This window comes from Carassius auratus, unplaced genomic scaffold (genome assembly GCF_003368295.1).
Source record: "Carassius auratus strain Wakin unplaced genomic scaffold, ASM336829v1 scaf_tig00216914, whole genome shotgun sequence".
NCBI lineage: Eukaryota > Metazoa > Chordata > Actinopteri > Cypriniformes > Cyprinidae > Carassius > Carassius auratus.
Window position 1 is genome coordinate 1 of NW_020528797.1, and position 144,179 is coordinate 144,179.

Genomic DNA, 144,179 nt, shown 5'->3' on the forward strand with positions numbered 1-144,179 from the left:
TATTAATAAAATGTATTTAAATTATATGAATGAATCTAAATAAATAATTATTAGTTTATTTAAAACAAATTATAAAAAATTGTAATTAAATTTTGAATATAATAAATAAATAATAATAATATAATAATAATAGCAATCAAATTTGTCAAACATTTGTCAATAAAATAAAAATTGAAAATGCTATTTTTGAAGTAATAATAATAGAAAATCAAAGTTTTGAATTCAAAATAAAAATTTTTTGAAGAAATAATAAATATAATATAAATCATAATTATAATAATAATAACAATAGGAAGCAATTTTTTGTAAATTAAAATTTAAAAATAAAATACTATAATTGAAGAAATAATAGTAATAGAATTGTAAATTTGTAAAATACAGTAATGCAAAATAAAAATACAACTTTTGAAGAAATAATAATAATTATTTTATTTTAATACAACTTTTGAAGAAATAATTATTATTATTATTTTATTTTAATATTAATAGTTTTATTTATTATTATTATTATTATTATTATTATTATTATGACATATTATATTAATAATCTACATTTTATTACACAAACATGTTTCATATTGGAGTTAACATTGTCCCAGTGTTTAGTGAATCGGAGGTTTTGTTCACAGTAAACTGATTCAGTGTTATTGATTCATATAGAACTAAAGAGCCCAGATCTGAGTCAGTGTATTTTCTTGGTGTCTTTACCACCAGAGAGTCAATGAACGTCAGCCTTTCTTTATCCACTTTTTCACGTTATCTACTAAAATACGGAAGTTATCTGACATGGCCTGTGTAAGATCTGTTCATCTTAACCTTGGCTTCCCTTTGAGGGTGTTAACTCGCAAGCTTTTCATTTGTTGTAGCCATGGTTTGTTTGCTCTCTACACAGGATTTTCTCTTAGGAAGGGCATTAGGATCCATATCTCAAAGGCTCTCAGGTCTTTATCATAAAGCTATCGGTTTATTTCAGCTCTGATCCTAGAGGTAACCCCACAGGAAGCCTTCTCAAATGGTTTGTTGTCATATTTATCCACAGGTAGTCTCAAAGGAGCCACCATTGTGGATGCGCTGGACACGCTCTACTATTATGGAGATGTATGATGAGTTTGAGGCTGCTACCGAGTGGGTGGAAAGGAACCTAGACTTTTAACATGGTAAAGACTCAAGCCTTTTTATACTCCTTTATGTTGAGCCGGTTGATTTTTATTTCTTACAAATATTTCTTTGCTATAAATTTGACACTCAGTGATAGAACAGAATGACTTCTTTGATTCTATGTTTTCTTCAGTATTGACGTAATAAATAAACAATCGCACATTTTTGGGAGCTTTTTAGCATCGTCGCTTGTAAATCAGCCATAAGATTCTGACTCAGGAGTCGGGTGCTGAATATTTGAGGAGATTTTCCACATCTGAGCCACACAAAATCCTCAAAGCTTCATAAACTTTCTTGTCTCATGCTTTTTGCCATTTCTTTCAGCATGACAATTTTGATTCCAGACAGATAAATTACTATTTCAGTCCTAGTTAAAAAAAAAAAAAAAAAAAAAAAAAAAAAAAAAAAAAAAAACAATCAGTAATGACCCTGTTAATTTTACTTAAATGAGTCATATTATGAGGAATAATTGTCTGTGTAGCAAATTCAGACGTTTGAAGGATCTTGTGCAAAAATTTACTTTTTTTTTTTTTGTAAATTAAATTAATAATACATAATAAAATATTATATTGAAAGAAAGATAATAGAAATAGCAATCAAAAAATAAATTATAAAAAAATATATTTTAAATTCCAACAAATTTTTGCAAATTTGTAAAATATAAAATAATAATAATAAAAATACTATCACTGAAGAAATTGTAGTAGTAGTAGTTATAAATAATATTAATGATAGAATAGCAAACAAATGGTTTTAAATACTAAAAACTACTTTTTGTAAATTTGCCATACTATTATTGAAGTAATGCTGTTATGAATTAGTGATACTGTTGCAATACAGTTACTGATGAAATAATAATAATAAATGTTTGTTAACTCCCATGAATGACAGTTCAGTCCAGATGTTTGTTTTAGTTTTTTTTTTCAGTAATGACTTAAATGAGTTATATTATGAGGAATCACATAGTATAAAACATAGCAGGACACAAAAAATGCAGTCAACGCATTTATAATATGAAAAAAAGTATTTATTTAAAATAAATTCTGTTATTTGAACTTTATCCAAAAATACTTTGTGTATAACATCCTCCAGCAAAAAAAAAAAAAAAAAAATTAAGCAGAGCAACAGTTTTCAACATTGATAAATAGAAATGTTATTTGAGCAGGAAAAAAAAATAACAATTCTATTAAAATAGAAAAAGTAATTTTTAGCTTGTAATGATATTTCACAATATTTTGATTTAATGAAATGCAGCCTTGGTGAGTAGAGACCTACAAAAGCATAAAATTAACACATACAATACAAATATTCACATAAAATTCTAAGTTTTTTTCTGCTTTTTATGTTACTCCTCCAACTAGCTTTTCGAGGTGAAATGATCTGGCTTTTATAACGTCAATACCTCTTCAGTAATTTGAGAAATGCTGAACTGTTTTATCTTCAGAACTTCACCCAGCAGGGAAATAGAAAGAGACTGAGAGCAGCAAACGAAGGCAGAAAGCTGATTAATCATGAAAAAGGGAATCAATACTGCATGCAGATCACTCCAGAAATGACTAAATAAAGTTGATGAACGAATTAAGACGCAACATATGCAGAATAAACCAGACAAAAACAACGCTTTGTTTGATGTTCGATCGGTTCTCTGCGTCTGTATGGTTAGGTAATTTCATTAGATATTCCGCAGGGGTTTTCCGTTAGTTAGCATCGGAAGTCCTTCAGTGCATCCTAGTGCCTCAATTCAAGGCAAGACAGAAGACTGTATCTGGGTCCAATCCTTTAATGAAGAGTGTTAAACAACTTTTAATTGAAAGGCTTTTCTTTCTACCCTCAAGCTATTCCAACAATGAAAGAGTCCACAAAAATCCCCTGTGAAACCGTTATTAATATTCAGCTTGTCTCTGGAATACTAAGCAACCCATTTCTGATGCACAAAAGCCTCTTGTTTTAGGAGAATAATTGTAGCCGTTGGAAGTTTAGGCATGCGGCTTCATTTGACCTCCGCTATCATCTGGTTATCTTTGAGAAGCTAAAAGGTGTTTAGCGGTGCAAGTAAAGGCTATCTGTGAATCACGCATACATTATCATCTGCTTCAAAGGTTTTCCCAAAGCGGGTCAACCTCTGTGGCAGCTCTTTGATTATTTTGGGAGATATGATGAATCTTTGTTTATCCTCAGGATTTTAGTAGTCCGGCGTTTTTTTGGTTTATCGGGTCATTCCTGAATCCTCATTACCGCATTGCGTTGTCTTACAAGTTCTGATCAGATTGCTTGACGGAGAAATGCGAGCCTGGAGCAGAACGGAGGAGGAGAGTCACTTCACTGTATCAACAGTCCTGATCTCTCATCTTTCATGCTGTGGGATTCTTTTATTCCTGTAAAAGCCAGCGTCATCGAAGGTCAGATTCGCACACTGCTGTGAAAGACAGCTATGTTGCAGCGTCCACAAATCCCAACTGGACTCGAACCCGAGTGAGATAACCTTTCAGACTGAGACACTATACCAGGGCTGGATCGAAAAACCTCATCAAAAGCATAAAAATAGAAACCCCTTCCCTTTTTATGAGTCCGAACAATCAGAGACACGCCATTAGATACAGAACACGAGCACAGTGTGCTTCATTGTGTCCATCTGTTTCCATTCTGTCTAGTGCAGACTCATCTGAAGTTTGCATTAGAGATATACTGATAAATGAAAAAGTTATTTATTTATGACATATAGGCCTATTTTATTGCTTGACTGCTATTTATAGTCTTAAGGCCACTGAACAGGCTTAGGTAAACTATATGTATGTATGTAAAAGGTGTTTATTTTATTTTATTTATTTGGGATTTTGATTCATTTTAATTGCAAAATTACTTTGCATAAATATAATGTAATCATATTTTAAAAAAGTACTATTTTAATTGTACTTATAAATTGTATTATTATTATTTCAGTAATAGTAATTAGATTTTGTATCAGTTTATTTTACAAATATACAGAAATTAGATTAATCTAAAAATATGTATATTATAATTTTGTTGTATTGTATTATTATGTATTGCATCATTATGCATATTATCATAGTTTATATGCTTATTTATGTATTTATTTTCCATTAACCTGTAATAAATAATAGTTCTTCCTTAACATTTAACTGAACACAAAAATCTGAATCTGAATTAGTATTCGTCATAAACAAAACAATTTTGGTTGACTTAATGTATGAGTATGTAGATCGACAGTTTTAGTTCTCTGTATCTAAACTGCCCTCCAGTCTGTTGCAAATAAGTTTTATTTAATTTTATTTTTGTCGTTCTCTCATGTTTTTTTTTCCCTTTCCTTGTCAATATCTCTTTTTTTTTATCTCAGCAGTTCTTTAATGATTGCAGAGTTTGTGGAGTCAGTGGAGGTTTTGCCTCTTCTATCTTCAACTGATTCCCCATTGACTTTATACATATTCATATGTGCAGGGAGACTAATTCACAAGACTCAGAAGTGAACTTTTGAAGAGCCTTGTGAAGGTTTTTGTGGGTATTTTTGCCCCACTTTTTGTCTTACACTCGTCAGTCCAATTCAGGGCCAGGCAAAATGATATTTTCAGGCTTTACTGTTTCCACCAATGGTTCTGACCGGTTTTATCAAGGAGCTTTCAATGTTTACCTGAAGTTTTTTTTTTTTTCTGCTTTTTCTTCACATTTTATTTTTAACTTAACATGCACAAGAAAGCATTTGTCATGGTCTTTTTTTGCCAGTTTCTGACAGATCCCTCAATAAACCACAAAATGCTTGAGTCATCATCTGGAAACATCTGGTGCACCGTTGTCGCTGGAACCGTTTAAGCATTTGAGAGGAGGCTATCCATAACACCTCCAATCACCCCAAGACATCAGCTATTCATCTTGCCTGAACCGGATATTTACCAATGTGATGCAAGATATTTCTCTGCTGTGCCGCCTGCGCACCGTTATGAAATTGTTTTGATGGTGCATGAAGCCTATGCGCTAAGCATTAAGTGGGTCATTATTGTTTGGTTGCCCAGAGACGGTGCAGAGAAGCAAATATTTCACCTCATAAACCATCAGGCGAGTCTACAGACGTCTTGCTGTGGTTAGACTGTATAATGCTAAATGAGACTTGTGGTTTCATGCCACAGGTTGCATAGTGCCAGATTGCAGTATCTGAAACATTAATGCAATATAATGCAAACTCTTCCATGTACAATTGCTGCTGTAAGGTACTTAGTTGAGTTTAGGTTGTCCAAGCACCCAAAATCTCCTTTTTTTTTATTTTAAATGGTTTAAAACTGTTGTTCTGATACATTTTAGACCTTATACCATTTTCTAATTAAATTAGCACTCTTAGCACTTCACCAACAAGAAAACAAAAAAATAACATTTTATAATTTTGTTGGAATGTACTGCTTTAAATGCCACTAGGCAATGTTTTTACTCAAATGGATGTTTAAAAAAAAACATTGCTGTGATTTATGTATTTATTTCTTTTTCTGTTTTTCGTCACTACATTTTACGACTATTTTTTTTTTCATTTAAAATGCATTGATCTTGCCACTGATGCTACTTTGGCTATTAAAAAATAAATAAAGTAGAATAAAATATATAAAATTTACACTGTAAATATGGGCTGTGGATGATGAGTCTTAAATAGATGACTGTATATTAAAATAGCAAACAGAAAACAGTAAACCGAAATAGGTGAGTATACAATTAAAATTTGTTAAAATAACTAAATGTATAATTTGTATGTTTATCATAATAATAATGTAATTAAAAATTTTATATTTAAAGATTGTTTTGTATATTAAGAATAGGCATTTTTAAAAAAATATACTGTACAGGTAAAGTAAAAATATTTTATAACCGTTATTATTATTACGTTTTTTGTTGTGTACCACCTGTCTGAGAAGCACAGACAGGTTGAAATACATAAAACAATGTATTTAAAATCATATTGTCAGATGTAATAGTGCTGTTAGTATTCTCAAGTGCAGATAAATATAAGTATAAATATGAAAGTATAACATCAGAGAGGTTTTCTGTTGAAATATTAGATTTTGTTATTGTTACTATTTGAAGATCCTCTCAGAAGCTTCCTCTCTTTATAGCTCTGTATCCTGTGAGTGATGTTTTCGTTCATGTAACATGCGCCATAGGATCCCCCTTTCCCCAGCAGCTATGGTTTCCCAGATCCGCAGATTTCACGCTCCTGTGGGATCTTGTTTGTATCCGTGCTCGATGCCAGCCGAGCTTTATCAGCTCTGTTGTATTGTTTTCTTTCTTTGTGTTTGGTGTGTGAGGGCGAGGTGTGTTTGAAGTACTCACACATTTTTCCCTGCGATTGTTACACTCTGCAGTTCAAGGTGAGCCAGTCGCAGTGTTTTTATGAACTTAAATATTCACCTCTTTTTGTTTTCCTTTGTTTTATTCCCTCAGAATGCCGAAATCTCCGTCTTTGAAGTGAACATCCGTTTTGTTGGAGGCTTGCTGTCCGCCTATTATCTCTCAGGCAAAGAGGTATGTAAACCTGGAGTGTACAGATGTTTTTTCATGTTTTACCAGACTGAATATGTGCTTATGGCCAAAGGATTTGATATGCAAGCTGGCTATAATTGACATGCTGCCTGAAGGAAGCTGGAAGCTTGTAGTTGGCATTTATTCTCTTCACGTTTAAAGACCGTTTCCTTCAATCTCTGTGTGAAACTGTTGGAAATCAGTGACATTTATAGTTGGCAGGACACAATAGGCCTCTCAGGAGAGCCATAGGGGCCTCAAGTCTGTCTTGTCCCGGTGGTCCGGCTGTTTGCTCAGACGTTGAGCCAAGTCAAACACACACACACACACACACACACATGCCATCCCATTTGAGATCCCGGTACATTCAGGAAGCTCTGTGCCCACTCTGCTAAATTGAAAGCCTTTTTGAAACCAAAAAAAGATGTTGGACTCTGAAGCGTGACCTGAAGCACACACACAAAGCCCATTTCCAAGGCTTCATTGAATCAGGCTAATGCAGAACTTTGCTCATATTTCCGCTCTCCCCTCCTGTAAATTAGATTTTCCCTGCAGCATCTGGCAGAACGTGAAGGATCTGATTCAAATCAGAAGAGTGGTGTTTTCCGCTGGTTCTTCGGGGCTTTCTCATTGTGTACCGGGGCAAATGTGCTCTCGGTGATAGTGTAAGCTTTCAAAAAAGAGCATTGTCCAGAGAGGGAACAGCTCACTGTGTAAGCTTCATCGAGCCTGTGCTTGTGCGGTTGTGTTGATGTAAGGCAGACCCTTCAGCAGAACAGACATCTCTCATCTCCACTGTGACTCTTCCTCCTCTTAGCACAGAATAGCTAAAGTAGTGCATGCTGAAGAATGATGAGTCCCTATGGGTAACGTCTTATTGTTCCTGGAGGAGTGACTCAACAAGCTTGAGCTTGTACGATGTTAAACAGTTGTTCTTGCATTGCATGTTTTATTAATGATCTTGAATAAAGGAGAAATATATGAGGTATATATATATATAAGATTTTCCTCTTTTTTTTTTTTCTTTCTTGGTCTATAATTCATTTTACATAACCCCTCGCAAGTCCCATATGTTGTGTAGATTTTTCTTTTCCTTTTTAGATTTGCAAAGTACAGTTCTGCACATGTCCAGAAAGTAGACAAAGAAAACCCAATCTATATATATATATATATATATATATATATATATATATATATATATATATATATATATATATATAAAATATATATTGTGTGTTAAAAATCTTTTATTCAGCAAAGATGTATTAAATTGATCAAAAGTGACAGTGAAGACATTTATAATGTTACATAAAATATTTTTTTTTTACTGGATGCTTCTTTTGAACTTTCAATTTATCAAATAAGTCTGGAAAAAAGATAAATAAAATTATGGTTTCTGCCAAAATATTAAGCAGCACAACAGTTTTCGATATTTATAATAAGTAATGTAATATAATAAGCATATTAGAATGATTTCTGAAGGATCATGTGACACTGAAGACTATGTATGTTATATATTAAATAAGCATGAAGTAGTTCTTATTGCTGAATAATTAAATGAATGGTTTTGGGAAATGATTGGAAATTTTATTAGGTTACATTTTAGAATTCCGTAAAATTTGTATTCAAATAAATTTCATAATTTTTACATTTGTTTAATTAGTCACTGTTCAAACTGTATTTGAAACGTCAAGATCAAATTATTGGTCACACTTTATTTCAAGGTTTCCTTTTGTTCATGTACTTACTGTTATAATAACAATGAATAATGCATAATTATATGCTAAGCCAAACCCCAATCCTAACCATAGTAGGTACATGTAATTTATACATTTTACTTAGTACTTATGTGTATAATTACACTGTAGCAAGGCTAAAGGCACTTAAAATAAAGTGTAGCCAAATAATTTATAACAAATGAGGAGGTCTACAATGATGTATTTCACTAATGCTCTCACATAAAGCATTCTTGCCTATTAAACTGCATACAAACCCTATAGCACAATCTCTACAGTTGACACGTAATAGCATCATACCGCCCAGCCTAACCCAAATCCTTTAATGAAACATGATGACTTCTATATGTAATCCCACGCTGAGATTCTGTATGACGGGTTACACAAGATGGGTGTGTACCGAAACGCTGTCTGTTGAAGTGAATGGTTTGATGTCAAACACCGTTTCAGATAACAGTGGCGGTCTCCGCTATCTCCCTTGTTGAGAACAGTCTATAGTGATATAAATCTTTGAACACTACATTATTGTTCTCTCAGCAAGACGCAAGCTGGTTTCATCACCGTGTATTGACGGGGGAGGCACAACATGGTTGAATAGAAAGTGAGCAGTGAGTCCAGGACTCGAGCACAGCACTGATGAAAGTCCTTCAGTGTAGTAATCTCACACACTCAGGATAATGAGATGCCCTCCTGCCTACCTTCATAATAATGTGTGCCCTGAGCTGAGAAATGTTGATTACAGGAGATCGCCTTAAGGTAGCCAGCCGCTCACATTGTTAAACCACAGCGAGAGATCTTGGTAAATGTGTCTGGCTTTAAATTCTTACTGGGCTTTGGAAAATGTAATCTTTTGGAGACCAAACCTATTATAGCAATCCTCGAACACCGCATGACTAAATCATCACTGGAGGACGATGGCCACGTCATCTGCATAGATAAGACATGTGTAGGTTTTCCCGAGAGACTTCCGATCGATATAGTTTCCACTTCTGCCAGGCAACATGGCCGTTTCTCATTACCCTTTCACATATACGCATGCATATAACGTAAAGCGTCTGGATGTGTTGAGGTGGTGCTAAAATTGAAAAGCAGTGTGATTTCTTCTCTAGCTGCTGACAGCTTCGGCGCCTTGGCTAGCACTCAAAGCCAGACCGGGCTCTTTGATGAATCTTTCATCGTCTTGAGAGACAGCCTTCATGCAAAATGCTGCACATGCTACTCAGCATTGGCTAAGCAGACGGTCACATTCATAGATTGCTTTAAAAGCTGATGGTTGTTTGCTGTGATTTAGACCAACGCTGGGTTTCCTCTCCTGAACGATGAGAGGATTAATCTCTGGCTGATTTATTCCTACATTATTTACGCCCGGATGGTTTTCCATCATTGACATGAGCAGCCTGGGACAGAGCCACCTGTCAGAACACAGCACTTAACTCCTTAATGGATCACATATCGATTTTCCTCTTTTTTTTTTTCTTTCTTGCTCTATAATTCATTTTACATAACCCCTGGCAAGTCCCATATGTTGTGTAGATTTTTCTATACCTTGACAGAGATCAATGGCTGCACAAATACTTAATTTAAGTCCAGAAATATGATAGCTCATGTGTTTTGTCATGGATGACGTGAACATTTGTCTAGACTGCTCTTTTCCTTATTATTTGCAAAGTACAGTTCTGGTTGAAAGTTTGTGAACCCTTTGCAATTTTCTTTATTTCTGCATAAATATCACACAATCCATCATCAGATTTTTACACATGTCCAGAAAATAGACAAAGAAAACCCAATCTATCGCTATAATCCTATATATATATATATATATATATATATATATATATATATATATATATATATATATATATATATATATATATATATATATATATATAAAAAATCAGGGCTTAAAGTTCTCCGGCATGGTGCCCTATCTCCGGCGTGCAGCGTTTGGCTGTGGAAAAAAAAATGTTCACCTACCAATGGTTTGAGAGGAGCATAACCTTCACTCTCAACCAAACTAACATTACCCAATCAGAATAGTTTGCTCTTATAAACATGAGGCAGTTGCAGTCGCATCCCTGATGAATGAAGAAGCATGACACTTAAAAAAGATCAAAGATGTCTTTGCATTTAGTGCATATTTACATATGAGAACTAATTAAAAAGAAGTGGAGCTTTGTAAACAGCTCAGAGTAATCATGTCATCTCCATAAGAACGATCTCATTGCCAGAATAAATTTACCGGGAATTTTGAAAAGTTCCTGTTCACACATGATCTCCTAATGGTAACTTACCGGTAATTTAAAGACTGTATGTGTGAAAGGGGCTAAACTCTTCCTCTGTATACTCTGAATTTGAACTGCTTAACGTTCATCTGGGAAAATAATGCGCATATCTTTGCAAACACAGGAGAATAAATACATCAACCTATTTCTAAATATACCATTTTATTATTCATTGTGATTTCAAAATAAAAGTTTCTGAGTTTGCATGTGGCCAAATATTAAAATTTAATGGATTTAAACATTTTTTAATCAAGGTGTAAAGTGTAACGTCACCAAGCTATTAGTGTCCTCTACAGGTATTTGTTAATACACAATGTACTTAAGTTGGTTATGTTCATATTATATATATAGGCATATTACATCATGTATTTTAACAGTGTTGTTCAATAAAATAATGTAATTAGTTTTTTTTCTTTTCTTTTTTTTTTTTTTGAGCCAATTATTATTGCATTAGTTTATATCCTTAGTTTATATATAAAAAGTCAAACTAAAGCCTTGTTTTCACTTAGGTCTATTTGTTAAAAAAAAAAAAAAAAAAAAATCAGATTACTCAATAGTAAAAATAATCAGTTACTTGATTACCTAATTAGTTGCAGCCTTATATTAGATAAAATATTTCAAAATACATCTGCATTGTTTTATTTTTTGTAATTAAAAGACAAATATTTTTGTCATTTATAAATTTCTTAAAAATAGTATTAGTATATTGCCTTGTTCTAGTGAACCAGGTATCTGTATTTTGTCTCATCTTGTGAGCTAAGTGTATTGTTACACCCCTAATGTGTAGACACACATAATTTTCCAAGTGTATGATATATCTTTCATTCAAGTCATTCATATATTCATGAAAAAAAAATCTGTTTGAATAAGGAAAGCAATAACTTTGCCATAGTATCCTTCAAATGTTAAAGTTGCCACAGTCATTGCATTGCAATCCCCCGATCCACCCCATCCCAGAAAAAAAAAGTTAATGCTCAGGATTTTTTTTTTTTTTTTGCTTTAATGTGTGCATTATTTATTATTATGTATTCTTTTTGCATACAACTGTATTTATCCAACTTAAGTGGTTTTGGTGCACCAGTAAAACATCTAACACACTCTAGTAGCACTAAGGTGGCATGAATAGCGCAGTCTGGACCCCTAGCAAACACAACACACAGTTCTGTGGGATAAAAGTGACACAAGCGTAGGTGCTCTATTGGGTACGTTTACACTAAAGCCATGTGACTAAACCCTTCTTCCTCATTTTAGTTGCCTAGCAAATCCCAAACAATGGCAATCTGATAAAAGCCGCTTAAGCAACATAATTACATGAACTGTGAAGCATTCGCTCGAGCTCCGCAGGCAGGGCAGAGCAGGATAAATGATGCCGTCAGTGCTAATGATCATAACATCTGTTTCATCATAACTGCTGCCCAGACCTTACTTCAGTCTCAGTTTTTCTGCAGTCTTCTCCATATATTCTTTCGGGAGGATTTGGGGGTGGGAAACACTGGTATTCCTCAGTGTTGCGTCTGGAAGACTCAAACATATCGCAGCTCATTAGCAGTCCGTGGGCCGATGGCTCGTTATTACCGTTATTTTTCTGGAATGATTAAAAATGCATTTGACTTGTTTACAGTAGGCAGAGGAAATTAATCATCCTCACTCGGTCCACAATCATTTGTTTCTGTCAGGAGACATCTTTACTGTAAATACACACAGCATTCTTTTGTTGTTCGCTAAACAATACTGAAACCGTCGCATGCATCTTTAATCCCGGAATGCTGCGCTGAGTGACATGGCTATTGTGTACCGTTCACATAATGCAAACGCCATTCCTCCTGACAACAAAGAGCTCTCTGAGTTTTTAATGCGCCTTTTTCAATTACACTAATTTGCCTATTTCTTGCTTTCAGATTGTTCTCACCACCGTTTTTTCCGTAATGGAAGTCATATGGCGATTAACATCACACCTGTTGCCAGCTGTGCTGAGCCGCAACAACAATTTGAACGCAACAAGCAGAGAAATGAAGCTTTAGAGAGCATCCCATAAAGCAGCATTACTTAGCTGCAAATGCATAATATTTCTCTTGCTCTAAGGTAAATGAGTTGTTTTCCGCTCGTTCCCGCAAATACCCCAGACGCTCGGCGCACCTGCTATTAGCAAGAGATCTTCCCTCCTCTGATAGAGCATGACAAGCAATTTCCTCTACAATATGGGGCCCTACTACACGGGGCCTCATGTTGGCTTACCAAACATCAAGTTTACTTTGTTTCCAGCTTCCAGCCGGGATCAGTCGGCATAAACTGCAACACAGTTAGTCTGCATATTTTAGGCCAGGAATAAACACGGCGAGAAATCTGTGAAGCTGTTCGTTTCAAACTTCCAAGCTTGTGAAGTCCTCAGATGGCAGCACGTGGCCCCGAAATGCCTCTCACATTAACCTTAGAAACCTTTTAACAAGGTGCATTAGATGTAGAAGTGCAAAAAGCTCCAGCTGTCACTTATTTACCTCTCGGTTTCAGCACTTCCGTCTCAGCTGTAGCTCCACTAGATCTCTTACCGCCCCGTCATGCACCGTTTTTCTTTTTAGTACATCCTGATGGAATAAGACATAGTTTAAAGTAAAATACTAGTCTCAAATGTTCTTTGTACTTTCTGGAAGCCATACATGCACCCAACTTGCACCTTGATTTGATTGATGTGGAGGATAAAAAGTGTATTGAGTGCTGTGTTCACAGTCATGTGTATTCAGGAACGGCTCTCATACCGTTTTTGACCTGCATCCTGCAGCATGGGAAGAATTCGCTCAGGTGGAGGTGATTTTACAAATGTCAACTTTATTTTAAAGTATTGACGTAATAATTTTTGTTTTGTTTTGGCATGTTTTGGCTTGTTTTGTTTTGGCATCTTTGACCAGTGAGAACTTCAGACAGGCAGGTCCAATAGGAAATTTAGTTCACGATGTTCCCTCATGACTTAAACTTATCCGAGTCTTTCCACACCTTCATAATAGACCTTACACATTCCTGTCCGTTTGTCACAGCATCCTCTGGTGAATCAGCTGCACTGCCTATCTTCAGTGCCGCATTCCCTGAATCTTCATATCCCGTCACACGGCATCAGCGTGGGTATGTTGATTTGTAATTGTGGCAGAAGAGTGTGAATTAAGGAGAGCAGGGCACCACTTGAGACTTGAGGTTTAATCAGGTAATGACCAGGTACGTCGGAGCGTTTCACCCACATAATGGCCTGTTTGTGTTGTTAATGTTGTGAGCTTGGTTGAGCAGTTAATCGGTGTGTTATAGCAGATGCTGATGTTCTTTAGCATACCCAGGCAATTAAATTAATTTTTTTGTACGTTTGCACGGATGACTCACAGCTCCCTCTTCTCTCTTGGCCGCCTTGTTCCCAATGGACGAGCTTTTCCTACTATTAAACGCAAGGCCAATTTATCCCCCATCCCTTGAGTTACTTCCTTCAAAATTCAACTCTGTTTCCACATTCCAGAAATGTAAAACTGCAACCATACGTGAAGAATATGATGGTTCTTTCAACATACAGAGTGCTGTGACAACATATTAGACTCCAAGAGTGGTCTATTTTTTATCAATTATGCAGTTCAGAAGAGGCCTGGAAGAAAGAGAGAAGAAAGCAAGAGAAGAAAGAGCAGGCAGAGGTCTCAGGAGGAAGCTGCTCTCAGGCTTTGTGTTTCTATCCGTCTTTGGTACGTTTGCAGGGCTATCAGCACTGAGAGACGAGCTGCAGAACACAGGATGAAGAAAAGCCTTCACAGGCCTCCCCGGACTTCATCAGATTGCAGTCTCTTTGTATATCCATGGGCTACAGTATGTCAGCAATGGGAATTCCTAATTAGGTTTCCTGTCATTGTTAATTAGCATTGGTTTAGAATATATATATATATATATTCTATATATTATATATATTCTAAACCAATTCCTAAATATGATTTTTTTGTTGTTGTTGAATTTTTACTAGCTAGTCTAATATTGAAGCCATGCAAAATGATTTGTTATTCCAATGGCATAATTTTTCATCCACTGATTCTACTGAAAACACTATTATTCAAAAATTTGAGGTCAGTATTTTTTTTTTTTATGAAAGGAACTAATACTTTTTGTTTTAAGTACAAATATAACAAAATATTGTTCTTGAGCACTGAATCAGCATATTAGAATCAATATTGATTCTTAAATCTCAAAATAGAACTTTAAGTCTACACAGTGTCAGTTGATGTGTGAATAAAATATTACTATAACATGTAATATAACATCCAACTCCCGGCTAAATTTTAGTTTTCTTGCTTTTTAATAAGAAACTATTTCTTATTTTTCAAATTTCTGTTTTATTGGGCAATTCAATCAATAAATTCATATTTACCTTTAGGAATTGCTGTAAAAGCTGTTTTATATACACAGGGCTCCATACTGCGACCAAATAGTCACATTTTGCGACCATTTTTCCTGTATGTTTTTTTGCAAGCAATGTCAACGACAGCAAATTTAGTTTTATGTTTTGTTTTCATTTTCATTTGTTAACCTCATGTTATTCTATGGAGGCTCTCTTTTATTTTATTTTATTCCTCAGTGTTTGCTAAACGTTCTGTAATTTTTTTAGTCGGTATATAATACAGCATGTGGTGTATGCCATGTCTTATTCGCTTTTGTTAATAAATGTTTTGTAATGCTAGTTTCTCATCGCATCTTACTGTTTTGTTGTTGTTGTGCTTTTTAATTAAGAATAATAATGAACCCATCTTTTGTTTTTAGCCTTAAAAAAGTGAAAGGTGTATAGATGTATGTAAACAAAATAGACAATTATCTTTTCTTGTAAAACATAATGACAAAATCACGAATTTGAAAGTGAAAGCACCTGAAGCCCAGCTTATAGCATAGCAAAAGAGAGAAATCACAAATAATACTACTGATGAAAAAGAACGGGTCGGCCAATCAGAGCAGACTGCGCTTGTCAGAAGGAGGGTCTAGAAATCTACCATTTGAGAGAGGCAGGGCATAGAGGACCTACAATAATTTACAGTAATTGAAAAATAATGTGTTTTTTTTTTTAACATTAAAGCATGTCAGCATATTCTGTTACACCAAATACACAAAATAATGATCTTTAAAGAAGCAGCTTATGACCCCTTTAATGTAATATTTCACAGTATTACTGTTTTACTGTATTTTTTTATGAATAAATGCAGCTTAGGAGAGCATAAAAGATTGCTTTCAAAACCATGAAAAGACAGACATAGGCTGAAAGTCGAAGTGCTGTTAGGGAGCTTTCTGTAGCTGAGATCTCAATTAAGACAAGACCTGTTGTTCTGATGTTCAAATCACACCAAGACAATTCAGGGCTAATTAGGCTATTAATATAAAATCTGCAAATGTAAATTTGCCCCAGGGAAAAGCACTTCATATTACTCCATAATCACAGGAAAACTTTATTGACTGATACTACAGAAAGAAAAACGCTGCGTTTTTCTCTGCCTGAAAATGAAAAAAGAAAATCCATTATCGTGACAAATGGAGCTAGTTTCAGTGAGGGCAAATGAAGGCCCACTTCATCTGGATGCTCTAATTGTTCCGAGCAGTTTATATGAAATAACAGTCCTTCGTTTACCCTTTCCACAAATGGCTTGTCCATCAAGCCGTTTGACCTAAGTCTTCACGTTGATAAGGGCAAAATTTGCATTGGCAAATCTGCTCTCACATCTTGCCCCTTCAGTTTTCGTATGAGAAACCGGTTGATTTAGTTATATCTTTTAGTGGTGATATTTTTCATTTTCTCTACCCTTCCATTTTCTCCAGTGCTCCATGTGACGTATTGCTGCATATCGTATTTCAACTCTACCGGCGGCAGCTTTGGGGTTTAAGGTCAGGCCCAGCTGCTGAGAAGGACAGTTGGAGGAATCAGACTCATTTCAGCCCTCACAGTTGAGCTGGACGGAGCTCAAACAAGCTTTACTAAGCTGCAATTTCACACTATATCACCAGCAACACAAACGCAATCAGAAATAAGTGGCCACTTGCCACTATTATTGAATTCTTTTCCATCATGTTGTTGGTTTTTTCAGGATGTTTTGTTCTCCGACTCTTCCAACCTGTTGCCGTCCGAGTTGCTTGCGAATGCGTTGCTCTGCTGGTGGCCGTCTAAGAGGTTGCAAGGTGAAGAGGTTTGCATTCAGAGCATTTGGCCTGATTTTCCTCACTCAGCAGGTGTCTGATTGGACATGAGCTGGTGCTCACTGAGGCGGAGAAGTGGACCGTTCGCAGTCGGCCAAATCTCTAATTCGAACATGCTGAATCCGGGCCTGCCGCTTTATTGCTTTTGTCTGCCTCTTATCGAATTTTAGTCATGATTCACTGCTTAGATTTGCCCCCTCAGGCTTAGGACTGATGCCAGGGTGTTTGTTTTGGCGAGGGCGACTGAAATGTATTCCCGAGTTTCATCAGAGCACCTCCTAGACATGTTCAACAAGGCAAGTTTTAAATGCCATCTGTGTCCGACCATTACTGTTGTGTCTCACCATGTCAACTCTTCATCTCTCAATAACAAAACCTCTTATTTACATCAAAAATTCACCACTTCCTGTCTCCATTCAGGCGTTTTCTGCTGCTTTAGCTCTGGCCATTTAGTCCTGAACTCACATAATTGGATTACCGAGCCCAGGCCGTCTAGAAGCCACTAGCATAATCTCCAGCGTTAATAGGCCGGGGTGTTTTCCGATGCACCATGCTTGATTACTGTTGCGATCTGTTAGTTACAAGCACTTGAAGCCCAAACCTCGGTCTGTCTGAGGAGTTTTCCACGTTACTTTGCATTCCTTCCATTTGCCGGAAGGCAACTCCCGGTGTTTGCGTTTCACTCAACTTTTCGCACCACGGGATACCCTGACGGGGCGAAAATTGGTTTATGCGAAAGGGGTCACACGTCGGTGGAAGTTTTGGAAGGATTATCGCAGCTTGAACAGGTTTAAGAACAGATCTTCATAGGTTTGTTGGCAGGTCCTGTAGCTCGGGTACCACTAGGGCATCTTGACACTTTCGCAGACTGCAGACTTCATACTGTGTATTTTGATCCCTTATGTAATTCTTTATTTTAATGTGCACTTTTGTTTATTCCAGCCCCTTCTTCCCATCAGCATTTGCATTATTTTACTTGGCAAATGTATTGTTTGAAGAACTGTGTGAGGCTGTTTTGTTTGTTGTAGTTTTAGGCGCATGTCACCTGAGCAGATAGATGACACTCCAGATGACACTCGAATCACAGCTCAGATTTCTTGTTTCGGGCTTTGTTTACACAGTTCAGCAGCAGCGTAAAAGCATGGTACTTTATTTTTTATAAAGCACTCTATAGTAAGTTTTAATTTAGAAAGGAATTGATATTTTTATTCAGGATAAAGGATGCAATAAATTGATTTAAAAGTTACTCTAAAGACACAATAATAATGGTACAACAGATTTCTGATTTAAATAAATGCTATTCTTTGGATTTTTCTATTTTTATTTCTACACAATATTAAGCATCAGCTGTTTTTGACAACAATAATGATGAGAAATTTCAGCACCAAATTAACATATTGGAATGATTTCTGAAGTTTCAATAGCTTGAGTTTAAGATTTAAATATTGTATTACACTTAATTTAATTGACCCATTTTAGAATATTTTAAAATATTATTTATTCCTGTGATGACAGAAGAATTTTCAGCAGCCTTTACTTCAGTCTTCAGTGTTTGTTTATTTATTTATTGTTTTTGTGTAGAACATTTAAAAGAACATTTATTTTCAATAAATAAATATTTTTTTTTAAACATTAGAAATGTATTTACCGTCAATACTAATCAATTTAATGCATCCTTGCTGAATACAAGTATTAATATCTTTCAAAATAATTTTTAGTCACATCAAACTTTTGTTGAACATTTCCCTTTTAATACCTCGTGTCATGTTTACCTTTTATTAAACAGCTCATAAAAACAAAAAAACCTCTGGTTGGTTTTTATTAGGGCTGCACGATAAATCGCTTGCGATATTTAATGCGCATCTCGTCAGTAAAGCCGGTTCTGTAATCTGCGGTAAATCTCCATCACCGGCTCGCTTTCACATGGAGCAACATTAACTACACAGAGCTGTTGTTCAATGACAAATCCTGGAAATCCTGTGGAAAAGTTTCACGCTGTTATTTTGCAGTGAAATGACTTGCTGTATTGTTTGTCAAGTTCATATATTTATGTATTTGAGAGTGACTAAAAGGCATGTATGTTTCAGTGCACTAAACTTTGCTAAATACCTCAAAAATTACTTGCAGCTTTAAACCTTACAATAAAATCTTGATGTATTATTATTATTATTATTTGTATTTTTTTTTCAGGAAGTGGCTGAACTTGTCCTGAAGTGTATCCACTAGGGCATGCCAACACAAAGGCAGTCAGCATGATATTTCATCGGCTGATATGTTTGATAGAATCACTCTGCTCCAGTTCTCTCTTTTCCTTTGGCTGATGTGGGTGCTTTAAAGGTTAAAGTCTCCGCTGAAACACGCTTGCGAGACTTGCTGCTTGACAGCGGGTTTTATTTCGCCGCTCTCATTTAGAGACCAATGCAATGGCAGTCTCTTCTGTCCGTTGTCTGCCTCTCCAAAAAGGTCACCAACTTGCATCATCAGATTTAGCATGGCTCCCGACTTCATTTTGAATACAATGTAGTCATGTCAAGAAATCTGAGAGCGTTTCAATTTGGGAGTTTTTTTTCTTGTTTGTGTGGTTGTTTTCTTTATCTGTGTAGGTTCATAATATTATTGATAGTCCAGAGTTGTTTTGCTCAGGCACATATATATGGTTTGCGTAAATTACAGTGGTATATATGTGAAATGCGAGTATGATAACTTACAGAATAGAAATCCTGATGTAAATACGAGCTTGTGAAGTCACAACAGATGCTTGTGAAACACGGCCCAACCAGTCCATTTTTTTGCTTTAACTAGAGTTTAATGGTATCTGTAGTGTGAAACCAAACAAAGCCCACTCATCTTTCGGTAGTTTTGTGTTCAATAGCTGCATACAAGATACACACAAACAGCATGACCGTTGTTGTATGATTCAAAAACAAATGACTCTTGAGCCAGTCCAACAGACTCTAGAACTTCAGTTATCTGTCTCAGTCATACCTTCTTACACACTTATCTTGTCCAGACAGAAGAAATAGAGGGAGGAAAAGGAAAATGTTATCGTTGATGTCTTTTCACAGAGTGTTTTGACAGTTGTGTGTAAAGAAGTCCTTCCTTTCTTCTCGTCACCGAGTGTCTCCTCCTATCTGATCTTGGTTCTTTCGGGCCACTTTATCGTCTTGTGAGAGTGATCCAAGTGTGCCTTTTGTGAAAGCCTTTGGGTGAAGGTCAGCAAATGAAGTACTTGATGGTATCTTTTGCTCTTGTTGTGATTGTGTGCTTTGTCTTAAACAGGCAATACTTGATACAGGTGTGTTTATGGTAAGCTACCATTCAAAAGATATCTTATTCATACAAAGGATACATTTATTTGATTAAAAATACAGTTAAAACTGTAAAATACAAATGCAATGTGAAATAAAATGTATATCTTTTTTTTTATTATTCTATTTTAATATATTTTAAACTGTAACTTATTCCTGGGATATTGTTTTTGTATGGACTCTGCGTTAAAGTACGGCACTTGACAACCCCGTTCTGTAGTTCGGCAGTGGTCTGTAAGATCACACCTGCGCTTCCTGTTCTTCCTTTGATATGGTGAGAAATGACGTTCAGGGTCAGTGTGGCTCCACGTTCTCACTAGTTCTGCTTTATCAGTGAGCACAGGTGCGTCCCTGTGGCCTATTTCATCACAATGCTGAAAGCCTGTTCTCCATCTATCTCTCGTCCCTGTCATCTCATGCCATCCATCTCGTCTTTTCAACCAGCCCCTCATTTTCATCTGAATGGCTGCGGTATGACTACACTGTTTATCATTTCCAGACATGCCCTTGACAACTAAATGTCGGTGCCAGCCAACACAGAAGTGTGTTTTCTGGAACATTTTAACTTACTGGTATGGTTAAGCTTGTATTTTTTATTAATTTTTTTTTTACAAGCTGAATTTCCCCCCTCTTCTTTTGATATGATGTGTCACAATGTCAAGGCCGATTCAGTGTGTCTGAACACAGAGGCCTCAGTGTCTTATTGAAAAGAGCTGCAACAGGATCTGCTGCTGATAAATTCTGCTTCAGTCTGCCTGGCCGCCTATTCATCCCTGTTGTATTAGAAGCACAATGGCCCCATGTTACCGTATATCTGTCCTATTAAAAAGATGCCTGCTCAGCCTTAGAGGAATCAATTATTCCTCAGCTGTCTGTCACACCGTTGTACACGCATGGCAGACAGACTCTGGCATTTACACAAATTGTATTTATAAATTAAGAAACGCAGCAGCCAGCAGAAGCACAATTATGTCGGCGGATGTCTGTTGTGTTCTTTATCGGAGTGAATAAGTTGGAAAAGGTGAGTATTGGGCCTGTTTTACATCATGCTAAATTAAAGAAACTGCTTTTACACTGACTGTGTTAATACTGTGTAACACAACTGCAGTCATGTTGGAAAAAAAAAAGAATTACATTTCTTTCCACACAGATAATCAGATCACATTTTTAAGTTCGATAAATCAAACTTTCTAAAAATGTCGAACTTTTACATAAATGTTTCAACTACTTAAGCTGGTAAGTTGACAATTTTGCATGAAAATGGTGTAGAAATGGTTTTCACCAACAATTACAAAGAGATGTCAAGAAACACATTAAATTAAATTTTGAAGTAGAAAAAGTACAATAGTATTTTCGAGTTAAATGCAGGGCTCCAAACAAAAAAATCGACTTAGGAGCCATTGGCTCCTATAAGAAAAAAACTTTATTTTACTTTGTTTTATTTAAATTATTTATTTTACATTTTAACTTTTTAATCATACTGATGTGTTTATGTCTCATCTTTTGTTGACTTTATCAGCATTTAATCCATCTTGTAGATGACCTGGGAATGAAGGTTCACTTAAAGTGGGAGCTAAATGTCTTTTCCAACTTGAAATATACAGTCATGCGTTGTTTATTACACAGAATCTGTACCAATATCATGGACTATAAGCATCACTTGGCCCCTGAGTATAGTTTGGGGTCCTCCTCAGTGCGTCCTGTAAATGTTGTCATACTCTCTTAAAAATAAAGGTGCTTCATGATACCATAGAAGAACCTTTTTTTCCTGTCTAAATGGTTCCATAAAGGACCTTTAACATTTGAAGACAATAACAGATTATGAAAAGGTCAGAAAGAGATTGTTCTTCAAAGAGCCTTTGACTGAATGGTTCTTTGAGGAACCATTTTTGTTCTGTGAAGAACCTGTTAAGCTCCTTTAGGAGTGCATGTCTTTCACACTTTCAGTCTGTTTTTCTTAATTAGTAAAGTTAAATTTTATAGGAGGAGTTGAATCATATAGACAACAGGTTAAGTAAAAATATAAAAATTCAATAGCTCATAAATATAGCAAAATGCTCCTCTTTATAGTTATTTTTCTAGCTGACTGATGATGGACACCAAAAGGTTACTGAGGTTAATATTACGTAGCAATGTTAACAAGCTTTACGCGTTTTCCACAGTTTGAAAGTGTTGTACTGTATAATCTCTTATAAAATAGCCTACCTTTTGATGTTAATTCATGTTCATTATGTACTCTAGTAGTAAAGAGCAAGGTATGATAGGTTCACGTGCTGCTTGAACTGAGGCACTACTCGCGATCGCATCTAGTTAAAAACATCTCAACTTTTCAGAATCCCGCAAGCGCGCACCACAGGTCATGTGACAAGAACCAACCAATCAGCTTCATCCTTTCCAGTACCAAAGTTGAAAGCTGATCATAGCTGTATATGGATAGCCATTTTAAAATAAATGTAGTAACAGAGCTGCTGCAAGTGATTTTTAGTGATGCAAATCCATTTATCATTTGCTGAAATTTTACGCGTCTTCATGGAGAGAGCAGGTCATGGTTGCTTAACAAAGGCAGACGCCTCAGGAGCGCTTCTGCACTGGGTGCTTTGAAAAGAAGAAAGCGGCACGCCTGGCGTTTTCCACGCGTTTTTAGTCGCGATATCTGAACGGCCCTTTAAAGAGCACCAAAACTGTATTTATGTTTGAATTTTGTTGTGAATTTGGAATTATTTTAAAGCTGATACTTAACAGAATACAGCATGGACTAAGATCTTGTTAAGAAGAAGCCTTATGATTAGAAACTAGAACTGCTAACGATATTGCCAATATCCACACAGATGAAAGCTTTACTTGTTGTAGTTTGTTCAAATTATGAACGAAATAGATGCTGTTTTTCTGCACTTTCTCTCCAAGTCTCCATCATTTCTCTCGCGCATTTATCAGGTGTGTGTCAGCGCTGCTGCACGGCAGATGAGGACTGTTTAAAACTTTTCCCACTAAAACTTAAATGCGCATTCACTCAATGTGCGAACATAACAAACGATGTGAATGCAAAACAATCAGAAAAAAGGCATTACATGCAATTTTTTAAGAGATAACATATAAATACATAGGCCTAGTCGCCAGTGGCGACCTCAGCAAAAACTTCAGTCGCATTTTAATATTTATGGTCGCAAATGCAACCGTTTTAGTTGCAGTTTGGAGCCCTGTAAATGTATTCCAACAATCTTTGTTTACAACTTTAAAAACCAAAAAGTACACAGCAATAAACTTTAACTTAACTTACCTTACCTTTCCTTAACATTAGTTCATTGGAATAGTTCATTGAAACGAAAAAATTGGTTTAATTCAAAGACAGATTGGTTTAATCAACAGAAACTCAAATTATGTCAAATGTATGTTATTACAGCAGGTCTTGTATTGCGGCCAAAGGGAAGCCGGCACAGAGCAGCCGTTGACTGGAGCTCTGGGTGTAATTTACTGACGTTCATACGAGAGATCGCTCTCTCGCACTCAGGTTTCCCAATCCAACCTTGGGGAAATATCACAGGTTTCATTATTCATTTAGCACAGTTCTCTTCTCTCTGTATATATCTTGAATACATCATTTTTACAGTATTTTCCCTAAAGATACAAAAGATCTTGTGTGAAGAGAGATGAGTTCCTTTCCATCATCCTCATAAAGGCCGCTCTCAGGGTACACTGTTTGATTAAATAGTTCTCCACAAGGTTCTCTTTACATTTTTTGAAATTACCAAGCATTTCTAATTTGGAACAATTACAAATGCTGTTGAATTGACTTGTGGTTGACAGTAAGGTTGTCATAAAAGTTGTTCATAAAAGCCGAAATGTGCCCAAATGTTGGCTTTTAAAGTAGTTGGAGCATTTTTAATTACTCACCCTGACGTCCTTCCTCCCTCCGCCATTAGGTGCGTTCAACTTGAAGCGCCACTGTGCAGAATGATCAGTCTATGTCATCATCCACAAGAGCGATTCAAAAGCATATGGATCCGTCTGCTATATATATATATATATATATATATATATATATATATATATATATATGGACATACCTGCCTCATCTGTCTCTCATTAGCTGTATGACTCGAGTAAACTTGAACTTGTAAGATCATAAGTAGAAGCCTTGATTTCTCTCTTAAATGACACCACATCTTTTGCTTGCTCTGGGTTCAAGCTGTTCAAGCTGATGGTCACTAATGTTCTGATAATGACAGTGCCACAAGTTCCTGTGTGGATAATAGTGTCCTTCATTTTGTCTCTAAACGCTCTTTTTCTCTGGTCATAGTTCATCTGTCTAGCTCTTACATCTACGCAGTTGGAGCTAAAGGCTGAGCCTCGCGGGCTAGAGCTGTCCTGCTCTGCTGACTTAAGATAAATATGCTGAAATGTTCAGAGAAATTGCTTTTCAGGTGCTGCGTTCAGAAGTTTCTCCTGCATGATCTATTGTACCAGACCCTAAATGATGTCAAATGATGCTTTCTGCTGCATCAGAGGTGACAGCTATTTAGCACAGTGCAGTGTTCAACACCTCTTTTGCATCTGCTTGGATTCTTATTCTTGTTTCAATTAAGAGGTTTTATTTATTAACAGGTGACCATTGTGTCTCTCTACATGCTCTAAGACCAGAAATATATCCAGTGTAGTTTTTCACTTCAGGCCTTGGTGAAAATCAATATTTCATGCCATGCAGTACATGTTTGCAGAAGAGAGGAAGTCTTTAGTCTTTGTTCACCTATTGAATTTTTTGCCTTAGTTTTATTCTTCTAATGTAAGTGTGTGCTTATGTGCGTGTGTGCACATGTGTGTGTGTGTGTGTGTGTGTGTGTGTGTGTGTGTGTCTGTCTGTCTGTCTGTTTGTGTGTTTGTGTGTGTCTGTGTATACACAGGTGCAGGTATCATTCCCATATAAAACCCCCAAAAAAGTCAAAATGTAACATTTTAATGTTGGCCATTCGATGGAAGAGAAGCGAGGTCACAGATTTAAATAATATTTGGGGTGACAGCTCTATTCAGGCCAAACTCGAGGGCTCTTATCGGAACCGGGCGGTTTACGAAAACATTTCAAGCGAACAACGAGTGACGTCGTTGACCGTTGAGTACTCTTCTGCGCATGCAGGTCACTTCTGGGTCATTTCACGTTCACACAGGAGATCCCAAAAGGTCACATTTAATTGGAAATGTGAACGGCCTTGCAAAAAAAATCTAATTTTTTCAAAAAAATCGGAATTGAGCATTTAGCCCTACAGTGTAAACGTAGCCTAATATGAGTAATAATAACAGTAATAGTTGCTTTGGTAAAGACCACTGTTACCTGTTTGGATGGTTAATAACAATTCACAGAGTGTTTAAAAATGCATTAAAAGCACCTTTAATTTGGTAAAAGGAGTTCATCTGGGCTAACGGCTTCTGGGATTTTCATTTGGTAATGTTGACCTTGTTTTGTCTGCCTGGTTTTCTTTGGACTGATCTGATAATAGATTCTCCCACACAGCAATTAATCTTTTAGACCTAAATCGGTGTTCCAGAAGTATCTGTGAAAATTCACTCGGTTTAATGAAATATCGAAGCATCAATTTCATTTTGTAATAATAAAGGTCACTGGAACGGTACATTTGTCTCAAAGCAACACTGCTGTCCACTTTGTTTGTGCAGAGCTAAAAGTTAATGATAGAATGAATTTGCATTCTTCAACAAACCTTCATTTGTATACAGCACCTTTGCTTATAGTTTAGGTGAATTTTCATGTCTCTGTGCGCTTTCTGTGCTCCCTCTGCATGAGCTTTGGTCCTCATGGTGGAGTAAATGTCAACCTTTGTCAAAGCTGTCTCGAGCTTTAGGGCTTTGCTTTCATAGCTTTTTCTTGAACCATTCTGTCCGCTCGTCTCCATGCCTGGATCTCACTTATCTCTGGCTGAGCGTAGCAGGTTTTGGAGGGCTTTGAAAGGGTCAGGTGGCTCTCTGCAGCTATGGCTCCATGACCTGTAGTCCTAACAGTAATCTAGGTAAAAGCCCCCATGAGTTTCTCAAGTCACCATCCACTGACAAGACAATTTATCTCATTTAGTGGATGTCTAGCACTCGACCAGCAGTCACTTGTAGTCTTGCACATGCTCATACACACTTGCACTTACACCTTGAAGTGAAACAGGACACTTGAGCAACCTTCAAGTTATAGAGTCTGCTTGACCAGCTTTTACTTTTCACACTTAATAAAAAATGTATTACAATATATATATATATTGTAATTAACTTAATTATGCTTAATTTTGTAATTTGTGAAAAATATGCCTTGTTGCATCCATTATTATTATTATTGTCAAATGCATTTAAAAAGAGAAGCCAAGGCTACTATTATTCCGCTTATCATTAATTTTTATTTTGTTATTCAGCTAAACAGATAAATATTTAACAGATTTTTTTTTTTATTTCTTGTTAGATGCAAAGTATGATAATAAATGTGTCCATGGACCACAAAACCACCCATAAGTGTAAATTTCTCAGAATTGAGAATTGATCATACGTAATCTAAAAGCTGAGTAAATAAGCTTTCCATTGATGTATGGTTTATTAGGATATGACAATATCTGGTGGTGATACAACTATTTGAAAATCTGGAATCTGAGGGTGCAAAAAAAAAAAAAAAAAAAAAAAAAATCACCTTTAAAGTTGTCCAAATTAAGTTCTAAGCAATGCATGTTACTAATCAAAAATTACGTTTTGATATTTATGGTAGGAAATTTACTAAATATCTTCATGGAACATGATATTTACTCAATATCCTAATGGTTTTTGGCATAAAAGAAAAATCAATAATTTTGACCCATACATTGTATTTTTGGCTATTGCTACAAATATACCCATGCTCCAGGGTCCCACATAACTGCACAAATGTATGCTATGTATGTTATTTATTTTTTATTTTTTATTATTACTCGTTATTGCTAAAGCATCACAGTATAGTTTTGCATGGGCAAGCACTTAATTTAATGCTTAATTTTGTATGTAGTCTAATTAACCTAATCAGACGCCACTGAAAAATGTAAGTCAACCACATAAACATCTGCAACATGCTGTGGTCATCAGTCCTCATTTATATTAAAGCCTGACTGTTTTTGATCTATTGAACATTGTCATGACTTTATTTGAAAATGTCTAGCAGGGCTGCTCTGTTTCGTTTTGTTTACTCTGAGGCGCAGGGGTTTTATTACAGGCATTGATCAAAGTGATGGCACGCTTTGAGTGATCGGCTCTCCCATAATCCCCGATTGTGCTCATGCTGATGGCATCGTAATCTGGAATGACAGTCCACAGGCTCAGATGTTCTTTTTAGCCTGCCTACATGCAGCGCTGAACGTGGTGAATGCTGGCGGCATCCAACCAGACAACCTGCTAAGTGAATTCACATGGATGAGATAACGGCTCACCTTGTGTTTGAAGAGCAAGGGCGAGCACACAAACTTCATCTAGGCCGTCGAGGCGCTGGGGAAAACTCTACAGAGCGATGAGTTTCAATGTGTTGACCTCATCCTTGATATGCATACAGAATGACGGACTTGGAGGAAAAGACACCCTCATTTAGAGTCGTACAGCGGGAATTATGATCGGTAGTGTGTTAAGATGATACTTACTCTTCGCTGGATGCATCATGTCTCTGATTTCCCATGATTTAATTCCAGTTGCATGATTGTTGTGTTACTGGTTTTATTCCTCAGTAAATTTTGACAAGTCATTGCATTGCGGTTTGATTTCTGCCAGTGCCGTCTGCTTCTCTGGTGTTTAAAAAGGCTCTCACGCAGCGATCTGGCCCGTGCTCTGGGGACCTTTGCTTTGTGGGCTTTCTGACTCACAGGATGAATTACAAGAGGGATGAGTAAATCTGGCCCTCTGACACAGATCTGCACACCTCCTCCGCCAAAGTAACCCTTCAAAGAAGAAGAAAAGCTGAAACCTTGCACAACAAATACTGTATATCTTCAATATTTGTTTAATCGGGACATGATGTAGAAAGCTGTCCATTTGAATATTAAAGACTTGAAGGTGTAGTCACAGAAAGAGAGTCGAAAAAGATGCAGGACTAACCTTTTTGAGGCAGGAATCCCGGGCCAACGTCACAAGTGGATCTTGAAATTCTAAATTGTTGTTGTTGTTTTTTTTTTGTTTTTTTTTGACATAAGAATGTGTTTTGATGACAAATTTTATTTAATATGAGAGATTTGTGGTCATTTAAATGTTTTCTTTTTTGTTTTATCAAAGGTTTTATTGTAATGTGAATTATTTGTGTGACTCTTGGACAAATTAAGAATTTTTTATATTGAATTTAAACTATTTTTTTGTTTGTTTTAATAGAGATTTATTTGAAGCATTTTATTTCAGTATTGTTTAATTTTGATTATATATGATGTTACACAATATTTCCTGATTTAAATACATTATAACAGTTTAAAAATGCAGCATGTGTGAAACAGAATTTCTTTGTAACATTGTGAATGTCATGTTACTTTTGATCAGTTTAATGCATCCATTCTAAATAAAAGTATTAACTTCTTTCATAAACAATCGTATTGCCCCAAACTTTTGAGTGGTAGTTATAACAATATATTTACTTTTATTTTAATAGTTAAACACAAGTGTTGAACATAGCCCTTTTATGTAACACTTAAACTAAAATTCTGTTTCTGTATAAAAGAGCTAAAGCCAGATTAGTCCGCTTGGGCTCAGTGTGATATCATCTCAGCAGCCAGCAGATATGCAGCTTATTTGCTGGTTGAGGGATTCATAGCGGCTCCCTGATGGTTTGAAATGTCAGAGGAGTGGAATGAAGGGCCAGGTAGCAGACAGAAGATGACAGGCAGGCAGCAGGTTTACAGCAGGCTGCGTGCCCTCGTCTTATCTGCTGTTATCAGCCGTCCCCGGATCCTGCCCTCAGCAGAACATCAGTGCCTCTCTTTCCCAGTCGACTCTGTGTATCATGCAAATATGACTTATAAAATAAATATGGTGAGTTTATGGGAATGCAGGGGCGGCCAGAGGTCACACGGCTCTGCCTCTGCTGTGTACGGATGAGGTTAGACTAACCTCTGTATGTTTGTCTGTCTTTCTTTTACTTCAGGTGTTCAGGAGAAAAGCTGTTGAACTAGGAGAGAAGCTGTTGCCGGCTTTTAAGACCCCGACTGGCATCCCTTGGGCTCTTCTCAACCTAAAGAGGTCAGTGACGCACAAACAAACACATTTCCGCATGAACTCCTGAGGCTTTCTTGAGCCAAGCAGGTCAGATCTTTCCACTGCATGTCTTATTGACTCGCAAGCGGTGTATCTGAATCCTCAAACCCAGCAGCGGCTCTCTGTCACCTTTGCACCTGGCTTTCCGAGATATGATAAAGAACAAACAGTTGGGTTCGGATTATTTTGTTGCAGAAGCCATTTTCTGCAGCTCGATTCTTTGACTGCTTTGCCATATTTCATCTACCTTGGTCTCAGAAATATCAGTTAAAGGGACAGTTCACCCAAAAATGTTAACTTACTCACCCCCAGGCCATCCAAGATGTAGGTGAATTTCTTTCAGTATAACAGTTTAGCTGAAACCGTAGTCCTTGGTGATCCATAAAATGCAAGTCAGCCGCTATTTGTCACCTAAGAGCATATAATAAAAGCATATATAGGCTGGACAAAATTAATAGCTTTTGCTAGGGATGCTTGATTATGGCAAAAATCATAATCATGATTATTTAGGTCAACATTATCATGATTATTCTTCTTGGTTTCATGGAAAAAAGCATACCTGGGGCACTTCTTCGTGAGATATGAAATACGTACCAATAAGTACATATCACTCCAGTTTCCAAAAGAAATGAACACTAGAGGCAGTAAAACTTTATACGTTTTATTTCTTTTCACACAGATTTGCATATTTCCGATTAATAAAAAGTAATTTTCAATTAAATTACTTGAAGAATATTATGACTTCAAAACAATTTTAACATGCTGAGAGATTTGAATACTTGAGGTTTTATAATGTTAGCATTGCACATATCCAGCTTCATATCTATGGGTTTTCATAGACAGTAGGTTTGTTCGGTAGCTCATGGAGTACGGAGATGTACTGTACTTGAGAGGCGGTTTGACAAAGCAGTTCAAATCTATATATATATATATCAGCAAATTGATTTTTATATCAGTTTTGCATTTGTTAGCACTATTGGGTAGGTTTAGGGTTGGGTTTGGTGTAGGGCATATCATGAAAGAAGTCCTCAAAAAATATTGAAAATTATTAAACTGTCAGTAATACAATAAAAAACAAAAAACAAAGGTAGAAAAAGGTACAAATGGAATCAAAAAGTGCTTTTTTGTGTGTAAAGAAGTCTAAAGTATTCAGCTAACAGCATACTACAGAAATTGAATAATCAAATGTAAAATAAAACAACATAGTCTTCACTGTAAGAATTAAACTTTACATTTAAAAAGATTTTCTTTGTCTGTTTTGTTTGTTACGGCATAACGAATATTACCCACTGTCACTTTAAGAGCCGCATGGATCCAATATACTGTTACAAACGTATTTTCAATCATTCAACTGTTTACGATTATTTAATCTATAACTGACAATTGTTTACATGAGTAATCGCCAAGCACAGCATTTTGACACACTTTTGCATGTATTTCACAAGGCAGGCAGTTTAAGCTAAAAGTTCACTTTACATGTAGCTGTGGCTCCTGAAGATATTATTGTATTATCATTGAAGATCAAGAGGTCTTATGAAGCTAAACAATCAGTCTGTGCAAGAAACTGAACAATATTTACAACATTATTAATTGTAAAGCAGATTCACATATTCATATCATCTAAAAAATGTATATACAGTATGGTTATGTATTCATGTTTGTTTCTTCATAATCAAACACAGATTTTTTGCAGTGCACATGAGGTTTTAATCATAAGTACATTTCAAGGCAGATGTTTATGTAGTTAGATAAACACTAGTTTTGAGTGATTTGACTGTGTATATACCATGTGGCCGTCAGTGTCAATGAGTAAAGATTTTTCTATGTTTATACTGCATCACAGTAGAGCTGTCACATTAATATATGTGTGTCTCATATTCAATAGAGGTTTATCATGGTTGTATGTATTTTTGGTTTTTCTAGTGGCTTCAAACATAACTCATCCAGTAAGAATTGAGTTTGAGCTGTCTGTTTTATAACGTTAGTTGCAGGACACTGATCCTGTAAAGCCTGACATGAAATAATAGTCAGAAAAATCTTTTTTTTTTTAAACGGAACAGTTTATTGAACCTTAAGACAATCTTTAAAAAAATCTAATATTTAATGCATCAAATATCATGTTTGGTATGTCAGTTAAGTTTCATATAGAATGATTAATGAGGGGGAAAAAACACCTTTTAATGGGGCCCAAAGTAAGTAAAATATGCAGTTTGTTGCAGTTTTTGGTATTTATTTCAAAAAGTAAAATGAAATTTTGATACATTGTACTGTACGTCAATGAAATGTTTATATTAATATATCAGATTACTGACATAAAATTCAGAAATATATGTCCCTCAACGGACTAATATATTATATTGGATAAATTTAACAGGATTTAAAAAAAAAGTCCAATAAATGTTCATTTAGACATATTACTATACATTTACTTTATAATTATTATTTTTTTTTTTTAAACACCGGACACCTTTTTCCAGAAATTCTACACATGTACTATGACCTTGAGGTATTATAAAATTGAGAAAAAAAATTTGCTTGCTCAAAAAATTTGGTTTTGATCATGCTGATATTTTTGAAGTCTTAGAAATATACGTATCCGATATCATACAGTATGGTTTGTACTATAATAATCTAAAATTACATAGATTATGTGGACACACAGCTCACTCCTGTTTCACACACTTCTAACAGAGTCAGAGATCCCAGATATCCTCGTCTGTGATGTCTGGTCACCACAATTTGTTCAATCGTAGGTAAGCCAGAAATCAGTGCAGAGATCTCGAGTTATCCCTTGACTGACAGAATACACAACACTTGTCTTTTTGCAGTCGAGGACAATGCAAAATGAGTGGGTGGAACATGTCAGAGAGCAGAAACGCACTTCAGTGTTTATCAAAGCTTTTCATATTAGCTTGAGAGTCTGGGGTATGTTTCCTTGTTTAAACTGCAGTAGAACTGGAGTGAAGTGCTCTGACAAATGTTTTAAATGGAGAGGCCGAGCGGTTTTTAACAAGGAGCGGCTAATAACACAGCTACAAGACAAATGGTCTTCACTTCCTGTCAGTAAATATAGCTTTCCGCCATATCTGCACTTAGCACAAGTGCTCCTATCACCTCTAGCGAAGGCGCTTTCCTCCCTCCATGTGGGTCACCTACATCGTTAATTCTGTCCACATCTCTAATGCTGTTTGCTTCCACGCTATTGTTCGCTTTGGCTCGAGGCACCTGTGGTGCCGCCACCGTACGCCTGTAATTCGTGTCGCAGACCCTTCTCAGGCTGAATGTGGTTATGTAAGTGTATTCATCTAGTGGGCAGGCATATCCTAATGCATCTTCATGAAAGGTGCACTGTTGAAGGCATTTCAAAGGACAATGTTTTATTTTGTAAAAGGATTCTCTGGTTCTTATGGTCTTTTAATGGCTGTATATGTCAAGGCGGTGAAGATACACAGGAATTCATCAGGGAGAGTGAAAGGGGATGTGAAAAACTAATCTCAATTTCACATGCATTTCCCTATGTATTTATTCCCTTCATTTAGTAATTAATTGCTGAGGTACGCATGGTAAATATGAAGTATATTTAATATAAATATATTGTTAAATATAATAAATATAAAGTTTAAATGTGTGTGTGTGTGTGTGTATATATATATGTATGTATGCATGTATGTATGTATATAGAGAAAGGTTTATGGTGTGTGTGTGTGTGTGTGTGTGTGTGTGTGTATATATATATATATACATAATGCACACACAAATAAATATACAAATAATTATATCTATAATTTTATTTTTTATTATTTATATTCATTTTAACACTAATTTATAACTTTTACGTATATTTTAGATAATTTAGATATATTAGCCTATTTTATGTTTATTTAGTTTCCATACTGCATTTATTTTTGTATTTATATTATATTTTTAATTGTATTTATTCATTATTAATTTTAAGTTTATTGTTACCATTTAATTATATATTTTTTTAAACAATTTTGATTTTTTAATGCAATATCCCTTTAAAAATTATATTAATAATAATATAAAAAAAGATGTCAAAAGGCAAAAATTAATTTTCTTTATAAAATTATGAATCCCTAACATGTACATGTATTTTATAACTTTTACATATATAATAATATTATTATTATTACTATTATTATTATTATTAATATTATTTTTAATAGCCAGTATGGAAATGGTTAAAACTGTCATTCTAGCATAGTCACTTATGATAACCAATCCAAGATAATTGTAAAACCTCAGCCATGAGGTGCAACATCGGGAAGCTGGGGCTTTTAAACACTCAGTGACGAGCAGTTGTTTGTTCTGAGGGGTCCTCAGCGGTGCCATCATCCTTGATTTCGCCTTGTGTTCTGGTGCGTTGAAAGCTCTGGAGAGGAGATCATAATCATATTCAGTGTCTGATGAGAGCATGAATCACAGCCATCTTCAGTTTCTGTGCAATGAATTCATATTCTCTTCTGAATCTGTTTAATTGAACAGATCTAGAGACCTCATCGAAGACAGTAAAATGATGCAGCAGTTATGAAACCCACTTATTAGAAAACAACTCGTAAAACTAAATGAAAAACACTGTATGTTTGGACAGACGTCAGTGTATTGACCCACTTGGAATAGAAACCAGCCTTAAGCCAAAAGAAATTTGAATTTGTATGTGGGCTTTTTTTATTATGCCTTCTGTCTGCTGTGAGTCCCCATTGTTCAGGGAGAAAATTTAAGGCAAAGACAGAAGAGCCCTAATTTTACAGACAACCTTGACCCAGATTTGGCTGGAGCAAGACTGAGGGTCTCTGTGGATGACTCTCCTTTCACATGTCTCGCTGCATGAGCACAACATTCACACAGTGTGAACAGTCATAATGTGTGGTCTCTAACTGTGCCATAAAATCCCAATTTTAACATTAAGTGCTGCTTAGAAATGCGCAAAGCATTTGTTCAATTAACTGCGAGACGATACGACTCCCGGCGTGTTTGAAATTAAAGCAGCAGTAAATGTGTCATCATTTGCTTCTGGTTCTTGATGCAGCCGTTTCCTTTTGTTCCATTTTCCACTTTGAAGGATTGTTACGATTGTTTCAATTGTTTAATGCTTAATTATTGTTTTTTAAACACTTGCAGTTAACTCGTGAAAGATGCATTTATGAATCAATTCATTCCATGGTATTTGAAAGTGGAATTTAAAACATTGTTTTGTTAAAAGAGTAAGAAGACATAAAGAAGTGAAAGACTTCCATTTGCAATAACACAAAAGAAGATAATTTGAATAACTGTTTTATCCATACAATGAAAATATTTAAATAATTTGTATAGTCCAATATTATTTGTGTTGGATTCCATTGATTTACAAAAAAAAAAATGCAGAGACATCCATGTTTCCATCCTTTTTTTTTTTTTTTTTTTTTTTTTTTATACTGGTCATATTAAATTTAGTTACTTTTTGTTCTTCTGAAGGTTTCCATGAATCCCCCACCAAGACTCCAAGAATTGGTAAATTTGATGGCATATGTTGCATTCGATCTTCCCTCAGACTTCCTGCCAAGGACCTGGAGCTCTTTAAACTCCTGGAGTGTGTCAAACACTTCATTACATTTTTCCCATGTTCCCCTTGGTTAAAGTCAAGCAGCCTAAAGACTTTTTCTCTATTTTTACTGTTTCCCTCCATCTCTAAGTGACTTCATACAGACACACTCGGTGGTATGAAGAGAAGTTTGTCACCCTGTCTGTCATCACCCCATCTAGTCTTGTGTATGTGTGACTGTTGACCCCTGTTCCTGAAGAGTTTTTCCAATGTCTTCTGCTCAGTGAAATATGTTTCTTGGTCATCTCTTTACTGCACTCCATCCTGTTTTGGTTTTTTAATGAAAGTTTGAAAAGATAAATGATTCCCAAATCAAATTTACCATGCTACCTGTCTGACATCACTTTAATTCTGTTTAACCTCCTTCGCTTTAAATAAGTCCTGCTTGCTACATGTTTAAGAGAAGAGCAAAGTCTTTCAATAAGTCAGTGAAGTCCATGCTTTAACTTCTAAGCATCTTATTCTAGATAAATTCTATGCCAACATTTTCACTGCCCCCAACCCCCCCATTAAAATATTTTTTCTTTTTTTATTATTATTATTTAAATATGTATTCTCTCTACTGTGTGGTAAGTTACAAGTAAGGGTGTATGCTAACATAGGAATAAAAGAGTTTGAGGAGGATCTTGATCAAATGAGGAGTTTACTGAACGAAGGAGATAACAGACAATATACAACACATTAACATCTTAACTTCACAATACTACATCAGGTTAGGTTACAATAACAGCATTATACAATCACGGAACAGGAAGAACTGAACAGACTGGGTATTTAAACACACAGGAGGTAATGAGGGAACTGGATACAGGTGGGGAATAATCAATTAACAAAACAAAAAGAGGAAGACCAAATAAGGAAACGGAAAGTTCATAAATGTAACAGTGTATTCACCCTCATGTTTTTCAAAACAGTGTGACTTCAGTTTGCAGTAACACACAAGAAGATATTATGAGTAGCGGTTTAAACATAAAATAAAAATAAGCTTGAATGAATGATCTCGACTATTGGCATCTTGACATTGATAATGACTTAATTAAAGTTGGACAAAACATTTTCATTTTTTATTGAATAAATTATATAAAAATCGTAATAAATTTAACAATAAAGGTAAAAAGTTTAATAATTTTTATACAATTAATTTAGAATTAATTGTCCTCATGAATTTAATTAGTTTTTTCTGAAATGGTTAGTTCACCCAAAAATTAAAATTCTGTCATTAATTACTCACCCTAATGTCGTTCAAAACCTGTAAACACCTTCATTCATATTTTAGTTTTTTTGCACACAAAAATTAGATTTGTAGCTTCATAAAACTACTATTGAACCACTGATGTTGCATTGGCTATTTTTCAATGTTTTTGGTACCTCTCTGGATCTTGATCATGGTAGTACCCTTGCTGTCTATGGAGGGTCAGAAAGCTCTCGATTTTTATCAAAAATATCTTAATTTGTGTTCTGAAGACTAACAAAAGTCTCACAGGTTTGGAATGGCATGAGGGTGAATAATTCAATACCATTTTTCAATTTTCATTTTGTGTGTACTATCCCTTTAAGATCTTCATGAATTCTGCCCCTAGACTCCAAGAATTGGAAATGATGTTAAGCTTTTAAAATGTTATTTTTTTAAGTTATTTATAAATGCTATGAATATCTTTGTGTTTTCTTTACAAAGACAATTTGCAATATAAAGCTGGTCTAGCTTTGTTGATTATTAAGGCCAATGGTGAGTTTACTTTATTTGTTTTTAATGCTTATTTTTAATCAGCACAATAAAACGCTCTGAGAAGCTTCATCTCTTAATTCATCCCGTTTAAAGACTCACCACCACAGCCATCAATGAGGCACTTGAATTCACAAATTTCAAGGCAATAGCTGTTGGACTTCAAATCACCTGTTGAGAGCAATTTTTCCGTTATTATTCAGAATCCACAGGTTTATTTGAGAGATATGGTGAAGAGATTAAAGGAAAGCGTCTATTACAGGTTCTTAATAGGGTGGTACTCACTTGCAATGTACACCCAGCGCATGATGATACGCATACGGGTGGGTTTTTCTGATATAGACTTGTAATCAATCACCAAGAACACCTAGCAACCACATAGCAACAAAATACAAATCTAGTTCCCTCAGTGACATCACATGTGTATTTATACATGGCGCAGTGAGTCACGCCAATGGCATAAGCATGCATGCTTGAATAAGAAACACTCGAGAAAGTTATGGAGTGTGAATCAACACTAATTTTCTATGGAGGAGGGTAAAAGCGCCTTTCATATAATGTATTAGTTTCATAAAAAGGCAAGACAGTAACTGCATGACGGCTGCACCTCGCTGAGATGTTCAGTGTTGGTTGGGAACGTATGCTTCATAACTGCGCTTTGAATAGGACACATGCTGTGTGCTCTTCTGCCATAATTTTCCTCTCTAGATAATTGATGTCCTCTAAATGCTATTTTACAATTGTTCACATTCATTTCAGTTACTCATCTATTATGGACATATGTAGGGGGTTACATAACAGACTTATTTATGCCTGATGGATGCTTTTGATGGTGATTGATGAGGACGTTTGTGGTTGTGCAAAAAAATAAAAATAAACAGAAGGTGAAGGTGAGAGGTCAGATAATAATGAGACATTACTCTTCCTTCTCCCTCCTCTGAGAGCCACGGCTCCATCTGCTCCATTTTTAGGACTTTCCTCTCGCCCCAGATTAAATAAAATCGAACAAAATGACGGAAAATTGTTCTACGGTTTAATTGAGCTTTACATTAAGCAGATGTCATGAAGTAAAGAATGGTATAAATGTTTTTTTTGCTAATCTCCATTTCATTATGACTAACGGCCGAGTCACCACCATGCCCCGGGTGCTTAAACTCTAGCTTGGGTAATCAATTCAGAAGACTTGGGCTTTTAGGAAAATGTGTGTGATGCGATTAGACTAATTTCAGAGGCATTTGACCGTTGCTTATTTCTGGAGCAGTAATAACTTTTACTGATATGACTCTGCTGCTTTTATTGTCTGCAGACGTAAATGAAAGTTAAACACACAAGCGCATATCATTTCATTCTGTAGGATCAATATCAGTTTTGTGGTGTACAACAACTTTATAGATCTCTGTAATATATTGCATGTATACAGTACATGGCCTCTGGTCTACATACAGTGAATGAAATGTTAGGTTGTGGACGAGAGATGGAGAGAATGTCATTGTGAGACTCTGGTCTGATGTCAAACATAAAGGCTAAGTTCTGTAGCAGCCTGAGGATACATGAGCTTTGGTTCATTTGGTGGAGTTCGTATTTCACTCCAGCGCTAGTTAATTATTCAGGCTAATGGTATTTTCTCCGAGCTCTGGCAGATAATTTGTTATGTATCCCTTACTGCTCATTATTAAGTGTCCTACTGCGAGGGACATAGGTCTACATAGAAAGACAGTGGAGTAAGAAATAGCTTTTAGGACTGTGCCATCCTAACACTACAAAATAATTATTATTATTTTTAGAGTACAGTATCCTAAAAAAAAAAGGATGTTTATGATTCAGCTCTTTATTTAAACTAGTTTGCTAAAAAAAAATTTTTTATTAATTTAAGAATTTAACAAATGAGTGTCCATAAATGTTATTTTAGAAAATGTATATATTTTTAGATATTACTTAATATTACATTTTTACATACTTATTCACCTATAGCTAAATTATTATTCCACCAACCATCACCTAATTTTCTGTCAACCTCTGTTGAAAGTTTGAATATCTAAACCAATGAAATGCAGGGACATTTTCTTGCTTTAAAGGGGACTTCAGGTGCCCATTTTCCACTAGTTGGTATGATTTTTTTAGTGTCACTATTAAATGTCTGTAGCACACTTTGGTTAAAATTTCTTAGTGGTAGTGTAAAACAACACCATTTTTACCTTGTCAAAAACAGCTCTGTTCACAGAAAGCCGTTTCGGTGCATGTCTCTTTAAATGCTAATAAGCTCTGATTACCCCGCCCCTCTCTTCCATGGAAGAGGAAAGGCGATTTGCAAATATCTTAAAAAACATATTAAAATCACATTTCTTCTTCTTCTTCTGGAGGACAAAGTCTGGGTACTGATCCATCCTTGAGTTTTAACTTTTTAGCAAAACCTGCCCTGAATTGTCCCTTGTTCAGAAAGCACTCTGGAGTGAAATGATTTGCATAGACTCAAACGAATTTAACTGTATTCGTTGGCTCATTACCATCAAAAACAAAACCAATGCACTGCATCCTCAGTGGCTCTGATGTTGGAAGAAAATGGAGACTCGTACGTTCACTTTTACATCCAGCTACAAAACATCTGCATTGCTTATGAGACATTGGGCCTTAAGCAGTATGAAATCATATTACTCTAAAAATCTAAGTACGTTTTTGCGAGATAAAAAAAAAAAAGGAATTGACGGATTTTTATCAGAGGGTGGTTGTGTACACAATGCTAAGACACATTTATATGCAAACACCATGTAAAAGTGAGTTTTGCACCTGATGTACCTTTTAATGCAAAATGTACTTTTACATTTGTGTTTAGCAGGCGCTTTTATCCAAAGTGATTTACTTAAGAGGAGCAAAAACAGTTTGTCAGAGGTCCAGCAATATATGGCGTATCTGACAGAACACACAAACCATTACTCAGTGACTCATTACTTAAACCTTAATTCTCTTTAAAAAAGTGACACATTGAATAGTAGACAAGAATGACTTAAGTATTTACATGAAATTAAATTAAAAGTGCACTTAACGCTACTATATTCAGTAATACGTCACAGCTTTTTTGTAATTTTACTGTAGCATAGAACTGTAAAGGAAGCATTGTGTTAAATATATTCTTGCACGTTGAATATTATAAACAGGAATTGTCTATCACCATACATATAAAATATCACGAGAGCAACAAATTCTGTATGTGTGAATCTCAGGAAAGAGCCATTATGTTCTTTTTGTTGTTTGCCTGGCACCTCTTTTTCCTTCGTTTTCCTAAATTTGTGGTTCATGCTTTAATCATCTGTGTAATGAAAAACAAATTGGCTTGGCACAACTCCGGGCTCTACACTAACATTTGTTTGGGAGTTCTCGTGCCCTTAGGGGCTCAGTCGGATTTTTGAGACTGTAATAATAATGTGTGGCAATGCAACACATGCACATGTAAATGCTGAAAACCAAAGTAAGTAGTACAGCAACAATTCCAAAACAAAAGATTAATGTGGGATAGAAAACATACAGAGACTTTCGAGAATGAATTTCCTCAGATTTGAGTGAGGAACATTTGATGAAGACAAATATATTGATAACTTTAGAATAACCTGTTGGACTATCGGAGTACATTGTACAATGAAAAAAAAAATCTGTCTTTCTACTTCAAGATGCTATTTATTTAACAATTTATTTAATTATTTAAAATGTATTTAATTTTATCTGTTAGCACTTGTAAACTTGTAAAATGTTTTTCTATACCATTTTTACATCTATAACAAAACATTGTATATTGCATAACAGGTCGCTGGTTTGTAAATAGCTATTAATCATGTTTTATTGATTGGTCTGTGACATGTTATACATGTAATACTTTTTAGAATTATATTATTGAATGGTCACATTATTATATGGTGTAATTTACGTACAGCTAATGAGTAGACAGAAAATAGTGGCTATCCCTAAACCATTGCATTTGGGCGCTTTGTTGACTTTGAAAAGCAGCCATCCGCAGTGTAATTAGAATGTAAGGTGTTTATATTCTGATAGTATTGTACATTAGCAAGTTTTGGTCAGGTCTCAGATGTCACTGAATCGCACACAGCAATTTCCACACTCAAATACTTGCACTGTAGAGCCCTGCAGGTCTGTAGTGCTAGAGGCAGATCAGCGCCGTGTAAAAAATGATGACATTGGTAGCAACACTCCAGAGGTGTTTGCACGCATTTCCTGCTGTGGCCTGAAATATGAGGCCTTTTTGTTATTAAGAATTCACAACCAGAGGCTAGAAAATATCCTATTGGAGTCAAAACGATTATTCATTAATTATACAGACGTGCATGGACTTCTTTGCCATCCAGTTGCATCACACATAGAAAAACATTCACATAAATTCAGCCTCCAAATTATACCGTTAAGAGTACTTCAGCAGTACTCTGTTCCTTCTGGCCAGAGCTATTGTGTGTAATTTACTATCTTAATGACATAACTATCTTACACGCTCTTTTATAGAATTAGGCTTTAAAAATAAAGTGGAGAGTGTCGTTCTGTTAAAGCTGTGATTACGTGTCACTACTCAGCAGTAATTTATCTTTGTTTACTGGTGCAGACACAGAGGTGTTATGACACTGAGCGGATCTGCTGTCGAGGTAGTAACAGCTGGTCAGGAGATGTGGCTTCCATTACCAGGTCGGGGTTAAGTTGTCAACTTTTAGTTGGAACCGTGCCAGTGAAAGTCAATAAAGGCGGCTCTAATTACAGGAGGAAAACACGGCCACTCAGTAAAATAAGACCATGAAATCAACTTGGCACCATGTAATATGTGTTATTAATGATGTTTGAGTACTGAATTTGAGTAATTCATTCTTGAACCTGTGTGTGTGTAAATATGTACTGTATATATATTATGTATGTTGTTAATATTAATATCAATAATATTTTTTCATTCTGAAATACATCAAATTACATGAGATGCTGGTTTAAAATTTTGAGTTGGTTGAATTTTCACTGATTGAAGGTTCTCAGAGCAACACAAAATGTATATACACACATCTCATGATCGCTGAGTTACTGAATTGAACTCCATCTCTCTCTTCTTTCCTCTTCCTCATGCAGTGGGATCGGCAGAAACTGGCCATGGGCGTCAGGAGGAAGCAGTATTCTCGCCGAATACGGGACGCTGCATTTGGAGTTCATGCATCTCAGCGAGCTTTCCGGGCGACCAGATTTTGCAGAGAAGGTGAGCAGCAGTTCAGGCGTTACACCTCTGCGGCGCATTAAACACCACACTGAACTAAAAGTGAACTTGGAGGACTGTTGGCCATGAACTGTTTGAGGAGCTGACCAATAGTGACCCAGGATGACCTCTGCTCGTAACTGTTATATTGATGCTTGTTTCACTGCAATTATCAGATCTGATTCTCTGCGAATGAATCCGCTGACCTGACCTGCAATATAGACACAGACAAATGACACTATTACAAGCTCTGAATGAGGCTGTACAAACTGTGAAAGTGACCTAGTCTGTAGATTTATGAGTCCCGTCCCCTGCAGGAAGACATTGGTCGCATTAAGAAGGCTGTTTACTGCATTTTCCGGATGAGCTTAGATATGGCTTAATCATTTGACGTGATGATATAAGAGATACATGCTCTGCCGTTGCAGGTAATGAACATCAGAAAGGTGCTGAATCGACTGGACAAACCTCAAGGGTTGTACCCAAATTACCTGAACCCTAACAGTGGACAGTGGGGCCAGCGTAAGTCCAGAAACACACGCACACATACTCAAGAACTTCAAGAGAATTCATAGAAATATAATATTCTTAAGAAGTTTTCCCAGAAATGTCATGATTAAAATGAGCGTCTTTATCCACAAGTTGTCCAGCGAAATGCTATCTCAGAGTGGAATTGAAGTGTTTCTCTTAGTTTTGTACACAAAACACTCTAGTGGTGACACTTAAATGCAGATTCAAGGTCATTTTTGTAGGGGATTGACAGAGCTAATCTTTAGGGCATGATGCATGTTTTTGATGCTGATTTATTGTGTATTTCTGAATTTATGGTGTTGAATTCAGCAGGGAGAAACACTGAGACGCACACACACACACACACACACACACACACATTGGCTGTTTGTCAAGTTTGTAACACTCTAGCAGAGACCATCAGGACACATATTCTTTTTAGGGCCTCTTAATTAAAGGAATACTTCATTTAAAGTATTATTAGTAGATTTTTTTATAATTTTTTTAGTTGGTAGCTGGAGTTTTGAATATCGACAATCAAAACCTTTTATATGATACCTATAATACCTATGATTATTACTTTTTATATTGTTAATTTTTTTATTGATATATATATATATATATATATATATATATATATATATATATATATATATATATATATATATATATATATATAATATACAGTACAGACCAAAAGTTTGGACCCACCTTCTCATTCAAAGAGTTTTCTTTATTTTCATGAAAATTGTAGATTCACACTGAAGGCATCAAAACTATGAATTAACACATGTGGAATTATATATGGAATAATATACATAACAAAAAAGTGTGAAACAACTGAAAATATTGTCATTATTATTATTAGATGTTCTGTGTCATTTATACCAGACACAAATGTTGCTGGTTGCTAGTGTGTTTGCAGCACTATTATTTATTTATTATATATTTATTTTTTATATTTTTCAGTTTAATTGATTTTTATTTCTAAAATTGTATTTATTTAAATGTATATTTGTGTTTACATTTATGTTCCAACAAACTTTCTACTTGATAAATGCTCTAAAACTTTTATGTAAATGATTGACATATATATAATTTAATACTTGGTCAGTTTATTAATTTGTTTGGTTAACTTTGGATAAATATTTTATTTTAATACCGATTCGAGAGATGGTTCAAGTCAGTGCTCAATAAATGATGATAAGTTTAGAAATGTTGTGCATCCACTTATTATTAGTGTGACATTTTAGCATGCAAATGAAGGGGAAAACTTCAAGATATCGGCCCTAAAAATCGGCAGCACATATCGGCCATCGGCTGACCCTGACCTCTAAACATCGGCATCGGCTATAGAAAAACCCATATCGGTCGATCTCTACTTCCAACAGTCTTAAAGGAATTCCCCGAGAGATGATTAGCACTTGTTGGCCCTTTTGCCTTCTGTCTGCGGTCCAGCTCACCCCTAAACCATCTCGATTGGGTTCAGGTCTGGTGACTGTGGAGGCCAGGTCATCTGGCGCAGCACCCCATCACTCTCCTTCTTGGTCAAATAGCCCTTGATGCCTTCAGTGTGACTCTATAATTTTCATACTCAACTCTTTGAATGAGAAGGTGTGTCCAAACTTTTGGTCTGTACTGTGTATGTGTATTTATGTATGTATGTGTGTGTGTATATATATATATATGTGTGTGTGTGTGTGTGTATATGTGTATGTATATATGTATGTCAAAGGCTGGCTTATATATATATAGCCTGCCTTTGACATTTTTTGGTGTGATCTGGAGCAGACAGTCTGTGGGCAAACCATATGAGACTGAGGCTAAACCGCTGGCTACCCTGACACTGTCAATAAATGTTGACTTTCTTCATTGTGCTTTCAGGGTTAATTATGTAACACAGGCAGAAATAAACACACTCTTTTACTTTACGTTCTTCCTCTAGAAGACACACACATCAGTAGTTTGGGATGTTTAATGCTGGTCCTACAGCAGTGAGGCCTGCTCTGCCGCGTTAGCCAGCTTTCGTGCCGTCCTCGCTCCGAGGGATTTATATTGGCAGCTTAGCGTGGAGAGCAGCGCTGTTTTAACTTCATGGTCAGCGATGACGCAGACGCTTGATGATGAAGAGCCCGAGGAGAACAAAGATTCTGCAGTGTGTGTAGTCAGGATAACACAAACACATGAATTCTGATGGAATGGAGGGAAATCAGAAAGAGGCTTTTGAGCTGTCAGAAAACCAGTTTTCTTTTTTGTGCAACGGACCAAGTCCTTCTTTTTTTTACGCTTTGACAAAAGTAATTTGTTTAGACGATCGTAAACAAAAATGATATGAGATGGCAGCAGGCCGCAGGGAAGATGGGATGATAACGTACGGCTGCACTTAAAAATAGCTATCAGTCTTTTTGCTTCACACAAGTAGCTCAGAACAGTCCTGAAGGGCTTTCCATATGGGTCAGTTGTTATGTCTGGATTTGAGCAGCTAGTAGCTCAAGGGTTGACCTTAATGAAACAACAAAATGAATCAACCATCTTACATATTCCACAATCTACCATCGTCTTTTCTTTTCTCATTGTCTTACATCAAACTTAGTTTTACATTGTCAGAAATTCTCGTTTCATAGCAGAATAGCTCTTTTCAGTTTATCCTCATAAGTGCGACTTGACAGAAATTCCAAAAGCTAGTAAGTCTTATAAGGTTACATGCTAACAAAATAAGCTCATAAGGGAATAGGAACACTTGCAGGAACACTTAATCTTGTTTGTTCTAAAGAATTAATTTAATTCATCATCATTGATGTATTCATTTATTAAATGTAGTAATTTTATTTAAATGTAATTAATGAATTTGCTCAAATTTAATTTCAGTTACATATTCATTTAAATACATTATTTGTATAATTATTAACATGTTTGTTTTTGTTTTTTACTTTTGTTATACACAAAAGAAAGTGTAATGGTGTCTGCACATCAAAAGTGAATTCAGTTATTTACAGATTACATACAAAGTCAAATACAATGACATGAATAGACCCACATTTGCATTGGGCGATGCAAATTGAGTGATGTGATTGCAGTGAATGCACAATAATCGCGTCTTTCGCAAAAGTAAAAAATTGTCACACCAGCCAATCGGTGAAGAGCTTATTGGCACATCCGGTTTTATCAGAAAACGGAGGATAGCAAGTGCAAAGTTTTTATACGTGCGAGTGACACGGAAAACATCCCACGACTAGTTGCTAGTATCGCGATGCGAATATTCCCTTCGCTTTTGGTGTGCATACACCATTAGGCCGAATATTTGAGCTGATCTTTTCCCTATGAAAAAAGTACTTAGTGATTTGTATTGTCAAGTTCCAGAATGGACAAAAATGTCTCAAAGAAATAGGCTGCGTCTCAGTCAGCTCCCTTGTTCAGTAGTAAGGGCACAGATCAGGGAGTCGACCATTTTAAGGGCTGTCTCAATCACAAAATCCTTCCAGTGCACTGGAACGTTCACTCCCTTAAAAATCCCACAATGCACCGCAAAAATGAGAGAGCATCGATGCTCACTATGCTCCCTTACTGGAAACAACATCACATTTATGAAGCCTGAAACCTAAACCACATGAGCCAACTCAATAAATATAATGACTTACGAAAGAAGATTTGAAAAGACAAACCATTTTGTAGTATATTTCAACAAACAGACATCGCTGGACAGGTAATGAGCACATCTAATTAACATTTAAATACATTATTTGTATAATTATTAACATGTTTGTTTTTGTTTTTTACTTTTGTTATACACAAAAGAAAGTGTAATGGTGTCTGCACATCAAAAGTGAATTCAGTTATTTACAGATTACATACAAAGTCAAATACAATGACATGAATAGACCCACATTTGCATTGGGCGATGCAAATTGAGTGATGTGATTGCAGTGAATGCACAATAATCGCGTCTTTCGCAAAAGTAAAAAATTGTCACACCAGCCAATCGGTGAAGAGCTTATTGGCACATCCGGTTTTATCAGAAAACGGAGGATAGCAAGTGCAAAGTTTTTATACGTGCGAGTGACACGGAAAACATCCCACGACTAGTTGCTAGTATCGCGATGCGAATATTCCCTTCGCTTTTGGTGTGCATACACCATTAGGCCGAATATTTGAGCTGATCTTTTCCCTATGAAAAAAGTACTTAGTGATTTGTATTGTCAAGTTCCAGAATGGACAAAAATGTCTCAAAGAAATAGGCTGCGTCTCAGTCAGCTCCCTTGTTCAGTAGTAAGGGCACAGATCAGGGAGTCGACCATTTTAAGGGCTGTCTCAATCACAAAATCCTTCCAGTGCACTGGAACGTTCACTCCCTTAAAAATCCCACAATGCACCGCAAAAATGAGAGAGCATCGATGCTCACTATGCTCCCTTACTGGAAACAACATCACATTTATGAAGCCTGAAACCTAAACCACATGAGCCAACTCAATAAATATAATGACTTACGAAAGAAGATTTGAAAAGACAAACCATTTTGTAGTATATTTCAACAAACAGACATCGCTGGACAGGTAATGAGCACATCTAATTAACATTTATAATTAATATTTGGCCAAAATATTGTGAGGACATGTAAAAGAACGATGTGTTAAGAGTATAAAGAATAAAATTAAAAAGAGATCGGTCCTGCCTGTTGTTTATGAATTCCAGTGATGACGTTCTACCATGTTGTCCGTTGACGCTCAATGTGCAGTGAGTCAGGGAACTTACCAATGACGTACTCGTGTACACGATCTACTGATTCACGAGTTCAGGAGCTGATTGAGACGCACCCATAGTCTATATGTACGTTTTCTGAAGCCACGCTGCTATGTTGTCACATTGCATTTGTACCCTCTCCCACAGTGAAATAATTTCACATAATTTTGTATAAAGATTGAATATATTCTGATTGGCTGTAATTTAGTCACTTTGTATTTTGCTTTGTGTTGTGACTGTGGATGAAATGTGTATGGCTGCTCTGTGTGCTTCAGTGCTGCACAGAGAGGCTTCACATTTTCCCAGCGTCTGTTGGGTAAAAAGCTCAGCTGGTTTTCAGGTTTTTCTCAGGAAGCACTGCCAGAGCTGACAGCAAAACTTCTGTTTCCTGCTGTCAAGCTTTTACCAACAGAAAACCTCACAGGTCCTTTGCACAAAGAAGCCCTCTTACCACCAACACTGGCGAAATTTGGAGATTCTGTGTGATGTGTGTGAACTATGTTGTTATGACAGTGGGGAAAAGTCATCTTATGTGAATAAGAAGTTAAATCAGGTAGTGCAGAGGTGCTTAAAGTCTGGCCCGCGGGCAAATCCTGTCTGCCATGAGTTTATCAATGACTGTGTCTGTACTGCTAGAGTATGAAAAGACCTATCCCATTATAATAACTAATGCACTGCAAAAAATTTAATAAAATAAAATAACAACTGATTACTGAGTACTTGTCAAAGTCACCGAAGTGATCTAGTTTTTGTTGTCACTTTGCTTGCCGTGCAGACTTTTATTTTAACATTGTATTTTTAGTGCAATATATTTAAATTACGCTACCATTGAAAAGTGTGTGGTCTGTATGTTTTTTTTTTTTTTTTTTTTTTTTTTGGTAGGGATACATTTAAGTGAAATAAAGGCTATTATATTACAAACAAAAATTGTGAATTATCAAATCAAAAACATTTGAATTATTTCTAAAGGGTCATGTGATCTTTTCAATTCAATTCAGCTTTGCCATCATAAGGAATAAATTACATTTAAAAATGTATTTAAATAGAAAACCGTTATTTTCAGTTGTAATAATATTTCATAATATTATTGTTTTTACTGCATTTTTTTGATCATATGAATACAGCCATGTTAAGTATAAGAGACTTCTCTTAATCTTGCTGACTTCACCCTTTTATATGTACTTATAATTGATAACCATATTCATTCACAGAAGGTTTCTAAATTCATTAGGTCTTATTTCATTTTAATAATTGTGAAGCAGAGAATTAGAATATGCAAATACTGTCATCATGATTGGTTCAAAAGGACAGACCTTTTACAGCATGTTAAAATGTGTGCGTTTCATTTAGTAAGCTAAAATTAAATGAAACCTATCATGATGCATCCAATTAGAATGAGATGGTGCCATTATGGATTTTACAGAGGAATTGTATTGAATGTTTCTTGAATATTAAGTCGTGATATATTTGTAAAGGTTAAAGACATTTAAAGATAAAATATAACAAACTGACAGCGTTTTTGAAGTTGTAAGAACTATTCATGCATTTGTATGCAAGAACCTTTTCACTTTGTATTATTCTGGGAAATGAAAAGGCTCTGACCAGCACTTATGATTGGATATATATACAAGGCTGATGTAGCACATTTAGCTGTAATTGCTGGTTACTGCATGCTTTAAAACCATATGAAAATCAAGGATCGGCTATTAGCAGGTCATTTTATTCAATGGCCCCTGGTGTACATTTTGGCCCATGAGCTGTATAATTTGAGTATCCCAGAGGAAGATTAACAAAAATTAGCCTAATTCAAAAATTTTAGCTGAGTGCTAACAGACAAAATGGAGAGCATAAAAGCCCCTTTGACATTTAAAATGAGACTTTAAATTAAAGCAAAATGCTTGTTTTTCCTGTCTGTGCATTTTCTCTGAATAGTTGCATGGCAGTGTATTTGTTTTACGGTTTTCTGAACTGAAACTTGATTTCTCTTGACGTATCGATCTCAAAAACAAATGCTTAATGAGGTATAAATATTCATGAGCTTGATCATCAATCAGACAATCACACAACAGTGCTGCCCCTGGAGCCACAGATTCTCATCTCTCACACACAGTGGACTAGACAGCACTGAACGCACTGCCCCATTCACACTCCACCTGGAAACACACATTTCATTTTTCATTACACACACAGACCAGAATGAAGGATTTTGCTAGATAAAGCATACATAGTTCACCTTAACATAATTCAGATATTGATTTAAAGGTACAGGTTGTAGGACCTGCCACTAGAGGGCGCACTACCAAAACAATAACAGTCGCGTGGTTTGATGACGCTAAGAAGGAACATGGAATGATGGGATTTGTTGTCTTCTACCCAACTGCTGACGGCCATCAATCAGACGGAAAGATAAATCATGGATTTAACGCGAGTTCACCGATTTACGCAAGTAGATTACATACAAAGTCAATGCAAAGATACGATCAGACTATGGATCAGATGCGTCCTCGCGCGGGTCTAGAGATTCAATGCCCCGCGTTTGGCCTGTATGCCCACTGATCTATAATATAGATATATAGATCAGTGTGTATGCCCCATGATACTAATCTTGTTGATTTTTTATAATAGCATACATTTTCTGTAAAGATACGAATCAAAACAACTCACCTGTCGAGTAAAACACAAGCGAGATCAGCATCTCTTTCTAGTTGAAGTTTGTCGCGAAGCTACTTTCGCGTTTGTCCACGACACTATTGTCATGTGGTTTCTATGTCAGTAAAGGCGGTAACAATGGGATCATCTTCTATGGGATCTTAGTGGTTAAAGATCATGTAACCCAAACTTTGTAGGTTTAGATACTAAAATCTAATTTAAATGATTTATGTGCACAATTACAGTAGAAAAATGTACTACATTTCACTTTCTGTGTGAAGATTTTTTTCTATTCTTGTATTCATTCAGAGCACATTTAAGTGTATTTTTGTAATAAAATATCTTTCAGTGTTGTCACTGCTTTAAGCAATGTTCTCTGATTAATAATGCTGCTCTTTGAATGTGAAGCACTCCAGGTTCGCTTTTTGACATTTGCACAATTCAATTCCAACATTCGTCACCATACTGTAAAAATGGCTGATGAGAGATGTCTCTTTAGATCTCTTGTACTGCGTGAATGTTTGTGTGTGTTGTTCTGGTCAAAGCAGACTATTGTGTTGCTCGCACATGAATGTAGGAAGAGTTTTTCTCACACACTGCTGTTTTGCCTGTGTTGCAGATCACGTCTCGGTTGGAGGCTTGGGGGACAGTTTCTACGAGTACCTGCTGAAGGCCTGGCTGATGTCAGACAAAACTGATGAGGAGGGAAAGAAGCTTTACTACGATGCCCTGCAGGTAAAGTCCAATCTTATAGAAAGAGAAAAAGCCCAGAGAAATGTTACACTCTACTGGCCATTTGATCAAATGCCGACTAGACAAGAGCATCCTTGACATCCTTGTTTTTGGAGGAGACCTGCAAGCTAAAGTGACTTATGTCAGCAAAATAGTGAGGATACAGACTACTTCATTGTCCAATAGGAACTCAGTACCAACACAGTCTCGAGTTTATACCAGAGTTTATTTTTCACACATAATTTTCAGATAACTAAACAGTAAAATTACAGTCTGGTGAATACACATTGAAGTTTGTTCGTTTTAAAGAGTAAAGTAGTACAATCTAGAAGATTAACATAAAATCTAAGTTATTTTATTAAACATAATGCAAAAAAAAAAAAGCCATTTAACTATATAGCTAATATATAATACTATAGATGTCAAACATTGATTGTGTATATAATATTTTATAATGTTTCTGGAAATACTCCATTTTTTATAATATATATATATATATATATATATATATATATATATATATATATATATATATATATATATATATATATATATATATATATATAAAATATGGGAAATTCTTACAAAAAAATAAATATACTGTTAAAACTGTAAGGTTTGTTATTTTTTTTATTTTTATTTTATTTATACAGCATTGAATTTAAATTTAAATTGTAACTCGGTGCCCTGTTTGCCAATTCAATTCTCAAGTTTTTTTTTTATTATTATTTATTCTTTTTATTTCCATAATATGGTCCACAATATGAATGAATTGGTAGATAATTTATTTTTAACCTCACAGCTTGTTTATCATTCACAGATAAAATTGAAAATTGATTTCTAGTCAGACTAAAGTTTATTAACTAGAATAATGGAAGTGGTTGTTCCGTATGTTTTTTGTTTTTGTTTTTCGCAATGTCAAGTTTCAGGATTCCAGGTTTCCCAATGTGAATATTGAAAGTGTTTGCTAATTTTGATCTTTTGTTCAGGCTTGAGCTAGAAATGTATCCTCTGTGGGTTGTAAGGTTGTGAGTTGGAATTCCTTTTCATAGTGTCCAAATGTAGAAAAGTAAAGTTGATGTGAGTTTGTGTATGGGTGTATGTGTGTAAGCGTTGTTCTGCTGGAGCCGTCCGTGAGAGCTTTGGAAAGCTGCTGCAGACTGATTGTTACAGACCACAAACTCAATCCTCACTTTCATTAGAGAGGACCATCTCAACCTGCCTAAGATAATGTTGTCCCTCTGGCCGTCTATCTGGGTGCCTCCCTGGGGTGACTTGAACACACACACACACTTTGGACTCCAGGCCAATCATCCAGAAAAAGAAAAGTGTGTTATGTCGGTCACCTTCAGAGAAGGCTTACAGCACGGCCGTTCTGTCCATCATTTTACCCAGGCATTCATTACAGCTACAGAGAGCTCTTTATCAGGCCTTTAACTCTCTCTCTGTACAGCCTGATTTACACTAATTTATCTCACTAACCATGGATGGGCCGCTCAATCATCTCCTTTTATCCACACCTCTCAGCTGTGGCATTCGATTATTTGCACCATTGGGGAAAAATAAGGACATTACGGCAACGACCGGTTGACGTATCGCAGCAGATTGAGATCCGTTTGTTAGAGCAATGCTAAATACTCAAGTGTTCATTGTTGTTGCAAACAGTGTTGGGCAAGCTGTTTTGCAACTGGCTTTCTGAGCTACAAACTAGCATTCAGATCTCTTATTTGACTTTCCTATATATCTCTAGTTATGGTAAGCTTGGAAAAAGTATACAGATCCTCATCATAAGGTCATCTGATTATTTTTATTTTTATAAATATTATTTAAACCATTAAAAAATATTCATTATATATTGTTTAAACGATTTATAAATATATATATATATATATATATATATATATGTTTTCTTCTTTACATACTGCTGTAGTATTTCTTACTATATTTTCAGCACAGATGATTTTTAATCGCTTTACTTTAACAATAAAAGCAGCACTGATTTCAATTCATTTTTACTTTCATTACTTTTTAGTTCTACAAATGGTTTTTCTACAGAATATTTGAGGTGGTCCTGAACTTTAAGGCTTAGTTTTGATGAAAATACCATACCTTACAGTAGTGATTTATGTTTCCCCGTTCTGTGGCAGGAGAGTAGTTTATCTGTAGCTGCGGTTTCATGTATCACTCCACACTCTTTTTCTTTTGTTTAATAAAATAATTAGAACTCAAATCAATATTTTATGTCCATTGATATGTACATTGGCACAGGAGTAATACACAGGATAATGAACTCTGTCGTGATCGCTGTATAAACTCTTCAGAGTAATACAAGATCCAGAATCGGAGAGTACATTCTAGGAGAAGATGTTTGATTATTTACTCCTCTTACTCTGTTATACAATTAGACAAAACAAGCATCCATGCTGCTACTTGTTGCCTACATCAGTGCATTATCAGTACAAAGAAAAAAAAAAGCTATGCTTGTGCTGTAACTACTTTCAGTTTCTCCAAAACACTGGTGCCATTTTTATGATGAAATAGAAGAACAAAGAGAGTGAAATAAGAAAAAAAGAGCATCAAGCACACTTGACTTTGGTCTCAAGTTTTCCATTCAAATGCACAGAGGCATTTTTTCCAGGCAGATAAGGATCTCATTTCCCATGTGTGTGACGCTTCTGTAAATACACAACACTGGCACACACGGCTGTGACCCTGATCTCTGCTATGATCTAACTTACTTCGGGCCTTGAACTGTTCAGATGACGCTTTTGAGAGAATGAAATCACTCCGAAGCCTTGAATGTCTCTTTGTGTTAGGCAAACAAAACAACTGCAAACAAGGACAAAGTTCCTTTTAACCCACACAGTGTGAATAAATAACCACAGAGAGAAGAAATTGATGTTAAATAACCATTTAAAGTGATCTCTTGTTTTCATTCTCTGTTCTGTGCGCAGGCGATTGAGAAGAATTTGATCCGTAAGTCAAGCGGAGGGTTGACGTATATCGCTGAATGGAAAGGTGGACTCCTGGAACATAAGATGGGTCACCTGACCTGCTTCGCCGGTGGTATGATCGCTTTAGGGGCGGACGGAGGCCCTGATGATAAGACGGGTCATCAGATGGAACTGGCGGCTGAGATCGCCCGCACGTGTCATGAGTCTTACGCCCGAACAAGTGAGTGGGAGAACTGCTTTGAAAATGGTGAAACAAAAATTTTAAACATTTCCAGCAATAAATAAACGAATGTAAAAATAAATTAAATTAATATATAAATATGTATATTAACACATTATATAGTTATTGTTAGAAAATGAAATAGAAAATTCTTTATAGAAAATTCTTTAAAGAACATTTAGCCTATTTTTGTACCATTGTATTTTCTATTATTTACCCCTCGCCAGCCAATTCAGATTCAATGTGTGTGTATAAATTTTTATATATATATATATATATATATATATATATATATATATCAAGATGATTTTTGGTAATGAAAAGGAGATTAGTGTATTTTTTTTATTATTCAGTTTATTTATTTATTTTCATTTATTAGTTTAGCAGAAGCTTTTATGCAAAACAAAAGACCAGCAAATAAGGAGAGCAAGTTATTTATCATAATATGCAATAACACAGTAAAATTCTAACTTATTTACTTATTTAAATAATAATATGAAAACTAAATAATTTACTTAAAATGGTAAATATGTGAATTATAGTTTTATAAGCTGTTTTTGCAGAACATTTTTCGTGTTTGTTTGACATGCCTGCGGAGTATGTCATGTGTTTTTGCACATCAGTGCTGTGATTGGTTACTTTACTAGACAAGTTGCTTGTTTTGTGCACTCTGTTCAGTGCCAGTGCCATGATTTAGGCAAGGCAATTTATTTCTAAAGCATGATTAAAAACAACAAGTTGACCAATGTGCTTTACAGATTCTAAAAAAATAAATAAGCAAACAACTTATACACAGAAAACATTTCACAAATAACAACATATCACTGAATAGCTTTTAGCAAAAAAGCCTGGGAGAATAAATTAGTTTTTAAAAGGGACTTAAATGACGCCAATGTGGAGGCAGTTCTTATCTGTAAAGGTAAACTATTCCAAAGCCTTGGGGCCACTACTGCAATTTTATACAGATCCTAGTGAGAATTATTAAATCCTCACCCGAAAGTGAACTGTTCTCTCAATAATAGTCACATGGCCAATGTAGAGACTCCCTAAATCCATTGCTGTTAACCGTGAACTCACACACACACACACAAATCCCTTGTTAAACACACACATACACCGTCATCACTGGCCTGTTCATAATGCATAGGTATTTTTAGCGGCCGCAGATTATCAAAGGTCCAGATTATGCCATAGCCCTTAATCCACCACATCGAAATAGTGTTTCTCTTCATCTCAGGAACAATGTAATCCCATAATCCCTTGTCAACACCAACGTTTATGCGATGAATTTGACAGCATGTGTGTTTCAGGTATGAAGCTGGGTCCTGAGGCCTTCCGTTTCGACGGCGGAGTTGAAGCCATCGCCACGCGGCAAAACGAGAAGTACTTCATCCTGAGGCCGGAGGTCATCGAGACGTACATGTACATGTGGAGGTTCACCCACGACCCCAAATACAGACAGTGGGGCTGGGAGGCGGTGCAGGTCAGAACTGTCGCATCACTAATTGCAAAACGCCACCAGTTTGTGACTGGTAAACACGTCGCCATATTAGGTTACCAGGATGTAGGCCAGACTGAGTCACAGCGAGGCTTTATCCCTCCCTCAGATGCTCCCTGCACTTCAGCGCAGCAGGATTAGAGACAATGGAGACCGCCAGGGTCTCACATCCTTGTAATTGTATCATAATGACTTCAGATTGCCATTGTGATGTGTCTATCCCTTCAGGCGACACATCACATCTCTTCCTCCCTCGCTCTCCCTCCGCCATCTATTCCTCTCTCAGAAAAATGTGTCGGCTCAACACTCACTCAATGAAAAGCTTGATTCTTTGCTCCAAAAACGACTTTATCAAATCTTCATTATCTTAAAATGTCCCTTTTCACACTCTTTTCAAATAGATAAATATGTTTGTCATAATGTCCTGTCATGGTTTGGTATTCAAACAAATTCCTAAACCTCGAGTATTAAACTTTAGCACATAAACTGTTTTTTTTTAATCATGAGACTCCTTGAGGGGATCTGTGCTGTTAATTTTCTGTGTGTTTGGACTTACCATTTAACTGAAAATCATAAAGGCTAAGGAGTAGCCCAAGACGTTTGTCTTGAGAGACTAGAATATCCTAAAGCGAGAGTGGGCAGCTCTCACCCAGTAAGCACCTTTGCATCGGTGTCCTGTCTCTGAAAATTAAAAGCAGGCTACATGACGCTTGCTAGGAATGTGTCAAACTATTACATTGATACTGACAGGTACATTTGTATCTCTGAATTCCAGGCTCTGGAGAAGTACTGCAGGGTGGAAGGGGGTTACAGTGGAGTGAGAGACGTCTACGCTAACACTCCCAACCATGATGACGTGCAGCAGAGCTTCTACCTGGCCGAAACACTCAAGTGAGTACAACATTTTCATTACAGTTGTACATAGTTACCGTATTTTCCGGACTATAAGTCACACTTTTTTTCAGAGTTTGGCTGGTCCTGCGACTTATAGTCAGGTGCGACATATTTATCTAAATTAACTTGACGTGAACCGAGAGAAATGAACCAAGAGAAAACATTACCGTCTCCAGCCGCGAGAGGGCGCTCTATGCTGCTCAGTGCTCCTGTAGTCTACACTGAAGACATAGAGCGCCCTCTCGCGACTGTAGACGGTAATGTTTTCTCTTGGTTCTTGATTCTAAATAAATGCAACTTATAGTCCAGTGGGACTTATGTGTTTTTTTCCTCATCATGACGTATTTTTGGACTGATGCGACTTATACTCAGGTGCGACTTATAGTCCGAAAAATACTGTATATTATAATTATTTATTTAATATATTTTTTATTTTTCTTTATATTAATTTTTGGGAGGTTGGGACAAGATATGTATTGACTTTTAGTAATTGCTGGTATCAAGTTATTTGAATTTTTATTTAAATAGGATCAAATGTAATCTTGTATCTAGTATTAATCTTGGCAATGTCCACTATCAATCAATCAAGCATACTTCTTTCCCTTTGAAGAACTTTTATTCTGTTGATCAAGTAAACCTAAAATGTTTTTTAGAAAATATTATCTTGAACATCTTAAGTTTTATTTTTGATTAACAAAATATAGCTGTTGCCATAAATATAGCCATAGAAGCTGACATGACATTACTGATATTGTATATTTTTTCCAACATTAAATAGTACTAGAAAGAAGGAAAGACTACTGTATTTATGTACTATGGACACTGTAATTGAAATGTTAATGTGTGTTGAATGAATGCTGATCCACATAAAATAGTTTTATTATTGTAATTTGTAAAATTGCATTAATGAGAGTCATCAGTCAGAATAATGAGGGGGAACAGTTTGAGAATTTGGGGAACTGTGCTTAATTGTCATAAAAATGATGTTACAGTGCAAGACAACAAATGATTAATGGTCTTCATTTTCTATACGCAAAATGTTATGTAGGCTATGTCTTTTGTCCTTGGGGTAAAATGAGCTTGTAAACTCTGATTACTGAGATCGAGTCAGATCAGTGAGCCAGTCAGATTGGAGCTTCCGACTTTCACAAAGCTCTTGCCCTTTGGTTTGCAATATATATAGTCATGTTAAGAGAATGAGACTAGCTTATGATTCTGCAATGACTGACTAAAAGGAGAGGAGAGCTCTTCACTCTTCAGAATGCATGAATAGAGCCATATTTCTGTCATAGCAAGAATCGTCAAGGTGAAGTGATTGAGACACAAGACTGTGACAGCTGGAACTCATTCACAGACATCCCTATCACACAGCATTCATCATTAAAGACACAGATAAATGAAAGGAATGAATAAAGAAAGAGTCAATTACTTTGTCAGGGCCCAAAATGAAGAGCTGGGGAATCAGTGAGATTGCTGTACTCTTCTGTATCCTGTATCCCAGCTCTTCAATCCTCTCATTTGATTGCGTTTTAAGAGGAAATCACAGCTCGAGTCTCATCCTGCCACGCCAGACAGCGGCTCTCCATTTCTCCTGCCTTTAATACTCTGGAGGAGCGCTTGCACTTTGGCCAGGAGTGCAGTGCACACAATTGAGCACAGAAAAGACTTAGCAATTGTTTGAGAGAGCGAGGGAGAGAAAGAGAGAGAGCTGTGTGCATCCAGAACCCCCTGCTTTCAACTTTTGCCACTCTGGTTGTTTCTCATTCTGTTGTTGCTTCTGGCTTGCGTTTATTGCTTTTGCACAGTAAGTGTGTATTAAGTAATGATTCTTCTTTAGAGCCAGACTGTCTGGCGGGCTGAAGGATCAGAGTTTCCTGTTCATAGAAATGCTCTCAATGTGTTTGTGGGCATGACTGTGCTCTTTAACATGCTCACTTCAGCCCAAGACATCTGCTCTGCTCCAGATGCTGAACCATTACAAAATACATAAAAAATTTGATTATCATTTAGTCTCCCGCATGCCTTCCAAACATTAATGACTTTCTTTCCTCTGTGGAAAAGAAGGTATTTCAAAGAATCTCTTTTTTTTTTTTTTTTTTTTTTTTTTTTATACAATGGGGTCAAAAACAAATTGCATGAATATATGTATTAAAAGGAACATCATTAAAAATATATGCATGCATGTTTAAAGCTGAAAAGCATATCATATGTACTCATATATGAAGTAGGTCTTACGATGTAAAGTGTTTTGCATTTTTAAACTTTATCTTTAAAATAAATAGCGTGCAATCATAAATATAAATCAGCTCTCTAATACAGCATCTGCCATCAAAAATCCATATTGGTTGACCACTGGATAAAACCCAGTGATTCATTTTGTCCTGTTTTGATATTCTTTTCTTCTTTTTTGATTCCATATTTTGTGGCTTTGCATATTAAAACCATGACACACCTCCATTCAACTATATCCATCATTAAATATGGCCCGAGATAAAATATAAAAGTGGTTATCAGCTTGATGGTCGTCGGGTCCATTTCACTTGCAGATGCAGTTATGACCTCTGTTATTTTTATTTGCCATTCACTTTCCAGTTTCTTTCTAACCCATAATTGAAGGTCTGAAGATCATACTTTCTGCAGAAAGAGGCCAGGTGCGATTTAGGAGTGGGTTATCCAATGGACACACATGATTTAGCTTTAACTCTGGAGGCCTGAGGTCAACAGCTTATATTTTCAGAAGGGCAGCGGAGAAGATGGCCTTTCATCAGCGAATCTCCAACCGATGCATGTCTGTTCAGAGAGGAAACCGAGAGGGAGGGAGGGTTAGAAACCGTATTATCAAGGTCACAACTTCATCAGGAAACAGGCATCAGCAATGCCATCTCCAGCTAAAGTTTATAGACTGTAATTTTTACGAGTGTCATCCAGCCTTCCAAATAAAGATGTGCCTTCTAACCTGTGGGGGATTTTTTTCCCCGTCCTTGGCTGCAGGTTTTGAATTGTGGTCTTTGTTTGTAAAGCAGTGTCCTTTAGCTGTGGCTGTCGGCCACAAGTTGCTGCTCTCAGCCAAAGGAAGTGAAATCTCTAGACCTTTTGTAGTTTGTATTCTTCACCCCCCATTTACGTTGTTGATGTTGTCTTGGCAGTCTTTTGCTTGGCAGAGACAGCTGTACTTCATCAGCCCTTGGGAGATGTTCATGTTTTGTTAACAAAGTAAACATTCAGATTTTAAGAGGTAGATCTATTTATGTGGATTGCCATTAATTGAGATAATTAGTGGTGTTTGTGTTAGTACTGTTTTGCATACTAAGTATTAAACTTTGGCACGAAACAAGCAAACAGTGCATACAGGTATTACTAGCATACTGGCTGTTTATTAGTACTTCTAAAGCACATATTCTACATGACCATATACTACATCCCTAATCCTACCCAGAACCTAAACTTAACAACTACCTTACTAAACCGTAATATTGAGTTTGAGTCATAGTCATACTTAATACAGTAGTTAGCGAGAACTGGACCTCAAAATAAAGTGAGACTGTGTTTCCTGTAGATGCACAGCAGTTCTGCATGGGCTTTGTTTTAAACTATTTTTATTTGCAAAAATCAAACAAATTAACAATTAACTTTGTGTTTATTCAGCTTTTGTAGAAAATCAGTATCGCAGTCTGAATCGTGCGGATATTTGAGAAGAGAAGCACTCTTGCTCAACTAAACATGACGTTGCTAAACTAAAACCCATAAAACTAAACTAATCTGGGTGAACCCTGACCATTCATATTGTGAAAAGTAATAAAATCTGTACTGTAATTATTTGCCTCTCATAAACCTGATGTTAATTCTTATAATTCATGTTCATAATCATGTTTTTCAGATCTCTTACAGGCAATCTCACTGTGATTAACTATATGGTAAAATGCCCTTGAAACATCTTTTTTTTTTTTCAGGTATCTGTATCTTTTGTTCTCCGACGATGACCATTTGCCCTTCGAACACTGGGTGTTCAACACGGAGGCCCATCCTCTTCCCGTCATTAAGAAACAGAATGTAGAAATAGCAAACCATCTCAAGTAATCTTCATCCAACCCCAAAGCGCCACCGAGACGTCATTTTCTGGACCTGCTTTAACAGTGGACAAGAGCTATGGACACAAAACCCCTGTGGCTGGCGAGTTCCTGTCCTTTGGGAATTGTCTGGAATTTCATGTGTTTCTCCACAGCCGTCTCGCCTCTTCCGTCTCTTCTCGGGATTCTGCATGCTGCCCCGTTCCCTCTCTCTGTCCTTGACACTATGGACACGTCTCTGAGCCTCAGAGACACAGAAGGACGATATTTCCTCTGTGAGGAGACCAGACCAGTTCGTTTTCCATCGTACTTGCCCTCTCACACGTTATAAAGCCATAGGTAATTCAAATTTCATCTGCATCCTTGTGTTTTTTGCATCATGTGTGTTTACAGGAGCGGAGATGAGAGACATCCACTGAACTTCGCTGTTTCTTGCTGTCTGTTTTTTTCGGGATGAGGTTTGGTTTGGTTTGGTGTTTTGAGGCTTTATTCGACAGCAAGGTAGTGAAACCAAGTCCACTAGTGCCTTTTAGTCTTACTGATCATTTTAGTCAAGTTGTAATAGCAACACTCGATTTATTTTCGCTGTGACCGAAGGTATCTTCCTACAGGCCTACAGCCCTCTTACCCTCGTGATGGATGTAGGAATCAGTCGTTTATCGTTCATTCCTCTACATTTGTAAGCTTACTTTGTTTGATAAAATGTGTACAAAATGTGTTTTGATTGTTTACTTAATCAACGGAGGCAGAGACTTTTATCCTAGACATGTAAAATAGAGTACTTTGTGTTAATTTATTACTCAAGACATAGGGTTTTTGTCATTTTTCAGTGTGAAGAGCAGGGAAACTATGGAGCCCATAAAGGAGACATGATAACAGGAAGAAATATGATGAAAGGGAAAAATTAAATTTCAATGCTTTCGCATTCCCTTGCAAAACTAATGCTTTTTCCCTAGAAACTTAGTGTTCAAAGTTTCGCGAGCAAGGAACGTTTCTCGGTAATGCAAAAAAAAGTTTGAGTGAAGGCAAAAGTTTTGCAAGGTGGGCAACAGTTTCTTTGTGGAATGCAGAAGTTGTGCATGTGCAAACAGAAGTTTTATGAGTTGATGCAAAAGTTCCTCTGTGGAATTCTGAAGTTTTTGTAAACGAAAGCAAAAGTTTTTCTGCCGAATGCAGGTTTGCAATCAAACTCAAAAAATTCCCTAGTGAATGCGAAAGTTTCTCTGTGGTATGCAGAACTTTTTGTGAGCGAATGCAGAAGTTTTGCGAACAGGCACAAAAGTTAACAGGCGAACACAAAACTTTTGCAAGCAAACACATTTTTCCGGGGGAATACAAAGTTTTGTGAATTAACGAAGGTTTTGCTAAGTTTCTTAAAGTAACAAACATATTTGTGAGTGAACCCAAAAGTTTCTTGAGAGAATGCAAAGATTTTGTGAGAACACATAAGCACTGAAATATATATTTTTTTTTCTCCCATGTAATCGCCATGTCCCTTTATGAGCTCTGTAGTAAACCGCGATGAAGCTGCTTGAATCCATTGGAAAAGTGTTTTATTAGGACAACACGGGCAGCATCAGTCAAAAAGGGGAATGAATATAGTTGTATGAATGTACCACCAAATGTGAATTGAACATACTTTGGCCTAGTTGTTGTGATTTATCATTTTATCTGTTTGTGCATTCGTTTGATTTATCATGAAAGCACAAAGTTGTGAATCTATATAAAAATATAAATCAGTATATTTGGGTTCTCCATGAAGAAAATAATAGGAATATTACTGTAGGACAACGTGACAGCACAAATGAGGAATTTCAGTGAAAAAAAGATGCAAAACAATGAAAGCAAATCAGTCCATGGCACTGGATACAACACACACACACACACTCACAAAAGAATCGCATACACTACATACCATAACCACATTCCAATTCATGGAAGAATAGACCAATTCCCATGTTATTAGTATGTTTTGGGAATTTGAGACATCAAATTTGAGGTTGGTGGAGTAGGGCTTATGCTACCGTCTACATTTAGACAGTGTTCCCAAAACTTCTCAAAACTAAACTACCCTGCTTAACTAGCATGGTGTGGCGCCTAGGTGAAAATAAATACCTCGCAGAGATTCCTCTCTTGAGGCCAGCGACTGCAACGCTTGACATGGTATTTCTCCGCTGTATGTGTGCTGACGAACAGCGTACTGTCAGAGTTAGGAGTCACAATATATGAAAGTACCATCATCTCGAGGGAGGCCCGTCTTAAAACACTGTGACACTGTAGATAAGACATCACGCTCACTGTATTCATGATACTGCGAATCTAAATGATGTTTAGCACTGCCGCGGCTTAGCGCGGACTAGCGATTTGTGCTGTCTCTTTAGTGAAAGTGATTCCTCAAGCTGTGACTGAGAATCCTGCAGCGACTCTTAAGTGACGTTCAGGAGCAGATGTTTCCTCGCATCTGGTTGCGATACGCAGAATAGGAGATGTGCTTTTCAGATTAAGAATTTGTTGTTTAGATATTGTGTTGATGATCTTGCATAGAAAATGCCTTTTTTGTGTGTGTGATTCTTGTCATTTATTCCTTCATGAGACAACCTCAGAAATGTAACTGTACAATATTGCTGATAATCATTCCATTGCACATAGTTTGATTTCATTTTTTTCTTTAATATATATGCAATTAATTTTGTGGGAAAGTTTGGTTTTATTATTGTTTCTTTAATTTGTTTTTTTAATTGTACATATCTCATTCTGGCAAAATGCCAGCCATCATTTATATAAATCTTATGATCTGATGTAATAAATTATATTAAAGAGCAGCAAAGGTTTTTGATAAACTATATTTGTTACACTTAAATTGTGAATAAAACAATCTTTTAATAAAATGTTGAGTTGTTGTTTTATTAAATGGGGATATTTTTTTATAGAAATTTTTTATCAAAATTTATCAACAGATTATTCATTCTACAGTAAATCATTAGACAGCGGATCAGTAGCCTATCTATCTATCTATATCTGTCTGTAGTACTATTGTTCTGTATCATTCTATCGATCATACTTTTATTAGCATTCTGTCCTTTTTTTTTTTTTCTTGCAGTTTAGAATTATTTTTTTTTTTTACAACTGGAACAGTTAGATGACTGAATATTAAAGGGGTCATATGATGTTGATGTAAAGAACATTATGTTGTGTATTTGGCGTAAGGCAATGCGTTTATGCGGTTTAAGGTAAAAAAAAACACATTATTTTCCACATAATATACATTATTGTTGCTTCTTTATGCCCCGCCTTTCTGAAATGCGACGATTTTACAAAGCTCATGGTTCTGAAAAGCGAGGAGTATGCTGATTGGCCAGCTATCCAGTGCATTGTGATTGGCCGAATACTTCAAGCGTGTGACGGAAATGTGTCTCCCCTTAACATATCGTGATGGCGTCTCCCAGCACAACCAGACAAAACCAATAAAACCCATTATAAATTAGACATTTGTTGCATCCACTGGGGACATAATTACTGACTATTTTTACGTATACAGTATTTTATTTGTACGCATTGTGTTGCATATCGCACTGAACAACAAATAACAAACAATAACTAATCTACACTGCTTAAAACTCGCGTTTGAATCAGTGGCAAATTTTAAAATATAAAACGTACTTACAGGCTGTGAGTCAGAAGCGCCTCGTCCTTGCAAAGTGGGAACTGCCTCACTTTACAGGACAGCCTTTGATCACAGACTCATTGTAGGCTAGTAGTCTGCAGGTTCAGGAAACAGTCCTCCTTAAAATGTGTCACACACTGCAAAGTGAGGCAGCTGAAGTGGAAGAGGAAGAAAGTAAAAATATAAGGTGAATTAAAAATTATACAGGTTAACATGAAAATGAATAGCAAATGGAGACCGAAAAGAAATCGGAACAGATTTACTGTTCACTCAGAATAATAAGAGGAAATGATGTCACCTGGTGTCACAAGGCATAATAAAGCTGTTCAGCCACAATTCCAATTTGTAGGCTGACACAAAAAGCTAATTAGCCATGGGTTCCCTCCAGAACTTCCAATGGGTTTTCAGAATAGCTTAGATAAATAATAATAATAAAAAATGATATATTCTGCATGTTGCATAAGCATACGTTAATTATATTTACAAAACAATTCTCTTCAAATAATATTAACCACAGACCTTATTTTCCTGTCATGAATGATGCAGAGCTTTGTTAGTTGTTTTTATGTTAACACTTCACATTACAGTGTTCACGTTACACATATTGGACAATGAATCAAATTAATTACAACAGCAATGTGTAATTGCAAGCTGCTCCACAAACTAACTGCATATTAAGAACATGATGTTCATTAGTATTTCTCATTAATCACTTTATTACTTACATGGTAACATGAACACTAATGTTAAGTATGATTGCCTTTCTTTTTTTTTCTTTTTCTTTTTCAGTTGTGAGACTTGCTCTGTATTTCTGCAAAAACAAACCACTCATCACAGAACCAAGTCCGATTCTAATGACAGGTGATGTGAGTGGCACGAGGCCTGAGGTGTACAGGAGATCACAGGTTGCAGCTGTGTTCCAGCGCTGAGTGTTTATTGAAGCACAACAAACGCAGGAAATGACAATCTGGTCTAGCTTTCATTACGTCTCTCACGCCAGAGGAGAAATCTGAATGGAGGGCATTGTTCTTTTCTGTGACACAGCAGAGGACAAATATTACAGCACTACAGGCAGTCGCTTCCTTCACCGTTTGTCTTATTCATACACTGAAAATATAGAAATAAAATATAGAAAATATACACGTGAATCATTACCCTACTTTTTTTATATATATATATATTGGATGAATGAAAAAAAAATCTTTGAAGTTCTTCAATTAGGGGCTTTACTTTAACTCGGTATCCCAGCCAAATTTGGTTGCATAATTTTTTCTTAAGACAAAAAGTATGATGGTGGCCATTAATTCTCCATAAAGTAGCATAACATGAATGTATTAATCCACCAAACAGCTATCAAATCTCTCTATATAAATAGTTTTTAAAAGCAATTTAAAAGAAACCGTTCACCCCAAAATGACAATTCTGTCATCATGGACTCAATCTCATGTTCTATGTCTGTATAAGTTCCCCGCATTCTTTAGAATATTTTATATTGCATTCAGGAGAAGAAAGATTTGGCCTACAAGATCAATAACATAAAAACTATGATATTTCTAATCTGTAAAGGTCCTGTATGTAAGTTTTTGACTCTACTAAAGCATAAAAATACCATATGTTTGCAGATATTTAAGAAACATACTAAGTTAACATACTTGTTTATCTGAAAAACAATGCTACAGTCAGTTGTTCTCCTTTGAAAATGTGCATTCCAGACCTGAATGTCGTTCTGTTTTGGTTTGTGAAACCCGCCCACTGCCAGTTTACCCAACTGTATTTCAGCAACCCAAGTTGCCAGTTGGGCGAAAAACACAGCGTATTAAATTTAATCAAAACACCTAAAAATAGATGCAGAATTATTTGTTATAGTCTCAATAAAAATGTTTACTAAACTTGGGCTATTGTTGTTTAATTAGAATATATATATATATTTTGTTTGCGACTCGGTTGATTCAGATCGGCACTTCGGAGCATGTTCGCGACTCGGTTGATTCAGATCGGGACATCGGAGCATGTTCGCGACTCGGTTGATTCAGATCGGGACTTCGGAGCATGTTCGCGACTCGGTTGATTCAGATCGGCACTTCGGAGCTTGTTCGCGACTCGGTTGATTCAGATCGGCACTTCGGAGCCTGTTCGCGACTCGGTTGATTCAGATCGGGACATCGGAGCATGTTCGCGACTCGGTTGATTCAGATCGGGACATCGGAGCATGTTCGCGACTCGGTTGATTCAGATCGGCACTTCGGAGCCTGTTCGCGACTCGGTTGATTCAGATCGGCACTTCGGAGCCTGTTCGCGACTCGGTTGATTCAGATCGGCACTTCGGAGCCTGTTCGCGACTCGGTTGATTCAGATCGGCACTTCGGAGCCTGTTCGCGACTCGGTTGATTCAGATCGGGACATTGGAGCATGTTCGCGACTCGGTTGATTCAGATCGGGACTTCGGAGCCTGTTCGCGACTCGGTTGATTCAGATCGGCACTTCGGAGCCTGTTCGCGACTCGGTTGATTCAGATCGGGACTTCGGAGCATGTTCGCGACTCGGTTGATTCAGATCGGCACTTCGGAGCCTGTTCGCGACTCGGTTGATTCAGATCGGCACTTCGGAGCCTGTTCGCGACTCGGTTGATTCACTTCGGAGCATGTTCGCGACTCGGTTGATTCAGATCGGGACTTCGTAGCATGTTTGAGATTTTTTTTTAATTCAGATCTGGACATCGAAGCAGGAAGTGTTTGTCAAACAGTTAATTGGTGATAAATGAGTATTTGGACTTGAGGCTTTTTTTACCTGTCGATTCAGCATGTACATGGACCCACACACAAAGGTGGACACACTCTAGACGGGTGTGCCAGGTAGGGTGACCACCCATCCCGCGTAGCGCGTGCGCGCACAGCGTTTGAAGCCCAATACATGCGTCCCACAAATTGAGACTGTGTCACACATAATCAATGCTTACTCAAAAAAAGTTGGTCGCTATATCTGGAGTCACCAACCCGTCGATCGCGGTCGACAAGTCGATCTTGGAAGCATTTTAAGTCGATCGCGAAGATTTTTCTAAATCTGAGAAAAAAAGGTGCGAGCCTCCGGTGCGAGTTGGGAGGTGCGAGCCTCCGCTGACTGCGCGCGCACCTCCCGAAACAGATGAGACATTTATACTTGACACAACTGTTTTAGACTGAAAACCAGACCATACAACTGATTTAGACCCGGGTGCCGGTGTGATGAGATGTACTAATATCCGTCTGCTCGGGCATGATTGTTTTAGGCCTGTAATTGATTGATTATTGAGGTAATAGGGATGGCACGGTTCGCTTAAAAAAAAAACGTTCGGTTCACCACACACGGTTCGGCACGCGCTTCAACTTAAATCTGACAAAGCATCTGTAATATCATCTGTAATATGGCTTGCTATAAATGGCACGTAAAAAAAACTGGGTTCAGCTAATAAATGTTTCTGTTGATGCATGCGCATTCTGACAAATCATTCACTCTTGTTCAACGCGAATGCTGTATATGAGCAGTAATTTATTCCGTCATCACCTGGGTGCTGATATCTGTGTTTAAACTAAACTCATTTAAGTTTTTTCAGTTTAAACATTTAAGAGCCAGAGGCATACCTGTAAAGTTTTGGATTTGAAAATAAGGGAAATTTTCCGGTGCCCACCGCGAGCAGACCCACCACCCCAACAAAGCTCCAGTATCCCTTACATTTTAAGACGGGTGTTATAGCCCAAATGAAAACACAAAAAGGTATTTATTTAAAGGCTTATTTGCATATTTTCTGTTAATTTAACATTGCTTGTCCTTACTTTTACATTTTATTTTCATTCCACACATTCTTTTCATTTCGTAGGCTATTGCTTTTCTTTTACAGTTTTTCTTTTCATTTCACATAACTTTTCTTTTACTCTTTTAGTGAGTTGTTGTACAAATTTGTTGCAGACTTTGCATTCTTTAAAAAAGTATGTCCCATTTATCACGGTATTTACACATGGGTTTTGGTTTTTTGGCAGGTGTGCCTTCACTATCTATCGTAGCATCCATCATCCGTCTCTGTTTTTTCTTTTGTTGTTGTTTTTCCCGAGTTATAACCAGAGGTGGGTAGTAACGAGTTTACATTTACTTCGTTACATTTACTTGAGTAATTTTTCGGGGTAACGAATACTTTTCGGAGTATATTTAAAGATGGGTACTTTATACTCTTACTTGAGTACATTTTTTGGGAAAAATCTGTACTTTTACTTCGTTACTGTGGGCGACGCCCCTCTCGTTACTTTATCTTAGTGCAATTAATGCTTCAGTTTATTCCAAACGCGCCGTCTACTTTTCTCTGGACAATGAGCGATGCCCATTCGCGAATGATTCATTCTTTTGAGTCAACTCTGTTCAAAGGCTTGATCAAACCAGTCGGCAAACGAGTGAATTGGTTCATGAATCAGTTTGAATGAGTCGTTCAGTTCCATGCTGCACGCGCTGAGCTCTGTATGGAAGGCCAAAAGGGTCAAATTCACGTGAATTTTAACGCGTCAACAACACGTTAAATACGTGTATTTCACGCGTAAACAACACGTATTTAACGCGTTAAATACGTGTTGTTTACGTGTTAAAAATCAGCGCGTACTTAACGTGTATTTAACGTGTATTTCACGTGTTAAATACACGTGAAGTACGCGTTAAAAATCAGTTTGAACGGGTCAATGTCATTGGCTGCTGAGGACTTGGGTCAAACCACTTCTGTGAGCTTAGAGGGGTGTACCATTCACAGACAGGCAAACCATCATTTAACATGCTATAGATCAGCTTATTCAGCCTTATTATTTTGTCTTTTTTTGTATAGACTATAGAAATAATTTAATTTAATTGCAGTTTTATGAAATATTTATTTTTTAATAAATATTAATTAACATTTTGTGGTGATAGTATAATGTTTATAAAAGTTACAGTATTTTGTAATGAAACAGGACTTTTTGTTTAGCTCTTGACTCGCCAAAATATACTATTTAAATACTGTTGCTTTCTGAGTGCCATACACAAAAATACCAACTCCACGAATATAGCAAGGAGAGTCAAAAGTTATAGTCTGAATCTACTGTGACGATCCAAGGGGCTGTAGTATTTTATTTTGCCCAGCAGGTGTCATGGGGTAACACTTTTTGTGTCTTTAGGTTAAGTGCTGTGATGCAGGTGTGGAAAATTGATTGTGATTAACCATGCTGCCTATAAGATGCTGGCTTTCTTACCCTTTGGAGGGAAGGAGATTGGGGCTTGGTCTTTGCTGGTCTTGCTGTTTGGTGGTCAGGCGGACTTTCTCACGCTCTCCAGTCCAAGGCTTGATGTTGTGTTTTTGTATCTTTATATTTTTTTTATGTTTTACCTCAATGTGGTTATGGCTGTTTTCTGATTAAAACACATATTTGTGCAAATTTGATTATGTTGTATCTCTATTCATGTTGCTACTCCTTGATCCAAGGGGTTGTAACACTACGTTCTGTCAAATGTTTAATAGAGCTCTCCAACTGATTCATGGGTTTAGGTATTATTTACATATGAAAGATCCTAATGGATTGTTTTGATTTTGGACTCATTTCAATCTGGAGAATCGGCTGCAAATAATGATATGCCATTTTCACAATCAGAGCATGTTTCATGAAGTTATAAAGGTAAAACCTTTTAAAAAAAAGTTTTTTTCTTGTTTTGTTGTAATTCGATTACGAATATATTCAAATCTGAATGACAGATTATTGTATAATTGGGCTCATTTTAATCGAGAGAATTTAACACTTTCCACGAGCTATGCATGTTTCATGAAGTTATGAATGGAAACGTAACCTATGTTATTTTCTCAGTTGAATGATTTCATGTGTGTGATAATATCGTAAGTAATATATTTAGATCAAGTGAACAAATTATGATGAATTTGAGCTCCTTTTAATCTGTAGAATTTTGTAAAAAATGACATATGATTTTGCATGATCTAATGTTTCATGAAGTTATTAATAAAAGTGCAAAGGGAAACTAAAGTTATTTGTTGTGCTGTGCCTGTTGGGTTTTATGTGTTATAGCAATATATTTGGATCTCATCCATGGATTACAGTATCTCTGGGCTCATTTTAATTGGGATAATTTTCTGAAAATAATGATCTATGCATGATTCTTGAAGCTATGAATGAAAACGAAACGGGAAGTATCGAGCTGTTTTTCTTTGCAGCCTCAGTGCGCCAGTCTGCTTTCATGTGTCACAGCTCTATGAACGAAATCTTTCGATCTGATCATAGGATCTATGCATGTTTGGTGAAGTTAAGAGGCACGGGACTGAAACCTCTGATTTTTTTTTCTTTTTTTTTTTCTAAGATATATTACCTAAGTTTTTTTCTATGTGTTATATCTTTATGAAATATATATTTAGATCTAAATGATGTTTTATGGTGAGTTTCGACTGTGTTTAATCTGCAAATAGTGACTTGTCTTTTTTATGATATAGCCTATGCTTTTTTCATGAAGTTATCAGTGGAAAGCCTACATGACAGCTAACATAGATTTTTGGCTAAACTACATGCTCTCTGTGCAGTTTTATGTGCGTTATAAATTTATGAGGCAAATCTTTAGATATAAATGACAGATAGTTTTGGGCTCTTTTAATCAGGAGAATATACTCTAAATGCTGGTGCATAATTTTACACTGAAATCTTGTTTTTTGAAGTTACAAGTAAAATGGTAGGCTATTATTATTATTATATGGGTCTGGGGTTGACTTCTTGTACAAAACTCGCTCTAGTTTATTCAAAGCCTCAAACAATTTCTCAATGGTGCGACTAAAAAAAACTCTGAGGTCGCACCGGTGCAACGAGCCATTTAAGGGGAACCCCTGGAGCCGGGCTTCGATTGTTCAGATGTGGGCCGGGCCTCCAGTCTGTTTAGACTTCTTCTTACTTTTATATTTTAGACATTCGTCAATTAACGATGAAAAAAAAACTTGCTGCCCTATTGGAAACAACAGGAAACCTTGATGCCACGACTGTAAAGAGTGGCTCGACGGTGTTTTGTGTCCCGCAGCAGCACTGCTGAACAGTTCTGCGTTCAAATAATAGGCTTAAGAAGAAGATATTTTAATTTACTAATAAACTAGTGTTTTCTGAATCTGTATCACAAGAATGAAGTTGCTGTCACGGAACAGAGAGAGAGAGAACCCAGGAGGCGAATGGCAAGTTAATGCTCTTGTAGTAGAAATAAGGCAAAGCCGCAACGGCCAAAAAACAAAGGCAGAGTACAGGGATAATTCCTGGTCAAAACAATGGAGCCTAAAGTGGCTGGTCTGGGAAGCCTGTGATCAGCGAGGGTACAGGTGAGGCAGCGGACCCCTCGTTACTCCTCACGGCAGATAACTGGGGGAGAACAAGACAGGCAACAAACAGTCCATACAAAACTCTCCCCAACGACTTGACAAGACTAGACTAGACTAGACTAGACTAGACATGACAGTTGCAATCCCGACTCGTCATCTCCTCATTAGAAGCGTTTTTAGAGATAAGTACATCTTTATGGGTTATAATTATAATGAAAGAGTTTTTGTTTTTTATTTTTTTTATTTTGTTAAGTAGTTATTTAAAGCTATATTTATGTATGTATGTATATATATGTATATGTTTTCACTGAGTTTCGGTTAATTTTTTGTACTCCTATTAAAGACAACACGGCAGAACGAGCAACTTTTTTGTTGATATTGTGTGTACAGTTACGAATAATGTATTACTTTTACCTTTTATAAGCAAAAATGATGGCATATCCAAGGAAAAAATTGCAAGTGAAGCATCTCCTCACAAATGATTGGATAGCTTACATTTATCTGGGTCTAACAAACACTGTCATATGCTTCAACTGTTTTATATCTATAGATTTTATTTTAGGCAAGTCGTGATGATTTGAGAAGGCTAAATTGATCAAACATATAGGCTCACTGTCTGCCGCTGGCAGCTTGGTCGTTACTTAAAAAAAAAAAAAAACCTAAAACTTATATTTAACAAACATAAAATGCTCCAAACGCTTTTCTAACTTAATAAAATATATTATATTAACAAAATATAATGACTTTTCTATTACATATAAAACTGAACTATTTTAATAGCTGATCCAATAAGTGTAAGCTGTTTAGGGACTGTTCACCTGTCCCATAAGAATCAGTGTAGATGGCCAAGTCTGGAAGATTTTGATGCTAGAGAGAGTGTGGCCAGCTGGATTAGCAAAGGCCAAAGATCAAGAAATCAAGAAGGAATTGTCCATCTGAGGGGCATGTGACTGCAGTGGAGGATAGTCCATAAGACATTGAGCCATGATATGTTCAGTTTGAAGCCCTTAAAACCCTTCATTTAGATTTTCTTTTTATTTCATGTATCTTGAGATGTTTTAGGTTTAAATTTCACCTCAGTGAAACACTTTAAGCACCAAAACTTTTTCAGTAAGTTACCTTTCTTGTAGAAATGTACTTCTAATACATTATGTTGACCAGATTGTTAGTTAATCTTTTAGGCTACAAGTCAATATTGTTTATATGGACAGCGATTAAAAAAAAATATATGATTAGTAATATTGATGTGTTGGGGGGGGGGGGGGGTTGACTGTGGTAGCAGTAGAATACTTCTGTTGTCCTGACCCTAGTACAAGCTCTCATTCTAATCCTGAAAGTCTTAAATGCTTATGTCTTATAACATCACCTGTGTACCTAATTACTGATTGTCTGATGAGTGCATAATCGCTGAACAAAAAGTGCAGAATTGCTGAACAAAAAAAGAGGTTTCAATAAGTGCCACCTGCTTGGTGATTGCTGTAAATGTAAGCACAATAAAAGCTGTTGATTCCTAAGATGATTGTTTTCTAAAAGACAGATATTGATTTCAAATGGTTTGTATGTTAAACCTGAATTGATTGCTTACCTCCATTGTAACTATTTCCCCCACACAAATGTTAATGCTCGATGCTAACTTAAGTCTTATACTATCACAAAACTTTTGAAACAGATACTTCAACTAAACTTATGTATGTCCTGAGATATTAAATATCAAATAAGATGGATATAAATAATTTATCTTGAACACTATATTTTTTCTTACATTTTGTCAGTTATTTCTCAGCAGGAGAATGTGCAAATATATATTTTTATTTACTGAAAGTCAGAGTTGAGCAGTAGTTACTAGTAATTTAGTTATTTTAATAATATTGGAAAATTAAAAATTCTCTCGATTAAAATGAGCCCAATTATACAATAATCTGTCATTCAGATTTGAAGATATCCATCATCGAATTATAACAAAACAAGAAAAAAACTCCAAATACACACATGCTACAATATTCTCATGGTTTTACCTTTATAACTTCATGAAACATGCTCTGATTGTGAAAATGGCATATCATTATTTACAGCCGATTCTCCAGATTGAAATGAGTCCAAAATCAAAACAATCCATTATGATCTTTCATATGTAAATAATACCTAAACCCATGAATCAGTTGGAGAGCTCTATTAAACATTTGACAGAACGTAGTGTTACAACCCCTTGGATCAAGGAGTAGCAACATGAATAGAGATACAACATAATCAAATTTGCACAAATATGTGTTTTTAATCAGAAAACAGCCATAACCACATTGAGGTAAAACATAAAAAAAATATAAAGATACAAAAACACAACATCAAGCCTTGGACTGGAGAGCGTGAGAAAGTCCGCAAGACCAGCAAAGACCAAGCCCCAATCTCCTTCCCTCCAAAGGGTAAGAAAGCCAGCATCTTATAGGCAGCATGGTTAATCACAATCAATTTTCCACACCTGCATCACAGCACTTAACCTAAAGACACAAAAAGTGTTACCCCATGACACCTGCTGGGCAAAATAAAATACTACAGCCCCTTGGATCGTCACAGTAGATTCAGACTATAACTTTTGACTCTCCTTGCTATATTCGTGGAGTTATGAGTTGGTATTTTTGTGTATGGCACTCAGAAAGCAACAGTATTTAAATAGTATATTTTGGCGAGTCAAGAGCTAAACAAAAAGTCCTGTTTCATTACAAAATACTGTAACTTTTATAAACATTATACTATCACCACAAAATGTTAATTAATATTTATTAAAAAATAAATATTTCATAAAACTGCAATTAAATTATATTATTTCTATAGTCTATACAAAAAAAGACAAAATAATAAGGCTGAATAAGCTGATCTATAGCATGTTAAATGATGGTTGCCTGTCTGTGAATGGTACACCCCTCTAAACTCACAGAAGTGGTTTGACCCAAGTCCTCAGCAGCCAATGACATTGACCCGTTCAAACTGATTTTTAACGCGTACTTCACGTGTACTTCACGTGTATTTAACACGTGAAATACACGTTAAATACACGTTAAGTACGCGCTGTTTTTTAACACGTAAACAACACGTATTTAACGCGTTAAATACGTGTTGTTTACGCGTGAAATACACGTATTTAACGTGTTGTTGACGCGTTAAAATTCACGTGAATTTGACCCTTTTGGCCTTCCATAGCTCTGAAGCGGTTCACTCAGAGTTGTAACGTTTAAGAATATTAGCAACGTTGAAAACGGGGCTATGGAACTGCACTGAATGAAAGCTAATCTGCAAAGGCTATTATTTGCTTGCGGTGGATATCCTTATTAGATGAACGCGTGTGCTGTCTACTGTTTAACAGGTAATAACTTGGGCTACATTCGATTACAGTACACGATACCACTGTGACATTAGTTTGTTGTACGTGTGTGGCTTATAACAGGTTGAATGCAGCTTCCAAAAGACAAAGAATAGCCGATTAAGATTTTATTAATTTTAATACAATCACACCAGTGCGAGTACGTTCAGCAAGTCATATCATCAGCTGCTAAATTCAGATCTGTGATCGCTTGCTGGCGCTGAGCCAGAGACAGACGCGTTTTTACAGCGCTGCGCATTAACCAATCACACACGGTTCTGTTGAGCTTTTGAATGCAGTGGCCAATCGGAGGTGTTCCGATGAGTCATCGCTGAAATGCCGGTGCTTCCTTCACTCGCTCACTTACTGAATACCTCTTTCTGGCGAATTCTCTCGTCAGAAACAACAAAGTGCAGATGTGTGTACGAATCTATAATTAAGATATTGATTTCACAGTGTTAACAGTTTAAGTGATTTTAATGGTAGTTTCTGAGAGTGAATGAAATCTAGACTGTCAGTGAAAATTATGTTTAATGTAAATGTTATTTGCTCTCTTTCTGAACAATGAAAGATTAGTAGCAATATTTATATCACATTAACTTTCAATGTTAAATTCACATTTAAAATAAAGTCAGTCGTATTAAAAATATGTTATGGCATGATACCTATATTTGTTACTTAAATAAACAGACAGGGTTTTATAATAAATTACATAAATTGGATTAAAGGCTGATGAAATATATACATTTATACACACACACATACATTACTTACATTTTTTATCTATATAAAAAAAGGCTCCGTATATATGACCCAAAGTAACTAGTAACTAACTACTTGAGTAGATTTTTTATCCGATACTCTTTTACTCTTACTCAAGTAACTATTCAAGACTAGTACTTTTACTTTTACTTGAGTAAATATTTCTAGAATTACTTTTACTTTTACTTGAGTAAAGTTTTTGGGTACTCTACCCACCTCTGGTTATAACTCATGTCATCTGAACTCACACACCCCTCGCGACAGGCTACTACAGGTGGCAGTTATCGCGAGACTAGTGACTGAGCTCAGATTGGGAATGTTTTTTTATTATTATTTTATTAATAACGCAGGTTAAAATTAAAAAAATAAAATACGGGATATTTACGGGAAAATACTAATACGGGAGGTCGGCGGAAAAGAAGGGTAAAATACATGACTTTGCTGGCCAAAACGGGATACTTGACAGGTATGGCCAGAGGCAGGGAGTTTGCGCGCGCAGTGAGAAGATTTGTGCATGCGCTCATCCGAAGCGCGCAAACCTGCGCCTCGGCACGCGCGCAAATATAAGATATATTGAGCAACTACAATTCATTTTAATCCTATAATTATATATTATAATTTATTTAAAGTGAATAAATTGTAATGAAAAATAAACAAAATGAAATAGCTAAAGTTCAAAATTATCGTATTTGGAAGAAAATTATTACATTTAACAATTAACTACATTTTGACACGACCTGCAAATTAACACTAGGAGTATGGTTGGACGGAAGCAGTGTGACAAAAATATACTATCCCATAATTTTGCAAAGTAATCTGACAATAAATGTGGCACACCCAGATTTTCATATGCACACCCAGAGTCTCTTTTCTGGCTACGCTACTGCTGTAAATATATTTATTTATGTTTTTATTATTATTATCCTCTTAAAATGTAAACAAGTATAAATAACAGCATCAACACAGTGTGACTTAGTGGTTCTGGCTAAGGCAGTTAACTCAAATCACACTTCACAGAACAGTAAATTACCCACACATTTAGAAAAATTGCAAAAAACAGTTTTTCTCTTATTCTTTTTAATGCAACTCAAAATGGTCTTATTTCTTTTTCAATATCTCTTGCTTCAAAGCATGTTAAAGTAAACAACCAATAAACAACCAAAAATAAACCATCTCATGAATCAATACACCATATAGGACACCATCAAGGGACCGTTTGTCTTTCAACTGAGTGAGAATAATACAATAATACCCTGGTCAATGACTCAAGTCAACCTCAATAAATATTCAAACAATAACATTACTTCGGTGCATCAAGTCCATAAGTGAACCAAACATAACCCATCAACTCATATCACATTCATTCATATACATAAGGTTCGTTCAACAGTTCTGATGACCCTTCTGAATGCTTGTGTTCTTAAATCCTTGTGTTCTTAAATGAAGGGTTTAAAGTGGAAATGATTGATGTTTGTGTGTGTGTGTGTGTGAGGTAGATGTCCAGTAGACCCATCTTTTTCGAGAGTCATTGATGATTAATTAGCTTAGTGGAGATAATGAACTTTTCAAGGCCTACCTGGAGTCCAGTGCACAATCAGGGGATTTGCAGTCCAGCCAAAACACCACAAACTCACTCAAAGTTACAGCGTTCCAATCCCACGTAGTTCAAGTGTCATTATGGTCATTATACGCTAGGTAGTATCGCTCTTGTAACATGAACGAGCAGTGAATGAGTGAAATTGAGAAACATTTAGATGTTCCCCAAATACCTAAACTAGGAAACCACTGAGACTGGAGACTGGAGAATAATCATGGATGTCTTGAAAATAAAAGCTATGTGCTCTTATTTTTACACTCAGCTGGTTTTGACTACCAAGCGCGATAGAGTGTGCAAATAGGTCAAAGGAACTTTATCTCAGTGGTTGCGATTTATGTTAAGTCATGTTTGGTTAGGGCACTGTGTCATGCGAAATATATGCTGTCATGCTGCTGTTTATTTTCAAATGTTACCCCAATATTACTGTTTCACAAACATTGTATTTATACGCGTAGTTACGTTTATGGTGCAATGCAAATATTTCATAGCAACTTTGCAACGCAAGTACAACGCCTTTGTACTTGCGCCTACTTTAACACTGTTGTCGCAGGTTGTTTTTCATGTCCACAGGTTCAAGCGATCCTTAAAAACATGATATTTAGCCCCCTTTATCAGGGAAAACATAGTTTTCACCTAACAAGAGGCAACGGATTTAAATGAACAGTTTACTCAACAAAGCTGAGAGTTTGAACGATGACTCATCTGATTGGCCATTGCATTCCTAAGCTCAGCAGAATTGTGTGTGATTGCTCCACTCCTTGCTCACTGATATCAGAAACACTGCTTGGTCCATGTTTAAAGTATTTCAGTATGTTTGAAATAGCACTGTTCTATTCATAACGGATATATAAAAAATATTGATAAATAAAATAACAGGAGAGTTTCAAGGTGGCTTATTGGAACGCTAGTGTGTAAACTTTTTTCCTACCACATGACATGCTAACATGGTTGTCAGCTTTAAATTTTGCAATTCAAATATTGAGATGAAAATAACAGTATGTGATCTGTGCAGAAAGTAATTCATGTGATGTTATGAAAAGAGGGACTGTCTATAAAGAAGACATATTTTAGTACATTATATTCATGTTATACAGTTTCAACAATTTATCATTCAAATCCACATTGTAAACATTTACTTTTGCAGCTGTTTCATGATGGCCTGTTTTGATCAGAGACAGACTTTCTGATTGATTGGTTGATTGTACTCCCACCATTCCTTCTCCAGGGGTGTAGTTTTCACTTTATCTTTGGGGAAAACTTGTTTCTGTTAACTTATTGATTCCTCCCACTGGTTTATTTTTAAGGGAAGATTTATTTATTTATTTATTTTCAATTAAAAACATGGTTGTTATCATACTAAATCGTTCCCAGAAAGCATCATGAAAATGAATGTTAGCTTCTCAGTGGTGGATTTCTGTATGGCTATAAGGGCTTGTAGACATGTAAATATGTCTAACTGTAGTGTTTTGCTGGCGGTGGGTGACCTGTGGATCATTGCACATTAAGTATGCACACTCTCCAGGGACTTAATGATGCAGGAGGTGAAGATGAAATGGAAAGATGAGAGGCTTGTCAGAGTGGCTGTGCTGGTAAACGCTTGTCAGCTGGAACTGCTGCTCCTGCTGTCTGGCCTGCTGCGTGACACGTTGGACTTCGTTCATGAATGTTCTCGCTGTCTGCAAGAAGAAAGATCAGTCCCTTTCTGAAATTAACCTCCCAGACATGGATCCCAGTTCTGAATTTAAATACCAAAATCTCATTAAAACATATTGCTCATCATTCAGGTCAAGGAATTCATTATCTGCACGCTTTAGAATACATTTATGATTTGTTTTATATCACTTTTTTATGTTTTATTTATTAGTGCTGCTTGATAAGGCTAATGTGTTTGGAAGCCCATTTCTGCCACAGAATACTTTTTTTTTAAGAGGTATTGCAGCTTTCTCACAAAATCGGACTTTCTTCCCCCTTAGTTTATATCTCACAATTCAGATTTCAATTTATTTATTTATTTTTAAGAATTACAAGATATGAACTGAGATATCTGACCAACTTTCTTGCAATACCAATTTAATATTTATGAGATTATGAGATTATTTAAAAAATGAATTTAGATTTTAAACTTTGGTGTATAACTAACCCCAACTTATTTTCCTTGCTTACTGAAAGTAGGATTTTCACCTGACAGATACCATGCAAAAAGACACGTGAGGAGAATATTACAAGCTAAGTGTCTGTACATGTATTTTGAGATGTTGTATAAAATGTATGTTGATTATTACTACTTTATTTTTTTTAAGATGACATGCCCAAAAGCTATTGTAGAATTTGACCAATTTTTAAATACATGTATAAAAAAGTCATGTGACTGAATAATTCTCTTCACGCTGAATTATCATTTCTAATGGATAATTTTCTGTTGAACAAAATTCCTACAGAAGCTTCAACCTCCACTTTAATTTAGGTGAATTTATAATTTTTTCACAATATTGTTTAGCATATACATGAAGTTGCAGCTTTTATGAAAACATGAATATGGTGGTTTTAACTTGAGCCTAATAGAACTAATTTATTATTATTGATTTTTTTGTTAATGCTTAGTGAGAAGGAACATACTGTATGAAGCACTTACATTACATTTCTTCTAGTCTTTAAAATAAGAACCAACATTTTAACCTTTCTGGGGTTACTTGGTTCATCATCTTCCTTTCAGAAAAGGCTTTTCCCACTCTTGCTGTGCAGGAAATAAACCCGCACCTTAAGAATCGATAAGGAATCTCTTAAAGTGATGGAAACACACAGGAAGCCATGCAAGCTGTGGACATTTAATTCTTGTCCAGCTCAGAGCCATGACACTGCTGACCCTCACATACAGACCCTCAGTGCATCACTGTGACCTCACACAAGGACATCCCGTGTTAGGCTTTAGGACACGCTGCTAATTTTAATGTGAAACCATATAATCAGACCCCCTGCCTACAGCCCAGCTGCCATGTCAAATCAAAGTCAGCTCTGTCATTTCGTGAAAAATTTCCATCTAGCCAAAAATGATAACAGGAAACGCCTCCAAAAAATGTCTCTCGTCTCATAATAGGTTAAAATTGCTGGTCTCAAGGCTCGGGGCTGACAGAGAGCTCCGGCATTGTCAGTAAAAATGATAAGAGGTGAGAGCATGTGATGAACTGTGGGGTTCATTGTGAATGAGAATGAATTTGTTCTCCCGAACTGCCTGTTGGACACAAACTCCAGCCTTCTGATTGGTTGACATCTTCTTTAGTTTGAATTAACCTTTAGCGAGCGATCTGTCCCCATCGCTGTTCTTCACAATGGTGGTTAATGTCATCCTCTCTGAGACGGTGCCACTTGCAGAATAATGAACATGAAGTGTGGAGTTTCTAAATCATGCATGCATGCGACGTCACGCCAGGGCCGCCCAGTGACCTTTCTGAAGAGTCCAAAGCAAGCATCTAATTGAAACCCCCCTTTCTTTACCTAATCATCAAGTTGATGAATTTAATATCTTTTATTCAGGCTTTCAACGGGTCACAAGCACAAATGCCCTTAACTGTCTAAAATGATTCAGAACTCTAGTAGCGTTCTCTGGACCTCTTCTCTATATACAGGCCTGCTATTATTACTTTCCCATTTAGCTGCCACCTTTTATCTAGCACTACTTGACCTGCTCTTATTGTAGGAACAATAAAGGACTATGGCCGGTATGTGAGCTTTTTAGTACAGTTATGTTTTGCAATATTGCAATGTTTTGCACTGAATGTTATCATATCCCAACACAACCATGTTTAAATTGGTATAATTAGCAGGATGATTTCCACTGGCTATGTATTATTTTTTTTATATATATAATTGTAAAAAAAATTGTATAATTATCTCTCTTTAAAATATGAAATAATACAATTGAAATAAAATAAATATTATAATAGTATATAAATAATCCTAAAATAACACTGTTTTATGGTGGGCCCTGTAAAACTGAACCTAATCCTGATTGTTGAGCGGTGAAAAACTGAAATCTCATGTTGCAGTTTAAAAAGTCATTATTTTTCCAAGTGCATTTGGGAACGTGAATAATGCAGATATGACACACTTCACCTTTGACCTTTAATGGATAGAATTCTTCTTACAGTACATGATGAATAGTAATGTCCTAGACATAGTGTTTTACTGTGGCTTTTTAAATTGCTGTAGGAGCTAACAGCCATGTTTTTATCTTTAAATCTGAGAGCCTTCTATATTTTACAGTGCGAAAGCTGACTTCGGTTGAACTCTGACTTTAAATGGAGGCCACCAGGATGCCAAGCTTCCTGTCCGACTGTAATTACCATGCCAGTATCACCTAGCAGGCCGCCCTGATTGGGTCTTTGTGCCAGTGCCAATTATAAAGACAAATTACCGCTTGTCTGTGCGGTAATGGTACATAATCACAGACCTCCAATGACCAGCTAATATCACTTTGCTTTTTAAAGCTTTAGTCGGAATCAGTCGAACATGTAAAGCAACCTTTTTCTAGCTATAAATCTGTTGTAACTATTTAAAGGCTCAGATAATGTAGTAAAAATAACTAAACGGTCTTAAAGCCTGTTCATTTGTGTGATACAAAAATATACTGTCATTGGTGGCACCAGGATCTTTCTCTGATTGTTGTTGCTCCTGTGTGTGCGCTTGGCGTTCATGATGATCTGCTTAGTTCATGATACATAAAAAAGGATGGAAAGACAGAGAGATCGAATTAAAAAGGACAGCCGAGCATGACAATGCTTCTGTATTTACACAAACATGCTTGCATGCTGTGCCAAAGCAATTCGTTTTTTTCTATTTTAAAGCTGATTAAATGAATTAAGGGAAATTAGGGGACAAAAACACTGAAAATATGCCAAAACCTTGCTCTTATCTCTGAGTCGGCAGTGCTGAGACTTAATGTAAATGTTGATGGGGAAAAAATGCTGTTTTAGAATTAGAGACAGAGGCGAGGGGTCAGATTTTGAGGGAATATGTGGTGATGCATGCACAAAAAAGAAAAAAAAAAACCTTTGATTTGATTATGATTTTAGTTGGAAAACTAAAGTTAGATAACTTGTTTGATTGCAATGGATTTGCATTGCCTGCTTAATCTGAAGAGAATTCTGAGTGTTCAAGAGAAAAAGAAAAAAAGGTGCTTTTGAGGGAAATGGCAAAAAACTGGGGAGTTTTTGGATGGGTTGGACTAAGTTTTTTGGCAAATGACATAATTATAAGCTTTTTTGTATGTCATGGAGGTAACTGGTTGAACATTTTGATTAAAAAAAAGGACAATAAAAATGGATATTTGTCTAAGCATTTTACATGTTCATGTAAATACCTTGTGTTTTGTACTTGTATTTGTGGGATTATTATTTATTATGTCATTTAAATAGTTATTAATTATGACCCTTATTTTGCACATGCTCTGAAAAATTGTGATTATATCACTTTTCTTTTTTCTTCTGCTGTCTATAGTTGATATAATTGAAACAAATCCAGTTCATCTGGATTCAACTTAAAATTTATTAAAATTAAGTGTCCAGTTGATGACATGTTATCATATATTTTAAGTGCTGATTCTCTCATAAGTAATTATAATAGATGAGATTTGCTTTTTGCTTTTTTTATCTATTCAGTCTACCACATAGTTAAAAACCAAAAAAAAAAATCAGAAATTGATAGTAAACTTCACAAGAAATGGCAAATAGCATTGATATAAATGTAACATTTTGAAGTGAAACAGTATTTCTTTGTAAAGCATACTCCAATAATGATTGTTTTATTTTGTTCGGAAAATAATTTTTACAGTGAGGTCGTGTCTAATTCTACCACACATATACATGCATGTAGGTTTGTGGGGCCTAAAATAAAGCATGGACCCTCTCTGGTGTAAAAACTGCCACAGCATAATTTGAGCTTGCTTGTAGTTCAGAACTTGAAAACTGTAATCCTTTACTCATTCTAGATCTGCTTTTAAACTAGTTTTGTCCCCCACAGCATCAGCAGACAAGAAATGTGTTCACTCATATTCAACTAGATATCATTTAGCATTAGCATTAACAGTGTGAAATGTGAATCTGACACTTTTTTTCTCTGTCCCTCCTGGGAAAGATGGACTTGTGTCTTTATGATTGTAATTGAATGTTTTCACAACAGCTAGCAGCGGTTTGTTGACCGAGAAGTGATTTTGTCACAGCTGATGATCCACTTTTTCACCACAGCGAGGGGCAGGGGATCATGGGTGATTCATCGTACTGTATCAAAGTTCATTTAGCTGTTAAGTAAGATTGTTTGTGATAATAATTAAACTTGCCTAGAAACTTTTTAGGTTTTGTGAATTGGAAGCCTGCATCTTCTTTATTCAAGTGCTGTTGCTTTAAAATAACCTCCATCATGGGGTATAGAAACCGATGCATAATGCATTATTCACACTGGCCCGATTACATTGCGTCTAGCATACCTAAATCATAATGAAGTTGATGGCCATCTATTTGACCATGTCTGAAAACTAATTGGCTCATGTAATTAGTCCCACTTGAATCATAAGTATATTCATCAAAGCTCATTCATTCCCGGGATCTTTAGAAAAGCATCAGATAGCCGAAGCGTGGGCTCAAAGAGCATCTCAGCTCGCAGCCTTTTTGGAAATCGAGATGGGATTGTGTAGCAAGGTTTAAGCTCACTTTAGTGAAGGATGTTGCTTTGAGAATTATGTTCGGTTGAAAAGAGTGATGCTAATTTCTGTACGGACTTCTGTGAAGGACTCTTGTTGACATGGATCAAACTTGATGTGGGAAGAAAGGAAGTAGATCAGAATGAATATCATGATTGGATATCTCTCACTATCTTCTTTATCGCTGCTTCTTCTGGCTGCAGGAAGTAGAAGACGTTTTGAATGGTAAAAAAGATAAATTGGTGAACATAGATAACTAAGTAAACAAAAACGTGCCTTAACTTGTGACATTGCAGGGCTGAATTGTTCTAATAGGATATTACATTACTGCTGCCCTTTAAGAAAGAATTAAACAAATGTTGTTCTCGTGATTTATTCTGCGTGGAAAGCAAGCTCAGGAACAAATTACTTAATCCAAAGGCTTTTGAGAAAGAAACGCATTGCGTTTGCCGCACTGCGCTCTTCATAACCCACTGTCACGAATGGATGAAGTTCACACTCTCAGCACAAACTTTTGATTACTTTCTGTAAGGTGTTTAAAACTTTAATCAGTTCCAGAAAATAAGGAACTGACTGCAGGGTTGATAAAATGTAACTTAAATTCGACAAGGTGCTTGGTTTCTTTTGCCGTCATTCTGGTTGCTGGTTTTACATGGTTTTAGTTGGTAATTTATGCTCTTAATCAGGATTATTCTTCTATCGTTTATATTATATTATATTATATTATATTATATTATATTATATTATATTATATTATATTATATTATATTATATTATATTATATTATATTATATTATTTCTGAAAGTAGAATTTCAAACATTTATTCATATATCAAAATACCATCTATATTTTTAGAATAACGTACTGTATATAGTTAGTTGACAATAATAAATTCATTATTTAAAATGACTAATTCAACAGGTTTCAGGAAATTAGTTTATGTATAGTTGAGTCTCTGGACCATTTTTTTTTTTTTTTAGAAATATTCTATAAATAAACACAAAAGTGCCTGAAAATGCAAAGTTAATCTTGTTGAACACACTTCCAAAAGACAATGTTGTCCAAAATTATAGTTAGCATTCACATTAATGAGGCAACAGGTGTGCAAAAAAATATGATTTAACTGAACCATGAAAAGAAAAATCAACAAATATATGCATACATCTTCATATAATCATTGCATTATATTATGTTGCTCAATTAAAGGAAAAATTAACAGGAAAGAAACGGAATGAAGACATTCAATTCAATCTAGGACAAGGTCACGGTGATCGGCAACTGTTTAAAATTCTGCTTCTAGCTGTTTTGTCTCACTCTCTTACTGTGAGTCTCACACTCAAGGGATCAGCTCAGAGACGGCGTGTAATGAGGTATGAAGCAGGCAGACTGTTCCATATACACGTACCCATAAAACCCGACCACTTCCACGTCTAATGCATTCGATGGACACTCGCTGTGATTTTCAGCCAGAGAAAGTTTCAAGCGGACTGATGACATTTCTGTGACATTCTGCCACTCATCTCCTCCGGAGACCTCCCGGTACACAGAAAAGTGGGTTAATGCTAATATCAGAGAGTGATCTGATGAAACCAAGAAAGCTAACTGTGAAAGTGGGTCGTGAAGTTCTGGTATTGATGATGTTCTCTGGGTTTTTAAGGTTAGGCATTTGGGTTTTTAAATTAGGAGTAGATGCACTTTCTGCGTTGGGATGCCAAGAGACCGAACACTTGAAGGTGTGACTTCAAACAGTATGTAGAAGGAGACCAATATTCTATGATCTTGACCCAATATTTTGTTCCCTGGCCCAAAGTACAGGTCCGGGACCTCGTTATGAGAGTCTGCATTTAGATATTTGCAGCCAACCGATGCAACAAATTTGTGAAGTGTCCGACAATTCTTTTAGCAATTAGCAATATCTCGCTACTTAAGGCTTTAATGGTTTTTAATGATTTCAACTCAATGGGCCTCGCTCATGTGGGCAGTGGCTGTCATGGGATACTGCAACTTGAACTGTTTTAAATAACCGCGTGATGACAGAGGCCTATTCAGTTGCCATCACCTAATAAAATTAATTTGTTACGTACTTGTAATCTGTTACTCTCCAGCATGACCGTCTCCATGACAACTTGAGATTTAATTAATATCTGTTGATGGCTCGACAGCATAGAGGCAGTCGAATGAGTGCACTCACAATGATCGCCTTGCTCCAGTCAGACAGGAAGGTTTGTGTTTGTCGTCAGGGAAGCAGACAAACGCAGGTGTGAGATCTGTCAAAAAGGTGCAAGAGAGACATTGAGATAATAATAATGTTAATTAAAGAGAAATCACCAGAAGAACTTATATGACACATATCTGAATGCTGAGAGTTCAGTTAAAAACTCAGTAAAGCCGTTTGGATTGCAATTGGATTGTTGGTGTTATTCACAAGCAAAAACCTTTCATTCACATTTCATTTTAAATATAAATAAATATAGTTCATTTGGTGACTTTTTCTCTACATGAATAATGCAAATTTGGTCCTATTAATACAAAACAACATAATAATTCCATTATGCCATTCTATAACTTTAATTAGTGCATTAGGTAGTTTGACCTTTTTACTATAACTTATTAATACAGCTGACATTTTAGAAATTGATTAGTATATGTATAAATTAATAAAATTTTAAATTAAATTAAAAATTAAATTAAATTTAAATGTATGCATTTTCAGACGCTTTTATCTAAAGCGACTTACAGTGCATTCAGGCTATCAATTTTTACTTATCATATGTTCCCGGGGAATCGAACCCACAATGCTCTACCAATTGAGCTACAGGAACACTAAAATTAACAAATGTTGTAAAGTTATTAGTTTTCATCTTAGCTCAAGCAGTCTAATGTATACACTAAAATTAATAACTGGAATCTTATTAACAAGTGTTACCTAAGTGTTCCCCAAATTAGATAATTCTATATATTTTTTAACTTTGAAATATGTTACTCCCAACACTGTCTCCAATTGTATGTACATAAATCTTAACTCAGTTACAGACCGGCAGATGTGAGTTGGTGGACCTGTCTTTTTCACAGTTGAAGTTCAAGTCCTGTGGAAAGTTGGAAAGAAACAAACCTCATCAGTCATCCAGCAAATATTCTCAGGCAGTGCCTCACCTGTCCCACCTCGCCATCACTCATGAAGTGCCACATCCATTTTAAATCACTCTGAATTCACTTTATAGCTGATATTATTCTTCATTTTTGAACTTTTTTCATCCACTGCACCAGGCTTTGCTCCTGCCATCAACCATCTTCTTGTCTGGTCAATAAAACAATCCAGTTACATAAATATACCGGCTTATCTTCTGCCGTAATGCACAAAATAACTCTGGTCCATGATTGGACAGGTAATTCATCATTATTAAAAGATTTGGTTTGATTTTGTCAATGCACAACGCTACCGTTAAATATCATGTTGGTGCCGTGACCCGAGTCCAATGTGATGCTCCTCTAAAAGGCAGATTTTTTCATTCCTTGTCGAACAAACTGATATTGACAAGAGCGGAGTGATAAGAGAAAGATTGCCATTGTTAGGGTGAGATTTAATCTTGTTCATCATCACTCCAAAGCAAAAGTGTCTTCTGGCATGATAGAACTGTCTCTCAATCTCTGAAGCACAGCAATTTGGCATCCTATGAACCCGCCAGGCTTGGACAGACCGGCCTTGTCAGCGTTCACAGAGCCAATCACTTTAAAGTGGCGCCAATCGGGTTTGTCAGCAAAGACGCGACAAAAGCTGCATGCAAATCGGAGACCCAGAGAGCAGGATTTACTTGAGACTTTCTTATAATCCATCCAGTGTGTCAGAAATGCAGCTCAGGAAGCTAAAGTCCCTTGAGGATGGCTGGTGAGGAATATAAGTGTCTGAGGAACTCAAGGCTGTGAGGGGGGAAAAAAAGGCTTGTCAATAAAAGCAGAAAGCAAAAGGTGGTTCATCTGACATGTATGTATCAGAGAGAGAAATAGCAGCAAGGTCATAAAAACGTGATAAACATTACAGAAGGCTGCTAAAAGGAACCACATTCACTTCACACCATTATTAACTTTATACAGCATGTCACAACTATTGCACAACTAAGAGTCAACAGCAGCATCAAAACATTTGAAAAAACATACTTGATGTATGAATGTCATTGCAATTATAACAAAATATAAAAAAGTGCCATTTTATTAAAAACACAAGCACAGTTTTATGTAATAAAAGAGAACATTTTTTACAAAAAAATAAACAATAGATCTATAGACTCAAGTTAGATAAACCAAATTTAGTTTCCAAATTTTAGTGTAAATACTCCTGAAAATTAGAGTACACTACATTTCTTATGTTCATTAAGGCTGCATGTATTCGTAGTGTATATGCATTTTTAAAAATGTTCATATGTTATCAAAATTCTATAAAAATATGCTCATAAAATAAAGATAATTCTGAGCAGAGCTAGCAGCGTTTGTTTGCAGACAAAACGGTTCAGTATTTCAGAAATGTTTCCTGATGATTTCTCCACTTTTTTTATACAGTTGATCCTCTTTTATAACACTTTCATGTAATAATTAAGTCAGTCAGATATCTTTGATGTTTTAACATGAGCTAGTTCAGATATGTTTCCCCAACACGGTCAAAATACCATGGGATTTATTGCATTTTTTTATCTCCAGAAACTTTTCAGTTTTATGCATGCATGCACAGTCCCAACAGATCCAGTTCATGTGAACGTATGCATTTATTTCGTATGCCGACTCCTCAGGGATGATGTTTTGAGTGCAGAAAATCTCAGCCAGTAGCAGTCAGTGGTGTTTATCCCACTAGTACTGAGACTCGACACACAGCGTCCTTGGTGTTTCAACACAAGGTGAGCTGTTAACCTGTCCCAGTAAATTCACTCCTGCGTTCCCTCGCCTGCCACTTAGTCCTCACTCCAGAGCTCTGCGCCTGTCTGTTTTGTCCCTGCTCCTGTCGGTGTCACTGTCGCCTCTAGCCCAGTACTTTCATTAAAACAAGTAATTTATGGCAACTTTCAGAGGTGATGAGGGATGTAATCTGGACACCCCAGAGCTTGTATGCTGCCATTACAGATTATTACATCGACAGCACTTTCACAATTTGGGATTATGGGTGAGCAGATCATTCAAAGTGTGCCATCACTTTGATCAATGTCTGTAATAAAACCCCTGCGCCCTGAGTAAATAAACTTCTCTCGATGAAGTCATCAAATAAACTGTGTTCAGTAGAAATCTAATAAACCCATATTTCAAACTCATGCATCAACATTAAACACGGACTCGATCACGCTCGAGATGGAGGTGTGAATATGAATGGTGATGAATACTGTAGCACAAAAACAGAGACTGAGCGGTGATGGACATATATAATCAGAACACTAGGACTGTAGCACTATATATGTCAGTGTTGGTGTAAAAGACTGTTTATAGACATTCATGCATTGTTCCTCTACTGTATATTCATCTGCTGTTTGAGCTCTAATTTTCATTTTCATTTGAGAATTTTCAAATGTGTGTTTTGTAAAAATGTTATCAGGAGCTTGACTACGCTGTAACAACCCCTTTAGGGGGTCAGTGCAAATCTGTGTTGGTCTGTAGCATATTGTATTCATTAAAGTGAAGAAACATCTACAGAACTCCTATAAGTCCATTGAATGTGTCACCAGGGTGAACACAGCCAGACCTGAAATGACGACTACAGGCTTCTTTAATGAACAATAAAAGAGGTCTATTACACTTAATTGCCTCTGACTATTACAATAAGTGTTGTTATTAAACTACCATACCTGCAAACCTGTTCCTAGGCTAGCGGTTAGCATCACTTACGGCTTCATAAGCTTGATGCTGTTGCTCTTTATTTAAAAGCCTGGCCCAGTAGATCATGCACCAGAAGTATCAGGAGACACTTTTGAAAAGGGCATTTCACAGCAATTACCCTTCTCATTTGAAAGGATTTGTCTGAAGTCAGCAAACTGCAACTGCTGTAGCCAGAGAGCTTCGTCTTCGCGCTTTTACCGCTGAGTATAACAGGAACACAGAGTTCAGACTCTACAGAAGCTGATCAATGTGGCGAATGACTAATTTTATTGCGCTGCAACCTTGCTGCATAGATGGGTATATCCGTATATCTCGTAAGGGAGGCGAAAACAAATCAAACTGCAAACTGAAAGTTGTGATGCGCTTCATCTGTGAATAAAGGAAAGCTGTGTAATGAAATGTTGCTGGTGTTTGCTCAGATTTCCAAAGTTTGCCGTGTCCAGAGAGGCCAGCCGAGTTTATTTTATTGCTTTGGCTTATATTGCTTCTATTGATTTGTTTTTTGGGGTTTTGGAAGGGTGGGCTCTTAAATACAAAATGTGGTGTAACTGTGATAAAATTGATTTCCTTCGCAACTGGACAGATATATTTTTTGGCTGCACTGCAGCATAAACATAATGCTTGGAGCTAAACTCAACAAACTCATCTCGAAGTTTACTCTGGCCATTTAAGAATGTGGAATACTTACCAAACTTTATTTTACCATGGAAAATGCATTCAGACACTGCTAAAGTTTTACTTTCAGTGAAGAAAATGTAGTGTTTGTCTGTGCAAAATCTGCTAGGGTATCGTGGGTGGTTGCTAAAGTTTGTTATTCAGTATCTAGGGTGTGCTTTGAAGCTACTATGATATTGATAAATGGTTGCTGAGGCGTTTTGGCTTATATTCTGACTCATGTGCCTCTTTGGTTCTTTTTATGCCTGGTATTAAAGGGGGGATGAACTGCCTTTTTTATTATTTTGTACTGTTCTCTGAGCTGCACTTATAATGTTATCAAGATTTTTACAGAAAAAAAAAAACATAATTTAGAAGTTATAGCCCATTTTCTGTCCTGTTTTTAGCCTTGCCTTGTTTGTAAATCTACTAAGTGAACAAAGTTCTTACTGACACGGTCTGCCACTTGATTGAAAAAGTGAATCGCTTGGTTTGTGCATAAAACTATTTGCCGCTCTTGTCATTAACCTACTTTGTGCACGAATCGGTGGGCTAAACAGGCTAAACAGGCAGTGCTGTAGAAGATGGCATTGATATTGTGTGGAGACTGTGTTTAGCCACTCTATTTAGCCACACATGTCATAAAGGAGGAGTGGAGGAGTCTATGGGTCCTATAATACACCCGGCGCATTTGCGCCCATTTGTGCACCCATTGGCGTGCTGGTCTAAAAAAGAGGAGTGTTCAGGCGTATTGCTATTTTGAGGAACTGAAAATAGACTGAGCCATAGACCAACTCAAACCTGGTCTAAAGTCAATGGCGCGTTAGTAGAAAATGCACCTCCACAAAGCATGTTCACTTTGCTTGATACACTCAGGGATGCGCAGCAGGACACAAACATCCAAAATATAAAAATAAATAAAGGATTACAGTGTAAAATAATATAATTGTGCAGGCAACATAAATCTAAAAAGTCATACATGTCATAATGGATAGTTGCGTGTATCAGAATTAGCCTACCTATTTGCTTGTGCAGATCCGTTTGCTCTCTGGAGACACGTCTGTGGCCTTAAAATTACACCATTTAAATAGTGAATACATCATGGCACATCACGCTCTCTTAAAGGGAATGGGAGAAAAGACTCTTATTAGTTTATTGCATGTTATGGCCAAAAGCAAACACATTACTTATTGAGAGAATAGGGACAACCATTTTAGACCATGAGCTAGAAGTGCAGACCATTCTTCTCATCATTATACTAGCAAAAGTGGATTTGGAAACGCCCTAACTGCACCTGCACCATGTGCTTTAAACCACGCTCTTAGATCGTTAAAATAGGGCACTATGGGTGAGTGTATATGGGGGTTTGTTATAAACCCCCATATACAAAAAAAAAGCGTTTTCGAATATCTCTGTTAATGGTCGAAAGTAGACAAGCTCAAAACATTTTACACCCCATTCGCACCTTTTGTTAACGTCGTCTACTTCTGATCAGTTTGAATAAAACGCGTCTTAATACCATGTACCAAGTAGACGACGGGGTTAACAAATTATTATATATTGTGTTAAACACGTGTACGACCGAGATGCAGTCTTGTTGAGAATAACAAACTTCTATCAATAGCATTTTAAACGTTTTACCCAAAACTTTTGAATGCTATATTAATGTTTTATTCATCTGTTATTGCAAACACTACTCCAAAATTCGAGAGTAACTTACAAAACATGCTATTTGAATGGAAAGGCAGGAAGCATCATTTCTGTGTTTCATATTTCATCCAAACACCTGTTCTTGGTGAAGTGCCAGTAGCAACACATGGTTTATTCTCAGAGAAAATGCTTCAAAATGTGATATTTCTCTAGTGAGCTACTGCCTGAAGCCTCGTCCAGCTCGACTGTGAGGCTGAAATGAGTCTGTATCTTCCATCAGTTCGTCTCAGCAGCCGGGCCTGACCTTAAATCCCAACACTGCCACCTGTAGAGCTGAAGCACGATAACAACACGCTGTGTCAAGCACAAAAAAGAACTGTCAAACAGATCCAATTTACCTGCTGTGGAACAGAGGATGCAAGTTGAGGAAAACATATTCCTTTTTTTATACGAAGGCTGGAATGAATGTAAATTGGGACATTTGTTGGCCTTTAGGGCTTGGCACCACTGTAATGTTTTCCATTCTATTGGCGATCTGGCCCAGATGTGGGCATATATGTGCCAATGCTAATTGTGCCCTTATTATGGCGCCTCAGGGTCAATGAGCACACTGGACAAAGGATTTCAGGGACATGGCGAAATATCCAAAAATCTCTTGAGCAATTAAAACCGTTTAGAATGATAAACAAAGCTTTGGGAACACGCTTTCCCATTTCAGCACAGAACTGGGGCTTGTATGGCACAGCGAGACGTGATTTCTTTTCAGTATAACCTACTTATTTACAGACCCTCTGTGAGACCATCACAAAGTGTCATATTTTTTTAATATCCTTTGATGAGTACAGTAGTTTATTATGATCGCTGACTGATGTGAGCTAATGGAACTGCCTCTAGCAGCTGTACCTCTTCCTGCTGTTTCCATTCAAACGTTAGACAAGTCAAAGAAGACTGAGATGATGAAGCACTGCATTTGATTTCAAACGACAGTTTTAATTTCATCAAGTCAGAAATTTGATGGATCATAACCGGTTTAATAGAAAGCCATTTTTGCATAGATAACTATTTGTCTTGCTCTATAAGCACATTTTGTAAACATTACAGACTTGTTTTGATGGATTATAAGTGTATTTATAATTAGGTGAATGGAAAACCATCTTAACCGTATAAGTTGATTTTTAGTTGCACTTCAGAAACCTGTCCATGTTTAAATCTTCTTAGATTAGCATCTACCAAGTGATGTACCAAGAGAAGAATAACTGTAGTTTAGTATGGAAATTTATTTTAGTTTAGATTTAGATTTTTACTGCTTGTTTATTTTTTGTATCTAAGTATAATTATAATATTTATTTATTTATTTATTTATTTATTTATTTATTTATTTATTTATTCCTGTCCATGTTTTACACCATCTACCAAGTGACAGATTAATTACTATAGTTAAAAGTTAATAATTGTAGGTATTTGTTTGTTTTTATTGATTTATATTTTATTTATATATAATTTTTGTTTTTTATTTTTTTATTTAGCTGTCATAACTATACATGATTATTTGGTTAGTTGCAATTATTTATTTATTTTGCATTTTTAAAAGCTACAATAAGAAAAATAGACATAATATTATATACATATGTCTCAGTTTATTTCCACAAATATATGCCACTCTTGTCCTTGTAGATGTGGGTCGTCCAAACTAATCCTATGGGGAAAATGGGACCACAGTTGCCTAAATAATGTTAATGATTTGTTTCAAAAGGATTAGTCCTGCTGTCACACATGTCAACATGCTAGCTATTGTGCAGCCTAATTGGAGGCACAGGGGGCCACTTATGTTTACAGTAGAGAATCTCCTGACAGAAACAAACGACCCAGGGCCCAGGGTGAAGATGATTCATTTCCTTTCCAACTCTCTGAAAATTAGCACTATATTCCCCCCATAGTGGAAAACAGTAATAAACATAAGTTAACAAGTTCTTGGCCCAGTGTTTGCTAATGAATGATCTGTGTATTTGATCAGAAGTCAGAGAAATAGTCAATAAACGGCACTTAATGAAACCCTTAAAGTAAGAGTGCACATTTATTGTATGTGTATATATATATATATAAAAAAAAAAATATATATATATATATATATATATTTTTTTTTTTTTTTTTTTTTTTTTTTTTTTTTTTGGGGGGGGGGGTTAACTACAGAATACCTATATCAACATATAAACAGAAGCACAATATGCAATTGTAATGTTATATTATTTTGAACATAGTGATGTGTAATGAAATATAAAGATTATTTTTGCAGTGTTTAGAATATATACTAAAGGGGTATAGTACAAAAAGAAAAAGAAAAAAAAACTACCATATGAATAGTTTTTTTCATTCATTTCAGATTTCAAATTTATTGCAAATAATAGTAAACTGTTTGCCTAAGTAAGCCATTAACAAAACTTGCATAACTTTAGTCCATCCCACAGCATGAATCCAATATTACACATTTTGAAAGCAATGCAGTTTCTCTTTTGAAACTCAGTGGAGAAGGAAACATGCTGACAGAATGCACGGTCGTGAGCAGCATAGATTATGCAGACAAAAGAGAGATGCAGGAAGTGCCTCGGTGCATTTATCATTTTGATAGAGTATGTTAATCCAGCTCTGAGAGCCACACAGAAATAGCAACCATCCACATCATTACAAACTCTTCAGCCGTCGCAGGCATACCATGAAGATAAGAAACATGGCCTGCACTTACTGTAGCTGACAAAGAGATCACACATTCAACCAGCTTTCCTCATTTACTACAGTACAGTTGTTATTTATGTGAAACCAGTGTACACATGCAGTTTTTATCTGTCCTTTTACAATTGCTATTTGTTATTATATGATGTGACCCAAGTTTGAATGCTGGTTTAAGGATGTTTCTTCAGCTCTGGGGACTTCTGCTCCTCTCAGTGTAAACTCACACATTCTTACTGCTTAATTTGTTTGCTAACAATGACTAATAATGGACAGTGGATTTATATGGATTTATATATTTATATTTATATATTTATATATTTATATTTATATATATATATATATATATATATATATATCCACTTATATATCCACTTATAAATCCACATGACAGGCTTTTTTTTTTTTTTTTTTTTTTTCCTGGATATTTCATATTTTTAAAGAACCTAGAAATGCCGTTTTCCATTTTCTATTTCTATATATTTTAAAATGCAGTTTAACACTGTGATGATAAAGCAGCCTTTACTTCAGTCTTCAATGTCACTTGATCCTTGTCCTTTTAGTGCAGTTGTGCTGCTTAATATTTTTGTGGAAACCATAATACATTTTTCTGGAATTCTTAGATAAATAACTTTCACTTTTGATCAATTTAATGTGACCTTGCTGAATAAAAGTATTCATTTCTTGCTAAATAAATCTTAATGACTCAATAAATCAATAAAAATGGAAATAACTGTTGGCCTCATTGGATGGTTGAAGCCACAACTGAAGTTTTAAAAAATCTTCATACAATAAATATATAAAAATTTCTATTGAATATGCATTTGTTTAGAGCAGGATAATTAATATATATATAATAATATGTAATATAATAATATATAATAATTGATATATGTATATAATATATAATTTTTGTAATTTTAGATTGAACATCTGGGCCTGGGACAATAAATCTAAACAAATAAAGGGATTGAAAAGTAGCAGAAATAAATTATCAAAACGTTTCCAAGTCAGTTTTGCTATGACCTTTAGATAACAGAATTGAAAAACCAACTTCTGGGACATGAAAGCGCCTGAAGCTGAAGAAATATCTTTATGTTTCTATTAGTTTCCTGCATTATGTTGATCGCTGTTGTGCTACTAGCTCTCTTTGAGCTGGTCAGTACATGTGAAGGCCAAATTGCTGAAAATATTCTTGTATTTTAAATAGTTGAGTATAGTCAACACTAGTGAAAAAGGTTCATAATTAGGCAAAATATGCCTTAAATAATGTCTTAAAGGTGCTAATATTATGGTGTAGGCCTATTTATATAATTGGACTAATTTAACAATAATATAAGTCTTTAGTAGGTTCTCACAAGTATATGTTTGACTGTAAGTCAGTATGTGAATAGTGGACTTGGTGAATAGTCATTTATTTTAATTATAAGGGCTGTGTAAGTGGTGTGTTGTTTTCCCATGGCTCCTATAGTCATGTGGTTTTTATGGCTCAGGAGCGATGCTAATGCTAATTTGATTCAAACAGACTGTACCTGGCAACACTTTTCGCTCCCCCCAGCAGTCTAGATGAAATATCTGTGATGGAAGTGTTAAAGATCGACTGCATCAAAAGCACAGCCACTGGATGTTTATCTAGTTTTCAAGCCAACAGAAAAACATCATTGATTCAAACGTGCTTGGAAGGCTAATAAAAATCTCAACTCTGAACACATGTCACTATAATCGAGTAAGACCATAAAGCAATGTTTGTTCTGGTCTTGGTCCTTGAAAGGAAGTAAATATATGTGGAAGCCAGCCCACTCACTATCTACACATGTGCCTTGCCAGCAGGTATGGAAATCGATATGTGATCCATCTAGGAGTTAAAGTGCTGGTTTGTGTAACACAGCTCCATCCCAGGATGCCCACGTCAATGACTGAAACCTGGTCTGTGTAAATAACATTATACGAGATCTGTTCATTCTCTCATCGCTCAGCAGAAAAAAACAAGAAAGCAACTCGCTTTTCAAATCTGAATAAACATAATCTGATTTCACATAAAATGCCTATAAAATTCAACTATTTCTTCCCCATATGCTGTTTTATATTTTTCCATTCTAAATTTTATGGATTTTATATATATATCCATAAAATTTAGAATGGAAAAATATAAAACAGCATATGGGGAAGAAATAGTTGAATTATATATATATATATATATATATATATATATATATATATATATATATATATATATATATATATATATATATATATATATTGTTTTAGGGACCTACAAAATCAGTATAATTTTCCCTAAATTCTATTTAATTTTTATATTTCACAAATTCATTTTTTATATATTTATTTTCGTATACGTTTGTAAATTTTTTAGCAAAAAGTAATTCTTAATCAAATTCATAATACTTGAATGAATTTTCACTTTTTTTCACAATAATAGGGCCCTTGTGAAATGTTTTATCTTTTTAAAATTTCTGTTTTCTGTTTTAATTTCTCTGTATTTATTAAAAATGGCAAATCAAATGACATAAGCATTAAACTAATTAATTATTCTTTAAAATGTAATCAAATTAAAATTCATTTTAACAGTTGTTTGCTAAAAAGAAATACAAAGTATGAAATTCCTTAAAAATACAAAAGTTTTCATAATTGTATTATAATTAATGTTATTATTGTGGGAAGTACATTTTTATAGCTAACCTTGTATAGAATGACACACTGTTTTAATGACTTCTGTCACAATTTCTTCAAGCTAAACCAAACCTGAATTAGCTGATTAAGGTTACAGCTCTACCTTTGATTTATTCATACAAAATTGGACAGATTATGTGATTTTTTTTTATGCATTATAACTTAAATTCCATTTTTAAGACTGGATTCTGTCCACATTTCCCACAGTGTGGAAATCATAAGGCCTACACATTTCAAATGTGCTGTCAAGAGCTCACTGGGGTGGAAGATTATTAAATACATCTTCAATTTCAATCTGTTATTTAATTAGTTACTTTGTCTAGCATACTCTTAATACTTCAGGAAATGTCCCATGAAAAGTATATCTGGCCAAACAGAGGGAGTGAATACACAATAACTGGCATGAAGACAGTGGCACACGGGGCCCTTTCAGACCGGCCTGAATGCTGGATGGAAAACAATATGTTGTGCTTTGTGCCTGTGGGCACTTGGGATTGTCAGAGCCTGCCAGTTTAGCAGCCTTACAGGGTAACCTGCTAAAAAAGACCCACACGTCTTCTTGTTGTGAGGACAAAGACTGTTTTGGCAGTCTGTTGGAGTATATAGTTGGCCCAACAAGTTGTTAGCAGAGATTTGTGACAAAATCATTTTTAATTTGATGAATTTTTGCATAAATAAGGTCATCATTTCCATCCTATCATTGCAGTTTATGCATTTCTTAGATTTTATACCGTGTAGTTTGGCAAAGTTAATTGTATTATTTGTCATACCTCCCTTGTATAATTCCCACAAATAGCTTTTACAGAGCACAAATGTGTCTGGGTTCATAATATTCAACTCAGCTAAATTTTAATAACTTTTTATTGATTCGTCTCTGAAACTGGATGATTACAGTAAATCTAAAATTTGCAGTTTTTCTCTAAACTTCTAAATGATGTCTTCAGAGAGCACATAAGAGAACTTGGTTTACTTAAAACTAATTGACATGATACAATGTGTGTGTGTGTGTGTGTGTGTGTGTATATATATATATATATATATATATATATATATATATATATATATATATATATATATATACATATTATTATTATTCTTTTTTTTTTTGAGACTTTCTTGTTCTATGAAACATAAAAATTAATCAATTGTGTCCAAACGACTCATTGTACAATCTTTGAGTTATCTCTAATAATTAAGCACTAGGCTAAACCATTCAGATGGTGTTGAACACAACAGCATCCCACCCAAGTGAGGGACCCCATACCAATCCACCAACAACCACACCTCGCCCCTGAAAGACTGTCAGTGCCAGCATCTGAGACAGCTGCTCATGAAGCTCCAAGCAGCTGGATTACTATTCAACAGTCAGGAGTGTGAGTGGGCAAAGTGTGAGATTCATTATCTGGGGTCTCATGTCAGAGGGATGTCAAAAGGATTGTATTTTTAGGTGATGTTTTCTCACCAGTATTATCTGTCTGTCTATGTTAATGTCTGTCTGTCTTTTGTTATTGCAGATATGCTTTCTGGATATAAAATGTTGTCAATTAAAAAATTAATAAATAGTAATAATAAAATAAAACTTTAAAGAGATTTAAATTCAGAAGTTGTAGCTGAAATTAATTTGGTGACTGCATACAAAAATGTAAAAAATCTGTGTGTTCAATACCGCCAAAACTATCAACACAAATGGTTTAGAAATGTCAGACCAGTGGAGGAAAAAAATTCCAATTCCATTCAAATTCACACTCATGAACTGAAAGGAAGCCAGTTCTCCTAATCTGGATTTTCCCCAATCCTGTTATCGTCTAATGTTGGAGCACACAGCCTCACAGAATATTAATGAAGCACAGATCTCACTGATGATGTCTATTAAAGTCATAAATGAATAGAGCAGACTTCATGTATGCAAGCAAATGACTGTGCATCTGATCATGAGATTAAGCTAATTGCGTACGAGGGGTCGTAAAAGGGGCTCTTGAGTGACTCGAGCCAGGAAGAGCTCTACAGACTAAACCTAGAGAGGCTGTTAATGGGGAGCTTCATTTCCATCATTTGTAATAGCTGTGAACATTATCACAATGCAGCATTTGCAAGCACAGTCTGCCATGAGCACAAGCCTTCTGCGTCACTAAAGAAAGGGATATGATCGCCTACAGCTGTCTTATTCTCTGTGATATATGTTTGTGTAATTTTGTGATTGATGCATTCATTTGTTTTGCGCATAGGACCTTATAAAACACTATAGCATGGATTAAATATCAAATATTGCATTTATATTTAGATACATAATTCCTAGGGCTTTCAATCAGTAAAAGTATTTAATATTTAATCAGTGCCTTAGCTTTGACAGCCTAAATAACTTGTATGCATATCGTATTTATTTATTTTTTTGCTCTCTTGATTTGTCTTTCAGTGCATATTTAGAACTGCATTGACTGCATTATATAAAATATAACTATGATTTATAGGACAGCCAAGAAATAATGAACCCTTGAATCAAATTGGTGGCTTAAAGTGCAGAAATCTGTGTTTGCGGGAATGGCAGAGGTCAACAGAAATTATTAGCAGAATCAAGAGGAGAGTGATATTCATAACTTCTATTATAATCACATATACTATGACTACAGAAATTCAACTTTTGATATGTTCACTAAAACCTGAGGAGGAACTGCAGTCACAAAGTAAATGCAAGACATAAAGATGTTCAGGTTTGTAATGACATGATGAGTAAATTATTAAAGTTTTATTTTATTTTATTTTTTCATAAAAAAATTATTTGAACATCATTTGGTCACCTATGCATCCATACATAAGTTTTATTAATATAAATTTATGTCAGATCATGCAGTGGTCAAAACAAGTCGTAAACACAGTCCATTTCCCCAGTAGTACAAATATTTATCAATCAATATATAGTCATTTTCTCCATCTTTAGATCACTGGTCACAATATCCATCCAGTTGATCTTGGTTGCAGTATCTTTAATGATTTAATATTTCCAATTTAACATGAGCTGTTATGTTACCCAAATTAATTGTAGAAAACAAAGCAGTCAATTCAGCACCATCTTGAAGTTTCCATTTTGGAATGACATCCTGCTTTAGAAAATAAGGTATTGCTTTATGTAAAATAACAAAATAAGTCATGATGTTCTTGGTTTGTGGTGTTATCAGGAAACCCAGCCAAGGTCAACTTTGAAAACTTTTTCTAAAAACTTCACAGGTTATCTTTAAACACTCTAAAATGCATCCAAGTAGTAGCTTTAAGCATGCATCTGCAGTGCAAATCCACAGGCAGAGAATCTCTAGTCTTCAAAGGTTATCGCTCAAAACCTTGAGCCCATTACAACACAGCTGTAGGTTTTGGCTGACAGCGAGTCTGTAATTCAATAATGCATTCAGCTAGACTCTCTTCCACAAAATAACTAGTTGTTCTGCAGTGGTATTAGTCTTTAAATATAAAGAGATAGTTTGTTCTGCCATTTGGGTGAAATTATTGTATCTTGTGTGATATGCTGTGATTCTGTCATTTCCTTTCTAATCACATGTCCCACTTGTTTTTCCTTGTAGCTCTCTGATTAAATACTGTGATAAATTCATTAAGGTTCCTGTAACGCAATTGGATTAAATCGTTGATTAAAAGTCAACACCCCTCCGATTGCTCTAGCAGGTTTAAAATAGAGTTTTTCATATTATCAAATCAAATTATTCTGTGTTCCATATGACAGATTAAAATGACCTTTTGATAAGGTGAGACTTCAGAGGATGCATTTTTTTTTAAAAATGCTGGAAGTTTAAATTAAATTAAAGGTTAGTTAATATACCTCTTCAAGCCTTCTAATCAATGTTTTGAGCTTGTGTCCCACAGACATTAATTCTGTCATTTGCTCAACTTCATCATGTCATTCCGAACCATAAATACAAAAAATATAATAATAATAATAATAATAATAAATAGACCAAACAGTTGCAATTAAGTGGAATTTTATCTTAAGAACTACTGCAGCCAGACTTGGGGACCAAATCAGTAAACAAAACATTCTTTTAAATTGAATTCTTTTTGAAATATCAGATTACAAATCTGGGTGTTACTCATTGACTTGATTCAATTCATATGGACTACTTTTGATGTGCTTTTCTTTTTTGAGATTTTTGGAGTTGGCCATGGTCATTATGAAATGTCCTTTAAAATAAGAAGAATTTTGTTTCAACAGAAGAAATAAAGTCATACAGGTTTGGAATAAAAGACGGGTGGGTAAATGAGGCCAAAATTTTCATTGTTAGGTGAAATGTCCCTTTTAAGTAGTCACTCTTGTGCAGTGTCACTTTGCAAGGAAGTAGAAATAACAGAAATTGTGTAAATTCACTGGGGAATGTTTTGGCCCACAGGATACTAACTAAATTCAAGCCAATTTTTGGTTAATATGGTAATTAGAATTGACAGGAGTGTGTGACAAACACAGACCTTGTGGATTCATAACAGAAAAATTAAAGATGGGGGACAAGGGATAATAAGGCCAATCTGGTCATTTTTCTGTGTTATGTCTAAAAAAATAAAAAAATAAAAATAAAAAAAAACACCAGAACCAGCAAAAAATGCAAAAATAAAGTCAGAAGACATTGTAAAATAAAAATAAAAAAATATCAAATCTCTTTAATGACCAACTCTTTACTCATTCCTGACAACAGAGGTATTTCCCAATATTAAAAATGACAAACTTTGTTCTTTTCAGCTAAAACAAAGCATTCTTTGGACCCTCTCATAATGTTGCCTTCTTTGACATTCATTTCATAAATCACTTCAGGTAATGGCATTCTGGGATGGATTTTTTGGCTGTCCCTTACCCTGACTCATCACATTTCATTCGACCGCTTCAATTCTGCTGCGCTTTCCTTCCAGTTCTTCCAGCTCGACCAATCACAGCCTAGTTCAGAGGATTTGAAACGGTCCAATAGGCCTAACATTTAGCCCGTACTGTGTGTGCAGCACAGCCTTTTGACATTATGAAACAGTACAGGAATTGACAGAGGGAAGCAAGCCAAAATCCAGCCTAAGATTCTGCAGTAATATTTAATTTAAGTGATGGAATCCTATCCCATTAATGTGCATCTTTTGTGACCTAGGCTCTATGTGTGTGTTCATAAAGTGAAGTAGAAGCTGTTTCAATGACAAGGCTTTTAATGTGAATAGAGAGAGCAGAGTTATGGAGAGTGGTATTGTTGGCTCTGATGTGAAGAGTCTGCTCATGCATTAACGGCAGATGCGTGACTCATGGCCCTATTGGCTGATTAACAAGCGCCAACGCTGAGATCTCCTCCGTCCTCCCTAAAGAGCAGAGTACAACTGAAGAGCCATTAGTGAACATTAGCTTCTCCCTGAACAGAATGACAGCTCAAATAGACGTGTGAGAATCCTCGGGAAGTTAAGGTCAAGTGTGAGCTCACTGTTTCGCTGTATATGCCTATAATGTGGAGAGTTTTGAGGGGTCAAATTGATAGTCTTTTCTCATCCACCTCAACAGAGTCAATGGATTAAAGAAAACTCCTCCGGATAGTTTGAGAATATATAATTTAACAGTTTGGACTGAAATCCTTTATTCTCTCTCGTCTTTATTAAGCCCAGTAGACTGGCTTCATGCAGCCAACGAGTATCCAGCCAGATAAAAGACTCCAATTACATCATTATGTGGAGTCTGACTAAATTAACTGAGGTTGCACAGTCACAGAATAAATGAGCAGCAGGGAGATGTGACAGTAATTTTACCCAAGTGCTAGTTTTGGTTTAGTCCGTGGGCTTAAAGGGATAGTTCACTTTGAAATAAAATGTTGGTATGTTTTAGCTTACCTCAAGGGCAACCAAGATGTAGGTTTCTTTGTTTCCGCAAGTAGTTTAAATTTTGATATTTTTAGGTCAAACCGTTCCACTTGTCACTTATATAATGCAGGTCCATGGTCACCACCTCAAAGAGCATGCACAGAGAAGTCCAACTTAAACAATTCCCCATCATAAGTACACATTGATGACCTAAGACACGAAACGAGAAGTTTGTGTGAGAAAACCTCTTGTACACAACCACGTAGAAGTGATCTGAGGGCGCTCGCGCTTCCTGTTGTGTGACGTTTGCGCACGTTCTGGCTTAGTCTGCGCAAGCGCTGGAAAGTGCCGGAAGTGATCTCACGCGCGTGTACTTCACTCATTGTTTACACAGATTTCAGAAGTGTTAACTTTTACTGTGAAGATCTAAACATGTTTAGACATACAGGAAATCGCAATGGAAGACGATTCCGATATATCAACAGACAACGTTGAATTTTTTTCACAACCATATTTATTTGAACCAGAATACACAGATCAAGAACTCAAAGCGATGTAGGAACCATCCGCCGCTGCAGTAGCACGTCTTCAAGCCTCAGAGAGAAAGAGATCTTTTCAAAATTGGTGGTGTTTTAGTGGCAAGTGTTGTGAGATGCCAACAGAAGTGGAGAGCATATGTTGTCACGAATGGAACATAGCAATGCCACAACTTCAAGACAACGATGAGGACATTGACAGTATCGCATCACACACCTGCCTGACTGAAGATCCTAAATTTTCTCCGCTGTTGAGATGCAGCGTTTTGCACGTTGTGTTTAGTTTGCCACATTTAAACTGGAGGCGACGTCCAAGGCCAGAGGGACCCAAGAGCAACATACCAAAATTGAATTACAAAGTGAACTATCCCTTTAATTGACTTTTTATTTGAGTATTAGCTGTATTAGTAAAACACATGCTATAATATAATGTAATATGATTTGTATGTTTTCTGTGAAATTGAGATTCGTCAGAACCCAGAGGCCAAGCTTCCACTTGCTCTGTATCTATCAGGATTCTCTTCTTTGTGCATTGCAACGCAAGCAAGCGGAATGGGCCGCAGAAAGTACAGCTAAAAGAATGACAAGAAAAAGCTAATGAAAGTAGCAGATGCCGTTAAGGTTCAATTCAACAGATGGCTGCGGAGGAACCGTTTACCTACAGTAGTGCACTGAAATATGGGTCAGAAATCTGAAATGTATAGATTTGATTGCAGACAGCAGGAGGGCGCAATATTTTCTGAGCTTTAATTATCAAGGAGAGAGCTGAAACACAGCCAGCTGTTCTCATGGAAGGACCCGGTGATTGTACCTCCCTCAGAGAACAAACACACACAAGGGAGGAGAAAGAGGAGCTGCCAGCTGGGAATTAATTAATGTTCAGTCTATGTCATGCCTTTTATTCACCAGAGCAAAAATCAGGAAAATATGACAATTGGAATAAATGCTCAGTCAGCTACCAAAATTATACACCACATCTATTCACATGCAGGTGTAACTTCACTGAATCTTCACTGAATTTCAGTGCAAATCACATCTACCGGTAATCTAAGCAGCCACAAAATGCTTAGAAATGCTTTGGCATGCTCTCTCGTGCAAACTCTCTATGCAAATTAGTCTCATTATAGAACTCACAAATGTAATGTGATTTTATGTACTGTGTTAAAAAAAGCAATTAATGAAACTTAACTATCGTAAAGCTAAAGTTGATTTTTAGAGTATGGAAGCTTTTCAATTGAAATCTCAGTCTTCTATTTCTTGTTTTACAGTCTCGAATAGCCAGGCGTTTAACTTATTCTGACCATAAAACAAACAGGGATATGAAAAGGCTGATAAATGTATATATATAGATATTTTTTTATTTATTTTAATGTATGACATTAAATATTAGGTAAATCTCTAATGGATGAAACTGCTGGGCAACATTAAGAAAACATATTCATTAATGACTCATCAGTCAAAAAGACTGGACAAACAACAACAAAAACATAGACATAAATAAATGTGGTTTTATTAACAAAGTTCGGGAGAAGCACGATCAGATAATCATCCAATTTGGTACAGGTGCATCTCGTTTAGCTAATCATCTTATAGCACGCACGCGTATATATATCCAGTCTTCCTACCTCCTGTCCCACGACAGTTTTTCGGCAACCCTCCTCCACCCCAACTCCTCACTTCTAATCTATTTATCCCAAATTGGGATAGGGGGAGTTATTTGGGTTCGGGCTATGCTCCGGGCCCGGACCCCTCCCCCAGGACAGCACGCCAAAATATGCCTACTATTTGCCTTCAGATTAGATGTAAGGGTGAACTCGTGAAATAGTAAAAAAATCTTGCAAACCTAAACCTTGGCAAATTCAGTTCCCCTTTATTTTATTAAAACCAAATTTTCCAAAGAAATTGCAGTGATTTCAGACAGCACTTAACATTTATGTTTGCAATATGCATTAGACAGTTCTGCGTGCATGTTGTCTTCGTTGAGAGGCTAAAGATTTGGACACAATGCAATCGGTTGATGCCACATACCCCGTCTATTATATTCCCACAGGAAATGAGCAAATAGGCATCAAATGGAGGAGTTGTTAGCTCATACTGTAAACAAGCCTGCTTCAAGCTAAAGATTCTTATTAAATGGACAGAGACATCTGGCATTGCAAAATGTTGTGTGCACCGTTTGTTAAATGAGTCTTCTTTTATTAAATTGGCTCAGATGTATGTGGCGATGCATAGGCACTCACTAGTTATGTGTGTAGTTGTTTCCTTCTGAGGGAATGGATTCTTTTGAACAGTCAAACTAATTTGCAAAAAAAGGTTTGTGAATTACTGGAGAGTAAGAACACAATATTTGTGTCATTTAAGTCATTGTTAGGGGGTGAATCAATTCAACTGACAGGATTTAGATTTAAAAGCAGATTTTGCAAGTACAGAATAGTTCAATTAGATTACAAATTATTACATTCAGATTTTTAAAAAGCATTGAAAGGATTCTTAAATATTTTAAAGCAAAAAAAGAAGACACCACAGTGTATTTATAGTACCCAAAAGAGTTTATAAATTGTTTATTGTCAACCAAATGTTTCACAGTTTGAAAGTCATTTACCGTAATAATTACGATTTTGAAATGTTTTTGAAAGAAGTATTTTATGCACACCAAGCGTACATGTATTTAATCAAAAATACAGTAAAACGGTAATATTGTGAAATATCATTACAGTTGGTGGTTAATTAGTAATTGGCACTCAACGATTAAAAAGGTTCTTATTACCGGATTTCAATTATTCAGACGTTTTACTGAACATTGTTATCGGAGGAGCGGCGGCGCTGATCAAGCGCTTCAGGACGCGCAGACGAGGGAAGCGAGCGGGAGCGCTCGTCAGACTCAGGAAGCGCGGATTTCGAACGCCGTTGCCTAGCATCCATCTGGCAAATCTCCGCTCTCTACCCAACAAAACGGACGAACTCCTTCTGCTTTCTCGGACAAATAAGGATTTCACACACTCTGCTGCTCTGTGTTTCACGGAAACCTGGCTGAATGACACCATACCGGACAGCGCGCTCCATCTGCCGGGCTTTCAGCTGTTTAGAGCGGATCGTGACACAGAATCAACGGGGAAATCGCGTGGTGGCGGGACATGCTTTTACATCAATGAACGGTGGTGTACAGATGTAACTGTGTTAAAGAAGACGTGCTGCTCAAATCTCGAAACACTCTTCATTAACTGCAAGCCGTTCTATTCGCCGCGGGAGTTTCACTCGTTCATTCTGGTCAGTGTTTACATCCATCCTCAAGCGCATGTGAGCTCAGCTTTACAGAAACTCGCTGATCAGATCACAGAGACAGAACAACATCACCCGGACTCTGTTTTAATCATTCTCGGGGACTTTAATAAAGCCAATCTGTCCCGTGAACTACCAAAATACAGACAGCATGTTACTTGTCCCACAAGAGACAGTAATATATTGGATCACTGTTACACCACAATAAAGGATGCATTTCATTCTGTTCCACGAGCAGCTTTGGGACGTTCTGATCACCTTCTGGTTCATCTAATACCGTCCTACAGGCAGAAACTAAAATCAGCTAAACCTGTATCAAGGACTGTAAAAAGATGGACTAATGAAGCAGAGCAGGATTTACAATCGTGTTTTGACCTCACTGATTGGAGTGTTTTTGAAGCTGCTGCCACTGATCTGGATGAACTCACAGAGACCGTAACATCATATATCAGTTTCTGTGAGGATATGTGTATTCCTACAAAGACTCAACTAATTTACAATAATGACAAACCGTGGTTCACTGCAAAACTCAGACAGCTCCGTCAGGCCAAAGAAGATGCTTACGTGAAGGGGGACAATGTCTTGTATAAACAGGCTAAATACACATTGGAAAAGGAGATCAAAGTGGCAAAGAGGAATTATTCTGAAAAAATAAGGACTCAGTTCACTTCCAACGACTCCGCATCAGTGTGGAAAAGTCTAAAGAAGATCACCAATTACAAGACACCACCCCCCAGCACCGTAGAGAATCAACGACTGGCAGACGATCTGAACGAGTTTTACTGCAGGTTTGAAAGAACACCCATCACCTGCCCTGAACGCCTCCCCACAAAACCATTCACACCCTTCACAACTCCTGCAACCAGCCCTGAATGCCTCTCCAAACAACTGTTCACACCATTAACAGCTCCTGCAACCCATCCTGAACACCTCTCCAATCAAGCACTCTCACCATTCTCACCTCCTGCATCCCCCCTCTCCCCCACACCTGCAATTCAGATCAGCGAGGATGCGGTGCGCCAGGTCTTCCGGAACCAGAAAAGGAAAAAAGCACCAGGCCCAGATTGTGTTACACCAGCCTGTCTGAAATCCTGTGCTGACCAGCTGGCCCCCATCTTCACACAGATCTTCAACAGATCGCTGGAGCTGTGCGAAGTCCCTTCATGCCTCAAACGTTCCACCATCATCCCCATCCCTAAGAAACCCAAAATTACAGGACTAAATGACTACAGGCCTGTGGCTCTAACGTCTGTAGTCATGAAGTCATTTGAAAAACTGGTGCTGGCCCACCTGAAGGACATCACTGGGCCCTTGCTGGATCCTCTTCAGTTTGCCTACAGAGCAAACAGGTCTGTGGACGATGCAGTAAACATTGGACTGCATTATGTTCTGCAACACCTAGACAGACCGGGGACTTATGTGAGGATCCTGTTTGTGGACTTCAGCTCGGCCTTCAACACGATCATCCCAAACCTCCTCCTGCCCAAACTAACTCAGCTCTCCGTGCCCACCTCCGTCTGTCAGTGGATCAACAGCTTCCTGACAGACAGGCAGCAGCTAGTGAGGCTGGGAAAATACACATCCAGCACCCGTACAATCAGCACCGGAGCTCCCCAGGGCTGCGTTCTCTCCCCACTACTCTTCTCCCTGTACACCAACGATTGCACGTCTAAGGACCCCTCTGTCAAGCTCCTGAAGTTTGCAGATGACACCACACTCATCGGCCTCATTCAGGACGGTGACGAGTCTGCTTACAGACAGGAGGTAAAAGAGCTGGCTGTCTGGTGCACTCTCAACAACCTGGAGCTTAACACGCTCAAAACAGTGGAGATGATCGTGGACTTCAGGAGAAACCCCCCTGCACTCCCCCCACTCACCATCATGAACAGCCCTGTGACTGCAGTGGAGTCATTCAGGTTCCTGGGCACCACTATCTCTCAGGACCTGAAGTGGGACATTCACATTGACTCCATTGTGAAAAAGGCCCAGCCGAGGTTGTACTTCCTTCGCCAGCTGAGGAAGTTTAACCTGCCACAGGAGCTGCTGAAACAGTTCTACTCCACCATCATTGAATCCATCCTCTGCACTTCAGTAACTGTCTGGTTCAGCTCAGCTTCTAAATCTGACCTCAGAAGACTGCAGAGGGTAGTCCGGACTGCTGAGCGAATCATCGGTTCAACTCTCCCATCTATTCAAGAACTGTACTTATCCAGAGTGAGAAAAAGGGCTGTCAAAATCACTCTGGACCCCTCACATCCAGCACACTCCCTCTTTGAACTGTTGCCATCTGGTCGACGCTACAGAGCACTGAGCACTAGAACAACCAGACACAGGACCAGTTTCTTCCCTCAGGCAATTCATCTTATGAACAGCTGACAATAATGGCGAACACACTACACTTTATATTTATATACACACACACTTATTTATCTAACACACATACTTAGTATACACTTAAATTTTGCACACAATATATATGTACATACATAACTTCACTTTGTAATATACCTGCCTACAATTGTCATTTGTATATTGTCATTCACTGTCTACATATTTGTATTTTTTATTCTTTTATTATGTGTTTTATGTTTTGTCGCTGTCATTCTGTTGTACTGCGGAGCTTCTGTCACGAAAACAAATTCCTCGTATGTGTAAACATACCTGGCAATAAAGCTCATTCTGATTCTGATTCTGATTCTGATTATCAATGATGGTTTTTGCAGCTTAATATTAATGTATGTAAACTGTGATATTTGTTTACAGGATTCTTTGATAAATAATAATAAATTCAAACATTTATTTAAAATAGAAATCTTTTGTAACATTATACATGTAATAACTATCACTTTTGATCAATGTAATGTTTCTTGAGCACCAAATCAGCATATCAGAATGATTTATGAAGCATCATGTGACACTGAAGACTGGAGTTATGAATGAAAATTTGGCTGTCATCATCACATGAATAAATTACATTTTAAAAATAGAAAATAATAATAAAAACAAATTACCAGTGTCAAGATCAATAGATATAAATCATCAGGATTTATTATGAAAATGAATACACGGCTACACTCCTGTGTTTCAGATATCTTTTGTAGAAACATCTTGGTTTGTATTCTTTCTCATCTTCAGACTTGCTGAGACTGTACCTACTTGGTGCTTTGATTCGATTGGCTGGGTTCAGCCAGGGTTCAGACAGAGCATGGCTTTGTTCTGGTTGGCTGTTTTTAGATCTGTGGGGCCTGGAGCCCAGGTGAAAAGCAGTGTGGAACTGCTCATAAATCATTCCTTGTGGGTGGAGGAAGTTTTTAATGAAAGCAAGAGGACTTGGGGCTCTGACACAGTGCTTGGTTAGCCAACCATTTCCCCAAATCGCCCTTCATCATGCCGTGGATTTAGACCTCTCTAATGCAGTCTAACCTGAGATCAGATCACATCACCCAGGAGAGTGAGAGGACTTTTGGAGATGAACGTGTCAAGCATACTTATTATCACACAAGGCACAGGAAGTCACTGTCATGGAGGCAAGCACACATTACTTTATATAAATACGATAGAATTAGAAATGTCACAGATCCCTAACCTCTTGAGATTAAATGAAATATTTTATGGTCTACATTATTATTAAATTTTATTTTTTACAGCCTAAACACCCCTTTTTTCTCTCTAAAACAATAATTGTTTTTCAGCAGTAAAGAATTAGTTTTATTTTGAAATTAATCAAATTTGATTTATTTGATTTCACTATTTATTTATTTATTTTCACCTGTTGGTGTGATGTTGTAAGGACCAAAAATATATTTTTCAAATAATATATCTATCTATCTATATCTATATATATATATATATATATATATATATATATTATAAAATTTTATTTTACAGCCTAAACTCCAGTATATTTATTTATATTTATTTTTAAATCGATTAAATTGAATTGCTTTTAATTTTATTCATATTGTTTTATTTTACTATTTTTTCTAAACACACCCTAATCACCTAGTGTAATTTTGCAAACATTAATAGAAAAAGTAAATCAAATCAAATCAAATAAAACATTCTCAACACAGTCAGTAAAACAGGTGATTTCAATAACCTCAGGAGTTTTATTTTATTTTACATCCTTAAATCCAATAATTAAAAATAAACTATATATAACTCAAGTCTGTTAATATGTCTGACAATTTTTATTTTTGGTAACATGGATGAAAGAATAATTGTAAATAAAGCATAAGTTATATGGACTCTTTTATATTGATTGATTTTTTTTATTTTTATTTTTTTCCTTTTTTATTTCTTTTTTGAGATTGACAGACCATGGCCACTGTGAACTGTCATTATATTGCAAGAGCAAAGAGATTATTCACAAATGTCTACTTTTTTGTTTCGACGGCATAGTAGCTTGAAACAACGTGTGGGTGAGTAAATAATGGCAGAATGACAGGTGGGTGGTTATGCTGAATGCAGATGAATCAGTGTCAAAAATACAGCCTAACATAAAGCAAAGAAAAAGATTCTTGAATTGAAAAGCACACAGAGATAGAAAGCATGATTAGGGGCTTCCTTTGACTAAGCACATGCCCGCAGTAAAGATGGATTACAGCTGTCTGATGTGCAGTCCCTCTCTTCAAGGCCAGTCTGACAGGTTTCACATTGCAGAATCTTCCAGAATGCATTATATCAACATGCCAGTTGAACTGCCTCTAACTCTCTTTCGAAGCCAAGGTTTGTGCAACAAAATAACTTCGACAGTAGTTTTCTCCCTGTTTTGAGGTGTCTGCATCTTCCACGGCTTGCTGAAGTGTCTTTCTACCACTGCGCTGAAGGTGTGAAGGAACGCCATCCTCCAGGGAGCCCTCCTGACAGTAAGAAGCTGCGCTCATTTATTCACGCTCGCACAGTAATATCCCCCAGAGAGAGTCAGAGCATGCAAACACCGGCTGCTAAAATGACCTTTAACTTTTTATTGCTGTGTTATAGTAAAGTAAGAATCAGCAAAAATCCAGCCAGTGAGATTGTTTGCAAGACTTCAGAAATTTTAGATGACTAATGTATAATGTAGCTCAAGGGAAACTTGTCATGATTCTGCCCTCGTGTCCTTGATTTTTCCTAGTCTTGAGGCAGGATCATGACAGACCCATGTTTTGTGTACAAGCGCATGGCCTTGTCTTTGGGCCATGTGCTTGTGTTGTCTCGTTCCCTTGCCCCGCCCCCCTTGTTATCCTAGTCGGGTCGTGATTGCCCTATCTGTGTCACCTGTCGTGTCTTAATTGTTCCCCCTATTTAGATCTCCTAGTGTGCTCTGTCTTGCGTCGGTTCATTGTGTTACTTATGTGCTTCTCAGATGTGTTCCACACTGGTGACTGTGATTGTATCCTGTATACCGTGAGTGTTTGTTTATAGTTAGTGTTTAGTGTCTTTATCTGGTCAGCCCTGTCTTGTTTGGTTATTTAGTCCTTACCCTAGCCCTTGTTTTCCCCCTCGTGGGTTTTTGTTTTCCCTTTTTGTATTTAATAAACCCTTTTGTGTTGAATCCTGTCTGCACTTGAGTTCCTCCCTTGCAAACCCTGACAGAATGAACCGACCACAATGGAACTCAGCAGTGAGCGTGCCCGAGCCAGCAGCAGTGAGCGTGCCCGAGCCAGCAGCGGAGAGCGCTGGCGTGCCCGAGCCAGCAGCAGTGAGCGTGCCCGAGCCAGCAGCAGTGAGCGTGTCCGAGTCAGCAGCGGTGAGCGCTAGCGTGCCCGAGCCGGGAAAGAAAGCTGTATGCAAGTCGGCAGTCGTGAGAGCGGAGGAGAGAGCCGCGGCCGACTCTGCAGCAAAGACTCTTGTACAGTCGGTTTCATCTCATAAGGAGATGCCAATTGTCCTAGCTGCTAAAGCATTTTCTGATTATTTGTCCCGTCTTGTCCAAATTTTAGAAATCCCTGTCAGTCCTGTCTTGTCCCCTGACCCTGTCCCCAGAAGTCCCAAATGTCCAGCCGTTGTCTCCCCGTGTCCTGTTGATGTGGCCCCGTGTCCCGTTGATGTGGCCCCGTGTCCCGTTGATGTGGCCCCGTGTCCCGTTGATGTGGCCCCGTGTCCCGTTGATGTGGCCCCGTGTCCTGTGGTCCCCCCGTGTCCAGTAGATGTTGCCCCGTGTCCAGCCGTTGTCTCCCCGTGTCCTGTTGATGTGGCCCCGTGTCCTGTGGTCCCCCCGTGTCCAGTAGATGTCGTCTCCCCGCGTCCCGTAAGTGTTGTCCCGCGTCCCTTGTCTGGTCCTGTCATGTCCCCTGTCAGTTGTCCCGAGACCCCTCCCCGTCCCTCACCACCCAGACCTGCCCGTACCCCCCGTCGTCAGCCTTCGTCCTGTCCTCCTAGGATTCCTACCCCTCCCACCCGCCCTGGTCTGTCCCCCATGAACTTTGTGGTCCCGCCCCCTCCCCTTCCCTGTTTGTTTTTTTTTATTTGTCACCCCAACCCTGCCGTTGTGTACTCATGTTTGCCTTTGTTGTTGTTTGTCATGTCCTGTTGGTTTGTGTCTGTGTCCCAGTCTGTCATGTCAGTCGTGTCCCGTGTTTGATGTTCCCTTGAGGAGCGTCTGGAAGCCGCTCCTTAAGGGAGGGGTTCTGTCATGATTCTGCCCTCGTGTCCTTGATTTTTCCTAGTCTTGAGGCAGGATCATGACAGACCCATGTTTTGTGTACAAGCGCATGGCCTTGTCTTTGGGTCATGTGCTTGTGTTGTCTCGTTCCCTTGCCCCGCCCCCCTTGTTATCCTAGTCGGGTCGTGATTGCCCTATCTGTGTCACCTGTCGTGTCTTAATTGTTCCCCCTATTTAGATCTCCTAGTGTGCTCTGTCTTGCGTCGGTTCATTGTGTTACTTATGTGCTTCTCAGATGTGTTCCACACTGGTGACTGTGATTGTATCCTGTATACCGTGAGTGTTTGTTTATAGTTAGTGTTTAGTGTCTTTATCTGGTCAGCCCTGTCTTGTTTGGTTATTTAGTCCTTACCCTAGCCCTTGTTTTCCCCCTCGTGGGTTTTTGTTTTCCCTTTTTGTATTTAATAAACCCTTTTGTGTTGAATCCTGTCTGCACTTGAGTTCCTCCCTTGCAAACCCTGACAAAACTCAAATAATTGGTCAAAGAAACACACGTCTCATAGCATCTCAAAAGATTATGGAAAACAAAACTTGCCTCTGGATTTTATTTATTTGAAATAAAATTATTAGGGTACTATTTAGGGTACATTTGCCTGTTGATGTTAGTAAATCTAACCCTATATATTGAAATATACCCTATATAGCTGGAATATAGATGGTTTAAACTGTATTTTATTTTTAATTAAGAAAATATTAAATGTAGTTTTACACATATCCACAAATATTGTCTGATATGTTATTAACCAAACACCCCCCTGAAAAAAAAAGGTTTATCACAAAATCATGAGACCAGCATGGGAAAATACACGTGGTTATTAAAAAAACATCAAGTTTAACATTAATCAACGCACTCATGATGGGAGCAACTTTTCCAGTTCTGTTTTTCCTCTGGTCCTGAATGTTTGTGATGTTTTCTTTGGGGCATGAATGCTGTTTCTTCAGAAAAGTCTGATGTTTGCAGTTCAAGCAGAAAGTTCCATCTTGCTCAGCAAGACGTTGCAGGTAAACACGTCTGGAGGCAGAGCATGTGGAAACTCTTGGGGCCTGAGAGGCAATACTGCTATAGAGAAGACATTCACATTACACTTTTCTCATATGTATGTGGTCACCACTTCTGGGCATCATCTAGTGGCAACTTGAGTTTGAGTAATTGCATTTTCCAGGGTGAAACTAGCTGAGGGAAGCCTTCTTTCCATATTATATATATACACTAACATTCAAAAGTTACGTTTTTTCAATGTTTCCTGAAAGAAGTCTGTTTTGGTCAGAAAGGCCACATTTATTTGATGAGAGATACTATAAAAATGTATGTGATGTATTATGTAAGGAATATCTGACAAAGGACCATTTACTTATTAGAAACACCTTGTAACGACACAGAGGCAGGATGCAAAAGCAAGGCAGTTTAATAATAAAGATGGTGAGTAGGTCAGACAAACAAACAATAAGGAAGTCCAGGACACGGTTGGAGAGTGGCAACAACCCGTAAAGATCCTCAGTGATTCGGTTCTGCTTCTCCCAGTGGTGGTGCTCGTGATCCAGGTGAAAAGAACAAGAAGACGCAACAAAGAATAGAGAGGGAATCCACGAACCAACACACCCAAGGGAACCGAACACAAGTAAGAACCACAACGATCTGACAACATGAGACACCAGTTACTGAACTTAAATAGACACAAACAATAGGAAGATGGTGGTGCCACTAATCAGCCGTGATCACCGACCACGCCACAGACACACACCTGCACACTAAATATGCAGAGAGAGACACAGCGAATTCATGAACTGTGACACATCCGGGGTGGGCATGCTGGTCTGAAAACGAGGCAACTAGACTGTGCCACTGACCAACTAAAACCTGGTCTAAAGTCAATGGTGCAGTATTTTTTTGTTATTTAAAGAGCATGTTAATGATATCCACCTATAGGCGGGTCCATAAATATAAAATACCTACATGTCATAATGGATAGTCATTGCATGTATCTAGAGATGTGTTCAGTCTTTGCACTTGCAAATTCCATCGTATAAATAGCAAATCGACCATGGTGCAAGCACAACTGGCTCTTAAAGTGAATGGAAGATTACTCATTAAGAGAATAGGGACAACCCTTTTACTGTAGACCATGTGGCACACCGACTGATTTTCCCCTCATTAAACTAGCAAAAGTGGATTAGGACACGCCTTAAGTGCACCTGCGCCTTGCACGTTAGACCATTCGCTTAGATCGTAAAAATAGGCCACAGGCTGCCATCTACAAACTTAATCTCATGCAATCAATGTCTTGCATTTGAAACAGTTATAACAAACATTACAACATATAAGGAATAAGTGACCATACCCCATAAGCAACACCACACTCACTAATACATACAGTATGCATCGACATGTAATTAAGAGCATTATAAAAGGTTCAGTGTTATCAATATGTCAATGTATTATAAGAAACACAAGATTTTAACAGCCAATGACATTTCCAGCTGGGGAGACTCAACTGATTTTCTACTGTTTAGTGTTAATCACCATCTAACTCAACCAGTTAAGAGCTACATTTAACCTTAGATGTTATATGAATATGGTCCCTGAAGAATAGGTTTTATTAGCTGACAATAATAATAAATAAATAAACATTATAGGCACAAATACAAGTGTACTTTTAGAAATTGTTTTTGAAAAATATGGTGTTATTGTTCTGGCAAGTTCAAATTAAAACTTCTATGAAAACTTGTGTGATATTCCTTTAAAATAATGTTTTAGTATCTTTTTTTAAAGTATCTTTTACTAAGCAATTTCTTACATACTTTCTTTGAGTTAGACCAAACTTTTATTTTGGTGAGTTGTAGACAGAGTTTCTGTGTTTTTTGATTAACTATTATTATTGCTACTTGAAGTAAAGCATACTCTTCTGTGCAATAGTACTATATTTCTGTTTGAATTTTTTCAAGTTATACTGAAATTTTATTCTGACAGGTTGTCGTAAAGACATTGCCTTTTCTGTCAGTCTGTGTATATGATACGAATGAATGATGATAGTTTTAGCAAATGAAATGGTGAAATCCTCTCATATCACTGACGTGCACATGTGTAGCCTACATCATGCATCAATATAGTGAAGAGCTGAAAACACCACGTGTGCTTCAGTGTGTGTGTGTGTGTGTGTGTGTGTGTGTGTGTGTGTGTAGTAGAGCACACATTCCCAGAGACGTGTATAACAACACCTTCAGGGCTGCTGCTGGCCAGATGTGTGACCTGAGCAGGATTGTACTGTTGTGCCCCCCTTCCTCAAATATGATGATGAAAAAAGCACCTACTATAGGGGTGAAAAAAGAACTTTAATCAAATAAAAAACTAAATGAATAAATTGTATTATTTACAAATCACAATTGTAGCTCTCGACATTTACATGTGGCTATAACTTTATTATGACTTTTATTAATTTATTTTATAGTCTCAAGCATTCAGAAATCATGCAAAAGGAAATTAAGCAGTTTTACCATGATAAAACCGTGGTTTATTTTTGTAAGGGTTGTGATATGCACATTTTATTTTGTTGAAGAAATTATAAAGCCTGTGTCATCTATAGCAAAAAGGTGGCCAAAAATTAAAGATTAAGTGAATATGAATTAAATGTTTGGTCAGTATCTTACACAAGGATTTGATTGTCCTGTAAGTATAACAGCAGCAATCACATGGCATTTGTAATAACATGTAAATAAATTGTTTATTTTGTATTTGCCTACATTATGTATTTTACAGTGTTATTATTAACCAATCATTATTGCCTCATTATTTTTTTATATAATGCATTTTAAGTAATTTTAAAGGCTATTGATGGCTTAGGTCTGTTTTTATAGCAACAACAACAACAAAAAAATATTACAGTATATTAATATTATTATTTGAAGTAACAAAACCATGGTTAATTTGCAGTTACAATGGCTACAAGAACAATGATTTGTGGTGTTCTTGTTAAAACCATAGGTAATTTTCGTAAGGGAACCTGAAAAAAAAAAAAAACTTTCCCAGTAATGTGCTTGAAAGTGATAAACGGGCCTCGTTTTTACCTAAATGATTTTTACTTTATTTTAATATATATTAAAAATGTATAAGGTGTGCATTGTAGCTGACACCTAAATGAACACATTACAATTGTTTTATGACTGCAAGTCTTTCTCCTCAAATGCTATTGAGCTTCAAATTTGCGTTTGAGCCCATGTGACAGAGTAGCATAATTTACATATTATTTACAGATAATTTTAATAAATATCAAACATTTAATACAATTGTACATTATAGCTGACACCTACATGAACAATTACAGTAGTTTTTATGACTATGACTTTAAGTCATTCTCTTCAAATGCTACTGACGTAGAAAAGTGTATACCAATATCGCATGTAACTTTAGAGACGGTCCCTAAATTTGAGACTTGTCCAACGTCCAATGTCAAGACAACTTTATGTCTGTTGTTTTGTTTTGTTTTTCAAACTTTCAGTTTTCTTTTCTCTTCGCTGGATTGCTGGTGTACTCTACCCGGGCATAGATGTTCATCCATCAATCATGAACATTAAACCGCAAACATGAGGTGCGAGCGGTCGCGGATGGGAGAATGGAGGAAGATTTTTTTTTTTTTTTTTTTTTTTGAGCAACTGGGATGGTGCCCCCTCTGGGAGTTGGTGCCCTACTCTGCGTGTAGGCAGCGAAGGTACTGAACACCTTTAAAATTGCAGACACTAGTCCATATCGAGATTTGATTAAATCCTCTAATTTTGATTTATTCATTAAAAAATGGCCGAATTCCGTGACGTTCTGCTTTATACAGCAAGTTCCCTTTCCGCGATTCAATCCCTGTCGCTTTCCAAACACAAACTGGTGAATTTATGAATGAAAGTGTGAAAGTTCTGACGAAGTTGTTAAGTATCCTCAGGCTTTTTAAAAGTGGGTAACTATGTTTGACAGGTGCAATATTTGAAAATCGAAAATTATTAATTTATTTTTTCAATTACATTTATATCTGGATATATGTCATGAGTTCGGAGCGGGTTCGCGAATCATTTGAGTCAGTTTAGGGATCGCGAATCATTTGAATCAGTTCGGGAGTTCGTAGCGGGATCGCGAATCATTTGAGTCTGTTATGGGGATCGCGAATCATTTGAATCTGTTCGGGAGTTCGTAGCGGGATCGCGAATCATTTGAGTCAGTTATGGGGATCGCGAATCATTTGGGGAGTTCGGAGCAGGATAGCGAATCAGTCAGTTCGGAGCGGGTTCGCGAATCATTTGAATCAGTTTGGGGATCGCAAATCATTTGAATCAGTTCGGGAGTTCGGAGCGGGTTCGCGAATCATTTGAGTCAGTTCAGGAGTTCAAAGCGGGTTCGCGAATCATTTGAATCAGTTCGGTAGTTCGTAGCGGGTTCGCGAATCATTTGAGTCAGTTCGGGAGTTCGCGAATCATTTGAGTCAGTTCGGGAGTTCAAAGCGGGTTCGCGAATCATTTGAGTCAGTTTGGGGATCGCAAATCATTTGAATCAGTTCGGGGGTTCGGAGCGGGATCACGAATCACGAAAGATTCGCGCTGGTAAATTTTCAAATTGACCATAACCTTTAATTCGTTGCTGCCAACTGGGGTGGCAGCAGGGGTGGCAAAGCTTTCTTTTAGGGTGGCTGCAAATTGTTGTAGAAACTTTTATTAGGATTCTTTGATGAATAGAAAACATTTAGGTGAAACAACAAAAATACAACATTTACATAAAATAGAAATCTTGTATATTATTAATGTTACATTTGAGTAGTTTAATGCATCCTTGCTGAATAAAAGTATATATATTTTTTATTTTAGAAATATTTAAGGTGAAGCCAATAAAAATATATAAGCAACCTTATAGTCCTGCACGGGTGAAGCTCCAGTCATCACATTTTGCAATAAGAACTTTTTTTGTAAAGAAAGTCATGCTGAAAAGTCATCATGTTTTTTTTACTCTTCAAATGAAGCAAAAAATAGATTTTTCATTTCACCAGCCAGAAGAATGCTGAAAGAAGACTTGTGAATACAAGCAATTCCGTGACAAGATTATGAGAGATGTGTGCGGAAAGAGGAAAGTATTTTCATCAAACTATGTTTAGCTGTTTGCAAATCTGCACGTTTATATGTGAGATTACACAGGCTTCTCTTATCATCATCCACAGCAACACAATGTGCTTTCCATAAATTGAATGTATTTTTGCTCTAATTAAAATGCAAAAAACAAAGAACTTTTCTTTCTAGGGCCAACATTTAAATGATGGTTATATTTATAGAGATGTCTGGGTGACTCTAAACGATGTAGCTGATGTTAGGTTTATTGAAGCTTATACTTTACAGGTCACATTTGAAAAGAGGATCCACCTGCTCACAGTAAAGCTCCTCTGGATCTGTCCTTTCTTCTCGTTCCACTCGGTGCATTCAGACAATTGATATGTCCGTCAGGATGGTGAACTCTGATCGATTTCTGGTTCACTGGTTGGAAGGAAGGAACAGCAACAAATGTAAGGCACAGAAGCACTTTCTGTGTTGTGCACCACAGAGACACAGCGTTGAAACTTTTTTTTTTAAAGTCAACAAGCTGAAGGTTTACTTGTAGATGTCTGTGTATATTAAACTGGATGTGAGATGCATTTCAACACAACTTGCTTTAGAAATGTTGATGTTCAGTAGCAATAGTGAAAGAGGATCTCAGAAGAAGCCTTTCCTCTCCTCTTTCCTTTCTAATACTGTCTTTAACTTTCTTTATAACCTTTATACTGTCTTCATGGCTTTCTCTTTGTTTCTCTGTTTCTTATTTTCCTTTCACCTCTCATTCCACTCAACATCTCCTCTCATCTTTGGGGAAATATGTTGTTCACTACACTCCAAAACTGAACAATAACAGTATTTTCTTTCTCACCAGGAGAATTGCGTTAGAAGTCACACTCCGGTTTGGAAAAAGCTCAATTCACATCAAAAGGACAGGTTTTGATTTCCTTCACTAATGTACAGTAACGTGGGAGAAGGGGACATGATTGAGATTGCTTATACACGATGCTGATTGGTTGTTTCTGTCATTTAGTTGGCCACTGATGTGTTTTTTGGATCTGTCCTTTAATGTGATGCCTTAGGGCTTGTAGAATTTGGAGAAATGAAATATTCTTTAAGTTTATTTAATCTTAGAAGTGATGTGCTAAAGTCTGCAAGCTGTGGGGCTTAAACTGTGTTAATAAAAAGGAAAAAACGGACACAAAACGTCTACCTTACAGACGTATACATAATAGACGCGTGTGTTTTACTGTTTTACTTGATTGATAGGTATCATCCTTAAAAAAAAATTGGTTTTAAGTGCACAGATGTAAAATTAGTTGGAAACACAATTAGTTCTCCACTCTTTATTATTTACAACAAAAGTTTTTTTTTTCATGTTTATATTATATTAAATGATGTTAAATTCAATATTTAATCAGAAATGTAAAAGAAAAATCTCCTTCACTAATTAATTGCCAAAATGTTTTTGCAGTTGTGAACATTATTAAAATATACATTTAAATGGAAGCTAAATGTATGTAGCACAAAATGAGGAATGACCAATGCTATCTCACGGCCAATTCGTACTTATTTTACGAGGTGGCTTCTTCGTACGAATTTGTACGACCTTACTCATACGATTTTATATGATTTGTCTAAACCCCAGTGACGGTTAGGTTTAGGACGGGGTTAGGTGTAGGTCATGAAGGAATGAATCAGTGACCAGCCTCTGTGTTTCCAGCTCGACTGAAAAAAAGGTGGAAGAGATGTCAAGATTCTGAACTGCATTCAGCTGCGGTAGAGTAGAATTCACCGCTAACACACAGAGCTCTGTGAGTCAAATTGAGCTCTTTCAGCATGTCTATTTCCCATTTATCGAAAGTAATTAAACTTTGGAAAATATTGCAGGGCTGAGGAAATCGATTTTGCAAGTGGCTAAATTTGATCTAATATACGAGGTAAAGGCGAACTGGGTGGAATGAAATTATTTCTGGCTCTGATGAGAGATTGATTTTGTAGTACATTTGCAGTAGTTTGATCCCTCCTGTTGTAAAAATGATGATGGAGCCCAAACACACACAATGTGGAATTGTGGATCTCATCTCCCGTAGAGTGATGAATATCGTTCTTAAAAAAATGTTTATGAGAGTCTTATAGAAACATAATGCATGGATGATTGCTCTCACTGCATCTTTGATTCATGCCACTTATGAGCTTTAAATCAAGGGAGAAAAATATTCTCATGACTAATACATCTCTATTACGTTTACTTAACTGCATAAATCATTTTTTCTTAATTAGTGTCTACACTATGTCATCTTTTCATTAAAATATCATCCATTTACTTGAGAAACATTTTTTTTTCTTGGTATAAGCATTAATCTCACTAAATGTTAGTAGATTTATGATTTAAACATTAGACTACTATTTTATAAACTTCTAAACATATTAAAATATATTTTATAAATAGACCAATCGACAATCTGAAGGTATTCTTGGATGTGCATGTGTTATTTTTGTTATTTGCAGGCCTCTCTGTGATATATCACAGTCCTCTTCTATTAAACTGTCCAAATCAAATCTCTTAGCTGTGGCATGCGTGTCTGAAACCGCGATGTTTGTGAAAAGCTCTGCTTGCTGACAGTCTGTGTGTATGTGTTTGTGGGTGGATGCGCACATGCATATGACAGCGTATGTGTGGGCTCCATCTGTCTGGTATGTGAACTCCACATCTGGCACTGTCAAAACTCAGGAAAGCATAACAAGACAAAAAAAAAAAACAATCCTTACAGTTTCACCCAACAGACATCAGGTCATGTTTTATTCAATGCCATGGGCCTATTAACCTTATAAAACAGAAATGCACATTTAAACACTTGCCTAAATGTTTCCGTGTGTGTTTTTGTATGTTTGTTTGATTTTATTGCCTGTTTGCATAAAGCAATGCTGTTTATAGATGAATAACTATATGAATCAGCTATTAAGGTGAAGGACCACTATTTAAGTACTATTAAGGTAATTTCCAGTTGCCAGTTGGTTCCAATAGAGTTTGCTATTAACATGTTACACTCTAATATGCATAATATACACAGCACACACAAATATTGGGCAACGTAGTTAATTTTTAAGCATATTTTTGGACTTTTTTGGAAACTTTTTGCTAATAAATTGAATACATTTATGATTAACATTTTCATTCAGGTATTTCACTGCCTGTGTTTGTGTAAAGCAATGCTTTGATAGTAATATTAATTCAGTTATTTAAGCAAAGAACCACCAATCAAGGCTACAGATATCATGTAATCAGGTTATTCCCAATTCCTGACTGCCAACTGGATCCAATAGTGTATTCCAAAGTTTAATCAAACTGAACTTAATAGATACTTTCTGGTATTGAATGAACTACATTTTGCTCAAATCGGTTTATTCATCAAAGGGTTTTATTTTTATTTTTTGGCTCAAATGATGCACCTCTGTTTATTAATGGCCATTTTAAAGTATCTTTTATTCAGACTTTTTTACGTAATTATTTTTCTTTCCTCTGTTTTAGTTTTTGATATCAATAACTTTGCATTGCACAGTAAATTAAAGCATGCTTGCACATCAACAATGTACTAAAAAGGAGGACGGTTTTCCTTTTTGCATTTTTGGAAATGGTTCACGCACAGACGGCAACATTGTCAGAATGATCCCTGTTCACAAGGATCTGTAAAACACGGCTAAAATCACTGTGCATGCCAGAGCAGTAGCTGGTGATGTCACTTTGTGAAGAAACACTTCATGCACACATGTGCATTCTTCTACATCTGAGCATGTGATGGGGACATGTAGTGTTTTGAGTTTGACCATTCCAGCATTTTATTTTTATTTTCATTTTTACCATACATGTCATTATTAACAAACTTGTAGGACTATACGGAAACTGTGTATTTTGGTTTAAAAATAATGTATCGTATTTTATGTTGTGTGATGTCATTTCCTTTAATTGAATTGCCCAATCGCGTCCCGCTCTCGTCAGAACAGCTTTGGACTTGAGCGAGACAGGTACGTTGCAAATGTGCTCCGTGACAAGGAGTTAAAATATATCAGATTGAGTTAAAATTGTGGTTGATATCAGTGGATGACATGTTTAGATGCTGGATTGAGTCAAATAATCTGTTCGTTTGGCGTTATTTTTCAGTATATTGTGAGTTTTGTGTTAATGGGCTGTTAATTGAGTTGATTCAAGTTACCGCGCGCGCCATTTTTTTTTATATTGTATTTTTCTGGTAATTTTGGTTCTTTAATAAAATAATAAAAGTGGATTACATTCTTAAAACGTCATGGCAGTTAAACTTTTCTAAAGTATATCGTTATTTTATGTTTTCAGTTTTGTATTTGTAGCTATGTATTATCTTTGAGTCGATAATCAGCTGCAGTTACAGTATTAATGGGGACAGAGGTTCACTTTTCTCTCTCTTCTCGCAACTCTTGCAAAACAAAGAACAAGAGAGTGTTTTTGTGGGCCGTCCTGTGTGCCTGTCCTGTCTTTTAATAAACTGCAGACGTAGTCCACCGAAGCCAGGGGTGTCGTGTGGTTCTTTGTGGTTAGAGATGAAGTCCGCTACTGACAGATGGAAATGACTTCACCATTTCCACAAATTCACATTTTTGTAGATTACACAGAAATTGTTAATGGTATTGTTTCCTCAGAAACTTGCACTTTTAAAACTATTTTAAAAAAGTTTTCAGCCCCCCCGAAATGTAACAGTTGTGTAAATGAATGTTTTCCATTTTTAGTTGAAAAAAGACACCCCCTAGGACTAGGTAGAGTAGACAGTTCACTCTTGTGGAGTGATTGACAACAGGCCTAATTCTGAGTGCGTGAGAGGAATAATTGCGATTAGGAGTTGAATATTCTGCTGCCATTTTCCACGCTGAATCATAAAATTAATCAAATTTGAGCTGTAAATGGGCCGGATCAAACCTGCACATAAAATAAATGTGTAGAGCAGTGGGGGACTCCTCTCAGCTTTAACTATGCATACGAAACAAGAGAGGTCTGCTTAATCTTTCATGAAGTACAGTCTCAGATCTCACCTTTGACCTCAGCTTTTCACACTTTTAAGGGCACAACTGAAGTGATGGGAAACAAGAGACATCCAGTCAGACAGCGAGGCCTTTGTTCAGGGGATACAAAGCGGAGCAGGCTGGAGTTTCATGTCAAGTTAATAAAGTGGAAGAGCAGCAATAAAGACTGTCCAAAAGCTGGAAATGATTCCTCCGCAGGCTTTAAATGAAGGTAGAAAAGCATTAAAGCGTGTCTGAATGCAGTGTTTATGAAACACCGGACCATAATCACTATGTATATTCATATTAGTGGTCAATAATAATTTTATTTATTTGTATTTTTATTTGTATTTATTTAATTTTTTTTGAATAGTTGATTTTTAAATAATTATGCTTTGGTATCCAAATTCTTTTTTTTTTTCAGTAATCAATAAATATTTGCTTAAATAAAAGAAGCACCTGTGAATGTTTGTATAGCAATTGAACAAACATTGAAAGAATCTTAAAAACATGTAAAGTGTCCACTTAAATGTTTTCATTTACTTTAATTATTATTTATTATACATCAAACACTTTTACCATGGTTTACTAAAATTAAACTGTTGTATTTAAATTGTAAAATAAACAGGGCACAAACAGGCTTGAAAACCCATGTGTGTATATTTATATGTATGTATGTATGTATATATAATATATTATACTAAATTAGTTTCATGTTTTATGTTGCTGCCTTATGATAAATTGCTTTAAATTATTTTTTTTCTCACATCATTCTACACTCCATACGCCTTAATGGCAACACAAAAATGGATCTTCAGAGACATCTTAATAAAGCTGAACAAATAGCATAATTGTTTGAGTTTATTTTGGTTAGGGAAAAGACAATGAGCAGGAGATAGCAGCAGTCAAGTTTCAGTCTGCACAATGTAAACTAAATTTCCTTTTTAATTAAGCTCTTCCAGTGTCTCTCACACACCTAAAACATGATACAAGAGGATATTAAATCACATTTGGCTGCTTTTTATCTTCAAATTTTTAATCAAGTATTAAGGGGAATATTTCAGAGAGGTATTGTGTACAAAGCAGAATTGCTTCATTTAACTATTTTATTGTAATTCAAAGTGGGAACTATCAAAGAGAAGTATCAATTAATGCAATAAATAATAAAACTCGGCAGCATGTATAATTCATTCCTCCAGCTAAAAAGAAACCTCAATCTACTAACAGAGCTGCTTAACTCAGGATATATTCAACAAACTCTAATTAGAAATGCTTATTGATGTTGAGTTGCAAGAGAAACGAGCTGTGTGTGTGTGTGTGTGGCAAGAAGAGATATGAATGAGGGAAAAAAAACATCGCTTAGAACAAAATACTTTTGTTTTTGTTTATTTCAGTACAGAATGTCTCTCAAAGTAAAGTGTATACTTTACCATTGCCAAGCAATGCAGATAATAAAGGTTCATGAACAAAGGCAGCTGATTGGAAAATTAGAAAACAAATTCAGGCAACGCGCAAAGGATTACATTGAGTATGAATCATTGCATTTTATTCTATTTTTTCTATTGAAAAGTGAACATGAAATCAAAAGCAACCTTGTTTGATTTCTTAGCACAGGTTCCTGAAATGTATAGAAACATGCAGTAAGGATAAGTGTACATACTGTATGCATGCTATTGGGAAAAAACATTCTTAGTGTATTTAAATATTACATTATATATCAAATATTATTATAGAATGTTTGAATGATTTGATTGTTTTTATTTAATTGAATGAATAAATAATAAATATTATTTTAATTTATCGTTTTATTCATTTTATAAACTGAAGAATTTTTCAAACTATTTTTATTTTTATTTTATTTGACCAAATGTATTCTGCTCCTAGGAATCATTCTTTTTGAATCCCCACCTTTGCACATTGTGTTGATTGTGGCTGCAGTGGGAAAGCAAAGATATTTATTGCCTTGTTAGTCATTTTTTCCCTGCAGTCTTGATAGACCCCCAAATAGACATAAAACACACTGGAACTAACAGCTGCCATGGAGCCGTATTGATTAACAGCTTTGACGGCTTACCAATCTGACCGTGCGTTAGAAATGAGGAGCTCAGGACCGCTGCAGGTGTATGTATGGTCCGAGACTACCCCGGACAGATAAACGCACTCAACAGATTACTGGACCGGACCTGCCTCGAGACAGATCGCGGGCGAATTACAACCATCAAACCATCAGTGCAAACTGCTTCATCTGCAGAGAAGGTGACACAGAAATTGCCTAGGTATCAGCCAAAATGTTAAATCTATTAGATAACCTTCCACAATTTGCCTAAAAAATGGGCTTTCAATGGCACTGCCTGTGAGAGAGTGGTTAAGGTCACACCACATAGAAAAAATATAGTAAAAACCCTAAAAATTTCCAGGAACTTTTATGAAAAACAAGGTCAGAGATGAACAATGAAGTGGTGGTAATGGAGGAGGGTTAATAATTTTGGCATATATTTGAGAAAAAAAAAAATCAATTATCCTTGGAATTATTTAACTGCTCCACTCATGTTGTGTTCCAGTCAATTTTGACCCTAAGAGTATGTGTTCCTTTTTTTTTTTTTTTTTTTTTTTTTATTGACTCAAAAACGTAGATGCATAGCTCCGGTTCCAAAACAAGCTGACAGAAATACTGAATGTAGCATAAGAGATTTACAAGCAATTTAGCACAGCAAGGGGCAAAATAGAGTGTGCTTTCCATTTTAAATTATAAAAATATTTGCATTCATTAAGAAACATCAGATTAAAAATTGGAATTGGAGAATGAATTTGACACAAACATTTTGAGAATTACCCAAAAATTACATTTTGATCAATTACTCACCTTTTGTGTCCTTCAAAAGTTATTTTAATTAATTAATTTATTTATTTTTACATTTTGTTCCATGCCTATTATTTTGTTGTTGTTGTTCCAAACAAACTTAATGTGTGGTTAAACATTATGATGACTTAAATTTGTGGTGTTTCAGGTTAGAAAACTGTACCCTGACAGTGCTGAAAGCATGAATGAAAAGAAGTAAAAATGTTTTCTGAAAAGTATCAAAGCAAGCGCTATTGTACATCCAGGGTACAGTAGACAAAATAAAGGCAGAGTTTCTTTTCCTTCATCATTCACAATGACAGGAGGACTGCAATTATACACTAGACAGAGAATGATTTGAGCAGCAGGGTGGACATATTTAAACTCGACTGCTTGCTAAATGATCCATTTGAAGTTTGCAGTTCAGTCTACAGGTCCTAAAATGAGTTTGAGCCCACTAGCTTGAGAATCACCTGCTGGCCTGTAGTTCCTCTGTAGATCTGCTTCAATCCAAAGAAGGGCTCTTCACATCCTTGTGCTCAAAGCCTCTTGAAGTCGGTGACACGTTTTTGGCTCAGCATGGACTTGGAATATGTGTTCATTCTTTCTCCAGCACCTCTGAAACTAGAGCACCTGGTGCAAGAAAGACGTCTGCATTCTCAAACCCCCACCTCTAATCACAAAACTCCCTCGACAGGATCCAGCAAATGAGATAAAGACAAGAATTGAGAGGAAAATTGAGCAGTATAGTGAGTCTAGGCTCCAGACAATTACTGGTGAAGGTGTGTGGGTCTGCAGTCTGGACTTTGGATGAAATGGTGGTAGCACGGATTGTATTGATTTTGGTTCAGCACTGGGTAATGTTTGCAATACAAAACAGGTAGCTCTTCTTTGTTATTCCTGTAGACAACGAAGGTTACCTTGGAAACTTGTCACCTAGTTGATGCACTTTATCCCAAATGACTTACTGTAATAACAAGCATGGAATATCTCTTATGGAGAAATCTATGATTGTGTGTTGTGCTGAAGGGTGAGAGGATGAAAGGCCAAGAGGTTCTCCAGGTTGCCACTGCTGGGATTCAGACCTGCTAAATCTTTTATATTTTTAATTAAATTGTATGACATCGTATGACCTTTTAAACCTGATTTTTTTTTTTTTTTTTTTAACAAGTGAAAATCAATGTACACAGAGAATGATATTAGGATATTGTGTTGCATCTGATTCAATTTCTGGTGTTTTTGCAAAGAATTTGTATTTATTTATTAATGAATCAATATATTCAATCATTCATACAATTATTTTTTTATTTTATGATGTCATATGATGAGATTTCAATTTTTCCTTTCTCTTTGAAGTGTCACAAGCTCTTGGTGCATGAAGAAGATCTGTAAAGTCTGAAGTATGCAAAGACTAAAGTCTCAAATCCAGTAAATATTCTTTATAAAACGCCTTATTTAAACACGCCCTTGTGTCTGTGTGTGTGTGTGTGTGTGTGAGAGAGAGAAAGAGAGAGAGATGGTCACATAGTGGAGTCAGCTGTCTTAACCGTCTGTGGCTTGTGTAATGCAAACACATACAAGCTTCATCACTGTGTCTGTCACGTCACTCTGTTCCCCTTTTGGACTTGAACTGATGGTAAAACTAAGGACATTATTAACTGTCTTTACATTTATTTAGAAAGATGAAGCTCATGATTATGGAAAGGGGTGTTATATTTCCGACAAGGAGGGATTTTGTAGAAAGCTACGCGTTTAAGAGAGGCGGGGCATTGAGGACCTACAATAATGTACAGCATTTAAATTTTTTTTTTTTTTTTTTACATTAAAGCATGTCAATATATTCCATTACACCAAATAATGATATTTAAAAAAGCATCAAATGACCCCTTTAATCTAAATATGTATTTTTAATATAAATTTATATTAACTTTTACTAAAAATTTTGATTTTTTTATGAATTATGTATATATACGCAAAGTTTATAATATACTTTAGCCTGTTTTACCAGTGGTCCATGGTTTTCCCACAGAAACTGGATATTTTTATATTTTTTCCGCATGTTTTTTTTTTTTTTTTTTTAAGCAAACCACCACAACCCACCGTAACGCTATCGGGGGGACTATCGGGGAGCAGATAGAAATCAGTGGGAATGCTAGCAGATAGCTTACCAGGTATTGCAGACCTCCTTAGCTAACTTTTACACCACTGCTGTTTTTGGTTGTTGTTCTGTCAAGTTTAATTTAAAGGCACAACTCTGAAGAGAGCATCAGAGATTAAATCAAAGCATTATAGTCAACACTATGCTCCCCTGTGCTAGGCTCTACAGTCTTCTTTCTACAGCCATAGCATCTTAAGCAGCTTAAGGTTCTATAAGCTCCCTTCCTCAACATACACACTCTATTCCCAGCATGCTCTACATTCCAGTCCAGCTACAGTTAACTGTGAGCTTATTGTTCAAGCTTAACTGTAAGCTCAGTGTTACTGCTGGAACTTATGTTGCTGTCATGTTCCAGTGCAGTGTATGCTGCATTATGCATGCTTTGCATTTCTGCAGCAACTACAAAAGAGTATCATTTTATTAAAAATATATAAAAAATATTCTGTTAAAAAATTTTTTTATTAGAATATTTGTATATTTATACATACATTAGGGACAGCTGATAATCAACATCCAAAAAATGCTGTTAATTAAGCTTAACTCAACCTAGAATATTCTTAAGTATGTTAAGTCTCCCCCTGCTGGCAGTAAAGAGAATTCAGGCACAGGAATGCATGAACAGAGGTGTGATGCACCATATGACTACCATCTTTCATGCTGCTCTCGTTGTTTGGTACTCAGCGGAGGCTCGTTCTATCACTTGCATCTACATGCAAATGACTAGCAGAAAACCAGAGCAGGAGAGAGAAGAAATACTCATAAAATGAATCATTTGTTCTGACACTGCCATCCCTGTCACTGGGTTACTCTGCAGAAGAGGGGCCAAAAATGGCATGTTATCTACTGAGGTGGATGCAAAACCAGGGATTAGAGAGTTATGAAGATAATTTTCTTTCCCGCACTGAAATGCTTCTTGTGTGCGGTGCGCAGGCTGTCTGGTTTATATTTCCCTATGGTTCAAGGCAGTGGCAAACAGCTCAAGTTCCATATTAAATTATGCAACACTGTTGTAAACTCACTGCGTTAGTCTCTTCAACACTGTGCATAAACAAGAAAACACTGGGAAATAGCTGATCGTTGCTCAAAGGGAGAATGGCAGAAAATGATGCTCTCACTGTTGCATGTTTACAAGGAGGGTAATTAGCAAGGTTAGCGAACAAAAAAACACCTGTTTGATTCGGGTCTCGAGAAAGCCCTTTGTGCAGAAAACAAAGGGACTGTGTGAGTGTCCGTGAAAAAACAACAGAGTGCATGATAATGAGATTCAGGAGAACAAAGCACTTGAGGCGCAAACAAGGGGGCGAGGAGGGTGGATTGAAAAACCTCTGAACAGAATCCTGATGTCGTTCGTGGCCTCATGAAAATGGATTCTAGAAAAATGTCTTGCGTCCAGAAACAATTGCTTTCTCGACTGAATGAAGGATTTATTCAGGTTATGGTACATGCAGCCAGCATGGCAAATGTCATTAATGAGAATTGGTAACAGTTTGAAATCAAATCTCATGCTTTCATATACTAGGCTTATGGATTTTCAAGGAGATGGATTATCCCTCTGCTCATTTTCCTGCATGGAAGTGTAGAAACCATGTTAGAATGACATGAATATGAAGTTGGGAACCCGTTTCATTAGCTTCAGCAGTCCAATTATGCCTGATGTGCCTGTGCACACTGCCTGCATATGATTTGCATGAACGTAAATTCGTCCCATTAGGACTGCAGAATTTAGTGTGTTTAGCTCCAATTAAGATTTGATGACTTCAGTGGCTTTATGGTAATCAATCTTCAGAATTCTTTAGAATTACAGCATGGAAAGAATGTGAAATAATGGAGAATAGGGCTAGTTGTTTCAGGGGTTATAACTTAGTAACTATAAGGTTTTAAATTAAAGGAATAGTTCTCCTGAAAATTAACTCTAATATTTTTTTTTAACTCATCCTGAGGCAATTCAGTGTGTTTGTTTCTTCATCAGGACAGATTTGGAAAAATGTAGCAAGCTTTTGTAAATCGCGGTCAATCTGTGCATACTGTATTTGTTTGCCTGATTCAGATTAAACACTTTTTCAAAAGTAATATTATGTATCAAGAAACAGCTGATAGATTTGTTAATTATAAATATTCATCTTAAGTGAAGTGATGACTAGAATTTTGTTTTGTTTAGTGTTTTTATCAGCTGTTTGGACTCTAATTCTGACGGCACCCACTTATTGCAGAGCAAGTGATGTAGTGAGTAAATGTTCAGCAAATGTTTGGGGAACCATTTCTTTAAAAGTCCAAATTTAAATTACTTTAAAAGTTGTATAAAATATAAAGTGAAAACATATTTAATTATTATTGTGTTGTCTTTTTTTCCCCACAGGCATTTTCCTGAGCTGTATATGTGTTTATACACAAATTGTAAAAAAGAAAAATTAAAAAAATAGTATTATTCACTGCAGTAAATGGTATGACAATTAGGCCAATCTCACTTATGTGGATGGCCTGGAGAGGCATTGGTTTAGTCTATGTACACTGTGCATAGTCTGGCAAGCTACAGTATTTTAGCCATTTATGTATTCTGGATGGCAGCAGCTCATAATGCTTTATTTGATTGCTCATTGTTCACTGCTATTAATGTTGCATGCAAATAGAGCGTTAAAAAATGGGAATTTAATTAGAGCATAAATATTTTCATTTTGCTATTTTTCAGAGTGGGTGTGACAATGTGGACTTTCAGAGAACCCCAGGCGCTGTGCTATAATTAACACTTTTCTCTGTAACCTCAAAAAAAAAATGCTTTTTTACTTTGCTACAAAGCTAGTTGTTCTAAATGTAATCTGATAATCTGGTAAAAACCTTTAATTATTTCCATACCTTTAATAATTTTATTTTCAATAATATATAGCGATATACTGTATAAATAGAAGGCATTTTTGAACTTTTAAACAATAGCAGCATTAATAATAATAATAAAAAAATTTATATAGTGCCTTTCAAATCCCCAAGGTAACTTTAGAAGTAACAGGATAAAAAAAAAAATTTAGAAGTAGCATTGCAATGTCAAAGACCAGAACTAAAACAAATCATAACAGGACAAAGCAAAAAGAAACAGCGATATAGTTGCAGTAAAAGCAGCAGCATTAAAGAGTCAAGGGTCTGAACATTAGAGTAACATAAAGAAAATAAAGTGTGATTTCTGTTATATATATATACTACTATTATTTTCAAATTTAAATTCTAGTCCCTGCTTGTTACTTGATTTCAAATTCAGATCATTCCCATTTTTTGAATTGCACACAGATTGCTGTGTAAATACAAGCTTAGAAAGTGTTGCCAAGAGCTTTAGTCCAAACTATAATCATAAAAGGCTGAGGTGTAAACGTGTTATTTACACCATTTCTTCAAGAATCAATTACCTGAGACCCGAGAAAATGAACTCATTGGGTAAATGATTCAAGGGCGCTAAATTTCACATCACATCACAGCACCGCAGAACTGCTGGAAACGCAGAAGGGATCACCACAGGCCTAATGAAGAGAGGTTGACTGACTGATTGACAGGATAAAGCACTTCTGCAGCCTCTCTTTAAGTTAAACTGGGTCAGACACTGCTGTGAGATTCTCTTTAAACTCAAAACCAGCTATAATCAGGTCTTAGTACATTTTAGCTTTGATCAAATGCTGCACAGTGTAACTGACAGTGCCAAGGCTATTTGTGGCTTTATTTAATTCACCTACTACAAAATATGGAGCGGCCAGTGTTAAAATACTCGCATAGAGAAGTCACTGAACTTTTTTTGGTTTTTCATAAGCAGATGTCCTCATGTCCCTGAAGAGTATATGTAGACCTTTAAAGGAAATAACTGAGCTGATTTGATGACCACAGTGGACCAGAGTAAATCGGGCGCACTTTTTTTGTAGCGCCAATTTCCTGGCACTAAATTATTTAGCACCTTAGAGTGAACTGAACCCAGAAAGATGATGTGGATTATCAAGTCCAGCTGGTTCAGCAAACAACTATCAGAAGTCTGGAAAGAAGCTTCTGTACATTATGTGAGCTACTTTATATTGCAAATTCAATGACACATCTTTATTGAATTTATTTATTTATTTAAGATCCGTATTCCAACAGAAAAGGCTTTTTAAAATGTAAAAGGAACATCCTTTCATTTGCCAGACGGCTCAATTAGTGACCCAAGTTATTGTAAACTTTGGTAACCAGCATTGCAGAGGCATGCAGTATGATCAAAGTGAAAGTATATTTCTTCTATTATTTATGTATTGCTGAACAGGAAAACATGCACAGAGTTTTGAAAATAAGAGTCAAATTTTTATATATATATATATATATATATATATATATATATATATATATATATATATATATATATATATATATATATATATATAATATATAATATATATATATATATATATATATATATATATATGCAGGGAGAGGGAGAGGAAGTTTTCAGGAGTGATGATATTACTATTACTATTACTAAGTGCTACAGCGATTGAGTGCTCACACTGAGACGGGAGAGGTACTTATCAACTCGTCTAATTTGAGGGAAGAACATAGTGAAAATATGGAAAAAGGGTGGCGTTTTCCTTTAAGGTATGGAAATTAAATCAGTCTGGGTTGTAAGATCGCAAAATCTTCTCTTGCAAAAAAGTTCTGCTACAGCAATAGACTGACCTGACTGACCATGATACTTTAAGCATTTTTTTTTTTTTTTTTGTGGACGACGACAATAACCATAAAATCTCTCAAGCAAAATTTTTGAAGGGGACATAAATAATCCAGCTAAAATTGTACTTGTAAGGATATGTATACACAGAGGAAAGCCTTACTATTTAGTGTAGCATGGAGACAAAATTAGCGTGCAAAATTAGAAATTAGATTGTTGTGTCACGCCGACCCCGCGGCGTCAGCGCTCGTTGTCATTGTAGAAATTACTATTAGTCACAGTGTTGCCAAGCTCGTGGTTTTCCCGTGGATTTGGACTACTTTATCACTGTTGCCGCGGGTTGAAGCAACCAAAATAATGTTTATTTTAGCCTCCAGAAAGCAATTTTTACAGAGGGACCCCCCTCAAAACGCGATTAGTTTGGAGTAAAACTTTCTAAACTTAAAATGCATTTTTTCCTGTTTGTGTTGTTTTACTGCTTATAGAACGATTTAAAGTATAAAAAAAAAACATTGTTATTTACAATATACAGTGTGTTTTTTTTTATCATAATTTTAGGATGGACAATGCTTTATCATGATTTATCACATTCACTAACCGCACACAACCCAATTCAAATAAACACTAAATACACCGTTGAATTATGGCTCTGTCATTCTTTGTCCTGTCTCCTTTCTATGCAAATTAGGTTTATTATAGATTGCATGTTATTCACAAAATATCACTGTGAAATTTGCCTGGTGCAATATATGTTTCACCATAGGGCCGCAGAAAGCAGGTGGGGAAAGTAATTGAAGTAGGATGTTTTTTTGTTGTTGGTGGTTTTTTGTTTGTTTGTTTTTTTTTTCTTTCTTTTTTTTTTGCATTTTGCATTTTGTATTGGTTGTATCAGCTGTTTTCATCAAATGATGGAGAAGAATATTGACCTTTGCCAATTTAAAAAGCATCAGGAGCCTGGATCACAATGATGGTCAGTCCCAGCATTAGCATGCAAGATTGAGATAGTCCAGCCAGCCTGAAATTAAAGAGCCACACAGATGGGAAATCAATAATTACCTTTATTACAGTGTATGTTGTAGCTGTCCATCAGTGTAAACAATGTGCAAAGTAATTAAACCAAAAAGTACACGATTTATAAAGTTATTGGCATTTAAAGTAAGGAGTCGACTCTGAATTGCTGAAACGAGTCGTTATAGATTTCAAATCTTTTGCCCATCTCTATGTACGTCACTAGGAGCACTTTGCATAATAATCTCCGCCTACCGTCTTGGGAGAAACGGAACTCTGACCTGCCCCACCCCCCACACAGACGCTCTGGTTGGATAGCATCATGTCGAGGAGACGGTGTGTTTTTAATTGTAAAGGCAAGTTTGTTTTATTTTCACTGCTAAAGAATGAAGATCAGAAGAACCAATGGCTAAAATTCATTTTTACCACAATACCAGAGCAGTACAACAAATCCATTTTGTTGTGTTTACAACATTTCACTGATGACTGCTTTTCTAATCTCGGTGAGTACAAGGTGGGATTTTCAAAGCGTTTGGCCATAAAAAAGGGTTCATTACCAACTTTATTTAGACCAACAAGCATCTCCGAATCACAACGCGAAGTATGATTATGAAGTTATGTGTTTGTTTTCTCCCGAGCGTCTTATCAGTATGTTTGCTGTCTGCAGCCTTTGTCTGTGCTGATCTTCATTTACAAACACGTCATTAAAATGAAGTGTAACAAGTGCTGCTAACAGATATTCTGTGATAAAGTAATCCATATGAAAACAACGCGATGTCCGTTTTTCACGTCTCCCTTCATTATATTTAATGTGACCATGCCCCCGCGCTGAACGCGCTATTCAGATTCAAACTGAAGCGCGCGGCTTGAATACACCCACACAGAAGAAAAAGCAGCGAGACTGTTCAAGTTTTTTATTTTACTGTTTGCTTCGTGATGAGAGGAATAAGACATAATTCACCCCAAAAAGATGTTAACGCATTGTTTACCATGAAGTTGTGTTTGGAACAACCAATCAAAACTGACTATGTTAGTTGACCAATCAGAACACAGTATGCTACCGAAAGGTGGGGTTTAAGGAAACTGAATCTTTTGAACAGCTTCGCGCGAACCGTTTGGGGATCTCTGAGAATTGAGGTAATTTTAAAATTATATTTTGACAAAATGACAATGTTTTTTAACGTTGGATGGATTTAAACCTATTGTACAGGACAGTGATAGGAAGCTTAGAATTTTCATCTTACTGGCTCTTTAAATTGACATCAATATCAGAGGGTGCAATTCCTATTGAATTCTAAGTGAATTGCCCCTTGAATGTTAAAGAGATAATCAAGCTTTGCTAGGTTTACTAATTTCTCTAATTTCCCAATTTCTGCAAGAATTAGTTTCAGTCCACCAGGAGTGTCGAAACCAACACAGGAAACACAATCGAACATCCACTTTCTGGACTCATTAAGACCCAGAGACAAAAGATTATTTTTCAACCCCTGATGTAACCAGCCACTAATCTGTTAAACTGATGTCAAAACCTATAGCTATATAGGCATTTACACAGTAATCTGTATGTGGCTAGGTATTGGATATATGTAATCAATTATAGACCCAAGAGAGCAAACAAAAATTTGCTACAGATCACTAACCCCATTCTCAGTGGAATCCTTTTAATTCTATTAGTGTCGAACTTGTTGGCTGTTATTTCCCACATGGGATTACTGGCATGACCTTAGTATGTTAGTTATGAGTTAGATAGTTTAAGGGAAGAGCTTTTAAAAATGAGAAGAATGCCCTTCTCTGCTATAGTTCCCTGATTCATATTTAGTAAAATATTTTAAAGATATAACATTATAAAGTCATTTTAAGGAGATTAATTATTAAGCTCCAGCTGATTTATTTAGAGTCTACACCATATTTCTCTCTTAGTAAATAAAAAGTGGTCCCTTGAAAGAACCGCAACACACAGCCAAAGCCAAGAAATTAAAAAACACAAAACACGTTTCAATTAGAGTCACAGGGATTGAAAAAAAAATGTGCAAAACACTCTCAGCACAATGAGTGGGTTGTGTTGCGTACTGCAGGACAGTACAGCATTTCTTTAAAATGCATTTACCAGAGCACCTGGGTAATCTGTCATTTCACTGTTTATAGACAGAATAGGATTGGGAATTTTTTTTTTTGAGAGAGAGAATTCATGTTGCTTCATGGTGGTAAGAAAATAGTTTATAAATGCTGTTTCCAAGTGGACTCAGCAAGATGAGGTGAAGAGAGCCTGAGACCACCATTTATTTGTATTCAGAATGGTATGGAAGCCTGTTTCTGTCTAAGAGTGAAAAAGACTGAAAAAAGTAGAAGTGGAAAAAGTACACAAGTACAAGTATTGTTAAAAAATTTTTTTATTATTATTAATATTAAATTTTTTATTGAAATAAAATAAATTAATAATTAAATGATCAAATGTGACTGTAAAGTATTTTTAATGTTACTAAATGTTTCTATTTCAAATAAATGCTGTTATTTTGAACTAGTTTCATGCAACAGCCTCAAACTGTCTTGAGAGTTATTGGTTTGAATCAGACTCAATCTAGCCATTACTGTTAGGTATAGTATAGTTTGTGAGATACATTTAAGATACCTACTCTCAACATTGTGGTATTGTATGGTAAGTCAGTACTTTTTTTAGGGGGGGGGGGGGGGGGGGGGATTAATAACTCAAATATTGATTAATAAAATCTAAATGTACAGTAAAGACTTTTATACTGTTACATATAAACAGTATTTCTAAAAAATTGATCTTTTAAAATTAAAATAAATTTATTTTAAAAAGAAAATATGCCTCACGGTTGATTGATTTCTGAAAGGTGATGTGACACTGAAGACTGGTATAATGATAATGAAAATTTAGCTTTGCCATTGCAGGAATACATTTTAAAATATGTTTAAATAGAAAGATATTTCTCAGAAGTGTTACTTTGTAGACAATGTCACAGTGATTATCTTATACTGTTATATTAAATCTCATCTCATCTCTCATCTCTTTTTCTCTTATTGTGGCTTGTCTCACAAATGTAATTATCTTATTTCAAACTTTAGCTCATGCTTCCATAGAAAAGCAGTAGAATCGTGACAGAACAGTATTAATTTGATGGTATGCTAATAGGAAAGTTTTCACTCTGAATTTGCCAGGGTCCAAAAGGTGAACCTAGATTCAATTCTGTTCCCTGTCTAGATATCACTCTGAGAAGAATCGCCTCTAAAGATCAGAGAAATCAAGGATGATAGACCTGCGTCTTGTCATTGGAACCAAGGGAGAGAGGTACATGTACGTCCCACAGCGGCTGTTTGTTCCAGTCTTGCTTCTGATTCGTTGGATTAGATCCTGCCACCGGTGTGTATTCTGTGATCTGGATGGGGTTTGGAAGCTGCACAGAGCAGTTTATGGGCATTAACACAACAGCGGTGCCATCTATCCAGTGAGTTGTGTCACTGAAAATTTTGTTCATTGATTGTTTAGTCAAGCAACAGCTGGAATTAGGCCTGTTTCACACATCCTGTGTCTGTGGCGTGAATTTATTTAAACAGATCCCAAAATCAACATTGAGAGCAGAACCTCTCCAATGAGCCTATTTTTGCAATTCGCTATAACATATGTATCAACACAGTCCTGTCCAATAAAGGCTTTTATGAAGAAACAAACTAATAAAACAAACGGCATAATTTCTGAAGGATCATGTGACACTGAAGATAGTAGGCTGCTGAAAATTCAGCTTTGCCATTACAGGAATTAATTACATTTTTAAAATACTTTATTAAAATAGAAACAGTTTAGAATTTGAAATTATATTAATATTTGACATATTACTGGTTTAACGGATTTATTTTTTATTTTTATAAACAAACCACTATAGATAGTAATGTTTTTAAACAAACTTTGATGTTGGCTTCATAAAGTCTAGTCTGAATGTTTAAAATATAGTTTATCAAGCTGCAAGTTTGAAAAACTGAAGACTAAAATAGTTATGCAGTCTACGATAGATAGACTGACAGACATGTTTGTAGCATGTTTTTTAGCATTTTTAGAATTTAATATTTCGCATTACTAAATCAATCAAAATAACTGCAGCTTTTGTCAAAATAAGATGTTTCTTTCAAAAACATCTTACAGAGCTCTTTTGAATGGTCATGTAATTGTAGTTTATCTGACTTTATATCATTTATACCAGGAGTGGGGAACGTTGATCCTGGTGTCCCTGCTGAGTTTAGCTCCAACCATGAAAAAAAAAAACCTATCTGTATTCTGAAGACCTTGATTAGCCTGTTCAGGTGTGTTTGATTAGGGTTGGAGCTAAACTCAGGATCAACGTTCCCCACTCCTGATTTATACAGTACAGACCAAAAGTTTGGACACACCTTCTTTTGCTTTGATTACTGCTTTGCACACTCTTGGCATTCTCCTGATGAGCTTCAAGAGGTAGTCACCTGAAATGGTCTTCCAACAGTCTTGAAGGAGTTCCCCGAGAGATGCTTAGCACTTGTTGGCCCTTTTGCCTTCAGTCTGCGGTCCAGCTCACCCCTAAACCATCTGGATTGGGTTCAGGTCCGGTGACTGTGGAGGACAGGTCATCTGGCGCAGCACCCCATCACTCTCCTTCTTGGTCAAATAGCCCTTGATGCCTTCAGTGTGACTCTACAATTTTCATAGTCATGGAAATAAAGAAAACTCTTTGAATGAGGAGGTGTGTCCAAACTTTTGGTCTGTACTGTATATCTCATAAATATAGCTTTATTTCTTTTAATGATTACTCCTTGAATGAATATCTTTGATAAACCTATTTTAGTCGTATAAACCAATTTATCAACATAATCGTTCACAGCAAAGGCTCTTATGAAGAAACCGTCAGTCAATTTTGTCAGTGAATCTGACAAAAAATGAAGTGATTAAAGCAGTTTAAAGCTACACATTAGGGTTTGGATTGCATTCTGTGTCAATTCATTAACATTTAGATTTAAATACTATTATCCTACTAAAATGCTCACATGCCACAGATTCAGGATGTTTAAAACTGGCCTAAAATAATTGCCATAATATGCATGAATAACAGTTGAACAGATATTACACTTATGGGGACTTACGTAGGTTAGGGGACCTTTTGTTTGTCTTGCACAGAAAAGTATAAAGCACTTTACAAGTTTCTCCACATTCTTTTTTGTTTTTGTAAAAAAAAAAAAAGCGAGAGAGAGAGAGAGAGATAGGGAGGTAAATGTTAATGGACAAGAGCGCTAAAGCCTGAGAGGGATTTAATTGCCATGTTCAAAAGGCCTTAGCATCTTTGTTTTGCCCCAGTGAGTGCAATCTGCGAGCTGTGAACTTTCTTAAAAGCTTTCTTCAGAAGAAGCCTCAGTAGGACTTTGTCAACAGGAAAACAAACTAATAATTATAAAGTTTCTGGCAGTGATTTTTTTTTTTTTTTTTTCTGGTTTAGAATCTTGTATGCAAAGTACATGTTTGGTATAAGAGGTAAAAGCATTTATTTATTTATTTGGTGTAAAGTCAAAAGAAGTGATCTCATACTGGTATTTTGTTTTAGAAAAAAAATAGACCTATAAAAACAGCAACCATCCTTAATTTCAGTGTCTTTTGATGCAGATTGAGCGGCTTCATGTAGAAATGTTTGTACTGCATGTCAACGCTCTGCTTCTAAGAGGGCAGGTATTTCATCTCCAGAGCCCGTCGATTTCTCTTTACACTTTTCACCTCATTACTATTGCATTTATTATTTATCTAGTTAATTACTGCAGTCTCAAATTTTAATGGGAAAGCCAACCAAATATTGATTCACTCTGTCCTCTTACAATTTTAAGCGGAAATGTGCCAGTTCTGAAAAAATGCAATGCAGCATCATAATTCATTTTACTTATCATAGAAAAGCTCCTAGTCTTTGAGCCAAGTAAATTTACTTTTGAAGATTCTTTGTAGTGTTTTTTAGAGCATTCTTCTTATAAAGAGCTTTTAAAAATGAACTGAAGCTAAAACTCGAAGAGCATAACACTAGCAATGGTATAATGAAATTGCTATTTAGAAAGGCAGTATTATGTGTTAAAAATTATTATTTTTAATAACTAAAGGAAGTAAATGTGATGCCAACGTGATCCAGAAATAGGTGTGGCAGCAGCAGAAGGCCACAGAGCAATCCTGTTGAGTCTGCATCTGGAATTGTGTTGAGTAAGTAATGAATTATTAGTACAGCAACATCCTTATTTCGTTGCCCTCGGCGACAATAACAATGACAGCTTGCTCTCGTGTATCTTGTGCTTGGATTAGCATGGATCGTTTTCTCTGGCATTTCTTTTCATTTTAGATTTGAATCCATGCAGAATAGGATCTGAAGCCATTCATTAAAATGAATCTTTGTAGCCCACTGGGCTATGAAGACATTAACCAGAAATTGATAAAACATATGTAATGTTGTATAGAAAATGTTATTGCTCAGAGGTTGCTCTTTCAGGTCTCAGGGGAATTAATACATTGTTTCATATAATCATTCTGAGATATACTTCTACACACACACAGGCACACGCAATTCATTTGAGCATATCAAAATAGTTTTTTAGAAAAGCCCTATAATAATATATTTAAAATATTAGAACAAATATGTTGTTTATCCATTGGTCACGTTTTTTCCAGTTTTTTTGGTAATGCTACTACATTCATAAATAACCTTTCCCAAATGTCTGCATGATAAAATGGAATGTTATACAAAAGTTGTTGTTTTTTTTTTTTGGCTGGCACATTATTGTGGAAAATGGGTAAATTATTGAATTGACAATTTAAAAAGCAGCTTTAGAAGACTTGTTTGTTCTATATATAAAAAAAAAGCTTTAATTGTAAGAAAATTCCTTATTATTGAATGTTATACTCCTTATTATTCCTTATGAATCTAGGCTATAAAAGTTCAGAGGACATAATGATGCATTCAAGTTCAAGTTCAGTTTATTTGTATAGCGCATTTACAACAGCCTCCTGGCTGACCAAAGTGCTTTACATAAGAGCAAGAATATTGCATATACATAAAGAAAAATAAAAAATAAAATAAATAAAAAATAAAATAGACCAGACAAAAATTTAAAACCACCCATTTCAAAATGTAGCATAACACAGTAGTCAGTACACTAAGGAGAATAAAAAAGTTTTTAGCAAGGATTTAAAAATAGACAAGGAAGGGGCCAGTCTGATCTCTAAAGGCAGGGTATTCCAGAGTCGTGGCCCAGCCACTGCAAATGCACGCTCCCCTCTACGCTTTAGCCTAACACGAGGGACCACCAACAGAGCCTGGTCAAAGGAACGTAGGTTTCTTGATGGAGTATAAGGATGAAGAAGTTCAGATAAATAGACAGGAGCTTTGTTATGAAGGGATTTATAAATGAAGAGGAGAATTTTAAAGTCAATTCTCTGAGAAATTGGCAACCAGTGAAGGGATCTGAGAATTGGGGTTATGTGTTCATGTTTACGACAGTTTAAAAGAAGTCTGGCTGCAGCATTTTGGACTAGCTGAAGTCGTGCAATTTGAGATTTAGATATACCGCAATATAAAGAATTGCAGTAATCTAGACGCGATGTAACAAATGCATGAACAGCCATTTCTAGAGTTTTTGGAGTGAGAAAGTTTTTAATTTTAGACAGTAAACGAAGCTGATAGAAACTGGATCCAATAACAGAAGAGATATGTCTATCAAATTTTAAGTGTTGGTCAATAGTAATACCTAGGTTCTTCACCTGTGAGGATCTAAAAACGGATAAACTATCTAGCTCAGGGCTTATACACTGAGAGTTGTCATTTGGACCGAAAATAATTACCTCGGTCTTGGCCTCGTTTAAGAAGAGGAAATTTTGGGCTAGCCATAATTTCACCTCCTCTAAACATTGGAGAAGAGAAGTGATCGCAGTGGAGTTGTTTTTCTTAACTGGAAGATAGATTTGAGTGTCATCTGCATAGAAATGAAAAGACACACCATGTTTTCTTAGGATAGAACCCAGAGGCAGCATGTACAGAGAAAAAAGAGAGGGAGCTAAAATAGAGCCTTGTGGAACGCCACAGGTCAGAGGAGCAGGGGAAGACAAAAAATTTCCCAGTTTCACTAAAAACCTTCTGTCAGATAGGTACGATTGAAACCATTTCAGAGCATTTGCTTTTAGATTCACCTTAAAAGCGAAATGTAATTATTTGTGCAAGTATATTACAAAGTCAAAGCAAAGACGCTAATAGACACAAGTTCATGCCAGGCAAAAAACTAAAATGACACGAATTGGGCAACGCAGTTGCCACGAACATGCAATGTACACCTCAATTGCATTTCCTGTGCAATTTCAGAATTTCAACTCGAGCAGAAAAATTTGCATGATTACGCAAGCCAATCAGTGAAGAGCTTATTGACACGTCCGGTTGTATCAGAATTATGTGAAAGTGAAAGTCATGACATTTGCCACATATGGTAACCCATACTCGGAATTGTGCTCTGCATTTAACCTATCCAAGTGCACACACACAGCAGTGAGAAGTGAACACACCATGAACCACACCCAGAGGCAGTGGGCAGCTATAGATCCATTGCACAGGGAGCAACTGGGGGTTCAGTGCCTTTCTCAAGGGCACTTCAGCCATGGGTATTGAGGGTGGAATAGAGCAGTGTCATTCACTCCCTCCCACTGTTATGGAAATTTTTTGTTTTGTTAATTTGGCATTGATTGCATTCATCTAATTAAGTTATCTTTTTAACATAAAATGATCAAGGTAGTACTGTATATACATATATATATATATATATATATATATATATATATATATATATATATATATATATATATATATATATATATATATATATATATATATATATATATATATATAGTCCATAGGGACAATGAGTTCTTTGTGTAAACC

At 36.3% G+C, this 144,179-nt stretch overlaps 1 protein-coding gene across 3 annotated transcripts; it reads left to right on the forward strand.

The window, feature by feature from the left end:
- The first annotated feature begins 1,075 nt into the window (after nt 1-1,075).
- On the forward strand, nt 1,076-62,944 carry LOC113099335 (mannosyl-oligosaccharide 1,2-alpha-mannosidase IA-like). Of its 3 annotated transcripts, none has more exons than XM_026264353.1 (10): nt 1,076-1,151; nt 6,590-6,675; nt 29,309-29,403; nt 41,850-41,973; nt 42,399-42,492; nt 50,486-50,601; nt 53,553-53,772; nt 55,083-55,255; nt 56,046-56,161; nt 60,115-62,944. In XM_026264353.1, exons 1-10 carry the CDS (start codon nt 1,091-1,093, stop codon nt 60,239-60,241), a joined length of 1,212 nt encoding a protein of 403 aa, XP_026120138.1. In that variant the 5' UTR covers nt 1,076-1,090; the 3' UTR covers nt 60,242-62,944. The 3 variants fall into 3 exon arrangements, with proteins under 3 accessions (XP_026120138.1, XP_026120136.1, XP_026120137.1); XM_026264351.1 differs by having other exon boundaries at nt 1,092-1,157; nt 6,595-6,675; XM_026264352.1 differs by lacking the exon at nt 60,115-62,944 and having other exon boundaries at nt 1,092-1,157; nt 6,595-6,675; nt 56,046-56,165.
- The last annotated feature ends 81,235 nt before the right edge of the window (nt 62,945-144,179 follow it).

Bases quoted from the DNA above. Each gene is read 5' to 3' on its own strand.
- LOC113099335 (XM_026264353.1), top strand. From the start codon at position 1,091: ATGGAGATGTATGATGAGTTTGAGGCTGCTACCGAGTGGGTGGAAAGG. The intron at 1,152-6,589 runs AACATGGTAAAG...TTGTTTTATTCC, and splicing joins GGAAAGGAACCTAGACTTTT to CTCAGAATGCCGAAATCTCC. The intron at 56,162-60,114 runs GTGAGTACAACA...TTTTTTTTTCAG, and splicing joins TACCTGGCCGAAACACTCAA to GTATCTGTATCTTTTGTTCT.